Genomic DNA, 144,179 nt, shown 5'->3' with positions numbered 1-144,179 from the left:
TAAGTGTTGGATAGGATGTTTAGAGATAGAAACTCTTATTCACTGATGGTGTAACTGTAGAGTCATATACTCACTGTGGAAGACAGTTTGGTGATTCTCCTGGAACTAAGTACAGAATTGCCATATGATCCAGCAATCACAATTCTAGGTATGTGCTCAGAAGAAGTGAAACAAGGGATGTTAACAGATATTTGCACTACAACATTCAGAGCAATAATAGTCACATATTGCCAAAGGGTGGAAACAACCCAAGTGTCCATCAACAGACACATGGGCAAACAAAATGTGGTATGTGCATATGACGGAATATTATTCAGCTTTAAGAAATAATGAAGTACAGATGCATGAGACAACATGGATGAACCTTGAGGCTATTGTGCTGAGTGAAATAAGCCAGACACAAGCAGACAAATACTTATGATCTCACAAATATGAGCTAAGTATAATGAGCAAAGTTGTGGAGATAACTTCTAGAATATAGGCTACCAGAAAGTCGAAAGATGACTGAGAATGCTTAATTTGTGATGCTTAATTTGCATAGAATTTTGAAGAACCTTGATTGTAAACATTTGGAAATAGAAGGGATAGTAGCAAGTGAAGGTTGGGGTAATTAACAACAGTAAATGGTGCATGTGATTGTGATTAAAAGGGAGAATTTAGGGTTGTGTATGTCACTAGAAGGAAAGCTAGAGGAAGAAACTTGGGGTTTTATCACAGTGAACCCTGTTGTTCAATGAATGTGGTGAATAGTACAAGTATAAGAATGTTTCTTCCATGATAATACAAATATTCATCAGAATTACAGATAATATGGTGGAATATGGGTAAAATTCACCTACTATAAACTATGGAATATAGGTAGCAGTAATATTTTAGTAGCCTTTCATCAATTGTACCAAATTTACCTCAGCAATGCAGAACAGCCATATTGGGGGGCATACGGGGTGTGGGGTTTTTCTTTTGAGGAAATGACAATGTTATAAAATTGATTGGGGTGATGAAGGCACAATTCTGTGATTATAGTGAAAGTCTATGATTGCACACTTGATGAATTGTTTTATGTGGAATAAAACAAAAGTGTGACAGAAGAGACAAAAGACCACATAGTGGGTGATTCCCTCTATACGATATGCCTAGAAAAGAGAAATCTGCTAATGACAGAAAGGAGATGATGGCTCCTAGGACTCCAGGTCACAACAGGGATTAACTGCTTTGGGGATTATTTTGGGGTGATGGAAAAATATTAAACTGGATGAGGGCGATGGTTGCTGAACTCATAAATTTACTAAGAACCATTTGTTAGTCAGCCAAGTACCACAAGTCTGTTGACTTTAATAAAGGGTACTTATTTGGGGTAGAAGCTTACAGTCATAAGGCCATAGAAGAGAAAGTTACTTCCCTCAGCAAAGTCTCTTTCCACATGTTAGAACAAGGAGGCTGCCATCTCTGCCAGGGTCCAGCCTTCCTCTTCCTCCTAAGGCTCCGTGGTCCCAGCTTGCCCTGATCTCAGCTGTCGGCCCCCACAGGGCTCGTCTCTCTCCCCAGGGCTTGTTCTCTCTCAGCTCAGATGCTCAGGGCTCTGGTCAATGCAGCTGCAAACTATCAGGTGAACAGCTCATCTCTCCTGGGCCAAGGGCCTGTCTAATGAGCTGTCTCTCTTCCTCTGTGTTTTCCTTCTCCATGCATTTACTCCTTCCGTGCCAGCTGTGGGTGAGGGTTAAGTTTAATTTATAGAAGGGGAAGCCAGAGCCAGCTCTGCTGTTCGAGGAGGGAGGACAGGGGTTCCAGCGGCTGTATCCCTGAAGCACCCATTCAATGGAGAGCAGGGGAGGTAGCTGTGTGTTGGGTTTAAGGGATAAATATCACTGTTTCTTATTGTTTGGCACTGGCCATTTTGTCCAGGTTGAGCACCTCTTCTTACAAGATCATTAATAAAATTCTTTTCTCCTCCATAATCAAGTGAGCTTTTGTTTTCTTACAGGTGCAGCTTTCTTTCTAACAACTTTGGGGACTTGTCCAGGGTCAAGGCTTCACAGGGGACCTGGGGTGTCTGAGGGAAAGGTACGCCCCACTGATTGAGTGGCCTCGGACTCTGCCACTGCAGGCCCACCGCTGACAGCTGGAAGGACCCTAGACCAGACTTTCAGATCTGCCGATTGTGGATGAGAAAAGGGGAAGGGAAAACCAGCTTCTCGCTGACCAGGTAACCCTGTGCAGGGGCCAAGGTAAGAAAAGGGACTGTTAACTATTGCCTTGGTGTGTGGGGCGGGGAATTCTGATGAGTCTGGGCTTGAAAGAATCCCAGACAAGACTCAGAATGGGGAGTAGGGGCAGTTGGTCAATGGGGGGGAGGGGGGATTAGTAAGATCCCCTGGGGACATTCCTCCAGATAGTCCATTAGGGACTATGTTGGAACACTGGACTGATAATGATCAGACCAAGGGAATGAAAATGACTGACCAATGTATCCTGGCCAAAATAGGCAGATGAAGATTGGCTCTGTGCCAACCTTGCTTTCATAATTCTTTTTGTGTTTTTTTTTGTTCAGTGTATGTTTTAATACCTTGGGGAGTTAATATCGAATTGACAATGGAAATTCTTAAAAGAACTCTACTCAAATGGCTAAAAATTTTTAAAAAGTGGGGGACTTATATTATTATATATAACAGAAATCTTGAAATGCCTAAATTAAGAAGAATAGTTTATTATTTTTTCACAGAACAGAAAGGGATATGAGAATTAAGTAGATACAGGAAGGCATAAAAGGTTCATGGGAATGCTGATTAAATTTAATAAGTTTGTTTAAAAGAATGTGTTTTTTCTAAGACAAAATAGCTGGTTTTCATAAAATCAGGGTATAGCATGTAAGACAAAATTTGAATGCATATGGCAAGTTGTAGAAGGTATTGTAGAAGGAAGCATCAAGTAAGGGAATGTGTTTTGTGAAGGTGGAATTTGTCATGAGATGAAGCAACTATTGTCTATGTGGTTATGGATAGTTGTAAGACCTTTGTTGAAGGAATGCTTAAACCAAAATGTTTGAATGGCTAATTCCAGTAAGTCATTATTAAACAGAAACTGAATTGATTTTAATAACAAAAAGTAGCTTCATAACAAGAAAAGCTGTCAGAGGCCACCTCTACCTGCATATTAAAGTGGTGGTAAAGGAAGACAATCTTGATAACATTGGACATCTGTACTGCTGAAGTAAAATCCTTGCTAATTAATGACGTCATGTTGAAGGTGTAGAAGTGAAAAACTCCATGCTGCTGAAGGGTGCTATGCATCAGGCCAGTGCAATACTGGAGCCTACCATCCTAGCTTCTCTCAGGTCAACAGTGCTGCAGCCTGCTGGCTGTGTGAAGGACATGCTAAGTGGAGCAGTGATTACAGGGTGCTGTGAGGAGAACTTAAACATAATCGGCATCATGGTCTGCTCCCATGTAGAGACAACATGTGTAGCATTGCAAGCCTGGAGCTAAGATCTATTAATTGCAATGCAAAAAGAAACTTACGCATTCATTAGTGTATTGATTGGTATTAAGTACTGTACCTATATCTCTCCTATTCCAGATATATGCTTGATGATTATGGGATATCTTTTCTAGATCATATGCAGAGGGGTTTTGAACATGTTAAGAGGTCCTGGTAAATTGGTTTTCTAAGTTGTTAAGGAGCATATTTAATCCAAGTCTCCCTCCTAACCCTTATTCTAAAACCTGTCCCACTCATATCCTGGGAGGACTGGCAAACCCATGTGCCATCCTGCCAAGGCTAAGCATTTTCCCACCAGGAAGGAAACAGTGAATGAGGTGGCTGGGATCCACTTCTGGTTCATCCCTTCAAGATAGTCTATAGGTAACTTTTCCTCATGCAGGACCTGGAAAGCAGTTTCTGATGAAAACCTGCAAAATACTACACTTGATCTTAGCCAAAAGGCTGAGAAGTGATAAAACCTGCAAAATAAAGCCCATCAACTTTGAGAAGTTGCAGACTTTAGACACCCAGCATAACCTACTTTTGTGGCCCTGTATCCTTTCAATAATACCCTGTATCCTCAAAATTCTAATTATGCTTACTTCTTCCATCTTGTTAGCCATACAGGGATTTCAGGCAGTTTCACCCAGGGTGCCATAGTCATCTCCCACCAACGAGGATAAAATAGCAAGAGGGTTTCACACCTTGAGACGTAAGGCCTACTGCTCCTAAGCAGCAGAAAGCAGTTACAAAAGAGTGACCATCGTCCTTCAGCATCCCTTTATGCTGAATGAATGAATTAAGACTGAAGGTGTCAGCTCTCAGGGGGAGATAGAGGCCTCAGAGGGACTCAAACAGGCACTGGTGCAGGCCCCTGTCCTAGCTCCCCCTTCCCTTGAGAAACATTTCCATCTGTTTGTTACAGTGATTAAGGAACAGCCTAGGGGTCTGACCCAAATCTGGGGAGGTCAAAGGAGACCTGTAGCCATCATGTGCAAAATCCTGGATCCCGTCTCCAGGGAATGGCTGGACTGCATTCAAGCTGTGGCAGCACCACTCTCCTGCTAGAAGAGAGCAGGAAGCTGACTTTTGGAGGAGCCATAGTCGTTAGCACCCCTCATCAGGTCAGAACTACTCTGTCTCAGAAAGTGGGAAGGTGGTTGCCTGATTCCCTAATTCTGAAATATGAGATTATCCTAATGGATAAAATGACTTGGTATTGACAACAGACCACAGCCTAAACCCGGCCTCCTTCCTTTGGAAGGGAGCTGACCCGATGGAGCCTCCTGAGCATGACTGTTTAGACCTGATTGAGTGTTAGACTGGGAGGCTGATCTGACCTCATGGACCTTCCCCTGCACTTGGGAGAAAGATTATTCATAGATGGGTCGCCCACAGTCCTAGACAGAAGTAGGCTCAGTGGCTATGCAATTGTGGATCGTGGATGGACTAACTTGTGAGGTGAAAAGAGCTGGCTGATTGCAAAATGACAGGTTACTTCACACCTATGTATTGCATGCATTAAATCAAGCCCTGAAATTATTAGAGGAAAAGGATGGTGCAGTCTACACTGACTCCAATGTGCCTTTAGGGTAGACCACACCTTTGGAAAAATTTGGGAAGAAAGGGGATTGATTAACAGCAAAGGTAAAGGGGTCACCCATGGAGAATTAATAAAACAAGTATTGGCCAATCTACTTTTACCCAGGGAAATAACAATGGTGCATGTAAGCAGACATCAGAAAGGTCATACGTTTGAAGCAAAGGGCAGTAGGTTCACAGATGAAGAGGCTGGGGAAGCCTCCCTGAGTTGCCCTTTGAAGTTGAGGATCCTGATATGCCCCATTCCCGAGGAGTTCAGGATCTGAAAATTCTCTGAGAATGTGAAAGAGCTGGAGCAGTTAGGAGCAACCCTAGATGATCAAGGCAGGTGGCTCCTCCTGGATGGCAGGCAAATGTTGAATAAACAAGTGATGAGAGAGGCATTAGCAGTCTTACACCAAGGGAGTCATGGGGGGGTACAGGCCAGGTGTGGTCTGGTTCTTAAGTATTTGGATGCATGGGCCTTTAAACTGTAGCTAAACAAATAAGTGAATGATAAATAATTTGCCAAAATGTTAGTAAGAAAGTCTTAAGAAAGTAAGAACAAGGGGGAAGGCCCTTCCAGAGTATTCAGATTGATTACACTGAAATGCTCCGGATGGGTTGGCTAAAGTATGTTCCTGTTATTGTAGATCATCTAACAGGATAGGTGCAGGCATATCGTCTTGCCTCAGCTATAAAATCAGGACTTTCAAAATTATCCTCAAACAAATTATTCCTCATTATGGATTAGAGGAAAATATAGACTCAGACAATGGTAGCCACTTTACCTCCTGTATACTCTGGCATATTATGCAAAACCTGTGTGTCACATGGAACTTCCACGCACCTTGGCACCCACCGTTTTCTGGGAGAGTGGAGAGAATGAATCAGACTTTAAAGAAGCATCTTTCTAAGTTGGTCTTAGAAACAAAGTTACCCTGGATTGAGTGCTTACCCATAGCCCTATTGAGGATTATAACTGCCCCTAGGAAAGAATTGGGAATCTCTCCTTATGAAATGCTCTTTAGCTTGCCTTTTCCTACGAAGACTAGACACCTTCCTTCTTAGAGTTAAAGGATCTCTTCCTTAAGAATTATATACTGGCTTTGTCCTCTACTTTATCATCCCTCAGGCATTGTGGTTTGCTCACCCAGACCTCACCTCTAGAATTCACTGTCCATCAACACCAACCCAGCAGGTGGGTCCTGATCAAGGCCTGGAAGGAGCCCAAACTTCAACCAACCTGGGAAGGACCCTATCAAGTTTTGTTGACAACTGAGACTGCAGTCTGAACAGCAGAAAAAGGCTGAACCCACTACTCTTGAGTAAAAGGACCAGTACCCAACCTGGGTGATAAGTACCCAACACCATCCAAGTCCTGGGAAATAACTCCAACTTTGGATCCTTTAAGGATCACTCTGAGAAGACAATAGTTGGGAGGGTATATCAGAAAGGGGGAGGGACTGGTCGGATTCTGTATCACTGAACTTTGCGGGAAGATATCCCTCCACTTAGAGGGAAAGCCATTATCTATATCTACCTTGTCTAGTGCCTTAAGAGACTAGCAGACAAAGGATTCAATGTTCCTGAAAATGAGAATAATTATACTGACTATGGTGTTTCAGATTCAGGTCATGACAAGCCCCATTAAAATGATAGTAAATGTAACCAAAGGCCTAGAGTCTCAGACTGTGTAGTTTGATGCCTGCCAAGTGATAAGGTGTGGAGATTTAGGACAGCAGCAGCAACTGAGTGGGTGAAATAAATATCTATGCCCATAGTCACCGAGAGGCTATCTCAACCTCCCTCCACCGTCTTGATTGGAGCTCTGTGTGGTGGACTACCAAGTACAAGGAGTGGACCACCAGGAAGGGAGGAGGCCAAGATAGCAATTTATAAAGGTAATACCTCACCAGACTACAAAAACCTCCAGTGTAACCCAGTGGTAATAACCATTAGAAAGGCAGACAGATTAGGCAAAAACAACCATTATTCTTCCCCTCACAGTCTATGGGGTGGGGGTGGATGTTACAGATAAAGTTCCTCTGGGGAGGTTCTGTATTCGAGTCCTTCCTCCCCCTGTGGATGTGATGTCAACAAAATTCCCTCCAGCTCACCCTTCAGAGATACCAAGTGAAAACCCACCAAAGGCCAGTTCCCCAATATAGAATTATTCCAAAGCAGTCAGGATACTTAAGGGCAAAGATTTAAAGGAGACCATAGAAAGAGAGACAGGATATGGGGATGCAAATGCCTGTGTAGAATGAATGGGTCAAATAAATATGCAGTCCAGAGTCTGAGCAAAAGCAACTGCTTTGCTTATGCAACAGGCTGGCGCACTGCTCATATCTTGCCCTTTCCATTGGGTATAGAAGAACATGAAAGGCAGTTTAAGTGCATGGTGTTCCTCTTCTAGAATGCTACTACTGGTGAAAATTGTACTGCATTGTCCTCTCTCCTCCCTATTGTCAAAAGGGAAACATCAAAGCCATACCAGCTTCCTGCCTTGGTCAAGGAAGTCACTCTGCCTCTCTAGATGGGAAAGGGGATCCAGGACCTTGGGACCATGGCCCTGTGTGCACAAGTATGGAACGTGAGTGGGAATAGTATGGGCAATTTCTCCAGTTTGGCCATACCTTGAGCAGACCTTTGGTGCTGTGGAAAGTGCATCTTCCAACCGGTATGACCTGAGAAGTGGGGAGGAACCCGTGCTCTGGTGCAATTGGCCATCCCATTTACCCTGGCATTTGAAAAAGAGGAAGAAACACAAAACCAGGGAAAGAAAAAGAAAAGGGGTTTACTTGGTTTCTTTGATGACCGAATTTATCTAGATAATTTAAGAGTTCCCCAGGGAGTCCCTAACAAATTTAAAGCTAGAAATCAAGTAGCTGCAAGATTTGAGTCATTCTTGTTCTGGTGGGTCACCATTAACAAAAATATGGATTGGATTAACTATGTATATTATAATCAACAAAGACTTATCAGTTACATTAGGAATGCAGTTAACAGAATAGCAGAACAGCTGGATGCTACTAGCTGAAAGGCCAGGGAAAATAGGATAGCTGTAGACATGATGCTGGCAGGAAAAGGAGGCGTCTGTGTTATAATCGGAGGTAGGTGCTGCACCTTCATCCCCAATAATATGGCCCCAGTTGGGAATATCACCAAGGCCTTGCAAGGCTTAACTGCTTTATCTGAAGATTTAGCAGAAAATTCTGGCATTGACAACCCACTCACAGGACGGTTAGAGCTGGTTTGAAAATGGAAAGGGGTGGTCCTGCTGTCCTGACCTCCCTTATCAGCGTGGCTGGGGTACCCACAGCAGTTGGAATTGGCATCATCCCATGTGCCTGAGGGTTAGCTTAGAAACTCATTGTAACAGCCCTAACCAAACAGATGCCCTCACATTACAAGTAAATAACCTGTACCCCCTTAAAGAGGAAGATCTCTATGATGAAGAATGTGAGGAGGCTCTCAGTAGATCTGAGAAACTAAATTGTGAAAACTGTAAGAGTCTAAAAGAAAGAGGGGGGTTTGTGGGGAAGGGTGAAGTTTAATTTTCACATGGGGAAGCTGGAGCCGGCTCTGCTGCTCACGGAGGGGGGTAGGGGTTCCAGTGGTTTGGCACACCAAGAATTTGAAAAGTGGTGCCTAAATGGGGGGGGGGGGGCAATGATGAGTGCTGGGGGTGGGGGCCAGTCATGAAAGTGGGGCCAAATTAGAAAAGCAGACCAGGGGTGAAAGTGGTGGTGTGCCCGCCCAGCCCGCTGGAGTGTAGGCAGCGGGAGCAGGGGATCAGAGTGGAGCCCTGTAAGTCAGATCTCTTGGATAGGCTGTAACCCCTGAAGTACCCAATCAATGGGGAACAGGGGAGGGACCCGCGTGTTAAGTTTATGTTATAAATAACATTGTTTCTTGCTGTTTGTTGCACGCGCCATTTCATCTAGAACAAGTGTCCATTCTTGCAAGATGGTTAAAAAAATTCTTTTCTCCTTCACAATCGGGTGAACTTTTGTTTTGTTACAGGTGCAGCTTTCTTTCTAACACAGCTCACCATGGGGGTGGGGACACAAAGTTCTACTAAAGTGACTGAATCAAAATCCCAAATTTCATTTAATCAAGTAAAAGGGAAACTTCTGAATCTAATACAATCTAATACACCCAGAGGAACAGACCAGTTTACAAATAATAACCCAATATCTATTTTTGGAATTCATAAATAGTATCAAACTGCCACATCATTCAACTGTATAGCTGAGGTGGATGAGCTTTAGTGTGTGTCATTTATACTTCAATAAACCTTTGTTTCAAAACAAGATTTTAAAAGCATTTTATGCTAAGTGAAAGAAATCAGACACAAAGCACTACACATTGTATGATTTAATTTATATAAAATATAGATAAACATATAGAAAGAGAAATGGATGAGTGGACATGTAGGACAGAAAGAGGTTGAGGGGTAACTACTAAGAGGTAGGGGGTGATTATTTGAAGTAATAAAAATATTCTAAAATTGAATATAGTGATGAATGCAAAACTACCTGGTTATACAAAGGTCATTGATTCTAGACTCTGGATGGTTTGTGTGGCATGTGAATATATCTCAATAAAACCTCTCTTAAAATGCATATGATCCAAATACAAAATTAAAGGACAGAGATGGCAGAGTGGATTAAAAACCAAGGACCAATTCTGCTGCCTACAAAACTTTGAATTCATATACAATGATAGAAGTAAGTGGAAAGTAGCAGGTGGAAAAACGTATCATGCAAACAGGAATCAAAAGAAAGTAGTAGTGGTTATCTTACTAACAGATGAAATAGCCTACAGAACAATCATTAATTATCAGATGCAGAGAGGGACCTTATAGAAAGATAAAAGGACCATTCCAGAAAGAAGAAATAGCAGCCCTATGTGTGTGCAGCAAACAGAGCTTCACAGTATGCCAAGCAAAACTAATTGAACAGAAAGGGGAACTACACACCCCATGATTATACTTGGAGACTTCAACAACTCTTCTCAGAAATGACAGAACAAATACTCAGAAAACCAAGGATACAGAAGAACTCAACACCATTGAGCAACACGATCTGCTTGACATTTATAGAACACTACACATGACAACAGCAATACACACATTCTTTTCAAGCACCCACAGATCTTATCCAAGATAAGCCATATGTTGGATCATAAAACAAACCTCACAAGTTTAAAAGAATCAAAATCATTCAGAGTATGTTCTCTGGCCAAACATAATCAAACTAGAAAACAAACCACAGATAACAGGAAAATCTCCAAACAGATGGAAACTGAACTGCTGGTGGGAATGCAGAAGGATCCAACCATTCTGGAGAACGTTTGGCGGTTTCTCAAAAAACTAACCATAGATTTGCCATATGACCCAGCAATTCCACTGCTGGGTATATACCCAGCAGAACTGAAAACAAGGACACAAACCAATATATGCACACCAATGTTCATAGCAGCATTGTTCACTATCGCCAAAAGTTGGAATCAACCCAAATGCCCATCAACAGATGAATGGATAAATAAAATGTGGTATATACACACAATGGAATACTACTCAGCTTTAAGAACAAATACATTACAAACACATGTGATAACATGGATGAATCTTGAGAACCTTATGTTGAGTGAAGCAATCCAGGCATTGAAGGACAAACAATACATGTACTCAATGATATGAAATAAGTAAACCAAGCTGCCTCAGAGAGCTAGAGACTGGATGATAGGCTTACAGGAAATTGGGAGGTAGAGGAAGGATGTAAGCTGACACCTACATGGGTGAAATCTATGATAAGCTGGAGGTAAGTATGTGTACAAGGAAGGGATAAAATGGGGGCATAGGGTTACCTTTGGGTGGGGCTTTGCGGGCTTGAGGGGGGCTAGGGTTAGGAGGATGGGTAATATTGCCTAAGAAATTGGGAGGAGGGTGGGGCAACATACAAACGTAGGAGATTGTCAGGTATTTTGTTGAGAGTATAATGCTGAGAAAACCTTTTTCAAAAATATAATAAGGAAAGTTACTGTTTAAGATACTTAAAGGAGATAATCTGACGCAGGACAGATTCCTAGGGAATATGTCAATGCTCATTTTGCCAGAGTGGGTTATATCATTGGGTAGAGACCCATATAATGAGAGTGAACGTAGACCCACATCCTGGGGAGGACTGATGCCATCAAAGAGAGGGAACTGTATCTCTCAAGTGAAATGGTGGCTCCCAGGGCATTAGGGCAGTTGAGCATGTCAAGCCCTCAACACTGTTGCAAGTATCTCTGAACATGGCTCTTCAAGAAATGAAGATTGACTGTCACTGTAGGCCCTAAGGGGAGGGGAAAATAGGTATTGAATAGATGGAACCAATGTCACTGTGTGGGCAATAGAAGTGTTTCACAAGTGTATGCAAGGATGGATATATGACATGTAAAATTACACCAAAAACATATAGGGGCTAATAGGCTAAAATGTAAATCATAATGTAAAACATAAGATAACTAAAAATTTAGAATATTGTATAGTCTAAAATATAAACCACAATGTAAACACAAATGTTGCCTTGTTTGAAAGCTATTGTCTCAATATCTGTACATCAGTTTCAGTAAATATGGTATGAATATGTTAAAAGATTATTGCTGTGGAAGGGAAAAGGTTTTATGTTGGACATGTGGGAGTACTGTATATTGTATATATGAATTACTGTGATCTATAGCTCTTGTGAAGAGAAGCTTAATAATTAGAAAAAAGAAAAGAAAAAAGATAGGATGTAGAATTTTTTCAAATTAATATGTATTCTATATCTAACCTTTAAACTATCGCTATATTCCATTTTACTATTTAACAGAACCTGGCAATATATTGGGCTTCACTTTTCAGGAAGTTTTGGATCATAGAGAGGTTCAACAATGGCAGCGGAGGACTACAGGAACTGGTATGGGATGTTATTGACAAGGGACACATAGTTGGCAGGGAGTTCTCCAGGGCATATATCCAGGGTACATAAAAGTGTTTGGATATTTTCATAGTGGAAATAATTAAAAACAACAACTGAGGGAGTGCTGAGTACCTAGCAAGGGGAGCTCTATCACAGTCTCTAAAGGAACAACAACAATCCCCCAAGGGCAATGACAAAGACCAAAAAAGAATGAAAGTCCAAAAATGAGCCCCTGATACTAATGACTATGCTTGTGAGCCTGAGCACCTAAAATAAGAACAAGGCCTAGAGGAGCAGTGTGCCTAAGTGTTACCTCCTGAGAGTCTCTGGGTTGCTCAAATGTGGCCAGTCTCGAAGCCAAACTCAGCGCGTAAGTGCATTGCCTTCCCCCCAGCGTGGGACATGACTCCCAGGGATGAGCCTCCCTGGCACCAAGGGATTACTACCAAGTACCAGCTGATGGTAACTAGAAAATGACCTTGAATAAAAGGTTCAACTCGGACCAGCAGAATATCCCTGTCTACATATAATAACAGGAGTTAAAAATGCTTTTTGACCTAAATCAAGGGGGAAATGGAAAGGACAAATGAGTTTATATGGCTATGAGTCTCTAAAAAAGAGCTGGGAGGTTATCAGAGGGGTTGCCCTTATGCACATCTGACCAGAGTCCCAGAGACAGATAAAGTAGATACAACCCCAGGCATTGGTTCTTCTGAGGGCTACAGAGACCCAAAGGTTTTATGGTCATGGCAGATGGAGTTCAATGCCATGTCAGTTGGCCCTTCCTTGGAGTTGGTGTTTCTGTGTGATGGAGCTGGACTCAGGTGTGATCTCTTTTCACAAGCCTTTCCTGTTACTTTATCAGAATTGTAGTTGGTGCTGGGGTTTAATATATACCCAGGGGATCTGAATCTCTGGACTGACCATATGATAGCCAGGCCCTGAGCCTCAACAGACTTCAGCTCCTACACTTTGGTTTATTGGACTTACCCCACTCAGCTAACATGGAGTTGAAGAATGTCAACCACCACACCATGGAGCCAAGAGTGCCTACAACTGGGAGCAGGAGGATTGCATCCAGCATCCATGTGGAATCTAAGCCCTCTCTTGACATAGATGTGGAGTGGACACAACCAATCCAAGGTCCACAGGATGGAGGAATAGAATATGGATTAGAGTGGACTTACTGATATTCTATTCATGAACTACTGTGATTAGTAATCGAAGAAAATGTGGCTTTGGTGTGGAGAAAGTGGCCATGGTGGCTGCTGGGAGTGGGGAATGGGAGGAAGAGATGAGATGTGGAGGCGTTTTCGGGACTTGGAGTTGTCCTGGGTGATGCCACAGGGACAATTACCAGACATTGTAGATCCTCCCATGGCCCACTGGATGGACTGTGGGAGAGTGTGGGCTATGATCTGGACCATTGACCATGAGGTACAGCGATACTCAGAGATGTATTCACCAAATGCAATGAATGTCTCATGATGATGGAGGAGATTGTTGTTATGGGGGGAGGGGTGGAGTGAGGGGGGTGGGGGGTATATGGGGACCTCATTTTTTTTAATGTAATATTTAAAAAATGAATAAAGTAAAAAAAAAATTTTTTTTTAAATCTATGGTTCCAAGAGCAAGACACAGGGGAAATAATGAAAATACGTAAGACTGAATAAAAATGAAAATATATCACAATTTGTGGGACAAAATAAAGCTGTGCTGAGAAAGAAATTTATAGCAGTAAAAGAGGGGAGGAGTAAAAACAATCATCTAAACTCTCAACTCAAGAAATTAGAAAAAGAGAAAAATAAACCAAAAGCAAGAGGAAGGAAGGGTATAGCAAATATAAGAGCAGAAACTTTCTTTGGCCCATGAATTCATGGTTTATAGTTATACAAATCTAGCTTTTACCCTTAAATGCAGTTAAATTTAAAGTGGCTTTTTTGAAAACAACATATAATTAGAAAAATTGATACATCAAAGAATTTTTTTAAAAATTTTCAGTTTATCTTGCTCTCTTGTACTTATGAGAATAAGGGAAAAATTTTCTCAGATTTCTATGGAATCAAGCTGAACAGTACCTTTTTCTGGACAAGCTGAACACTGGAGAATTCCAAGTTTCTATAGGTGAATATATAAACACATAATGCTATCAGTAAATATTGGAAAACCAATGTGCATCAAAATCAACATATGCCTACACACTTTAAAATGTGTACAATCCCAAATAGTTATTCTGAGAGACAGAAACTAAACAAAGCACATACTGTTCAATTCACATTGTACCACACTAATGAAGGATGTTGTCAGTATGTGGTAAGGAGTAGGACATATGGGAGGGGTAGGGAGTAAGGCATATGGGAAACCCTACATTTTATGGAACACTTATGTAACGTAAGTATCATTTTTAAATATTAAGTATATTAAAAAGAGACAAAATATATAAGGATTTAGTAAAAAAAAAAAAAACAGACAATAAAATTGAAAAAGAAAACCGAATAGAGAAAATCAATGAAAGATGAGACTAGTTCTTTTTAAGATAAAAAAAAAAGTGACATTTCTAACAGACTGACAAATTTGGAGGAAGACACTAATTACCAACACCAGGAATGAAATGGGACTATCACTACAGACCCAGAAGCGCTCAAAGAATCATATGTGATTAGCACAACAAACCTATACCCAAAATTGGCAACTTAAATGAACCAATTCTTCAAAAAACATGAATTGTCACAAATCACCAGATGTGAAATACCTCACTATAATATACCCTATAACAACAAAAGAAATTTAATTGAAAAATCAGTGTATTTCTATATATTGGTAATGAATACATGAAAGCCAAAATTAGAAAACAAAATACCATTCCTCTTCTTTTAAAACAATAAAATAAATCTAACAGAGCAATGTTTTAGTTACATAGCCTACTCAAGCAAATAACAAGAAATGGGTTTAAACAATGGGAATTTATGAACCTATGGATTTGAGCTGAAAGAGTCTAAATCAAGCCTTCCTCGAGGCGATGCTTTCTCCCTGCAGACTGTGGCACCCCGGGACTGGCCGCCAACCGTCCTTGGTTCTGAATTGGGCACATGACAAGGCACATGGCAGCGTCTCCTGGTCTCTCCCTTCTCTTCAGGGTTCCATTAACTTCAGCTTCTGGCTGCTTCCTCTGGGGCTTTTATTCTCCCTCCATCTGAATTCCATTCTCTTAAAAAGGACTCCAGTTATTAGGCTTAAGACCCTTCCTGATTGAGGAGGGACACAATTAGCTGAAGTTATCTCCTCAAAGGTCCTACTTACAAAGGGTTCACACCCACGGAATGGACTAAATCAAGAAGAGTTTTCCCTGGGTACATACAGCTAGAAACCACCAAAGCATGTAAAGGACTCATATGCTGAAAACTGCACAATGATGGTCAAATAAAGAAGATCTAAATAAATGGGGAGACATACTTTGCTCATGGATTAGAAGACTCAACATGGTAAAGATGTCAATTCTTCCCAAATGACATAAATGTTTCAGACAATTCCAATCAAAATCCCAGTTAGATTTTTTGTAAAAAAAAATAAATAAACATTAGTTTAAAATTTATTTTAAAACGGCAAAGGGAGTGGAATTTCAAAATCAATTTTGAAAAAGAAGAAAGTCAGAGGAACAGGGCTGCCCAATTTAAAGATCTGTCCTCTACTTACAGAAGTCAAGAGTGTGGAATTGACAGAGGAAGAGACTCCTGAACCAATGGAAAGGAACAGGAAATCCAGAAGGAGATGCACCAAAATAAATGAAAGTAATTTTTTACAAATATGCCAAAGCAATTTAAAGTAGGAAAGACACCTTTTCATTTTTGGGCTGGAACAATTGGACTTCCATACTGGAAGCATAAAATAAACCTCCACCTAGGACTCAACCTTACAAAAATAACTCAAAATGAATCACAGACTTAAAAGCATGATTATAAAATTTTTAGAAGACAACTCAAAGAAAACCTTTGGGATCTAGGTCCAGGTGGAGAGTTTTTAGAATTAACACAAAATATATAAAAGGAAACACTGATATATTGGGACCTCATCAAAATTTTAAACTCTTGTATTGTGGCACAGACTGTTAAGACGATACAAGGACGAGAGACAAACTGGAAGAAAATATTTGCAGATGACAGACCTGACATAAATCTTGCTTCTAAAACACATAAAGAACTCTCAAAACTCAGCTTTATAAAAACCAACAATCCAAGTAGAAAATTGATAAGAAAACAATAATGTATATTTCACCCACAAGAATATACAGATGACAATTAAGCTTATGAAAAGATGTTCAACATCATTAGTCATTAGGGAAATGAAAATTGGAACCACAAACCAATCAAAATTGCTAAAGGTAAAGAATAGTGACAACAAATTGTGACACACATGCAGGGAAAATGGATTGCACATACATTTCTGGTGGGAATTAAAAGTGGTACATCCACATGGGAAATGGTCTGGCATCTCTAAAAAAACTAAACAAAATGACCATGTGACACAACAGTTGAAGTCCTGGATATTTTATCCCGTGGAAATGAGAAATTATGCAAAAGACTGTAAGCAAACGTTTCTAGCAGCGTTATTCATAATAGTCAAAAACTGCAAACAACTCAGATATCTTTCAAGGGGGAATGGATGAGCAAATTGGCCATCCTTACCAAGGAATCCGACTCTACAATGAAAAGGAATGGATAACAGACGCAAACAACATGGAGAGACAAGACCACGGCTGATTCCATTTTTATGACATTCTGAAAAAGAGAAAAATTGAGCAAGATGCAAACTCAACAGTGAGAGGGGTGAGAGGCGGGAGCCTTCTGTGGGCAGCAGGGGAATTGGGGGGCTGGAAAGGACCTTTCTGTACCTGGGATGGGGGTGATTCCATGACCCCATGTATGTGCCACAGCTCAAAATTATCGACAAAAGCAGTGAGTTTATCGTAAGTAAATTTTAAACAACTGTTTAAAACAAGGAAAAAATCAGAGCAAGCTGGCGCATCGCGCACTGAACCCCTGAGAACCGCTGGCCCCGCGCCCCGCGCCTCTGGGTGACGCGTCCCTCCAGGGGTGTAGACGGAGCCTCTGGATATTGTTTCCACTCGCGTTTCAAGCCCTCGGGGCAGATCGTTTCCCCAGGGCCCAGCTCTGGCCGCCCTTCACCCTCGCCCCGTGCTCCGCGCTCTCAGCCCTTCAGGCAGGCGGCCTGTCCACAGCGCAGCCTGCGCCCGCGGTCGGTGATGTGCGCCCAGGGCTGCTGCAGACACGGAGGCGCCTTAGGGGCCGGCCCTGCGCCCCGACTCTCTCCCGGGCCCCCCAGGACGGATTCTTCCCTCGGCCTGGGTGGCCCTGGAACCTGCGCCCGCCCGTGGCGTCTCAGCCCCCTCGGTAAGAGCCGGGCAGGGGCCTCTCAGCCCCCATCCCCAAGGGGACCCGCTTCACGGCTCATCCTCGTCCTTCCCCCTCCAGGCCCTGCGCTCCCCCTGCCTCTGGAAACGTGTGTGATCAGGGGATTCTGCATGAGGCCCCTTTCCATAGCCAGGCTCCTGGGAGGTTTAAAAGAGGATTTGGTTCCCAAAGTCCCAGAGCGGTGGGGAGTCCCTCACCCCCTCTCAGCCCTGGGCACGCGAGGGGCAGGAAGCTGGAGTTGGCCTCTCCCAAGGGAACCGCAGCGCAGACAAGGCAGGCTGGGGGGTGGGCCTGGACACGGGTAAACCACCAGTGCTGCGTCCACTCCTTGGAACCCGACTCGGAGAGAAAAAGGAAAGGACTGGTGATGCCCCGCCACCTGGAGGGTCTCCAAGCACCTGCTGAGTGCACAGAGCCAATCTAAACTTTTATGTCTATTCTTGAAAAGAAAAACCCACAGTAATGTGGAGAGGTGAGAGGCTGCCAGGGATTGAGGGGCAAGGAGGGGGAGGGGGAGGAAAGGGGCGTGGCTCTGGAGGAGCAGGAGGGTCCTGGCCTTGGAATGTTCCGCACTATCATTTTGCATGTAAATCTACACTTATTCAAAACAATGTTAAATATTCAAAAATCACAATATGACAATATTTTTTAAAGTACTTATAGCGTATAGAATGGCTTCCTATTGATATTCAGTGACACCCCCAAAACTGAGTTCCCAGTGACTCTCACTGGCATCCAGCTGTCAGCCCAGCTGCCCCCAGGAGAGGAAGGGGGCTTCCTGCTTGCCTGGACTGGCCTGAGTTCCCCGCCTGCTGGCCCCTGCCCTCACTAGGACCAGCTCCGGCTCTGGGCAACACCACAAATTTCTCCACCACCCAGTGAGCTCCAACCTTCTCCAAGGAGATCTGAGCCCTGCGTTGGGGTGGGAGCTCCCTGTCAAGTTTTTTCTGTCTTTAGATACTCCCCGAGCCCCCAGGTTACCATTTTGTGCTGTTTTTACATCTTTATGGCTAATCAAATATTGTATAAATGACCCTGCTCAAATTACTATGTGGTTTTTACATTTGATTGAACCCTGATTCACAACATCATCACTTCTTTTAAAAGGTGCCAAGTGCTTTGGGGAAAAGCAAAGTTGAACAAGATGTATCGGAAGTACCTGGGCAAGGCGGCTGATTGTGTTTTCAATGGAATGGCCAGAGGGAGCTCCAATGGGAGGTGACATTTGAACACAGAATTGAAGGTACTGGAGGAAATGATCCATGAAATGACAGGTGCAGGGGGATTCCAGGTGGAAGGAGCAGCTGGTGCAGCCTGAGTGGAGACTGCTTGGCAGGGTCCATGGGGCAGGTTGGCCAGTGCTGCTGGGCAGAGAGCCCGCCCCTCCCAGGGGGTGGGGAAGGCAGGGCCTGAATACTCAGGCTGAGGTGGGCAGCAGGGTCAAGGCCCTGTGTGTGTAGGAAAGGTCAGGCTGCCGTCCTCCAGGCCCCAGAGAGGCTGTGGGCCCTCAGGTGGGCACACCCAGGTCCTGGACCTTCCAAGTATTGTTCCTTCATTCACTGCTCATGAGAGGCTGGGGGGTCAGCCAGGGGTAATGGGTGTGAATCAGGGGAGATGACGGAGTACTGATAAAGTGGGGCAAAAATGGCACTTTCCCTCCTTGGTCTTCCTCCCCAAAGCTCAGGCCAATCTGGAGAAAAACACCAGTCACAGCCCACTTGAGGCTCATTCTACAAAATACCTGGCCAGGGCTCCTCACAACTGCCAAAGTCATCAAAAAAAAGTCTGAGAAACCACCACAGCCAAGAAGAGCCTCTGAGGACATGACGATAAACAGAACGTGGCGTCCTGGGTGTGCTCGTGGAGCAGAACCTCAGGGAGGCTGAATCTGCAGCCTCTGCAAGTCTCCCCTGCCAAAGCCAAGCCCTGAACCACAGCAGTGGGACTCCAAAGCTGGGCACTGAGGGTTCCGGTAGGTGCTTTTGAGGACATTGGGTCCGAAGAGCCTGACCCCCATGGTTAGAGCATAGCAACACCCCTTGACAAGGACTTCATCAAGGTCTTGACCGAGGCCAAAGTTGTGAGAGGAAGTGATGGTCCCTCATGGCCACTGGAGCCAGAGCCAAGGTCAAATCCTGTGAGGTTGACCTGGGAGAGTTTGGTCCTGCTAAGGCAGGAAGGGAACTTTTCACTGAAACACCTGCAGGGCTTGGTTAACAGAGGCTGATGGAACCAGGAGCAGGAGCTGGGTCTTAGGGGTGCTGGACCTGGGCTCAGTGTACAGCACTTGATGAGAGCGCATTTCTCAACATGGGGATCCTTTCATAAGGCTCAGGATTTCACACACTGCCTGCAGCCTCTTGAAAAAGCCAGATATGTTACTAGGATGCCTCCAAAATCTTTGAAAGCAGTGACGATCACCCTAATTGAGTGGGGGGATGCCAGGACCACCTTGGCAGAACATGGGGGAGGCCGTGACCCAGAGAAGTGAGAAGGCTGGGATGGGTCTATTCTCTTGGGCCCAGAATTTGGCAGGCTACTGTGAGCCTTAGGTGTACCCTCCATTTACTAGGACATCACTGAGAAGCTCAGTGGTCTGGCCACCAGGGCTTCACAGCAATAACTAGTAGAGCAAAGAGCTCCCAGGACAAGGTAGATAGGTAGATGCCGAGGGTCTCATTGAATATACATAACTGACAGAGATAAAAAATGTGACCCGCCCCATGGAAAGTCATTATCACAACCTGACGTCTGCACACCCCAGTCAAAAAACATGACTTGGGAAGCAGTGTGGTAGACATGATTGAGCTCCTCCCTACCACATGGGAGGTTCCAGGTTCAGTTCCCAGGGCCTTCTGGAGAAGACGAGCAAGACAGCGAGTTGATACAGTGAGCGCACACAACATGATATTGCAACAAAGAGACACAAAGAGGAAATATAATGAGAGGCACAACAAAACAGGGAGCAGAGGTGACTCAAGCAATTGAGCACCTCTCTCCCAAATGGGAGGCCCCAGGTTTGATTCACAGAGTCTCCTAAAGAGAAGCCGTGCAGACACAGAGAGCACACAGCAAATGGACACAGAGAATGGAGGGTGAGTACAGACAAGGGGGGTGGCAGAATAAATGAATGAATGAATAAATAAATAAATAAAGAGAAAAATCAAGACTTGAAGGAAGTAGCCTCATGGTCACAGAAAGATTCCTCTTGCAATTTCCCATAGGAGACTATGGACACTGACAGACAGGTACAGTAAACAGGAGAAGGGGATTCTGCAGATACTTCAAGGGCTGTGAATGCCTGGATACCAACAACTTAGACTACTTAGATGAAATGGATAACTTCCTAGAAACACACAAACTAGCCACACTGAGGCAAGAAGAAATAGAAGACCTCAACAAACCAATCACAAGTAAAGAGACTGAAACATTTATCAAATACCGCCAACAAAGAAAAGCCCGGGACCAGATAGCTTCACAGGTGAATTCTGCCAATCATATAAGCAGATCTAATATCAATCCTGCTTAAACTCTTCCCAAAAACTGAACAAGAAGGAATACTACCTAACTCTTTCTATGCAGCCGAAATCACTGTAATACCAAAGCCACATAAAGACACTACAAGGAAAGAAAATTACAGAGCAATCTTTCTAATGAATATAGATGCAAAAATTCTCAACAAAATACTTGCTAATCGAATGCATAAGCACATTAAAAGAATTATGCACCATGTTCAAGGGGGTTTTAGCCTAGGTATGCATGGGTGGTTCAACACATGAAAATTAATTAATGTTGTATATATTACATTAACAAATCAAATGGGGAAACCACATGATCATCTCAATGGATACAGAAAAGTCTTTTGAAAAGTTCCAGCATCCTTTCTTGATAAAAGTGCTTAAAAAAAAAAAAAAAAAAAAAGGAATAGAAGGAACTTCCACGACATGATACAGGGAATATATGAAAACCCTCAGCCAACACCATACTCAAGGCTGAAAGCTTTCCCTCTAAGATTGGGAACAACACAAGGAGGACCATTCTCACTACTGTTATTTAACATTGTGCTAGAAGTTGTAGCTAAAGCAATTAGGCAAGAAAAAGAAATAAAAGGAATGCAAATTGGAAAGGAAGAAATAAAACTTTCATTATTTGCAGATGATATGATCCTATATTTAGAATGTCTTGAAAACTCAATGACAAAGCTGTAGAGCTAATAATAAGTTCAGCATAGTGGTGGATACAAGATGAATATGCAAAAATCTAGCACTGTTTCTATGCACTAGAAATGAACAATCTGAGGATGAAATCAGGAAAAAATTCCTTGCAGTAGCAACTAAAAGAATCAAATATCTAGTAATAAATTTAACTGAGGATGAAAAGGATCTTTATTCCAAAAACTACAAAGCATTCTTAAAAAAAATCATTGAAGACCTAAATAAATGGAAGGATATTTTTTGTTCTTGGAGTGGAAGACTAAATATCATTAAGATGTCAGTTCTGCCCAAATTGATTTACAGATTCAATGCAATTCCAATCAAAACTATTGGTCTGTGAGGGGGTGTATGTTGGGGGTTTACACTGGATTACCCCAAATAGTGGGGCCCCTGAGGACTACAGAGACACCCATGTCCCATGGTCATAGCAGATAGCTCCAGAGTTTGGTGCCTTGACAGTGGGCCCTACTTTGGACATCGTGCTCCTGAGTGTGACAGAGTTGGACTCAGATGTTATTCCTCTACACATGCCTCTTCTGTCCCATTTTTTAAAAGATTTATTTTATTTATTTCTCCCCTCTCCCTTCCCCCACATTGTCTACTCTCTGTGTCCATTCACTGTGTGTTCTTCTGTGTCTGCCTGTATTCTCATGAGGTGGCTCCAGGAACTGATTCTGGACCTTCCAGAGTGGGAAAGAGGTGATCATTCTTTTGTGCCTCCTCAGCTCCCTGATCTGCTGTCTCTTACCATCTTTTCTCTGTGTCTCTTTTTGTTGTGTCATCTTGCTGTGCCAGCTCTCCACATGGGTCAGCACTCCTACACATGGCAGCAGTCTTGTATGGAGCAGTACTCTGTATAGGCCAGCACTCTACACAAGCCAGAATTCCATGTGGGCCAGCTCACCACATGGGTCAGCTTGCCTTCACCAGGATGCCCTGGGCATTGAACCTTGAACCTCCTATATGGTAGACAGGAGCCCTATTGCTTGAGTCACATCTGCTTTCTTATTCTGTCCTTTTTATTGAACCTATAGTTGGGGCTGAAGCTCATAAGTGTATGCCCAAGAGACTTGAATCTCTGGGCTGTCCATGTGCCAGCTGGACCCTGAGTCTCAGGGAGTTTCAACACCTACTGTCCAGTTCATTGGACTCACCCAGGACAACTAACAAGGAGGTGAAGATGACAACCACCACACCAAGGAACCAAGAGAGTATACAACTGCAAGACAAATCCAACAGCCATATGGGATTGAAGCCCCCTCTCAATTAGAGGTGGAGTGGGCATCACTATCCCAGAACCCTCAGGAATGGGGTATAAAATAAGGACTACAGTGGACATACTGATATTCGACTACAGACCTATTGTGATTCTAGCAATGGAAGAAATTAGATCGTTGATGTGGAGACAGTGGCCACTGGAGTTGCTGAAGGCAGGGAGAGGTAAAATGAGGTATAATATGGGGGCATTTTGGGGACTTGGAATTGTCCTGAATGTCATTGCAAAGACAGATACATGACAGTATATATGCTGCCATAACCTACAGAATGGAGAGGGAGAGATTATAAGCCAGAATGTAAACTATAATCCATGCTATGTGGCAATGTTCCAAAATGTGTTCATCAATTGCTATGAATGTAAAGTTCTAATGTGGGAAAAGGTAAGAGGTGTGGAGAGTAGGGCATATGGGAATCCCTTATGCTTTTTATGTAACATTTTATGTAATCTGTGTATCTTTTAAAAATAAATAAAAATATATTGAGACAAATATATATATTTGTCTATATATAATATAAAATATATAGTATATAATATAAAAATATCTCAAAAACCTTACAAGCTTAATAAAATATGTGGAAGAACAAACAAAATTTAGTTTCCTAGCTCAAACCAAATTTTTAAAAATGCAGATTGAATAAGGGCCTAAGTATAAATAAAATCAATTGAAGAAAATATTAGAGAATATCTCTAGGGTGCAGCAGTTTGATATTATTTGATGAAATCCAAAAAGAAATATTGGATTATGTTAGTAAACTAATCTTTTCCTCTGAGCATATTAGATTATATCCTATTCATAGGTTTATTTGATTAAGTAATTATGTAAACCTCTTGTACCAGTAGGGCATTGAGTCCCCATCCTTTGGTGGATGGGGACTCACAGATAAAAGGCATGGCAAAGACAGAGTTAAGGGCTTTTAATGTTGGAGTTTTTTTTAAGATTTATTTTATTTATTTAATTCCCCTTCCCCCTGTTGTCTATTCTCTGTGTCCATTAGCTGTGTGTTTTTCTGCATCCACTTACATTGTCAGGTGGCACTGGGAAACTGCATCTCTTTTTTGTTGTGACATCTTGCTGTGTCAGCTCTCCCTGTGTGCAGTGCCACTCCTGGGCAAGCTGCACTTTTATTCACATGGGGCGGCTTTCCTTGCAGGGCACACTCCTTGTGTTTGGGGCACACCTATGCAGGGGCGCCCCTTCATGACACAGCACTCTTTGTGCATGGCAGCACTGCACATGGGCCGGTTTGCCCAATGTTGGAATTTTCATGTTGGAATTTGATGCAGCCTCAGGGAAAGAAACGGAGCTGTTTGCCTGATAGTCTATAGCTGAACTTGAGGAGAAAACAGAGGAGCTGAGCCCAGAGGAACCCGGGAAGCCTGAACCCTCGCAGAAGTCAGCAGCCATCTTGCTCCAACACGTGAAAATAGACTTTGGTGAGGGAAGTAACTTACGCTTTATGGCCTGCTATCTGTAAGCTTCTACCCTGAGTAGGTGCTCTTTATAAAAACCAACCAATTTCTGGTATTTGCATCAGCACCCCTTTGGCTGACTAATACATAGGGGTAAAGGATACTCTTTAAAAATAAACACATAAAAAGCATGGAGAAAATGGTATGTAAACATCACTACACCAATATAAAAAAACTCCTTATTAAAAGAAGTAATATAAAAAATAAAAGGAGATACTTCCAACTGGGAGAAAATATTACCATCACATAGAATAAAAGCTTATTATCCAAACTACAAAAAGAACACATGAATCATAAGAAAAGAACATGGACAAAAGTAAAAAAGAAACAATCCACAGGGTATGAAAGAGAGGTGAACAATTCATACTTGAATAGATATGAAAATTCACCACAAATTAGAGAAATGTACAAGAGTGTAATATACCATTTCAAAGCCATTAATTGATGGGAAAATCCATTGAACAATGAGCAAATAATTACATTTGATAACATCCAATATTAACCAGGGCAATGAAAATGAGACTGTGCCACTTTGGAGGGCACTGTTAGTGTTATCTATTAAAAATTGAAACTCTGTATAGCAAAAAGAAAACAGTTTCAGTTTCTGGGATGAAGGAGTATGCATGACTTTCCCTATTCCTCTTACTTACTATAACTAAAAACATTGGATATTGTATATATAAGAAGAAGAAAAAATAAGGCCTGAAAGGTGGAGAGAAGGCAGACTGGCTAGTGAACTGGGGACTAAATGAATGACACAGTGGTAAAATTCCTTGGGTTTCATTTTACCACACATTTTATGGATTCCTTGTTGAAGAATCCATCACCCTGGAAATGCCAACAACTGCAGAACAAAAAAAAAAAATTGCTCCAAAAGAAACCTGCTTTTTCTAGTTGAAGGAGTAGAAAATGAGCATCCCAGCAAGACAGAAAACTTTTTCACAATAGCACCTCTGTTCCAGCCAAACACTACAGAAAGTACTGAGGCCCCGCACTCACCCATTCAAGCCAAGGCAGTTTGGGGAGCTTACACTTACACTTCCACCAATCTGAAACAAAGCACCCAACCTCCTTTTAGGGTGATGTCAGACATGGCCAAGTAGGTGCCAGGACTTTCATCCCCGCCAGGGCTAAGGAGATCGTCCCTGGAGCGTCAGTGGAGTCCATGTGGAGAGACTGGATTTCCAATCTTGCCTAGCCGTCACAAACATCTTCAAACTCCAATGTTCAGTGTGTAAAGTAGGCCTGTTGGAGAGTCAGAATTTTCACCACCACTCTGTGGTGGAGGGGCCACCATCACTCGTCAATCCCTGTGGTGGCAGAGGAAACCACATGTAGAACTGTAAGGAGATACGTCTACCCCTGCATGCCAGGGAAGTGCAGGCAACTAGAAGTCCCAATCCCACCTTGCAATGTTGAATGTAGTCAAATTTTGCAAAAAAACATAAACCTTCAGAAAGAAGAAGCTAAGTATACCTCAAGTAGAACAAACCAAAGAAATCCAAAACAATACACATCATACATAAAATACAGGAGATTATTTACAAAAGGTAATCTGGAAAGCAGCAAAAGATTGATAACAGTTTGTCTATTGGGAGGGGAAACAATGATAATGAGAGTAGATTTGTCACCAGAGGGAAAAGATACAGAAAAAAAGAAAAAGAAAACAAAAAATGAAATGGCAGACTTAATATCTAAAATGGCTTTATCTTTTAATTACATTAAAGGAGAATGGTCTAGGGAAGCGTATGTGACTCAATCGGTTGTGCTCCCATCTACCATATGGGAGGCCCTGGGTTCACTTCCCAGGGCCTCCTTGTGAGGGCAAGCAGGCTCCATGGCCACGGTGAGCTGATGGCCCGTGCCCACAGAGAGCTGGTGCAGCAAGATGATGCAACAAAGGGAGACAAGAAGACACGGAAGAACATGCAGTGAGTGGAAGCAGAGAGCAGACAGCAAACAAGCAGCATGGGCAGGGGGAGATAAATAAAATAAAGCTTTTTAAAAATAGTTTAAAAAAGAATGGTCTAGAGAGTTTCAGAGAAAATGGCACCACAGGGAGTGACTGGACACACTCCTCTTACCAAAAAATAAAAAGCAGCTGACAGAAAGTGTCAGAGTCAGTGGTTCTTGGGTTTCAAGGATGGGGAGCACTGTTCAGCACCCAGGGTAGAACAAAGGGAGGAGTCTAAGAGGCTGCAGCAGAAACTGAGTGAATCCCACCACAGCAGCAATGGAGCCCACCCTGCACCCTCCAGGCTTTCCTTTGGGATGGTCCATGCCTGGCTGTGAAGAAGGACTAATGAGTAAAAGCTTCTCATTTAGTCTCTCAGAGAAGTGGGCTCAAGGCTGAGGGCCACATATGGGATTTAATTATTGAGTTTTGACTGCTTGGTTCTGGCTCTGAATCATGGCTCTAGTTTGCCTGGAAAATGGCTTCCCAAGGCTATTGTTTCATCACCCCAGAAGGAGGTTGAAAAAACACTTCCCTGTGCTGAAGGGAAAGGTTTCCTGAAGAGTGCCATCTGCTGGGCAGGACAGGAAATTCACACTTGGGGAGTTCATGGGAAGAAAAGAAAAAAAAAAAGAGGTGCATTTACGTGGTAGAGTGTGGACTATGATGTGCACCCTTGACCATGAGGTGCAGCGGTGCTCTGAGATGTAGTCACCAAGTGCAGTGAATGTCTCATGATGATGGAGGAGGTTGTTGTTGTGGGGTGAGGGGGGTGGGGGTAAATGGGGATCTCATATTTTTTTAATGTAATATTGAAAAAATAAAGACAAAAAAACTTATAAAAATAAATAAATGAGGCATCTATGTACTGTCTACAAAAGATTCACCTTAACGTATCAATGAATTGATTTGTTTAAAAATCTAATTGAAAGTTACAATAACTGAAACTGTAGAATACCTCACCCAGAAAAAAAAAAAAAGACTTACCTTAGACCCTCGAATATATAAGACTTACCTTAGAACCTCGAAACTGAAAGGCTGGTAAAAGTATTCCATGCCAACAGTAGAAAAAAAGAGCTGGTGTCACTATACTAATATCAGGCAAAATAGACTTGAAATGGAAAACTCTTATAGGAGACAAAGAAGGACATTATATATTAATAAAGGGACAATCCACCGGGGAAAAAAAAGCAAGCTTAAATACTTATGCACCTTATATCAATATCCTGCAGTTTTTACCACTTTAGCTTTGTAGTATTTTAAGGTCAGGGAGTGTGATTCCTCCAATTTTGTTTTACTTTTTCAATATATCTTTGGCTATTCAGGGCCCCTTGCCATTCCAAATAAATTTCAAACGTAGTTTTTCTAATTCAATAAGAAATGCTGCTGTAATTTTCCTTTGGTTTGTGTTAAATCTGTAAATCAATTTGGGAAGGACAGACATCTTGATGTTTAGTTTTCCAATCCACGAATATGAAATATTTTTCCATCTATTTCAAACTTCCTTGATTTCCTTTAACAATGTCATGTAGTTTTCTGTGTACAAGTCATTTACATCTTTAGTTAAATATATTCCTAGGTATTTGATCCTTTTAGTTGCTATTGTAAATGGAATTTTATTTTCTTGAAATCCTCCTCGAATTGCTCATTATTGGTGTGCAGAAATGCGACTGACTTTTGTGTATTGATCTCGTATCCTGCCACTTTCCTGAACTTGTTCATCAGCTCTAGAAGATTTGTTGTAAATTTTTCAGGGCTTTCTATGTATAGGATCATGTCATCTACAAATAATGAAATTTGTACATCTTCCTTTCCAATTGGGATGCCTTTTATATCTTCTTCTTGCATAAGTGCTCAAGCAATAACTTGTAACACAATGTTAAATAAAAGCAGTCACAGTGGGCATCCTTGTCTTGTTCCAGACCTTAGAGGGAAAACGTTTATCATTTCACCATGAATATGATGCTAGCTGTGGGTTTTTCATATATGCCTTTTATTACATAGTGGAAGATTCCTTTTTATCAAGAAAGCGTGCTGCAATTTGTCAAACGCTGTTCTTTCATCAGCAGTGCTTATCGCATGACTTCTTTCTTCCGGTCTGTTAAAGTGGTGTATGGAGTTGGTGGACTTCCTTACACTGAACCACCCGTGCATGCGGGGGACGAAACCCGCCTAGTCATGGTGTGTGATTCGTTTGATGTGTTGTCAAATACCATAGGAAAGTGTTTTGTTAAGGATTTCAGCGTCCAGGTTCATTAGACATATTGAACTATAGTTTGCCTTTCTTTTGGCGTCTTTACATGTCTTTGGTATTAAGGTGATGTTGGGGTCATGATATAATGAGTTAAGCAATGTTCTCTTCACTTTTTTTTTATAAAATTGTCTTTTTTTAAGATACATAAATCACAAAACATATTACATAAAAAAAAATTAGAGGTTTCTACCTACCTCACACCCCACCCACCCTCTCCTCCCACATCAACAACTTCTTTCATCATTGTGGCACGTTCATTGCATTTGGTGAATACATTCTGGAGCACTGCTGCACTGCATGGATTATAGTTTACATTGTAGTTTACACTCTCCCCCAGTCCATTCAGGGGGTTATGGCAGGATATATAATGTCCAACATCCGTCCCTGAAATATCATTTAGGACAACTCCAAGTCCCAAAAAATGCCCCCACATCACATCTCTTCTTCCCTCTCCCTGCCCTTAGCAACTACCATAGCCACTGTCTCCACATCAATGACACAATTTCTTCAATTTCTAGAATTACAATTTTTCTATACTATAATACCAGTAAGTTCACTCTTACCTGTATTTTATTCCTCCATCCTATAGATCCTGGTTGGTGATATCCACTCCACCTCTATATCGAGAGGGGGCATAGATCACACATGGTTGATGGATGCGGTTCTCCTGCTTGCAGTTGTAGGCACTCTTGGTTCCCTGGTGTGGTGGTTGACCATCTTCACCTTTCTGTTAGCTGACCTGTGCAAGTCCAACAAACCCGTGAGTAGGAGCTGCAGATCTGTTGAGGCTCAGGGCTCAGCTGGCACACGGCCATTCCAGAGATTCAAGTCTCCTGGGTATACACCAACCCCTCCATCAACCACAGTTTCAGTAAAAGTGACACAAGAGGCACGTGTAGAAAGTTGGAAGAGTTTAAACAGGATTGGTGTTAGTTCTTTCCAGAATGTTTGGTACAATTGACAATTCACCTGTGAAGCCATCTGGTCCTGGGCTCTTAGTTGGAGGTTTTGGATACGTAATTCAATCTCTTTAGTTGTGATTGGTTTGTTGAGTTCATCAATTTCTTCTTTCAACAATGTATGCTTCTTGTGTGTTTCTAGGAATTTGCCCATTTTATCTAAGTTTACCATCTTGCTGACACACAATTTTTGAAAGTATGCTCCTATGATAATCTTTTTTTTTAAGATTTATTTATTTATTTCTCTCTCCTTCTTCCCAGCTGGTTGTCTGCCCTCTGTGTCCATTCACTGTGTGTTCTTCTGTGTCTGCTTGTATTGTCAGCAGCACCTGGAATTTGTGTCTCTTTTGTTGCGTCATCTTGCTGCATCAATCTCTGTGTGTGTGGCGCCATTTCTGGGCAGGCTGCACTTTTTTGGCATGGGGCAGCTCTCCTTACAGGGTGCACTACTTGCATGCGGGCTCCCCTATGCGGGGGACACCCCTGCGGGCATTTCCGTGGAATCAGTGGTGATATACTCCTCCTCAGCTCTTAGTTTATGTATTTGCATCTTCTCTCTTTATTTTTTGTTAGTTTAGCTAAGGGTTTGTCAATTTTATTAATCTTCCCAAAGAAACTGCTTCTGGTTTTGTTTATTTTTCTAAAGGTTTCTTATTTTAAATTTCATTTAGTTCTACTCTAATCTTTGTTATTTCCTCCTTTCACCTTGGTTTTGGGTTAATTTGTTGTTCTTTTCCTAGTTCCTCCAGGTGTGCAGTTAGGTCTTTGATTTTAGATCTTTCTTCTTTTTTAATGCAGGCATTTATGGCTCTAAGTTTCCCTCTCGGCACTGTTTTTCCTGCACTCCATAGGATTTGATAAGTTTTGTTCTCATTTTCATTTGTTTCAAGGTGGTTACTGATTTCTTTTGCAATTTCCTCCTTAACCACTCTGAAAGAGTGTTGTTTAACTTCCATGTCTTTTCCATTAATCTGCCTCTCTTCTCTGCCCCTTATTGGTTCCCAGCTTCATTCAATTGTGGTCAGAGAAATTACTTTGTATAATTTCAATCTTTCTGAATTCATTGAGAGTTGTTCTGAGGCCTAGCATGTGGTTTATCATAGAGAACGATCCATGTGCACTCAAGAAAAATGTATATCCACTCTATTTGAGTGCAATGTTCTAGATATGTCTTTTGGGTCTAGCTCCTCTAACATATACTCAAGTTCTCTGTTTCTTCATTGATCCTCGTTCAAGATGTTCTGTCTAATCATGGGTATGTTGTATTAAATTCCCCATGATAATTGGAGAGGCATCTATTTCTCCATTTAATTTTTCCACTCTTTTACATATGTAATTTGGGGGACCCAAGTTAGTTGCATAAATGCTTATAATTGTTCTTTCTTCTTAAAAGAGTGCCACTTTTATTAATACAAAGTGTACTTCTTTGTCTGTTATATTACTTTTGCATTTAAAGCTTATTTTGTCTGATATTAGTATAGCTAATCCCACCCTTTTTTGGTTATCATTTGCATGTAAAATTATTTTCCAACCATTCACTTGCAACTTCCTTCCAACCCTGGGTCTAGGGTGAGTTTCTTGTAGACAGCATATAGGTCATACTTCCTTATCCATTCTGCCAATCTATGTCTCAAGATTGGAAGTTTTATCCCATTAACATTTAATATTATTACTGGCAAACCTTACTAACAATAGCCATGTTTTCTTTATGTTTGTATATGTCATTTATTGTTTTTATTTCTTTTTATCTTTTTAGACATTCTTTTTTTTTAAAGATTTATTTATTTATTTCTCTCCCCTCCCCCCCCACCCCAGTTGTCTGCTCTCTGTGTCTATTTGCTGCATCTTCTTTGTCTGCTTCTGTTGTTGTTAGCGGCATGGGAATCTCTGTTTATTTTTGTTGTGTCATCTCTCCGTGTGGGCAGCACCATTCCTGGGCAGGCTGCACTTTCTTTCGCACTGGTTGGCTCTCCTTAAGGGGTGCACTCCTTGCACATGGGGCTCCCCTATGCAGGGGACACCCCTGCGTGGCAGGGCACTCCTTGTGCACATCAGCACTGAGCATGGGCCAGCTCCACACAGGTCAAGGAGGCCCGGGGTTTGAACCGTGGACCGCCCATGTGGTAGACGGACGCCCTAACCACTGGGCCAAGTCCGCCGCCCTAGACATTCTTAACTATAATCTTCCTTCTAACATGCTCCTCCAACTCTCTCTTCTGTTTTATCCATTCAACCTCCAGAACTCCCTTTATTATTTCTTGAAGGACAGGTATCTTTTTGACAAACTCTTAATTTGTGTTTATGTGTGAATATTTTTAACTCTCTCACATTTGCCAGTGCCAGCTTTGCTTGATACATAATTCTGGGCTGACAGTTTTTGTCTTTTAGCACAGGAAAAGAAAGTGAAAATGAAGCCTACTCAATGGGAGAAAATATCTGGTAATCATCTACACGATATAGAGAGAAATCTATACATATAAAGAAATACAGAAATCTTACATGTCAAAAATAAAAGACAAACAACCCATTTAAAAGATAGGCAAGAGATTTGAATAAACAGTTCTCCAAAGAAGAAATACAATGGCTTAAAAGCACATGAAAAGATGCTCAACATCATTAGTTATTCAGGAAATGCAAATCAAAAATACAATGAGATGTCATCTTATACCTACTAGACTGGCTACTATTTAAAAAAAAGAAGACTTCAAGTGCTGGAGAGGATGTGGAGGAAAGGGAACCCTCATCCACTGCTGGTGGGAATGTAAAAAGGTGCAGCCATTGTGGAAGACAGTTTGGCAGTTCCTCAGGAAGCTAACTATAGAAATGCCATAGGATCCAGCAATCCCACTTCTGGATATATACCCAGAAATTTGAAAAGCAGGGACATAAACATATATACACACCAATGTTTATTGTGGCATTATTCACTATTGCCAACATTTTGTATCAAAACCCATAAAATTGTTCAGGGAAGAGCATCATCTGTAATGTAAACTATATTCCATGGCTAGTAACAATGCTTCAATATGTGTACATCAATTGTAACAAGCATAAGACACTAACGAAAGATGTTAACATGGGAAATGTGGGAGGGGGAGTGGTGGCCATATGGGAATCCTCTATATTTTTGTTTTTACACTTATGTAATCTAGAGCTTCTTTAAAAATATATCAGAAAATATTTATGCACCTAGACAAGGTGTCCCAAAATATGAGGCACATTGGCAAAACTGGGGGAAGAAATATGTTTCTACAATACTTGTAGGAGACTTTAATATACCACTCTCATGAATAAATATAACATCTAGAAAGAGAATATATAAGGAAACAGAGAACTTATACATATTAACTGAACTAGACCTAAAAGATATATACAGAGCACTGTGCCCCAAAATAGCAATATAAACCTTCTTTTCAAGTGCTCATGGGTCATTTTCAAGATTGAACACATGGTAGATAAAAATACAAGTCCCAATAAATTTTAAAAGACTTACATTATGCAAAGCTTTTTCTCTGATCATAATGGAATGAAGCTGGAAATCAGTAAGAGGTGGAGAACTGGAAAATCACAAATCTATAGAGGTTAAACAACACAATCTTCAACAATCAGTGGGTGAAAGAAGAAACTACAAGAAGACTCAATAAATACTTTGAGATGTATGAAAATGTGAACACAACATGTGAAAATTTATGGGATACAACAAAGGCAGGCTGAGTAGGAAAGTCATAGCCCTAAATGCTTCCATAAAAAGGAAAAAAGAGCTCAAATCAAAGACCTAAGAACACACATGGAAGAATTTGAAAAAGAAGAACAAACAAATCACAAAGCAAGCAGTAGGAAAGAAATTACAATGATTAGAACAGAAATACATGAATAGGAGAATTAAAAAAATAGAGATAATCAACAAAACAAAAGTTGGATATTTCAGAAATTCAATGAGATTGACAAAACCTTAGCTAGAATGACAAAGGAAAAAAGAGAGAAGGCAAAAATAAAATCATTGAAGGGGAGGAACATTACTACTGGCCCCATAAAAATAAAAAAGGAAGAAGCAGATGTGGCTCAAGCAGTTGGGCTCCCATCTAACATATGGAAGTCCAGGGTTTGATGATCAGGGTCTCCTGGTGAAGGCAAGCTGGCCCATGTGGTGAGCTGGCCCATGCAGAGTGCTGGCCCACACATAGTGCCTCCCCATGCAGGAATGCTGCCCTGCACTGGAGTGCCAGCCCGTGCAGGAGTACCAGCCCACGTGGAGTGCTGGCACATCAAGATGATGCAAGTAAAAGAGACACAGAGGAGAGACAATGAGAGATGCAGAAGATCAGGAAACTGAAGTTGAGCAAGAGAATGATCACCTCTCTCTTCCACTCCAGAAGGTTTCAGGATTGGCTTCCATAGACATCTAATGAGAATATAAGCAGACACAGAAGAACACCAGCAAATGAACATAGAGAGCAGACCACTAGGGGTTGGGAGGGGGTAGAAATAAATAAAATAAATAAATCTTTAAAAAAATAAAATTAAAAATTAGAAAATTAAAAATAAATAAGTAATAAGCAGACACCATGAACAACATTTAGACAACTTAAATGAAGTGGACGATTTCTTAGCAACACATGAAGAACCTACACAAACTCTGGAAGAAGTAGAAGACTTCAACAAACCAATCACAAGTAAAGAGATTAATGAGTCATGAAAAACCTCCCAACAAAGAAAATCCCAGCACAGACTACTTCACAGGTGAATTCTATCAAGAATTCCAACAGAAATGAATACCAATCCTGCTCGATCTATTGAAAAAAGTTGAAAAGGGGAAGGAATCATTACCTACCACATTCTATGAAGACAACATCACACTAATAATAAAGCTAGAAAAGAAAATTATGGAAAAATCTCTCTAATGAAGGTAGGTGCAAACCCTCAAGAAAATACTTGCAAACTGAATCCAACAGCACATTAAGAGTATTATAAAATGTAATCAAGGGGGTTGTATCCCAGGTATGCAGAGGTGGTTCAACTCAAGAAAATCAGTTCATGTCATACACAAAATTAACAAATTGAAGGGGAAAAACTACACAATCATCTCAATTGGTGTAGAAAAGGCATTTGACAAATCCAGCATCCTTTATTGATACAAACACTACAGTAGTTAGAAATAGAATGATCCTTCCACAACCTGATAAGGAGCATATATGAAACACCTGCAGCTGTCCTGATACTCTGTGGTGAGAGGCTGAAAGCTTCCCTCTGAGATCAGAACTAGGACAAGGATGCTCACAGTCACCACTGTTGTTCAACATTGTGCTAGCATTCTAGCAAGAGCAAGTAGGCAAGTAAAGGAAATAAAATCATCAGTTTGGAAAGGAAGAAGTAAAACTTTCACTATTTGCTGATGACATGATTCTATATTTAGCAAGTCCATAAAAATCAGCACCAAAGCTACAAGAGGAAAGAAACAAATTCAGCAAAGTGACATAATACAAAACTGTACTAGTCAGTCAAAGGGGTGTTGATGCAAAATACCAGAAACTGGTTGGTTTTATAAAGGGTATATTTGGGTAGGAGCTTACAGATACCAGACCATAAAGCATAAGTTACTTCCCTCACAAAGTCTATTTTCACGTGTTAGAGCAAGATGGCTGCAGACGTCTGCGAGGGTTCAGGCTTCTCGGGTTCCTTCCTTCTAGGGTCTTGATTTTCTCTGGGTTCAGGGTTCCTCTCTTCCTGGGGCACATGAGGACTGACTCTGTGCCAACTTTGCTTTGATAATTCTTTTTGTGTTCTTCTGTTTGTTCACTGTATGTTTTAATACCTCCGGGGTGGTAATATTGAATTAACAATGAAAATTCTTAAAAGAACTCTATTTAAATGGCTAAAAATAAAAAAAAACAGGGGGACTTATATTAATAAATAAACTATGGAAATCATGAAATGCCTAAATTGAGAATAGTTTATTATTTTTTCACAGAACAGAATAAGGATATGAGACTTCAGTAGATACGGAAAGGCATGAAAGGTTTATGGGAGTGCTGATTAAATTTGATAAGTTTGTTTAAAAGAATGTGTTTTTTCCTAAGATAAGACAGCTAGTTTTCATAAAATCAGGGTGTAGCATGTAGGACAAAACTCGAATGCATATGGCAAGTTGTAGAAGGTATTGTAGAAGGAAGCATTAAGTACAGGAATGTGTTTTGTGCAGGTGGAATTTGTCATGAGATGAAGCAACTATTGTCTATGTGGTTATGGATAGTTGTAAGACCTTTGTTGAAGGAATGCTTAAACCAAAATGTTTGAATGGCTAATTCCAGTAAGTCATTATTAAACAGAAACTGAATTGATTTTAATAACAAAAAGTAGCTTCATAACAGGAAAAGCTGTCAGAGGCCACCTCTACCTGCATATTAAAATGGTGGTAAAGGAAGACAATCTTGATTCCATTGGACATCTGTACTGCTGAAGTAAAATCCTTGCCAATTAATGTTATCATGGTGAAGGTGTAGAAGTAAAAATCTCCATGATGCTGAAGGGTGCTATGCATCAGGCCAGTGGAATACTGGAGCCTACCATCCTCGCTTCTCTCTAGGGTCAAAGGTGCTGCAGCCTGCTGGCAGTGTGAAGGACATGCTAGGTGGAGCAGTGATTACAGGGTGCTGTGAGGAGAACTTAAATGTAATTGACATTATGGCCTGCTCCCATGTGGAAACAATATGTGTGGTTTTACAAGCCTGGAGCTTAGATCTATTAATTGCTACTCAAAAAGAAACTTATCCATTCATTAGTGCATTGATTGGTATTAAGTGCTGTACCTGTATCTCTCGTATTCCAGATATATGCTTGATGATTATGGTGATTGAGAGCATCATCTAGATCATATGCAGTAGGATATTGAACATGTTAAAAGGTCTTTGTAACTTCATTTCCTAAATAGTTAATGAACACGCTTAATCCAAGTCTCCCTCCTGGCCCTGATTCTGAAACCTGTCCCACTCATATCCCAGGGAGGACTGGCAAACCCACGTGCCATCCTGCCAGGGCTAAGCATTTCCCACCAGGAAGGAAACAGTGAATGAGGTGGCTGGGATCCACTTCAGCTTAACCCCTTCAAGATAGTCTATAGGTAACCAGTTTCTGATGAAAACCTGCAAAATAAAACCTATCAACTTTGAGAAGTTGCAGACTTTAGACACCCGGCATAATCTATTTTTGTGGCAATGTATCATTTCAATGATACCCTATATCCTCAAAATTCTAATTAAGTTTATTTCTTCCATCTTGTTAGCCATACAGGGATTTCAGGCAGTTTCACCCAGGGTGCCATAGCCATCTCCCACCAACGAGGATAAAATAGCAAGAGGGTTTCCCACCTTGACAGGTAAGGCCTACTGCCCCTAAGCAGCAGAGAGCAGTTACAAAAGAGTGACCATCGTCCTTCAGCATCCCTTTATGCTGAATGAATGAATTAAGACTGAAGGTGTCAGCTCTCAGGGGGAGATAGAGGCCTCAGAGGGACTCAAACAGGCACTGGTGCAGGCCCCTGTCCTAGCTCCCCCTTCCCTTGAGAAACATTTCCATCTGTTTGTTACAGTGATAAAGGAACAGCCTTAGGGGTCTGACCCAAATCTGGGGAGGTCAAAGGAGACCTGAGGCGTCAGGTATAAAATCCTGGATCCCGTCTCCAGGGAATGGCTGGACTGCATTCAAGCTGTGGCAGCACCACTCTCCTGCTAGAAGAGAGCAGGAAGCTGACTTTTGGAGGAGCCTTAGTCGTTAGCACCCCTCATCAGGTCAGAACTACTCTGTCTCAGAAAGTGGGAAGGTGGTTGCCTGATTCCTGAATTCTGAAGTATGAGGTTACCCTAATGGATAAAATGACTTGGTATTGACAACAGACCACAGCCTAAACCCGGCCTCTTTCCTTTGGAAGCGAGCTGACCAAATGGAGGCATCTGAGCATGATGGTTTAGACCTGAATGAGTGCTAAACTGGAGTCTGACCTGACCTCGTGGACCTTCCCCTGCACTCGGAAGAAAATTATTCATAGATGGGTCCTCCTGGGTCCTAGAAGGAAGTAGACTCAGTGGCTGTGCAATTGTGGATTGTGGATGCACTAGTGAGGTGAAAGAAGCTGGCCAATTGCCTAATGACAGGTTATATCACCTGTGAACTCTATGCTTTAAATCAAGGCTCCAAATTATTAGAGGAAAGGGATGGTGCAGTCTACACTGACTCCAAGCATGCCTTTGGAGTAGTCCACACCTTTGGAAAACTTTGGGAAGAAAAGGGATCAATTAACAGCAAAGGAAAAGAGTTCATCCATGTTGTTGACAGGAATTAATAAAACAAGTATTGGCCAATCTACTTTTAACCAGGGAAATAACAGTGGTGCATGTAAACAGACACCAGAAAAGACATACGTTTGAAGCAAAGGGCAGTAGGTTCACAGATGAAGAGGCTGGGGAAGCCTCCCTGAGTTGCCCTTTGAAGTTGAGGATCCTGATATGACCCATTCCGGAAGAGTTCAGGATCCACACATTCTCTGAAAAGGAGGTAAAAGAGCTGGAGCAGTTAGGAGCAACCCTAGATGGTCAAGGGAGGTGGCTCCTCCCAGATGGCAGGCAAATGTTGAATAAACAAGTGATGAGAGAGGCATTAGCAGTCTTACACCAAGGGAGTCATGGGGGGGTACAGGCCAGGTGTGGTCTGGTTCTTAAGTATTTGGATGCATGGGCCTTTAAACTGTAGCTAAACAAATAAGTGAATGATACATAATTTGCCAAAATGTTAGTAAGAAAGTCCTAAGAAAGCAAAAACAAGGGGGAAGGCCCTTCCAGAGTATTCAGGTTGATTACACTGAAATGCCCCAGATGGGTCGGCTAAAGTATGTTCTGGTTATTATAGATCATCAGACAGGATAGGTGGAGGCATATCCTCTGGCCTCAGCTACAGCATCAGGAACTTCTAAAATTATCCTCAAATTATTCCTCATTATGGATTAGTGGAAAATATAGACTCAGACAATGGTAGCCACTTTACCTCCTGTGTACTCCAGCATATTATGCAAAACCTGTGTGTGACATGGAACTTCCACGCACCTTGGCATCCACTGTCTTTAGGGAGAGTGGAGAGAATGAATCAGAGTTTAGAAAAGCATCTTTCTAAGTTGATCTTAGAAACAAAGTTACCCTGGATTGAGTGCTTACCCATAGCCCTATTGAGGATTAGAACTAGCCCTAGAAAATAATTCAGAATCTCTCCTTATGAAATGCTCTTTAGCTTGCCTTTTCCTAGGACTAGACAGCTTCCTTCTTAGAGTTAAAGGGTCTCTTCCTTAAGAATTATATACTGGGTTTGTCCTCTACTTTGTCATCCCTCAGGCATCATGGTTTCCTCGCCAAGACCCCACCTCTCGAATTCACTGTCCATCAACACCAACCTGGCAGTTGGGTCCTAATCAAGTTGTGGAAGGAGTCCAAACTTCAACCAACCTGGGAAGGACCCTATCAAGTTTTGTTGACAACAGACTGCAGTCTGGACAGCAGAAAAAGGCTGGACCCACTACTCTTGAGTAAAAGGACCGGTACCCAACCTGGGTGATAATTACCCAACACCATCTGAGTCCTGGGAAATAACTCCAACTTTGGATCCTTTAAGGATCACTCTGAGAAGACAATAGTTGGGAGGGTATATCAGAAAGGGGGAGGGACTGGTCGGATTCTGTATCACTGAACTTTGCGGGAAGATATCCCTCCACTTAGAGGGAAAGCCATTATCTATATCCACCTTGTCTAGTGCCCTAAGAGACTAGCAGACAAAGGATTCAATGTTCCTGAAAATGAGAATAATTATACTGACTATGGTGTTTCAGATTCAGGTCATGACAAGCCCCTTTAAAATTATAGTAAATGTAACCGAAGGCCTAGAGTCTCAGACTGTGTGGTTTGATGCCTGCCAAGTGATAAGGTGTGGAGATTTAGGGCAGCAGCAGCAGATGAGTGGGTGAAATAAATATCTATGGCCAGAGTCACACAGAGGTTATCTCAGCCTCCCCCCACCGTCTTGATTGGAGCTCTATGTGGTGGACTACCAAGTACAAGGAGTGGACCACCAGGAAGGGAGGAGGCCGAGATAGCCTTTAATAAAGGTAATACCCCACCAGACTGCAAAAGCCTCCAGTGTAAGCCAGTGGTAATAACCATTAAAAAGGTAGACAGATGAGGCAAAAACAACCATTATTCTTCCCCTACGGTCTATGGGCTGGGGGTGGATGTTACAGGTAAAGATCCTCCAGGGACGTTCCGTATTCGAGTCCTTCCTCCCCCTGTGGATGTGATGTCAACAACGTCCCCTCCAGCTCACCCTTCAGAGATGCCAAGGGAAAACCCACCAAAGGCCAGTTCCCTAATGCAGAATGATCCCAAATTAGTCATGATACTTAACGCAGAAAATTTAAAGCAGATAGTAGAAAAAGACAGGATATGGGGACACAAATGCCTGGGAAGAATGGGTCAAATACACAGTCCAGAGTCTGAATAAAAGCAGCTGTTATACTTGTGCAACAGGCTGGCCCACCGCTCATATTGTGCCTTTTCCATTGGGTATGGAAGAGCATGAAAGGGAGTTTAAGTGCATGGTGCTCCTCTTCCAGCATTCTACTCCTGGTGAAAATTGTAGTGTGTTGTCCTCTCTCTTCTCTATTGTCAAAAGGGAAACATCAAAGCCATACCGGCTTCCCGCCTTGGTCCAGGAAATCACTCTGCCTGTCTCTCTAGATGAAAAAAGGGGCTCCAGGACCTTGGGACCATGGCCCTGTGTACACAAGAGAGGAACATGAGTGAGGATAGTATGGGCAATTTCTCCACTTTGGTCATACCCCGAGCAGACCTTTGGTGGTACTGTGGAAAGATCGCCCTCCAACTGGTGTTACCTGAGAAGTGTGCTCTGGTACAATTGGCCATCCCATTTACCCTGGCATTTGAAAAAGAGGAAGAAACACAAACCAGGGAAAGAAAAAGAAAAGGGGTTTACTTGGTTCCTCTGATGACCAAATTTATCCAGATAGTTTAAGAGTTCCTGGGGAGTCCCTAACGAATTTTAAGCTAGGAAGCAGTAGCTGCAGGATTTGAGTCATTCGTGTACTGGTGGGTCACTGTAAACAAAAATGTGGATTGGGTTAACTATATATATTATAATCAACTAAGATTTATCAATTACACTAGGGATGCAGTTGAGGGAATAGCAGAACAGTTGGATGCTCCTAGCCGAATGGCCTGGGAAAATAGGATAGCCCTAGACATGATGCTGGCAGGAAAAGGAGGCGTCTGTGTTATGATTGGAGGTGGTTGCTGTACCTTCATTCCCAAGAGCACAGCCCCAGGTGGGACTATCACCAAGGCCTTGCAAGCTTAACAGCCTTATCTGAAGAGTTAGCAGAAAATTCTGGCATTAACAACCCACTCACGGGGTGGTTAAAGCTGGTTTGGAAAATGGAAAGGAGTGGCCCTGTCTGTCCTGACCTCCTTTATTAGCATGGCTGGGTACTCACAGCAGGTGGATGTTGCATCATCCCATGTGCCCAAGGGTTAGCTCAGAAACTCATTGAAACAGCCCTAACCAAACAGATGCCCACACAGTACAATGTGTATCCCCTAAGGGGGAAGATCTCTATGATGAAGAATGCAAGGAGGCTCTTAACAGATTTGAGAAACTAAATTGTGAAAACTAAAAGAGTCCATACATCACCCCTCCACCAATACTTTGAATTGTGAAGCATTTATTAGAAACTATGCAATTGCACGATCAAAATATTACTACTAACATGAACTAAATATGAAGAATAAACACATGGAGTTAACATGAGGGTGGAAGTCCTTTAATGAGGGGAGAGCAGTTGGCGCCATCCTCAAAGCCCAAACATAGGCAAGGAGCCTAAACTTGATTTCTCCCTTCTCTAAAGTAGCACTCTATACCACCTCACATTGACTTTTTCAAGTTGCTTACTGAGTATTGAATATTTTCCTTCCACTTTTAAGAGCATTTCGAAACAATCACTACATTTTTTTTCTTTTGGCAAATACCTTTGCATGTGGTAAATCATCAATAAATATTTCATTACTTGAACTGAAGTTAAATTATATGAAGAGAAATTGAATAAAATGAAGATTGAAATGGAAAGTTGGTAGATATAGAAGATACTCCAGGCAATCAGAATAGTCACTGAATCCGAAAGTGTTTGAAAAAGTGTTTTGCCCATTGAATGGAGTGGGAGAGAGTGTAAACTACAATGTAAACTATAAAGCATGCAGTGTAGCAGTGCTCCAAAATGTTTTTATCAAATGCAATGAATATATCATACTAATGAAAGAAATTGATGTGGGAAAAGTGGGGGGTATGGGGAGTGGGGCCAACGGGAACCTCCTATATTTTTTAAAGTAACATTTTGTGTGATCTATGTATCTTTTTAAAAATAAATAAAAAATATATTTAAAAACCTAAAATAAAATGAAATAAAAGAGTCTAAAAGAAAGAGGGGGGTTGTGGGGAAGGGTCACGTTTAATTTTCACATGGGGAAGCTGGAGCCAGCTCTGCTGTTCAAGGAGAGAGGGTAGGGGTTCCAGCAGCTTTGGCGCACCAAGAATTTGAAAAGTGGGCCCGAATGGGGGAGCTAATGTGCGTGCTGGGGATGGGGCCAGAGCGGGAGAGCCAATGGTGAGTGCTGGGGGTGCAGCCAGTGGTGAAAGTGGTGCCAAGTTTGAAAAGTGGGCCAAGGGTGAAAGAAGCGCTGAGCCTGCCCAGCCCACAGAGTGCAGGGAATGGGAGCGGAGTCAGAGCGGAACCGTGTGAGCTAGTTAGATCTCGGGGATAGGCTGTAACCCCTGAAGTACCCACTCAGTGGGGAACAGGGAAGGGACCCGCGTGTTAGGTTGAGGGTATGTCACTGGTTCTTGTTTTTTGATCCACCGGCCATTTTATCCAGAATGAGCACTCATTCTTGCCAGATCGTTAATAAATTTCTTTTCTCCTCCACAATCAGGTGAGCTTTTGTTTTGATACAGGTGCAGCTTTCTTTCTAACACAGCCCACCAAGGGGGTGGGGACACAAAGTTCTAGTAAAGTGGCTGAATCAAAACGCCAAATTTAATTTAATCAAGTAAAAGGGAAACTTCTGAATCTAATACAATCTGACACGCCCAGATGAACAGACCAGTTTACAAACATAACCCAATATCTATTTTTGGAATTCATAAATAGTATCAAACTGCCACACCATTCAACTGTGCAGTTAAAATGGATGAAGTTTAGTTTGTGTCACTTATACTTCAAAAAACCTTTCTTTCAAAACAAGATTTTAAAAGCATTGTTATGCTAAGTGAAAGAAATCAGGCACCAGGTACTACATATTGTATAGTTTAATTTATATAAAATGTAAATATAAATAAACATATAGAAAGAGAAATGGATGAGTGGACATGTAGGGCAGAGAGAGATTGAAGGGCAACTACTAAGAGGTAGGGGGTGCTTATTTTAAGTAATAAAAATATTCTAAAATTGAATAAAGTGATGAATACAAAACTATCTGATTATACAGAAGGACAATGATTATACACTTTGGAAGTTTTGTGTGGCAAGTGAATATATCTCAATAAAACCTCTCTTAAAATGGGAATGGTCCAAATACAAAATTAAAGGACAGAGATTGGCAGAGTGGATTACAAACCATGGCCCAATTCTACTGCCAACAAAACTCTCAACTCACATACAGTGATACAGGTAAGAGGAAAGCAGCAGGTGGAAAAATGTATCTTGCAAACAGGAATCAAAAAAAGTAGGAGTGGTTATCTTACTAACAGAAGAAATAGCCTACAGAACAAGCATTAATTATTAGATGCAGAGAGGGACCTTATAGAAAGATAAAAGGACCATTCCAGAAAGAATAGCAGTCCTAATGTGTGTGCAGCAAACAACTTCACATATGCCAAGTGAAACTAATTGAACAGAAAGGGGAACTACACAGCCCATGATTATAGTTGGGGACTTCAACAACTCTTCTCAAAAATTGACAGAATACTCAGAAAACCAAGAAGCACACAAAAGAACTCAACACCATCGAGCAACATGATCTGCTTGACATTTATAGAACATTACACATGACAACAGCAATACACACATTAGTTTCAAGCACCCACAGAACTTATCCAAGACAAGTCATATGTCGGATCATAACACAAACCTCAACAAGTTTAAAAGAATCAAAATCACTCAGAGTGTGTTCTCTGGCCAAACATAATCAAACTAGAAAACAAACCACAGATAACAGGAAAATCTCCAAACAGGTGGAAACTGAACAACGTATATCTAAATAATCCATGGGTCCAAGAACAAGTCACAAGGGAAATTTTAAGAATACATTAGGCTGAATGAAAATGAAAATAAAATATACCACCATTTGTGGGACAAACTAAAACTGTCCTGAGAAAGAAATTTATAACACTAAAGAGTGGTGGGCGGGGAGCATAAAAACAATCATCTAAACTCTGACCTCAATAAATTAGATAAAGAGAAAAATAAGCCAAAAGCAAGAGGAAGGAAGGGTGTAGCAAATATAAGAGCAGAAACTTTCTTTTGGCCCATGTATTCATGGTATTTATTTATCCAAATCTAACTTTTTACCCTTAAATGAATTAAATTTAAAGTGACTTTCTTGAAAACAATATATAGTTAGAATAATTGTTTGATTCATCAAAGAATTTTTTAAAAAATTTTCAGTTTATATTGCTCTCTTGTAGTTATAAGAATAAGGGAAAACTTTTATCAGATTTCTATGGAATCAAGCTGAACAGTACCTTTTTCTGGACAAGCTGAACATTGGAGAATTCCAAGTTTCTATAGGTGAATGTATAAGCACATTATGCTATAAGTAAATATTGGAAACCAAAATGCATCAAAATCAGTGAATACCTGATACCCTTTAAAAAGGGTGAGAGACAGAAGCTACATAATTGTACATACTGTTCAATTCACATTGTATCACACTCATGAAGAATGTTGTTAATATGTGGTAGGGAGTGGGGCAAATGGGAATCCCTTACATTTTTTTAAAGATTTATTTATTTTTTATTTCTCTCCCTTTCCCCACCACTCCCCCAGTTGTCTACACTCTGTGTCCATTCACTGTGTATTCTTCTGTGACTGCTTGTATTCTTGTCAGCGGCACTTGGAAACTGTGTCTCATTTTTTGTTGCATCATCTTGCTGCATCAGCTCTGCATGTGTGCAGCACCATTCCTGAGCAGGTTGCACTTTTTTTGTGCTGGGCAGCTCTCCTTATGGGGTGCACTCCTTGCACATAGGGCTCCCCTACACAGGGGACAACCCTGCATGGCATGGCACTCCTTGTTGCCATCAGCACTGTGCATGGGCCAGCTCATCACGTGGGTTAGAACCCTGGACCACCTAAGTGGTAGGCAGACACCCTATCCAATGGGCCAAATCCGCCTCCCAGAATCCCTTACATTTTATGAAACATTTATGTAATCTAAGTATCTTTTTAAAAAATTAAGGTGGAGGCAGGGCAAGATGGTGTCATAGTGAATGAATCTCACAATCTCTCTGCAAAGAAGTGGCTGAGTAGGGTTGGAATCTTGACGGAGCAGGCTCTTTCAGGGTCTTGCAGGGCAGGAGGTATATGGACATCGATTTGGAGCGACTGTGACGGAAGTAGTGTGTGCTAAATGTAGAATGGCAGATTTCAAGCACAGAGGTCATAAGTTCTGGGGAGGCGGGACCCTCTCCCCTAGGGCTAGTGGCCACAGTGTTCCCTGAAAACTGTTGGTTATGTGACAACATTCCCAAACCCCAGGTTCCCCAAATGCATAGTCTCCAGGTCCATGTCCCCTAAACCCCTGTAGCTCCCACTCCACAGACCCACAGACTCTGAGTCCACAATATCCTGACTTCACTTTCCCAAATCCCTGAGGTCCGGGAATATCCTAGCCCTCCAGTTTTGGACTCACTCTATGAGTGGGAAGGATTTGGTGGGAGGTGCAGATGGGCCACAAGAGTGAGGATTCAATTTTCTAGTCCCCCCACTTTTTTTTGAGCTTGGAGGAGCTTACCAGCTGACTTGGGGAGAGCCTGGGAAGAAAGGAAAGGAGAATCTGCTGAGAAAACCCAATTTACCTAAATGCCCTGGGACAGGAAACTTGGTCTGGGAGAAGGTGGAGTCAGAAAATCAACTAGCAAGGGTATTAATATTTGCACCTTGAGGGTAGCAATTACAGAATAGAACCACCTAAAATATGGTAGTCTACATTCCCCCTCCCCCCCTTTTTTAAAGTTATACCAAGCAGGCTTCTTCAAAGAGAATAAAGAAGGTAAAGACCTAGTCTTTCAGTCATCAAAAACATTTTTTGTTTTGAGATGGGAGCGTGGTCAAGTATGCTTTTAGGGTGTTCTGCAATTAGGAGATTCCGCTTAATTGTTGGCAGTTAAGAAAAGTAAGAATCAATGCCGTCTGTAAGTGTTCAAAGTTTACAAAGAAATGCTTTGTCCCCTCTTTTGCACATGCTTGTGCCATTGACGGCTAAATCCTCAAAAGAAAACCCAGCTAGGGGACTAATTTGTTCAAGTGAAATGGTGATGTTGCTACTAATTCATATTCCATACATCGTATTCCATATGTCAGATACAGAGAAAGTATTGGTAAGGAGTAAATACCGTGTATCCTGGGCAGATGAACTCAACTTAGTAGATGAAACACTTTGCTTTGCTCACAGTTGCCTATGAATATGGGTTTCAAAACAAAGCCTTAACTTAGAATTTCATTATGTTTTAGATCATCACTGCCTTAATGTTTAAACTTCTATTTTAAGTCCTAATAAAGGAGAAACGCATGTTTATTCATGACTTTTTGTAAATATAAATGCAGTGATTTATGGCTTAAGAGAACAACACTTTGTTCCTGTGACAGTGTTTCTTAATCCAGCCAATAGAGGTATTTGCAGAAAAATGAAGCATGTAAGAACTGTTATCCCCCAAAACCATAGGTAACCTGAATTGTTCTAAGAGTATTTGTAAAAATTGAAATTCAGTGATTAAAAAGAATGAATTCTACCAAAAAAAAAAAAAAAAAAGAAAGAAAATCAACTAGCCCTCCTGTAGCACACCTAAGGGAGAGGGACGACTGGACGTGCTTTCCAAGCTTCCAATAGCATATTTCGGGTTTCTGGTGAGGTGTAGGTGCTCTCTGTCTGGAAATTAAGACTCATTGTTTTCTGTGCTGAGCTGGTTCACCAAGGACTCACTTCAATCACCTACTGGGCCCCTCATGCAGCTTTCCTGCTGCCCTGGGAGAAAGAGAAGTGAGGAAGGGAGAAAGGGGGAACATAAGATTCTTAAGCATTTTATTTAACTGCAAAGAGGATTGCCTGAAACTTTGTCTGGTCTTTTTTGTTGGTTTGTTTTCTTGTTTTTCCTTCCTCTTTATCCCCCCAGGGTCCTTCTTTCTTTCGTTTATTTTTCTCTATTTATTTTACTCACTTGCTTCTCCCCTCCCCCCCATTTTTTGTTCCCCTTTTTTCTTTTTCTTCCTTTCTCTTCTTCTTTATTTTTTTTTATATTAGGTGCTGCAGGAAGTGCTTCACATTTCCTGTTTTTCCTCATCCTCCATTTTCTCTTTCCTGTGTGTATTGATTTTGGCCACCAACACAGTCCCCTTTCTGCTATATCTTTTTATCCTCCATGATTTATTGTTTCTCTACATTACAACTCTCTTTGAATGGCCCCAAAATTTTCTGACATTTTATTTCTAAAACCTTTGTTCTGTTTCCTGTATTTTATTCACTCTTTATATTATTGTCTTTCTTTTCTCTTTTCATCTCTCCTGAACACACTGACCTTTTAATTCATACTATATTCCTCCCCATATTCAGTTTACTGTCTCATTGTAGGTACTCTACTTTACTTACCATTATAACTCTACACAACTTACATGAGTCTAATACCATTCTTCTAGATCTCACATGGTTCCTCTGTTAATATTTACTATCAATACTACCATTATTCATTTGCTTTTCTTACTCCTTTTGCTTTCTCTGGCCCTTCTATTTTCCTTCAAGTGAACTTAGCCAGAAACAGGAAAGTAAAATAAGAAGAACAAAGTGACAAAGTGAAGATATGACATGTACGCAAAAACAACAACTAAATAAACCCCAAGACTAGACAAAGAAGCTAAGGAGCTGATTAAATCCATAAAGGTAAAATGATGACCAAACAGCAACAAAAAATACAAACCAAACCCATAATCAGGAAAACATGCCCCAGTCCAATGAACAAACTAAAAACCAGGAAGAGGAGCAGAACATCAAATGAGTAATTAAAGCTCTCAAAACATATGTTAGTGACCAATTTGATGGAGTGAAGGAAGAGATTAACAATATGAAGAAAACACTTGGAGAGAATACAGAAGACACTGCGATCATACACTAAAAGATAACAGATATGACAGTTTAGTTCAAGAAATCAAAACTACACACTCAGCAAATAACAGCAGATTAGAAGAGGCAGAGGAAAGAGTGATGTGTAAGACAGTACAACAGAAATCGAACAGATAGTAGAACTGATCGATAAAAAGATAGAAAAAAATCCAGCTGAGATTTAGGGACATGAATTACAATGCAAAATGCGCAAACATATGCATTATAGGCATCCCAGAAGAAGAAGAGAAGGGAAAGGGAACAGAAGGGGTGTTGGAGGAAATAATGGCTGAAAACTTCCCAAATCTACTGAGAGAGATGGATGTACATATCCAGGAAGCACAACACACCCTAAACAGCATAAATCCCAACAGGCCCACCCCAAGACATATACTTGTCAAATTATCCAATGCTCAAGACAAAGAGAAAATTCTAAAAGAAGCAAGAGGAAAGAGAACCATCATATACAAAGGAGGCTTCATAAATGAAGTGCTGAGCACTTATCTGAAACTATGGAGGAAAGAAGGCAGTGGTATGACATAGTAAACATACTAAAAGAAAAAAATTTCCAACCAAGAATGCTCTTTCCAGCAAAGCTAGCATTCAAAAATGATGGAGAGTCAAAATATTCACAGATAAACAGAAAATAAGAGTATGCCAACAAGAATCCTGCCCTTCAAGAAACACTAAAAGTATTTCTGCAGGAAGAAAAAAAAGCAAGATCGAGAGAGTTGGAAGAGAGTGTAAGAGCAATTAAAAAGACAAAAAGAGAAAAAACAAACAAACAAAATATGACAAACACAAATCCAAAGAAAATGTGGTTAATATAAGTAATTCCTTGAAAGTGATAACACTGAAAGTCAATGGATTAAACTAACCTGTCAAAAGACTCAGACTGGAAGATTGGATAAGGAAATATGACCCATCTATATGTTGTCTACAAGAAACACATCCTAGACCCAGGGATTCAAGGAGGCTGAATGCGAATGACTGGAAAACAAGCTTACAAGCAAACAATAACCAAAATAAGACAGGAGTAGCTATATTAATATCAGACAAAATAGACTTTAAATGCAAAACAATTATGAGAGACATAGATGGTTACTACATATTAGTGAAAGTGATAGACTTTCAAGAAGAATGAACAATCATAAATATTTATGCTCCTAACAAGGGTGCCTCCAAATATGTGGGGCAAACACTGGAAAAACTAAGTGAAAGAATGGATGCCTCTACAATTATAGTGGGGGACATTAATACACCACTATCAAGTTTTAACAGAACATCTCAAAAGAGAATCAAAAAAGAAACAAAAACTTTGAACAGTATATTAGAGGAGCTGGATCTAATAGACATATACAGATCATTACACCCGAATACAGCAGGATATACATTTTTCTCAAGTGCACATGGATCATTCTCCAAAATAGACCACATGCTAGGCCACAATGAAAGGCTCAATGAATTCAGAAAGATCGAAATCATAGAAAATAATTTCTCTAACCACAGTGGAGTGAAGCTGGAAATCTGCAAGGGCCAGAGGCCCAGATTTCACACCAAGATATGGAAATTAAACAGCACACTCTTAGAAAAACAGTGGGTCAAAGAGAAAATCTCAAAATAAATTAATAACTACCTTGAAACTAATGAAAATGATAACGCAACATACCAAAACTTATGGGATGCTGCAAAAGCAGTACTGAGAGGGAAATTTATAGCTATAAATTCATACATCAAAATAGAAAGAGCAAAAATAGAAGAACTAACAGCACATTTGGAAGAATTAGTAAAAAAACAACAAATTAACCCCACAGGAAGAAGAAAGAAAGAACAAAGAAAAGAGTAGAACTAAATAAAATAGAAAATGAGAAAGCACCTGAAAAGATAAACAAAACCAAGAGCTGGTTCTTTGAGAAGATCAATAAAATTGACAAACTCTTAGCTAGACTAACAAAGAAAAAAAGAGAGAAGATGCAAATACACAAAATAAGAAATGAGAAAGGAGATATCATCACTGACTCCACAGAAATAAAGACTATCATAAGAGGATACATTGAAAAACTATATTCCTGTAGTTGGTGCTGGGGTTTAAGATATATTTAGGGGATTTGAATCTCTGGACTGACAATATGATACCCAGGCCCAGAGCCTCAACAGACTTCAGCTCCTACACTCTGATTTATTGGACTTACCCCACTCAGTTAACATGGAGTTGAAGAAGGTCAACCACCACACCATGGAGCCTAGAGTGTCTACAACTGAAAGCAGGAGGAGTGCATCCAGTATCCATGTGGAATCTAAGCCCCCACTTGACATAGATGTGCAATGGACACAACCAATCCAAGGTCCACAGAGAAAATGTGGCATGGGTGTGGGAAGGGTGGCCATGGTGGCTGCTGGGTGCGGGGAATGGGAGGAAGAGATGAGATGGGGAGGCGTTTTCAGGACGTGAAGTTGTCCTGGGTGGTGCTTCATGGTCAATTACGGGACATTGTAGATCCCCCCAAGGCCCACTGGATGGAACGTGGGAGAGTCTGGGCTATGATGTGGACCATTGACTATGGGGTGCAGTGATGCTCAGAGATGTACTTACCAGGTGCAATGGATATGTCATGATGATGGAAGAGAGTGTTGCTGTGGGGGGAGTGGGGGGTGGGGGCGGTGGGGTTGAATGGGACCTCATATTTTTTGAATGTAATATTTTTTAAAAAATAATAAAATAAAATTTAAAAAAAAAGAAAAACTATATTCCAACAAAAATGACAATTCAGAGGAAGTGGACAAATTCCTAGAAACACATAAGCAGCCTATATTGATGAAAGAAGAAATTGATGATCTCAAGAAACCAATAAGAATTAAAGACATAGAATCAGTCATTAAAAACCTCCCAACTAAGAAGAGTCCAGGGCCAGATGGCTTCACAGGTGAATTCTACAAAACATTCCAGAGAGAACTAAAGCCAAGCTTGTTGAAACTCTTCCAAAAAGTCAAACAGAAGGAACTTTACCTAACTCATTCTATGATGCCAACATTACCCTAAGACCAAAGCCAAACAAAGACACCACAAGAAAGGAAAATTATAGATCAATTTTTCTAATGAACCTGGAGACAAAATTCTTCAACAAAATACTTGCTAACCGTATTCAACAACACATTAAATGAATTATACACCATGACCAAGTGGGGTTCATTCTGGGTATGCAAGGATGGCTCAACATAAGAAAATCAACCAATGTAATACACCATATAAACAGATGGAGGGGGAAAAAAATCACATGATTATATCTATAGATGCAGAAAAAGCATTTGACAAAATACAGCACACTTTCTTGATAAAAACACTCCAAAAGATGGAATATAAGGAAATTATCTGAACATGATAAAGGGTTTATATGAAAAACCCACAGCCAACATCATTTACAATGGTGAAATCCTAAAATCTTTCCCTCTAAGATCAGGAACAAGACAAGGATGCCCACTATCACCTCTTCTATTTAACATTGTATTAGAAGTACTTGCTCGAGCACTGAGGCAAGAACCAGGTATAAAAGGCATTTGAATTGGAAAGGAAGAAGTCAAAATTTCATTATTTGCAGATGACATGATCCTATACATAGAAAACCCTGAGAGGTCTACAACAAAGCCTCTAGAACTCATAAATGAGTTTAGCAAAGTCTCAGGTTATAAGATCAATGTGGAAAAATCAGCAGCATTTCTGAACATCAATAATGCGCAAGCTCAGGAGGAAATCAAGAAAAAAATAACATTTATAATAGTAAATAAAAAAATCAAATACCTAGTAATAAATTTAACTAAAGATGTAAAAAACTTATACACAGAAAACTACACAACACTGTTCAAGGAAATCAAAGAAGACCTAAATAAATGGAAGAATATTCCCTGTTCATGGATAGGAAGACTAAATATTATTAAGATGTCTATCCTACCAAAACTGATCTACACATTCAATGCAATCCCAATAAAAATCAACACAACATTCTTTAATAAACTAGAAAAACTAGCTAGGAAACTTATTTGGAAAGGAATGAGGCCTCGAATATCCAAAGACATTGAAAAAGAAAAACGAAATTGGAGAATCACACTACCTGACTTCAAAACATACTACAAAGCTACAATAGCAAAAACAGCATGGTATTGGCACAAGGACAGACACACAGACCAATGGAACCAAATTGAGAGTTCTGATATAGATCCTCATATATAGTTATATAATATTTCATAAAGCCACCAAATCATCTCAACTGTGAGAGAATGGCCTGTTCAACAATTGGTGCCTAGAGAACTGGATATCCATATGTAAAAGAATGAAAAAGGATTACCAACTCACACCTTATACAAAAATCAACTCAAGTTGGATCAAAGACCTAAATATAAGAGCCAAGACCATAAAAACCTTAGAAAGCAGTGTAGGGAAACATCTACAGGACCTTGTAATAGGAAATGGATTTATGAATATCTCACCAAAAGCACGAGCAGCAAAAGAACTAATAGATAAATGGGACTTCCTCAAAATTAAAGCCTTCTGCACCTCAAAGGAGTTTGTCAAGAAAGTGAAAAGAGAGTCAACACAATGGGAGAAAATATTTGGTAACCATATATCTGATAGGAGACTTATAACCTGCATATATAAAGAACTCTTATATCTTGAAAATAAAAAGACAAACAACCCATTTAAAAAACGGGAAAAAGACTTAAACAGACACTTCTCCGAAGAAGAAATACAAATGGCAAGAAAGCACATGAAAAAATGTTCCAAATCTCTAGCTATCAGGGAAATGCAAATCAAAACTACAATGAGATACCATCTTACACCCATAAGATTGGCAGCTATGAAAAAAACAGAAGAATACAAGTGCTGGAGAGGATGTGAAGGAAGGGGAACACTCATCCACTGCTGGTGGGAATGCAGAAGGATCCAACCATTCTGGAGGACAGTATGGCGGTTTCTCAAAAAACTAGCCATAGATTTGCCATATGACCCAGCAATACCACTGCTGGGTATATACCCAGCAGAACTGAAAACAAGGACACAAACCGATATATGTACACCAATGTTCATAGCAGCATTGTTCACTATTGCCAAAAGATGGAATCAACCCAAATGCCCATCAACAGATGAGTGGATCAATAAAATGTGGTATATACACACAATGGAATACTACTCAGCTGTAAGAACAAACACACTACAAACACATGTGATAACATGGATGAATCTTGAGAACCTTATGTTGAGTGAAGCAACCCAGACATTGAAGGACAAATACTACATGACCTCAATGATATGAAATAAACAAGCTGCCCTAGATAGCAAGAGACTGAACGATAGGCTTACAGGAAATCAGAGGGTGGAGGAAGGATATGAGCCGATGTCTGCAGGGGTGGAACTTAAGACGAGATGGTGGTAAGTATGAACACAAAGAAGAGATAAAATGGGGGCAAAAGGTTGCCTTTGGTTGGGGCTTTACGGGTTTGAGGGTGGCTGGGGAGGGACGGTTGGGTAATGTTGCCCAAAAGTGGGGGGAGGGAGGGGTAGCATACGAACACAGGAGAGGGTTAGGAGGTGGTGGAGAGTAAAATGCCGAGAAAATAATATCAAAATATAATAAAGAGGGTTACCTGTTTAGAATGCTCGGAGGGGAGGGTCTGATGCAGGACGGGCTCCTGGGGAATGTCTAAATGCTCATTCTGCCAGAGTGGGTGACACCATGGGGTAGAATCCCAAGTAGTGAGAGTGGGGGTGGACCCACATCCTGGGGAGGACTAATGCCACCAAATAGAGGGAACTCTATCCCTCGAGAGAAAGGGTGGCTCCCAGGGCATTGGGGCAGATGAGCAAGTTAGGCCCTAACACTATTCCATCTATCTCTGGAAGTGGCCCCTCAGGAAACGGAGGTTGGCTGTCACTGTGGGCACCAAGGTGGAAGGGAAAATGGACGTTAAATGTGTGGAACCAAAGTAAATGGGGGGCAAGGGAGGAGTTTCTTCAGAGTACATAAGGATGGATATAAAACATGTAATATTACACCATAACATATAGGAGACGACAGACTGATAATGTAAACCATAATGTAAAACATAGGAGAACTAAAAATGTAAAGAACTGTGTATCCTAAAGTATGCACCATAATGTAAGCACAGATATTACCATGTTAGAAAGCTAATATCTCAGACTCTGTACATCACCTTAAGTAAATATGATGTGAATAGGATGTAAGAGTATCGCTGTGGAAGGAAAAAGGTGTTGTGGTGGATGTATGGGAGTGCTGTATATTATATATATGCATTGCTGTGGTCTAGGACTCCTACGAAGAAATGCTGAATAATTAGGGGGGGGGAAAAAATGGATAGGATGTGGAATTTTTTCAAGTCAACATTCTTTATCTAAGTTCTTTATCTAACTTTATCCAAGTTCTTTATCTATCCTTTAAACCCATCGCTATATACCATTCCCTAGTAAGGGACCATGACATTATATTGGGCTTCAAATTTTGGGGAGTTCTGGATCACAGAGTGTTTCAACAATGGCAATGGAGGGATACTGGTATGGGATACCAATGACAGGTGATATATGGCTGACAGGGAGCTGTACAGAACATATGTCCAGGGTGCATGGTAATGATTGGATATACTCATAGTGGCAACAATTAAAAACCCAGCAGGGGGGGTACTGGGTTCCTGGCCAGTGGTGCTCTGTCGTGGTCCCTAGGGGAGCAGCGATAGTCTCCCAGGTACAGCGGCGGGGACCGGGAGGGAGTGAGGGTTCAACAGTGAGCCCCTGATGCTAATGACTATGCTTGTGAGCTGATAAACCTAAAATAAGAACAAGGCCTAGAGCAACATTGTGCCTGGGAATTTCCTCCTGTCAGCCTTCATGTTACTCAAATGTGGCCAGTCTCGAAGACAACTCAGCATGTAAATGCAATGCCTTCCCTCCAGCGTGGGACATGACACCCAGGGATGAGCCTCCCTGGCAACGAGGGACCACTATCAAATACCAACTGATGATGCAACTGGAAAAGGACCTTATATGGAAGGTTCAATGCGGATCAGCAGAATATCCATGTCTACATAAAATAACATGACTTTAAAATGCTGTTTGACCTAAAGTAAGGGGGAAATGGAAAGGAGAAATGAGTTTATATGGCTACGAGTTTCTAAAAAAGAGTCTGGAGGCTGGCAGAAGGATTGCCCTCATGCACAACTGAGCAGAGTCAGAGAGACAGATAAAGCAGATACAACCCCCAGATATTGGTTCCTATGAAGGCTAAAGAGACCCATGAGAGTTATGGTCATGGCCGATGGGGTTTACTACCAGGGCAGATGGCCCCTCTCTGGAAATGGTGTTTATGTGTGATGAATCTGGACCCAGATGGGATCTCCCTTCATAAGACTTTCATACTAATCTGCTGGAGGTGCAGTTAACGTTGGGGTTTAAGATATAGTTAGGGGATTTGAATCTCTGGACTGATAATGTGATAGCCAGGTCCTGAGCCTCAACAGACTCCAGCACCTACAATCTGATTTATTGGACTTACCACACTCAGCTAAGATGGAGTTGAAGAAGGACAATCACCACACCATGGAGCCTAGAGTGATTACAACTGAAAATGGGAGGATGGCAGCCAGCATCCATGTGGAATCTGAGCCTCCTCTTGACATAGAGGTGCAATGGACACAACCAATCCAATGTCCACATAGAAGAGGTGGCATTGGATTGGGAAAAGTGGACATGGTGGACGATGGGTATGGGGAAGGGCAGGAAGAGATGAGAGGTGGGGGCGTATTTGGGACGTGGAGCTGCCCTGGATGGCGCCTCGGGGGTGATCACCGGACATCGTGGATCCTCACAGGGCCCACTGGATGGAATGGAGGAGAGTATGGGCCATGATGTGGACCATTGTCTATGAGGTGCAGAGGTGCCCAAAGATGTACTTACCAAATCCAATGGATGTGTCATGATGATGGGAACGAGTGTTGTTGGGGGGGGAGAGGGGGGGTGGGGGGGTGGGGTTGAATGGGACCTCACATATATATTTTTAATGTAATATTATTACAAAGTCAATAAAAAAATTAAAAAAAAACAAAGTTTTTGCATTTTTTAATTATTTGATACCCAATTTATTTTTACCTTAATTTTTCTAAATTAATATGTACTCTATATCTAACCTTTAAACTCATCACTATATTCCATTTTACTATTAATGGAACCTGGTAATATATTGGACTTCATTGTTCAAGAAGTTTTGGATAACAGAGAGGTTCAACAATCACAGGAGAGGAATACTGGTGTGGGATGTTATTGACAGGAGACACATGATTGGCAGGGAGTGCTACAGGGAATATATCCAGGGCATATGTTTGGATATTTTCATAGAGGATACAATTAAAAACAACAACTGAGGTTGTGCTGAGTTCCTAGCCAGGGGAGCTCTATCACAGTCCCTAAAGGAACAGCAACAATACCCCAAGTGCAATGGCAAAGACCAAAAAAGAAGGAAGGTCCAAAAATGAGCCCTTGATACTAATGACTATGCTTGTGAGCCTGTGCACCTGAAATAAGAACAAGGCCTAGAGCTACAGGGTGCCTAAGAGTTACCTCCTGAGAGCCTCTGTGTTGCTCAAATGTAGCCAGTCTCGAAGCCAAACTCAGCATATAAATGTGTTGCCTTCCCCCCATGTGGGACATGACTCCCGGAGATAAGCCTCCCTGGTGCTGAGGGATTAGTACCAAGTACCAGCTGATGATATAACTAGAAAATGACTGTGAATAAAAGTGTCAACTCAGACCAGCAGAATATCTCAGGCTACATATAATACCAGGAGTTAAAAATGCTTTTTGACCTGAATAAAAGGGGGAAATGGAAAGGACAAATGAGTTTATGTGGCTATGAGTCTCCAAAAAGAGCTGGGAGGTTATCAGAGGCGTTGCCCTTATGCACACTCAGCAGAGTCCCAGAGACAGATAAAGTAGATAGAACCCCAGGTATTGGTTCTTTTGAGGACTACAGAGACCCACAGTTTCTATGGTCATGGCAGATGGAGTTCAGTGCCATGTCAGTTGGCCTTACTTTGGAGTTTGTTTTTCTGTGTGATGGAGCTGGACTCAGATGTGATCTTTGTCCACAAGCCTCTTCTGTTACTTTTACCAGATCTGTAGTTGGTGCTGGGGTTTAGTGTATATCCAGGGGACCAGAATCTCTGGACCGACCATGTGATAGCCAGGCCCTGAGTCTCAACAGACTTGCATCTCCTACACTCTGGTTTATTGGACTTACCCCAGCCAGCTAAGAGGGAAGTGAAGAAGGTCAACCACCACACCAGGGAGCCAAGAGTGCCTACAACTGAAAGCAGGAGAATTGCATCCAGCATCCATCTGGAATCTAAGCCCCCTCTTGATGTAGATGTGGAGTGGACACAACCATTCTAAGGTCCACAGGATGGAGGAATAGAGTACGGATTAGAGTGGACTTACTGATATTCTATTCATGAACTATTGTGATTAGTAATCGAAGAAAATGTCGCATTGGTGTGGAGAAAGTGGCCATGGTGGCTGCTGGGGGTAGGAAGTGGGAGGAAGGGATGTGATGTGGGGGCATTTTCAGGGGTTGGAGTTGTCCTGGGTGGTGCTGCAGGGACAGTTACCGGACATTGTATGTCCTCCCATGGCCTACTGGGTAGACTGGGGGAGAGTGTGGGCTATAGTGTGGACCATTGACAATGAGGTGCAGCGGTGCTCAGAGATGTATTCACCAAGTGCAATGAATGTCTCATGACTATGGAGTAGGTTGTTGTTTTGGGGGTAGGAGTGGGGTGAGAGGGTGGAGGTTATATGGGGACCTCATATTTTTTGAGTGTAACATTAAAAAAATAAATAAAGACAAAAAAAGATGGATGGATAAGTAAAATGTGGTGTGTATATATATATATATATATATATATATATATATATATATAATGGAATACTACTCAGATATAAGAAGTAATACAGTACAAACACATGTGATAATATGGGTGAATCTTGAGGACCTTTTGTTGAGTGGAGCAACCCAGGCATTGATGGACAAATACTACATGACCTCACTGATATGAAATAAGTAAACCAAGGTGTCTCAGAGAACTAGAGACTGAATGATAGGCTTAAAGATAGTCGGGGGAAGAGGAAGTTAGCAAGCTGACACCTACATAGACAAAATCTATGATAAGCTTGAGGTAAATATTTGTACAGGGAAGGGATAAAATAGGGGCATAGAGATACCTATAGATGGGGCTTTGTGGGCTTGAGGGGGGTAGGAATGGGAAGATGGGTCAGATGACCCAAGAAATTAGGGGGAGGAAGGGGGGACATATGAACACAGGAGATTGTCAGGTATGTGGTTGAAACTACAATGTTGAGAAAACTTTTTCAAAACTATAATAAGGGGGAAGCGGACTTGGCCCAGCGGTTAGGGCATCCGTCCACCACATGGGATTCCGCGGTTCAAACCCCGGGCCTCCTGACCCGTGTGGAGCTGACCCACACACAGTGCTGATGCACGCAAGGAGTGCCATGCCACGCAGGGGTGTTCCCCGTGTAGGGGAGCCCCACGTGCAAGGAGTGCGCCCCATAAGGAGAGCCGCCTAATGTGAAAGAAACTGCAGCCTGCCTAAGAATGGGGCCACCCACATGGAGAGCTGACACAACAAGATGAAGCAACAAAAAGAAACACAGATTCCCGTGCCGCTGACAACAACAGAAGCAGACGAAGAAGACTCAGCAAACAGACACAGAGAACAGACAACCAGGACAGGGTGGTGGGGGGATGGGGAGAGAAATAAATAAATAAATAAATCTTAAAAAAAAAACTATAATAAGGAAGGTTACCTCTTTAAGATGCTTAAGGGGGTGGGTGGCATCTGATGCAGGGCAGGCTTCTAGGGAGTGTGTCAGGGCTCATTTTGTCATAGTGGGTTATATCATTGGGTGGAGACCCATACAATGAGAGTGAGGATATACCCACATCCTGGGGAGGACTGATGTTCTCAAACAGAGGAAATCATGTCTTGAGAGAATCGGTGGCTCCCAATGGGTCAGGACAGTCGAGTATGTCAAGCCCTCAACATTGTTATAAGTATCTCTGAATATGGTCCTTCAAATAATGAAGATGATCGTCACTGTGGACCCTGAGGGGAGAGGGAAAGAGGTATTGAATAGATGGAATCAGTGTAACTGTGGGGCAATGGAAGTGATCCACAATATCATGCAATGATGGATATAGAACATGTTAAATTAAGCCAAAAATGTATAGAAGTCTGTAGGTTAAAATGTAAACCATAATGTAAAACATAAGATAACTAAAAATTTAGAAGATTGTATAGTCTAAAATATAAACCATAATGTAATCCCAAATGGAACCATGTTTGAAAGCTATTGTTTCAATATGTGTACATCAGCTGCAGCAAATATAATATGAATATGTAAAAAGATCATTGCTGGGGAAGGGACAGAGTGTTTGATGTTGGATATGTGGGAGTAGTCTATATCATATATGTGAATTACTATGATCTAAAACTTTTGTGAAGTCAAAATTAATAATTAGAAAAAAAAAAAAGGTTTTAGACAGAGGAAGAAATGAAAGAAATTGCCATGCCACTGTACATACAGGACAACACATTGTAGTGATGAACGACAAAACGTCAAAAGCAAAGCTTTTCCATTTTTTAATACCCCAATTTATTTTTACTTTATTTAATTTTTTCTAAATTAGTATATATCCTACATCTAACCTTTTAACCCATCACTATATTCCATTTTACTATTAATGGAACCTGGTAGTATATTAGGCTTCATTGTTGAAGAAGTTTTGGACCACAGAGAGGTTCAGCTACGGCAGGGGAGGAGCACTGGTGTGGGGTGTTATTAATGGGGGGCACATAGTTGGGAGGGAGTAATCCAGGGCATGTATACAGGGCACATAAAAATGTTTGGATATTTTCATAGTGGTTACAATTAAAAACAACAACTGAGGGAGTGCTGAGTTCCTAGCCAGGGGAGCTCTATCACAGTCCACAATAGAACAGCAACAATCCCTTAATGCAATGGCAAAAATCAATAAGGAAGCAATGAGCCCTTGGTACTGATGACTATGCTTATGCGTCTGTGCACCAAATATGAACAAGGCCTAGAGCTGCAGGGTGCCTGAGAGTTACCTCCTGAGAGCCTCCATGTTGCTCAAATGTGGCCAGTCTCTAAGCCAAACTCAGCATGTAAATGCATTACCTTCCCCCCAGCGTGGGACATGACTCCCAGGGATGGGTCTCCCTGGTGCCGAGGGATTACTACCCAGCACCAGCTGATGATGTAACTAGAAAAATACCTTGAATAAAAGGTCAAATCAGACCAGCTGAATATCTCAGCCTACCTGCAATATCGGGTGTTAAAATCTGCTTTTGATCTTGAATAAAGGGGGACATGGAAAAGACAATTGAGTTTATATGGCTATGAATCTCTGAAAAACAATCAGGAGGTCATCAGAAGGGTCACGCTTATGCATGTCTCAGCAGGGTCCCAGAGACAGGCAAAGCAGACACAAGCCCAGGTACTGGTTCTCCTGAGGGCTACAGGGACCCACAGGTTCTATGGTCATGGCAGATGGCTCTGGGGCTCAGTGCCATATAAGTTGGCCCTCTTTGGAGTTTGTGCTCCTGAGTGTGATGGAGTTGGACTCAGATGTGACCTTTCTACACATGCCTCTTCTATTACTTTTACTGGACCTGTGGTTGGCCCTGGAGTTGGTGCATACTCAGGAGACCTGAATCTCTGGACTCTCCATGTGATAGCCAGGCCCTGAGCCCCAGCAGACTTGCAACTCCTACCCTCTGGTTTATTGGACTTAGCCCAGCCAGCAAACAGGGAGGTGAAGAAGGTCAACCACAAACCAGGGAGCCAAGAGTACGTACAACTCCAAGTAGGAGAATTGCATCCATCATCCATGTGGAATCTAAGCCCCCTCTTGATATAGAGGTGGAGTGGACATAATCATCCCAGGGTCCACAGGATGGAGGAATAGAGTATGGATTAGAGTGAACTTACAGATATTCTACTATGAAACTATTGTGATTAGTAATGGAAGAAATCGTAGCATTGATGTGGATAAAGTGGCAACCATAGCTGCTGAGGATAGGGAGAGGAGAGAAAAGACATGATGTGGGGGCATTTTCAGGACTTGGAGTTGTCCTGGGTGGCGCTGCAGGGACAGATGCTGGGCATTGTATGTCCTGCCATGGCTCACTGGGTGGACTGGGGAGACTATAAACTACAATGTAGACCATTATCCATGTGGGTCAGCAGTGCTCCAAATTGTATTCACCAAATGCAATGAATGGCCCATGATGATGAAAGAGGTTGTTGATGTGGGAGGAGTGGGGTGAGGGAGGTGGTGGGAATATGGGGAACTCTTATATTTTTGAATGTAACATTAAAAAAAAAAATAAAGAGAGAAAAAAAAATTGCAAAAACAACTAAAGGCAGATATATTTGATGGGGCCAGAAGGCTGCACAGAGGGCACAAGGACACTTGGAGTCTGCCTTCTCCTCCGCTGGGGGCCTTTGCTTTTACTGGACCCCACCTCCCCCAGGAGCACAGCAAGGGGCTTATAGTAAATACAGCCTAAGGGCCTTTCCAGTAAGAAAAACTGACGCTTGCTTAACCCGGCAGGCTTTTTCCAGGCAACCAAAACAAGTGAGATGTCAAGCGAAAATGTAACAACAGAGAAGAAAGTAAAAGTGCCACAAATTAAAGTCACTCATTTCCCAAAAGTGGGTTACAGGATGACTGCCAAGTGAAAAGGATTTTGTAGTTGTGTTTTCCTTTGCAGGAGTCCCGTCTAGATCCCTGCCCGTGGGCTGCTTGGCCATTCCCTCCGCCTGGCGTGGAGGCACCCACAGCTCAGCAGGGCCCGGAGGAGCCCTGAGCCCCTCTACCGTTTGTGAAGACTGGCCGGCCCAGCTCCCTGCCGTGGGCAACGATGTGCCGAAACACCAGCGCCCGTGAGAGCGGGAACCGCCGTGGGGTGGTGGCCACGAGGGGTTGCGCCTCCCACTGACCTCTGGGAGCCGTCCTGGAGGGAGCCTGCGGTGATTCCCGGGCTGGGAAGAGGCAGCCCAGCTGGACCAGCGCTCCACAGCCAAGTGTGGTCGCCCCAGGGGAGTCCCAGGGCGTGAGTCGCTAAGGAAAACCTGCCTTCAGAACAATGAAAAGGTATGTCATCAGGGAAAAAACTGAAAATAACATTAGGAGAAGTTGAAGGCAAATTTCTTTGTAATCTTGGAGTGGAGAGGGGTTTTCTATTTGTGACTCAAAATCCAAAAGCCACTTATAAAATAAAAAGCTCATAGCTAAAAACAGTAAGAAAATTCAAAAGGCAATTGATAATATTCTCAAATATTTTCAACTCAGTTTATGGTCAAGGACTATCTCCTTTGGGTACAGAGCTCTTCCTCATATGTAAAGCACTTCTAGAAATCAACAACAAAATAATAGCAACAGAAAAATAGAGGAAGGGCATGAAAAGAACTTTTAAACTAATGAGGACTATAAATCACCCTTAAACATATCAAGATTCATATAAAGAAATGAAAGTTCCCAGACCCTACTTTGAAAGCAAACAAAGAAACATAACTACCAGAAGGAAAAGCCTGGGAGTTTGAAAACAAGCTCTGGGCAGAGCCGTGAGGAAACAGCTCCTCATACTAAGCTGTGGGGGGCTCTGGCCAGCATCCGGCCCGTGGAAGGGGGGCTCGCTCTGAGTTCCCTGTGCAGACAGCCCGCCCCCAGCTTTGAGAAGGTGTACTCCCGCTGACCCCTGCGTGCTCAGGCTTGTCACTGAGAAGCTGCCCACAGATCTACTGCGTTGGGTACCTGATGGTGCAGCCGTTGGGAGGACTATCAAGGTATCAAGTTTGTAAGAAAGGCGAGAAGCCAGGACGAGGCAGACGGACTCGCTAAGTCAGCACAATCCACGGAGCATCAGGGCGCAGCGACAGGCTGGCGTTGTGGCCGAGGCAGCCGTGCTCCCCCCGGGTCAGGGGCGCTCTGGACACAGCGTTGTGTCAGAGGCAGCCGTGCTCCCCCCGGGTCAGGGGCGCTCGGACTCGGCGCTCTGGACACGGCGCTCTGGACACGGCGCTCTGGCACGGCGCGCCCCAGGCGCAGGGGAGGGGGCACGGGGCGGCAGGCGCGCGCTGGGCAGGCTGGAGCTTTGGGGTTTGAATGTGGAAGCTTCCAAATGAGCTTCCATTTAAAAATAACTTTGTAACACGAAAGAAAGAAGTCAGTCAAAAGAAAACTGATGGATGGTTTCCATTTATATAAAGATAATAAGAGGAAAACTGGGTAAGGACGGATCGAATGTGGTAAAGCTACAGGGACAGGCCAAGATGGGTTAAAAGACGTCGGGTGCGGCTGGCTGGAGGGGGCGAGGGTGGAGGACGGAGGGGGCTGTGGACCCACAGGCCTTGGCTTTTCCTTTGAAGTAAACATCTGTGTTTTGGGAATTTTCTATGTTTTATACATTTATTTAAAATAATAAACACAAAACCTCCTCCACACTCACACACACAGGAGAACCCCAGGGTAGTTCCTCTGGCCGCGGGCTGATGAGATGCTGGGGAACCACTGGGCTGGCGGCCAGGGCTGGGAGCTGGGGGCCCTGGGCTGGGGGCTGGGGCCCGGGGCCGGGGTGGGCAGGGGCTGGGGTCTTGCGGGGGGGCGCAGCACCCTGTAGCAGCTGCTCGGGGCAAGCATGGCCTGAGCTTGGCAACGGCTTCCACAGCCACGGGCTCTGCTGTCCAGAGCTGGGTCCACCACCACATCCGCCGGCCCCTCGCTAGGCCTGCGATGAAACACAGGCATCGGCAGAGACGGGCCAGGGGTGGGGGATTTGCCCCAGGCCCCCCATAACACGGGCAAGAAACGTCAGAGGGGACCGAGGTAGGCCGAGCGCGTGTGGGAACCACAGGGAATGAGAAAAGGGAAAAACAGTCAAGAAAGCCCCAGGCTCATCATCGACGAGAGGAGGGTCCATGACGAGGGTCTTGTTCAAACCTTGGTTCTCCACAGAGTCCTCGAAGACCTTCAGAGCTTTTGGGTTCTCGTCCAGGGTGCGGCGTACGGGCGAGACGGGGAGGGGCTGGAAGCTGAGCAGGGCTGCCCACTGCAGAGAGGGGCGCAGCAGCTCGCTGGACGCAAGAGCGCCCGCAGGGCTCCGGCAGAGAGGGGACTCCAGCCCGCTGTCCCTGGGCACGTCCAGAGGGGGAGGGTCCCAGCCAGGTCCAGGGAAGGCAGAGCCGGTGGGGAGGATGAGCAGCCCCTGAGGGTGAGGCTGGGGTCCCACACAGAGCCCCAGATGGAGCTAGAAGGGGCTGCAAGACCCTCACGGCCATTCAGGACCAGCCAGGAGGGGCGAACGGCCACTTTGGGACACGAGCACCTGGGGAATGGAGCCAGCTGGGAGGATGGAGCCAGCTGGGAAGATGCAGCCACCTGGGGGCTGAGCCACCTGGAAAAGGGGACACCTGGAAAGATGATGGAGCCACATGAAAGACGGAGCCACCTGGGCACCGGGGTTTGCTCTGCTCAGGAAAGCAGGACGCCCAGGCGAGGGCAGAGGGGCGGCCTCTGAGGTCTGGGCTGGAGTGGCCAGGGCAGGGACGTGGGGCCCTGAGAGCGGGTGAGCTTCAGGAAGACCGTCGGCTCCTTGCGCCTGCCGTGGCTCCTGTCTGTCCATCATGTCTGTCCATCTGGTTGTCCATCTGGGTCTCTCTGTCCATCACCTCTTAATCACGTCCGTCTATTGTGTCTGTCTGTCCCTCGTGCCTGTCTGTCCATCGTGTCTGTCCATCGAGCCTGCCTGTCCACCTGCGTCTCCTCTCCGGTGCCTGGCCTGGGTGGGTGGGCCTCCAGGTGACACCTGTGGATCCCGGGCTGCCCCCGAGGGTGAGGGGCATGCGGGGGGCCACAGACTGTGTGCGGACAGGGGCACAGGGTGGAAAGAGGACATGATGGGGTCTGTGGACAGAGGTCAGGCTCTGGGGCTGTTGGGGTGGGGGCGCCGGCCACTGCAGGGGGAAGGCAGGTGCTTGGCCCGAGCGCCGTCGAGGTGTGATGGCGTCGGTGGGCGTGACGGTCCAGGGCAGGCCGCTCCCCTCAGCCCACCAGCACGTCGGCCTCCTAGGGGGCCACCCTGTGCCCACAGGACGGTGCGCGGCATCCCTGCCCCTCCCCCATCATGTGGCCAGAAATGTCCCCTGGGGGCAGGATGGCCCCTGCTGGAACCCACTGGTCTGGCCACAGCCACTCCAGGGGCCACTGACGAGGAGAGGACCTGAGGCCAGGGGGTTGAGGGGCCAGGGCTGGGGGCAGGCTGCAGGGGACGTGGGTGTCAGGCGTAAGAAGGCTGGAACACAGAGCCGTGGCCTGGAGGTCCCTGCGGGCAGGCCAGGGCCTCTCCACCCAGAGTCCTGGGACCCCCAGAACGGGGCCCCGGGGTGGCAGCCGGCGAGTGCTGGGAAGAGAGAAAAAAAAAGAAAGGAGGCAGGTACCCCAGAGACGATTCCAAATGCCCGGTGCAGGTGCTGACCCTGGAGGGGGTAGAGCAGGACCCCACCCTGAGGGGCAGCGCTTGGTGACCACCAGAAGAAAAGGACAGAAAGGGGGAGGGGAGACGACACTGGTCAAACGCGCGCACACACGCCCACCGGGGCCTTCACAGTCGACGGCCACAGCGACAAGTCACGCTGCACGCGGGCGCCTGACGGGACAGGAAGGTGCCCCACCCGAGAAGTCCTGTCTAGCTGTGGAGGCCCAGACACCCCAGCAAGGGGCAAAACTGTCCAGGCCTTCAGAAGCAAGGGCAGTCCAGGAGAGGGGCTGCCCTTGCGGCTTTCCACGGTGCTGCACGGAAGGGGCGAGCAGGCCCCCCCGACCCGGGGCCGAGCGCCGCTGACCCTCTACCTCGTCCAGAGACACCCCGAGAGCAGGTGGGGATGGAAATGAGGAAGCGGAGAGCACGGTCTTAGTTCATTTATTTACGATGAACAGAGGTCCAGGGCGGTCACCTCGGAGAAGAGCCGTTCTCACGGAAGGGCCAGCGGCTGCAACGTCCACACCAGGCCCCGTGGTAAGGGGACGCCGAGTGCCGGCCCCGTCTCAGGAGGAACCCAGCCCAGGAGGCAGGGAGAGTGAGCGCAGCCCCCTCAGGGGCCCTGGATTCAGGTAGAGGTGGGGGGCGCAGGCTGACGGCGAGGCTGCCACACGGCCCAGGAGGAATCCGTGTCGTCAGTGACGTTCCACGACGGCCCCTGAGGACAGGTCCAGCTGGACGCGCTGCGTCCAGAGCACGGGGCAGGTGGCCAGGGCGCCGTGCTGCGCACTCGCTAGGAGCTGCCGTCCAACTTGCAGGCCTCTGCAGAGCAGGGCGAGGCACGGGCAGGGTGGGCACCCTCGAGGGCTCACATTTCACACGGGGGAAACGCCAGAAAGAAGCCCCGGGTTAAAGGAAACTGGGGATAAAGGGCAAGAAGGAGAAGGAAAGCCCCAGGCTCATTACCGACTTGAGGAGGGTCGATGATGAGGGTCTTGTTTAAACCTTTGCTCTCCACAAAGTCCTCAAAGACCTTCAGAGCTTTTGGGTTCTCGTCCAGGGTGCGGCCTGCGGGCGAGACGGGGAGGGGCTGGAAGCCGAGCTGGGCTGCCCACCGCAGAGAGGGGCGCAGCAGCTCGCTGGACGTGAGAGCGCCTGCAGGGCTCTGGCGAGAGGGGACTCCAGCCCGCTGTCCCTGGGCACGTCCAGAGGGGGAGGGTCCCAGCCAGGCCCAGGGAAGGCAGAGCCGGTGGGGAGGACGAGCAGTCCCCAAGGTGGGGCCGGGGTCCCACACAGAGCCCCAGATGGAGCTAGAAGGGGCTGCAAGACCTTCACAGCCAGCCAGGACCAACCGGTAGGGGCGACCGGCCCCCTTGGGACACCAGCTCCTCGGGAATGGAGCCAGCTGGGAAGATGCAGCCACCTGGAGGATGGAGCCACCTGCACTGGGGTTCGCTGTGTTTAGGAAAGCAGGACGCCCAGGTGAGGGCAGAGGGGTGGCATGGGAGGGACCAGGGCAGTGTCTCGGGGCCCCAAGTGTGGCCTGGAGCTTCAGGAGGACCGTCGTCTCCTTGCACCTGCTCATGTCTCCCGTCTCTCCATGTATGTCTGTCCATCTTGCCTGTTTATCTTGCCTCTCTGTCCGTCTGTGACTATCCATCATGCCTGTCCATCATGTCTGTTTGTCGTGCCTGTCTGTCTACCGTGTCTTCCTGCCCATCGTGACTGTCCATCGTGTCTGTCCATCAAGCCTGCCTGTCCACCTGCATCTCCTCTCTGGTGCCTGGCCTGGGTGGGTGGGTCTCCAGGTGACACCTGTGGACTGAGGGCCTCCCGAGAAAGCGAGGGGCACGGGAGGCCCACAGGCCGTGTGCGGGGCAGGGGCACGGTGGTGGAAGGAGGGACGCACTGGGGTGTCTGGACAGAGGTGGCCGAGCTCTGGAGCTGGTGGGGTGGGGGCACCGGCCACTGCAGGGTGAAGGCAGGTGCTTGGCCTGAGCACCGTCGAGGTGCGATGGCGTCAGCGGGCGTGACGGTCCAGGGCAGGCTGCCCCCCTTGGCCCACCAGCACGTCGGCCTGCTAGGGGCCACCCTGTGCCCACAGGCAGTGTGCGGCATCCCTGCCCCTCCCCCGTCATGCGGCCAGAAATGTCCCCAGGGGGCAGGATGGCCCCCGCTGGGACTCGCTGGTCTGGCCACGGCCACTCCAGGAGCCACTGACCAGGAGAGGACCTGAGGCCACGAGGGGTATCAGGCGCAGGGAGGCCGAAACACAGAGCTGCAGCCTGGGGGTCCCTGCGGGCAGGCCAGGGCCTCTCCACCCAGAGTCCCGGGACCCCCAGAACGGGGCCCGGGGGTGGCAGCATGCGAGCGCTGGACGGGAGGGCAGGGGCCGTGCTGGGGGGGCCTGGACACCGGGCCCCAGGTAGGCTCCCCAGGGCGCGCTCACCCATGAGCTTCATCATCTGCATGTTGGCTCTGTCCATCCTGCCCTTGAAGGAGGCGATGGCGTGGTCCTTGCCGGGCAGGAACCCGATGGTGATCTTGTGCCTCCACCCTGCGGGACACAGCCCCTCGCTCAGGCCCAGTGCCGCCCCGCGCCGAAAGCCCGACCACCCCCCGGCCACTTACAGGTGCGCACGGTCCCCGGCTCGCCCCGGTCTTCCGTCAGGGGCATCTTGAATTGCCTGCATCCGATGGGCTTCCTGCAACGCAATCGGCAGGCGCCGTCTTGCCCCGCGCGCAAGCCCAGTCCAGCCCGGCCCCCGCCCTCAGGGGTGCCTGCCGCAGTGGGGAGACCCTGGCCCAAAGACAGCCCGTCCTGCCTCGTCCTCGGGCGTCCAGGACAGCGGCGCGGGGGTCTCAGGGCTGCAGACCCCGCTCTGCCCTTGCCTGGACAGCTTCGGGAGCAGCTCATGGGGTCACGTTCCTGACCCCGGCGGCAGCCGTGCTGGAGCCACTGGAGGCAAAGGGTGCCTGCGGGAAGGGCGCCCTGCCCCGGCTTTCCCAAGGGGCCTGTTTCCCCAGCACCACCCCACACAGCCGCCCAGGCAGCTGGGATTGGGGCATGTGCCCTGCGCCCTGATCACAAGCTCCGCCTCTTCTCCAAGACGCTGCTCAGAGCGGCCTCTTCCGGGAAGTAAGTAGCCCAGGAGCAGAGGGCACTGGACTCTGGGTTTGGCAGGCGCCGAGCATCAGCTGGACCTCTGGGGGCACTTTCATTTCCAACGGGGTCTGGTGCTGGCCCCCACCCCCCCCCGGATGAGCCGAGGCCAGCGTGGCGCCCTCTCGGCGCTGTGTCCCGGGCGGTACAGGGGCTCGCGCCCGAACTGAACCAGCGGGGCCCAGTCTCCAAAGGACACCTGCAGCCAGGCGAGCCGGGGCCACGCTATGCTCAGGGCAGCCAGCAAGGCTCAAGAGGCCAAAGAGCGTGTGGCCTAAGAGAGCCATCCAGAAGAGCAAACCTGCAGGCCCAAGTGGGCCAGAGGCACGCGGTGGGAGGTGTTTGGTAGATGAAACGTGCACAATGTGAAAAGAAAATTCTAAAGTTTCAGTGGGTCCCCCACAGCTCGTTCACCCCCTCTGGGGTGGCCTGGCAGCTCCCCCCACTCTAGGGTACAGGCCACTGCCCATCTCGACCCGCCTGGGCCCTGGGCGAGGCCAGGGGGCTCCTGTCCCAGCTCGGTGGACCAGCCCGAGGTCTCCTGCCTGCCGCGCTCACCCGCTCCCCATGGCCCCGGGCCCCTGCCCCCGCCTGCTGCAGGCTGCACTTTCAGGGCAAGCTGCGCCCCCACCCCACCCCACAAGGGGTCTCCCCGCGGAACCCCTGGACCAAGCCCAGGCCTCGGGTGCGCCCCCACAAGGTCGTGCCCTGGTCTTCAAATTCTTCTCCAAACGCGTCTCCTAGCTCACGTGAGCGGCTGGCCCTCGGGCCTGGGACTGCGCTGCCCTGTCCTGTCCACTCGCGGCTCCGTGACGGCCAGCCAAGGCCCCCCAGGCCCCAGCCTCTGCTTCTGCACAGGCTCTGGCAGCCTCCCGGCCGGAAGGGCTGGCACCGGGCGCCTGGCAAGGCCCCGCGGGGGTCACCTACCATTTCCCACCCTGGCCCAGCAGCGGAGAAGGCCACCGCCCAGCGAGGAGGTGCTGGGACAGCTCATGGAGACGCAGCCTTCTGCGCAGTGGCCGATGAGGAGCCCGGGGCCCGGGGCGGAGCGGCCTGCTCCCATGGGGGCCGGGGGCAGGGGTGCGGGGCAGGGGCCGGGACGGTGGAAGGGGGAGGTCAGGGCGGGAACCGGAGCAGGGGCTGGTGCGAGGCCGGGCAGGGGGAACGGGGGTGGGGGGGCAGGGGCTGGGGCGGGGGAACGGGGAGGGCAGGGGCCTGGTGCGAGGGCCGGGTGGGGGCCTGGGCAGGAGCCGGGCGGGGAACGGGGCTGACGCCAGGGCGTGGGTCACCGAGGGGGAAGGGGTGCAGGGGCCGGGCGGGGGCTCACATGATGTTCATCCTGAACTCCAGCTTGTTGAGCGTGTTGATGGCGAAGGTGAAGGGGGGCAGGGGGTGGCGCTTCTTCTGCTCAGGGATGGGCATGTCCCCCGCCCAGCGCTTTATGTACCACTTCCCTAGAAGCTGGGGAGGGGGTGCCATGAGCAGGGCCGTGGGGAGGAGAAGCAGAGCCAGAGGGGCTGCGGGGCGGCGCTGCTCAGGCTCCTGGGCCAGCACAGCGCAGGGCGAGCGCCCAGGGGGAGGGCGCGGTGCGGGGGGCTCGAGTTCCGGCCATAGCAGCCCTGGCACTGTCCCTCCGCCCGCAGGAAGGAAGTGGAGACCCAGCTCGGCAGGCGTCAGCGAGGGCGTTGGGCAGGGGCTGCTCGGCGCCGCCTGCCTGGGGGGACTCACGCGCTGAGTTGGTTTGGCCCCAAGCAGGGAGCAGAGCAGAGAGGCCAGGGGCCAAGCCCAGGCTGCCCGTGGCCAGGAGGCGTGCTAAGAGGAGGGAGCGAGGGCCGGGGCATGTGGACGGGGCGCAGCAAGTGGACGGGGTGCAGGGCCTGGGGCGCGTGGACAGGGCGTGTGGACGGGGCGCAGGGCGTTACCCAACTGAGGCCGAAGGTGTGACCGCACCCCGGGGCTCAGGAAGGCTCTCCACGCTGCTCGCCTCTGCCCAGGAGCCACCCCAAGGCCTGGAGCGCTGGGCTCTGGCCACCGTCCACGTGGCGGTGGGCAGCCCACGCGCCCGGCTCAGGCCTGTTGCCCCCACGGGCCCCGGCCCCGCCCCAGGATCTCACCTCCGCGGGAGTGGCGGGAATCAGCTGGGGCCCCTCAGCCCACAGCACGGAGAGCAGGCTCAGGCCGGCGGCCAGGAGGGGCGGCAGCAGCATGGCAGGGCTGCTGTCCGGCCCAGCCGCTCCCCGCCGCCCTTTATGCCCGGCCGGGCGGGCCCCCGCTCCCACCGCTCCGCCCACCGCCTGCAGAAGGGGCGCCTGGCGCGGGCACAGGGCCGAGGCATCGTTATTGTTGGAGCGGAATGAAAGAGCCTTCGCTCTGGTCAATTATCTCCTGCCGGCTGACCCCTTCCTGGACAATGTTATCGGATGGGGGTGGGAGCGAGGGGCCGAGCGCCCCCCTGCCCTGCCCTCCTCCCTCCCTCCACCTCCGCCCCACGCACCCCCGAACGGCACCCCTGGGCCCCTCGCCCCGCGGGCCCATCCCCAACACTGCTCTTGGAGCAAACACGGCCTCCCCCCGAGCACCCGCCCCGGGACCACAAAGCGCCTCAAGTGGTCACCTTGTCCCCAGAAGACAGCCCGGGCCCCCGGAGCCTGGGAGAGTCACCCGCAGGGACGGGCCTGCAGACGCGAGGGCTGGGGGCCGAGCTCCCTGGATTCAAGGCGAACCCTGCGTGTCCGCCGAGGTACAAGGGGACGGCACGGAGACGTGGAAGAGCTCGGGGGAGACGCGCCTGGGAAGCCGTGGCCATTGCCAGGGCCTCCAGCCAGCTCCGCTCAGAGACCCCTGACTTCCCAGGAGCCTGCTGTCCAGGGCTCGGACAGCACAACAGGGAACACACGCCGGCTCTTTGGGGCCCCCCAGTGCCTACCTGCTCTTCTCACGCTGTTTCTGCACTTTTCTGAGATGCCCAAGGAGCCTGCCCCTTGCCCAGCCAGGCGCCGGGGTCCCCCTGCTGTCGGCGGCTTCCCCATGCACCCCAGACACGCCTGGAGACGCCCTGAGCCCCTGCAGGTCCGTTCTGGGTGCATTGCACCCCCCTCCCCGGCAACTGGCTCATCCTCCTGCGTTCGTGTCCCGGCCCATAACCCCGGTGCACGGCCCAGACTCCGGGTTCACTGGCCTCCAGGTCACCCCCATTTTCCTCCCAGAATTAGTGCAGAGTCAGCCGCGGCTTTCCCCGCCTAAAAGGCGAAGCCCTCAAGAAACCTTCAGAGCTGGCATGGGTCACCGTCCAGGCCACCAGAAGCAAGGATGGTCTCAGGACTGGTCACCATCCAGGCCATCAGAACACAGACGGTCTGGGGACTGGTCACTGTCCAGGCCACCAGAACAGGACGGTCTGGGACTGGTCACCGTCCAGGCCACCAGAACAGGACGGTCTGGGACTGGTCACCACCCCACGAGCCTCTGGGGGTGACGAGGAGACGCACTGAGAATGCCCTTGGGTGGGTCCTGGGACAGCAAAGGGCTTTAGGGGAGCTGAGGAGATCTGCCTGGAGAGTGGACTTAGCCCATCAGAATGCAAGCATGGGGCTCATTATTTGTGACAAATGAGCCACACAGATTAACTCAAGGTGCCACGAATGGGGAAAACTGGGTTTGGTGGTTGGAAATTCTCTGCCATCTTTGAAACCTTTTTGTAAACCTAAAGCTTTTTAAAAATTGAATTAAGTTTATTTGAAAAATAGTGTGCTGGCCGGGACCCCACCGCAGACTGCAGTTGGGAGGGGCAGATCTGCGCCCCCACCGCCGCCGGGTCCCCAGGGGATGGAGGGTCACGTTAAGAGGCGCTGGGCGTGCCGCCTTCTTCCTGGAGGTGCCGGCAGCTCCCGGACATCCTGGGCTGAGCCCCGAGGCTGCTCTCCCAGACACGCCTCCAGCCTGCCTCCAGCCAAAGCCGCCCTCCCAGCAGCCTCTGCGCCATGGTCACCCCGACGCCCCGACACAGCCCTGCCGGGATCTCCAGCAGGAAGGGGCCATGTCCACCACGGGTGACTGGCCGTCCCGGGGGCCTTGAAACACTCGTCCCGAGAAGAGGCTGGTTTTGCCGGGGAGTGGGGTGACCTGAGAAGAGCGTCGACGTGGCGCTGACGTCAGAGAGTGGGGAGGGCTCAGAGGGTGTCCAGGGGGCTGGCCTATGGCCGGCAGACACGCTGGACACACCCTGAGAGGACACAGCTTGTCCAGGGAATGAGCTCCGCGCCCCTCTGGGTGCCACGCCCCCAGGTAGGACCTAGAGGGGCCGTGCAGTGAGCGGTGGAGCAGCCCCGCCGGGGGGACGGATTTCATGGCCCCTAGAGGGGCCGTGCAGTGAGCGGTCGAGCAGCCCCGCAGGGGGGACGGATTTCATGGCCCCGTTGGCTGCCGTGGCCCGTGGGCGCGCTCCGTCTGGTGGGCAGGTGCAGGGCCCTCGGGGCTCCTTGACTCGAGGAAGCTCTGTGCACTGACCTTGAAGAAGCTCCTCCTGAGGCCCGGCCCAGGAATGGGGTCCTCAGAGGCGGGGAGAGAGGGGTCAAGGCAGAGGTCAGAGGTCGAGGCCCCTTCCCAGGAAGCCGAAAAGAAGCACCCCTCCCCCCACCCAGACACCCCGAGTCACCCGGGACGCCCAAGAGGTGGGGCTGCATGTGCGGCTTTGCACGGTGCCGCACGGAAGGGGCGAGCAGGGCCCCCGACCGGGGCCGAGCCCTGAGGGCCGAGCGCCGCTGACCCTCTACCTCGTCCAGAGACACCCCGAGAGCAGGTGGGGATGGAAATGAGGAAGCGGAGAGCACGTTCTTAGTTCGTTTATTTACGATGAACAGAGGTCTAGGGCGGTCACCTCGGAGAAGAGCCGTTCTCACGGAAGGGCCAGCGGCTGCGACGTCCACACCAGGCCCCGTGGTAAGGGGATGCCGTGTGCCGGCCCCGTCTCAGGAGGAACCCAGCACAGGGGGCAGGGAGAGTGAGCGCAGCCCCCTCAGGGGCCCTGGATTCAGGTAGAGGTGGGGGGCGCAGGCTGACGGCGAGGCTGCCACACGGCCCAGGAGGAATCCGTGTCGTCAGTGACGTTCCACGACGGCCCCTGAGGACAGGTCCAGCTGGACGCGCTGCGCAGAGCACGGGGCAGGCGGCCAGGGCGCCGTGCTGTGCACTCTCTAGGAGCTGCCGTCCAACTTGCAGGCCTCTGCAGAGCAGGGCGAGGCACGGGCAGGGTGGGCACCCTCGAGGGCTCACATTTCACACGGGGGAAACGCCAGAAAGAAGCCCCGGGTTAAAGGAAACTGGGGATAAAGGGCAAGAAGGAGAAAGAAAGCCCCAGGCTCATTACCGACTTGAGGAGGGTCGATGATGAGGGTCTTGTTTAAACCTTTGCTCTCCACAAAGTCCTCAAAGACCTTCAGAGCTTTTGGGTTCTCGTCCAGGGTGCGGCCTGCGGGCGAGACGGGGAGGGGCTGGAAGCCGAGCTGGGCTGCCCACTGCAGAGAGGGGCGCAGCAGCTCGCTGGACGCGAGAGCACCTGCAGGGCTCCGGCAGAGAGAGGACTCCAGCCCGCTGTCCCTGGGCACGTCCAGAGGGGGAGGGTCCCAGCCCAGGCCCTGGGAAGGCAGAGCCGGCGGGGTGGACGAGCAGCCCCCAAGGTGGGGCCGGGGTCCCACACAGAGCCTCAGATGGAGCTAGAAGGGGCTGCAAGACCTTCACAGCCAGCCAGGACCAACCGGTAGGGGCGACCGGTCCCCTTGGGACACCAGCTCCTCGGGAATGGAGCCAGCTGGGAAGATGCAGCCACCTGGAGGATGGAGCCACCTGCACTGGGGTTTGCTGTGCTTAGGAAAGCAGGACGCCCAGGTGAGGGCAGAGGGGTGGCATGGGAGGGACCAGGGCAGTGTCTCGGGGCCCCAAGTGTGGCCTGGAGCTTCAGGAGGACCGTCGTCTCCTTGCACCTGCTCATGTCTCCCGTCTCTCCATGTGTGTCTGTCCATCTTGCCTGTTTATCTTGCCTCTCTGTCCATCTGTGACTATCCATCATGCCTTGCTCCCCGGAGTCCTGTGTCGTTACTCCATCGCCCTTACCCCAGCAGGTCGCCGAGTTCCACAGCAGTCCCCTGAGACTCACCGAGGAGCCCAGCCACCTGCACGTGTTCCATGTTCATCTGGTCCTTGAAGTAGGCAATGAGATGGTCCGTCATCATGATGAGCCAGATATGGATCGGGTGTCGCCACCCTGGGAGGGCACGTGTGATGTCCACGTGGGGCCCAAGGACAGAGCTGGGGACCAGGGGAGGGGGCGTGGAGGCAGAGCAGGCTCAAAGCCGAGCTGGGGGAAGGGGCCGCGACGGGGTGGTTAGAACGGGCCGCTCTGGTCCTCCTAGGGAGGGAGGATTCTGCGGTTAACAACCGGGCGAGGCAGAGGCGCTTCTCTGGGACCCTGGCTGGCTTTCTAAAGCACGAGGGGCCCACAACCCCACTGCCCCCGAGACCTTCCAACCTCTGGGGGAGGACCCTCGCCCCCTCCCCCGTGGCTCCCTCCAAGCCCCCGGCCAGGGTCCCGGGGAGGGGTCTGCTCCTGCACAAAGGAAGCGCTGGGGGCGGCCTGATGCTGTCCAGCTGGGGGCCTCGTGGGCTCTGGCAGGCTCGCCCCCAGGGGTGCTTGCAAACGCTGCCCCAAACTCCCACCTTCTGTGACGGGATAAAACAAGATGCCAGCAGCCTGGGCAGGAGCCTGCTGGGGTCTGGGGGTGGGCGCAGGAGGACAGCTGCCCCTCAGGACACGGGGCAGGAGCGGCCAGGAAGGGCTGCCCAGGAAGCGTGCCTGGAGAGGCGTTTTCCCTGGGAAGCTGAGAGCCGGGGCTGCAGGTGGGGAGCATGGGGGGGCGGTCTGCAGCTGCAGCCCTGAGGGGAGACCGCCAGCTTTGGGGGCCCATGGCAGACACTGCCCGGAGGCCTGGGCCCTGCCCTCGCAGAGCTGGGTGGACAGCGGGAGCCAGCACCTGGCAGTGCACGCTCACTTACAGGTTTCGTAGTAGCCCGTAGGAGCTGGACCGTCAAAGGGCATTTTGAACAGCTGACATCCACTTGGCTTCCTGGAAAACAGAAGCCACTGTGGGGCCCGTTTCTGGAGACAGAAGCCTCCAGGGTCTGTCCTCAACCCCCACCGCCCCGCCAGCCCCTTGCAGCTGTCGCAGAGCGCAGCCCCCGCCTGAGGCACAGCAGCCCGTGCACACCCCCACCCAGACCGCGCACTGCTGTCATTTTCTGGGGGCAGGAGGCCCCCCGACATCCCAAGCCTTGTCCCCGGGCGCCACCACCGTGCTGTCCGGTGAATCTGGCCAACGCCTGCACATCTCAGCCGGGATCTCGGCTCCTCCTTACAGCCCACCTCGAGCGCGCAGAGGCTGCGGGCTCTGGGCCCAGAACCTGCTTCCGCATGGGGCCGGGCGGCCCTCTGCCTGCACAGCGCCAGCGAAGCCTCAGGTTGCGGACACGTCTTATTTATCCAGGGCCCAGGACAGTGCAAACTGGCCACCAGCAAGTGTGGTTGCCTGGGCAGAAGGGGCTACTGGGTAGACTGGGTCACCCTGCGGCTCCCTGTCCACTGCCCCACCGAGCCTCAGCGTTCTCACCCTTGAGGACATATCAGACAGGGCTCTCCAGGGAAGGAGAACTGACAGCACGTGTCTATTATGCAAGTACCATGGTTTTTATTAGAGGAACTGGCTCATGCAACCATGGGATGGACACGTCTGAATTCCCAGGGCAGGCAGCAAGCTGGCTTCTTGGTGGAAACCCTCAGAATTCCCAGGAGAAGCAGGCTGAAGTAGAGATGGGAATTCTTCCCTTGATTCATCCCTTCTCTTTCCCTTTCCGTCCAGGCTGGCAGTGGTTCTACTCATACACATTTCATAAAAACTTTGTCAGCTTTATATGCAGTTCCCAGGGGTCCAAACCATCAGAAAACAGAAAACCCACAGGTCCTTCCTGCATAACTGCATTGCCAGTCCTGACTCCCCCTGAAATGAATGACTGGACCCTGCTCAGGGAAGCCCTCACGTGGAGCCCCGTTCTCTGGGATTCGCTTTCCAGAGCCTTGGGGAGGTCTGTGGAGCTGCTTCTGGCCCATCTCAGAGCACACTCTCTGCTTGGCCCCGAAGTGTCCCGACCATCAGTTCCGGTTTCTTGGTACTGAAGCGTTCAGTTCTCAGCTTATCCCTTTCCTCTCTATTTCACTATCAGCTGCGAGGAGAAAGCAGGCTGCACCTTCCACAGTTAGCTTGGAAAGCTCCTCAGCTAAACACCCCAGTTCATCACTTTCAAGTTCCACCTTCCATCTAACACCAGAGCTCAGCTTCCCAAGTTCTCTGCCACTTTATAACAAGGATCACGCCTCCTCTAGCTTCCAAGAACACTTTCACCGTTTCCTCCTAAGGCCTCATTGGAAGTACCTTTGCTTTCACATTTCTACCGACAGTCTCTGCAAAGCAATCTAGGCTCTTTTTTCTACTAAGTACCTCCCAGTTCTTCTAGCCTCTACCCATTATCAAGTCTCAAAGCCATTTCTGCATTTTTGTATTTGCAATAGCAGCCCCCCCTCTCCTGGCACCAAGCCTGTTTGGTCTCCTGCTGCTGAGTCAAATGCCATGCAGTGGGTTGGCTTGAACAATGGGAGCTTCCTGCCCACGGTTGAGCAGCTGGGGAAGTCCAAAGCCAGAGCACGGTCAAGGCAGCGCTGCCTCCACAGCACCATGGTGCTCCAGAGCTCCTGGCGCTGGGCCCTGCCACCACGTGGCTGTGCGCCCGGCAGCCTGCCCTGCCGTCTCGGTTCTGTTGACTTCCGGCTCCCGGCTGCTCCTCAGGCCTCTCTCTCTCTGGGGCCTTCCCTACAAGGCCTTGGGTAGTGGGATCAGGACCCGTCCTCAGGCAGCTGGACCAACCCTCCCTGAAGGAGCCTCATCCGAAGGTCCTGTTTGCAAGAGTCCACCCCCACGGGAATGGGTTAAAGAACGTGTTTCTTCTAGGATCCCGAGCCTGAAGCCACCACAAGGGGACTTTGAGAACTGCGTCGCCAGGGTCTCCTGAGGGTACATAATGCTCGTCTGGCTGACGGTGCCCTGGCAAGTTCGCGGGGACCTGCCGGGTGCAGTTCATGGGTGCACTGTCTGCTCGCCCCAGACCTGAGTCCCTAGACCAGACACATCGGTCCTTGGCTGTCTCGCAGAAGCCCTCCAAAGCTCGCCCCCGGAGTCAGAGATGCAAAGACACTTGCCTGTGTGCCCCCCTTTCGCGCTTCCTTGGGAATGACCCACAGTAACCACAGTGGTTCGTTCTCCATAAAAGATGGTGACGCACCCGGACGTGCCCCCTGCCTGTCTTCATTAGAATGGCATTGGCCAGGAGGACCCCCAGACGAGAGGTTTCAGGAGACTTGGGCTCAACCTCTGAGGCTGCAGCTGGGGTGGGGCTGGGGCTGGGCACTCACAGGATGTGCATCTTGAGCTCCAGTTCAGAGTTATAGTTTATCCAGAAGGTCAGGGGGGGGAGGGGGTGGCGCATCCTGTCCTCCGGAATCGGCAGGTTCCCAATCCAGCGCTTTATGTGCCACTTCCCTAAAAGCTGGGAGAAAACGGCGTCTGTAATTAGTTCGCAGCCAGGAGAAGCCCAGAGACGACTGCAGGCTCCGCCAGGGTCTCTCCAAATCGGCCAAGGTCTGAGTGGCCGGCCACGTCGCAAGGAAAACGGCCTTGGGGTTTTCACATGAATTTTTTTTGAGAGATGAGGGTTAAGAGGAGGAACGGGAAGCAAACAGTGGGGTAGGGAAGAGGGACCCGTTTCTTTTTGTGTATAGTGCAAACTTGGGAAAGTGGGGTAGACAAAAAGGGCTAAGCAGGGGACTGCCGGGCCCGCGGAGCCAGCCTGCCCAGCCCCGCTGCTTCCTCCACCCAGGAAGCACCCCCAAGGAACCGGAGAGTCGGCCTCCAGGCTGGCAGGGGGCCTGGGGCTCCCAACCCTGGGACGGAGGCTCGAGACCAGCCCAGGGGTGGCCTTGTCGACCCACTTTCACGCAGGCGCATTCCCCCCAGGCCCCACCTGGGAAGGGTATGCCACGGTCATCTGGAGGGGCTCAAAGGCCTGATGCGCTGAGAGCAGGCCCAGTCCGACCGTCAGGACGAGGAGCAGCATGGCCGGGGCGCCTGGTGCCTCTGGAGCTCGCCGTTGGCCTGATGTGCCCAGCCGTGAGCTCAGCGCCCATTTATGACCCCGCTGGGGGTGGAGCAGGTGGGAGGCTCCCCTCCCCTCCCCTCCCCTCCCCTCCAAAAAGGCCCAGGCCACTGGCTGGTAGGCAGTCATTTGATCACTGTGTTTGGATCCCAGTGAATGGAGTCCTTAATTCCAGGTCATTAGCCTTGGCCCCTCTCTCCTCTCCGCTTGACTTAGCAGAATGGGGAGGGGCCCACGGCTGAACTTAGGGCGGCAGGGAGAAGCACCTGCCTCCCTGGACCCCTCCCCACGGCCCTGCCCGCCGCCCCAGGCCCTGGCTGCGCCTGCCCGGGGATCCTGGAGACCCGCCTGTGTGGGCTCCCTGACCCCTCCGCAGGCCAGGCCCCGAGTCGCCATCCTGCCCTGGACTCTTCACGCCAAGCAGAGGGTCTGGTCCCCCTCGGGCGTATCCCGCCCTCCGTGTCCCCTGGGGGCCTCCCCAACGCCCGGGACCCTACACTTGCACCTCAAACAGCCTCCTCAGGGCTTGCCCAAGGACGCCCCTGGCCCAGCCCCTGCTCTCTTCCTGCCGCCCTTCCACGGGGCTGGGGGTTTGTCCAGGCTCGAAACAGGCCAGGGGCTCGGGGCCCTGCCACCGCCCTCCATTCTGTCCAGACTAGGAATGGCATCTCGTCTTCCTGTGTGCGTGTCTGTGTGTCCATGTGTCCATGTGTGCATGTGTGTCCGTGTGTGTCCATGTGTATCTGTGTGTGTCCATGTGTGTTGTCTGTGTCTCTATGTATGTCTGTGTGTTTGTGTGTCTGTGTGTCTGGGTGTGTCCCTGTGTTTCTGTCGGTGCTTAGTGTGTGTCTGCATGCCTATGTGTCTGTGTGTCTCTGTCTCTATGTGCGTCCGTGTGTCTGTGTCCATGTGTATCCGTGTGCCCAAATGTGTTGTGTGTGTCTCTATGTAAGTCTGTGTGTTTGTGTGTCTGTGTCCTTGTGTGTTGTCTGTGTGTCCCAGTGTGTTGTGTGTGTCTCTATGTAAGTCTGTGTTTGCGTGTCTGTGTGTCCTTGTGTTCTGTGTGTCCTTGTGTGTTGTTTGTCCGTGTGTGTCGGGTCTGTGTCTGTGTGTCTGGGGGGGACCTTCAGAACACGCCCCGCCTGGGGGTTTGCTCCTAAGCGGACAGGTGGATGGCTCCAGGTCACCGGTCCTCCGGAACCTTCTGCGGGGAGGTGGCCTCGTGCGGCCCAAGCCGGCTGCCTAGCCGTGGGGGCTGCCTGCGCTGCCGGTGGGGGGGCGGAGGGCACACGAGGGTCCCCACAGGCAGAAGAGGGGGCAGGAGAGCGCGTCAGGCAGGCGAGGCTCAGCCCTGGTGACAGCCTTGAGCCAAGGCCTGGAGGCGCCTGGGAGGGGAGGGGCGAGGGCACCCACTTCTCCAGCTGCAGGGGTTCTCGGCGCCCTGCCCGGGACCCCTGGGGAGACCCTTTCAGACCCGTGGCCTGCGCGCCGCCCTGAGAGCTGCCGCGTTCCTGGTATTTGTTAAGGCGCCTTAGGAAGCGGTCCAGGCTGGGGGCGGCTGAACCAGCGCCGTGTGGGCGCATGTCATAGACTGGACGTCGACCCCGGGAAAGATGCACCCTCCTGCCCCTCGGAGCCCGCGGGTGCCGCCTTGTGTGGAAATGGGGTCTTCGCGGACTTCGGGGCCTGAGGGGGCGCAGTCCCAAGTCCACACTCACTTCTGACACCCAAGCAAGGCCAGGGGTTCCCCGAGCCAGCTGGGGTTCGGTAATCGCTGGGAGCACTCGGGGAACTCGCTGAAAGCTGCGGTGCTCAGAGCGGTGATTTACTACCGTCAAGGACAGATGAAGCCCCCCAAGGCCGGCGAGCCTGGCAAGCAGGGCTCCCGCCCAGAGCTCCGCCGCCCGGGCTGGCCGCCTCCCCGGGTGACCACGCGCCTCCGGGTCCAGAGGCTGGGCTGGGGCTCCGGCAGGCAGCTGGGGCGCCCCGCTGCCCATTCCACATGACCCACAGCCTCCCTGGAACCGCACTGCCGCTCTGGGGCGGCCTAAGACCCCAGGCAAGCAAAGACCCTCGGCTCAGGCAGGACACCCCAAGGGCCTGGAGGCGGCCCTCCCAGGAGTGGACACCAAGCTCAGTCCTCGCTTGGGGCAAATCCCTTACTGCACGAAAGGCAATTCAGTTCAGGGTCTCCAGCTTTCAAGATCGTCTGGGATCCCGGGAGAGCACAGCCCCCGCGCTGTGTCTTCACAGGGGGCGTGCGGGGTGGGGGCAGAGCTAGCGCCCCAGCCACAAGCCAAGGACCCGAGCCACCAGGGCTGGAGCTGGTGGGCAGGTCCCTGTCCCCAGGGATGTGGGGGGCGGAGGGGCCCCACCACAGAGAGGGCAAGGCGTCCCCAGGTGGGAAGCGCACTTGGGCAGGAGCGCGCTGCCTGGGTTCCCCCAACAGCTGAGGACGCCGGGCCCCTCGTCAGGATGGGAAGATGCGTGGGCTGTGCCACAGGGCAACAGTCTGGACTGGGGGAGCCAGGGTGGGGGGACAGGCCTGGGACCCTGCAGGGGGCCTTGGGGAGTTCACGGTCCCTGCCACGGAGGGACAAGTGAGGCTGGGGCCGGTCCATCCTTCGTGGAGAGAGGGAGGCCTGGTCAGCTGGCGAGGCGCCAGGCTGGCTGGGGCTTCAGGGCACCTGAGCAAGGGACCTGGCACAGGGAGGAAAGGGCACAGCCACGCTCCTGGCTCGGGGCCGGGTGCCCCGCTATCTCCGTCCTGGCACCCCAGCTGCACCTCGTCCCCTCCCTCCAGCAGCACCTCCAGGGCAGCAGAACCCCAAGTGCCAGGTGGTCCCCCCTGGGCCTGCTCTGCCTGGACCCAGGACCCCTCCAAGTCCAAGGCCACCGCTCAGCGCCCCGCCCCAGCCTGCGCCCACCTCCCGGGACCTGCGTGTCAGGGGCTTCACCAGGGCAGGCCCCTCCCTCGGCCAGGCCCCTGCCTGCTGGCGGGCGCCCACCCCTCGCAGCCCTTGCCGCGCTTCCCACCGCAGCTCCCCTCCGCACCCCCAGCAGACCCCAGGGGGCGCCGGGAGCCCCGCGGGACCCCAACAGAGAGACGGAGACTGGAGGAGGCTGAGGCTGTTTATGAAGAATCTGGAAAGGATGGGGGCGGGGGGAAGTCAGGGAGAGAAGACGCAGGGGGTGGGGAGTCAGGGAGAGAAGGCGGGGGGGGGGGGGGGGGGGGGGAGGAGGCAGGGGGAAACTGGGAGCTCCTTCTGCCGCAGGTCGCTGCTCCTGGGGTGACTCTCCCCTGGGAAAGAGGAGTCAGCGGGGCAGGGCAGGAGCTGCTGCTGGGGCTCTCGGGGGAGGGGTGCGTGCAGACGGGGTCCTTCCCCCCCCTCCCCCCGCGGTCTCGTAGAGTCCAGAGCGGAGCCCTGCGGGCGGGGCCTCACGAGCCCTGACGGACGGGGGGGGGGGGGGGACTGTCGCAGAGCGCGGGAGGCCCGGCTTCTCCTCTAGGGCGCGCACAGGCCCCGGGCCCCGCACGCCCCAGGGCGCCCACCCCACGATCACGGGGAGAGGAGGGACGGGGGCGGGGCTGGCGAAGGGCAGGTGTGAGGTGCGGGGAGGGGAGGACAGGTGTGCAGAGGCCCCCGGCCTGGGAGGGAGTTGGGGGCTCACGCAGGCAGAGCGGCTGCTGGTCCGGTGACGCCAGCAGAGGGGGAGCAGAGGGGCTCAGGTGTCCTGCGGGTGAGGCGCGACGGAAATCCCGACAGCGACGCCAGCAGAGGCGGCGCCGGGGCCGGGCCGGACCCTCCGTCCTGCCGGTCGGGAGCCCCGGGACCCTGCCGCCCCCCACCCCGGCTCACCCTAGCCGTGGCTGCTGCGACTGCAGTTTTCTGTGGGAACAAAACAGGCACAGCTCGGAGGACACCAGGACCACGCCGCGCGTCCTGCGCCACCCGCCAGGGACAGCCCCGTAGGCCCCCGGCCCACAGCCCCTCACCCAGCTGGACAGGGGCGAGGAGGCTCTCTGGAGGGAAGCCTTTGCGCTGCGCGAATTGCTTAAATTCTCCCAGGGCTTCCAAGTCCACGTCCAGATTCCTACCTGTGGAGAGACCAGGAGGAAAGGCCCTTCCTGGACCAGGTCTGGGCGTGGCTGGGCAGCCCCCCAGTGAGCAGCCCCGGAGGAGGCGGGGTCTCCAGCACCCGGGGAGGGGAGGGGGCTTCACCCTGGGGGGCGGCAGCCGGGAGGGAAGCACCCAGGAAGCCGCCCAGGGCTCTGGTCCAGCCTGGGGCTCCGTCCACACAGAGCCCGCGCAGCTGAGCAGTTCCTGTGGGGGGGGGGGGCGTAGGTGGGGGGAGCCCCCGCCCACTCGGGGTTCCTCAGGTCCGCCGCTGGCCAAGCCGACTTCCCGGGTCACTCCATGTCCTGGGAAGACCCCCATCGAGGAGGAATTGTGCCCAGAGGTTACCAGAACTCACCCCCTGGGGGTCCTTTCCACCAAAGCTTCCTCAGCAAATGCTCCCCTCCCCCAGCCCCACTCCCAGTGGCCCCGGAAGCTGTGCTTGTGGCTGCAGCTGCGGGACATCCCCACTCCCAGGCTGGGTCACGGTGAGCCGCCTCCGACCCTGTCCCCACTGCCCGGCGCACAGAGGCCAGCATGGGGACCCTTTCATGTCCTCACGGGGCCAGAGGGAGACGCCGAAGAAGCGCTGGTTCCAGAAGCCGCTGTGGAAGCTGCTGCGACCCGGAGGGGCAGCCGCGGAGGAGGGCAGCGCACTCACCCAGGAGCACACCGATTCGGAATCTCTCGCCCTGGTACTCGCCCTCGCAGTAGAAAATGCAGTGGTCCTTCATGGACAGCTCCTTGATCTGCAGGAAGCTTGTGGATCCAACTGCAGGGCGCCCCGAGAACACCCGGCATGAGACCAGAGCACCCCAGCCTTGGGACAGCAGCAGGGCCCCCCTCCCGCGCCTCACCCCCCAGGCTCCAGGCACCTGTCCTGATGCCCAGCCCGGCCTGGACCGCGGGCCTGGGGCCCCAACACCCTGCGACCCACACCCACGTCTCAGGGTCCCCCCAAGGTCGGGGCAGGAGGAATTGCTTGGGGGTGCCGGCCGCCCCTCCCCTGCCCATGGCCCGACTCACAGGCGCTGTATCTGCCGGGCACACCCGTGCCAAACAGTATCGTTTGCATCCCGTGACACTGCCCCTTCCTCCTGGAACAGAAGCCGGGGGGCGGTGGGGCTCCCAGTGTCCACCTGTGCTTCAGGGCAGGACCCTCCCGGCCCGCCCAGCCGAGTCGCCTCTTGGGGCTCCTTCCCCCCGGGGGGCTTGGCTCCATGCCCGCCCCCTCAGCCAGGCCCGTGGCCACTCACAGGTGGGTGAAGGAGGCCTTCAGCACATCCTGGTACACCCTGACGATTGTGACGGGGGACACGGGCCTGTGCGCCTTGTCCAGCACGTCCTTCTGTGCCGCGATGTTCTTTATGTACCACGTCCCCAAAATCTGCAAGACGCATTTCCTTGGCCCCTGCACTGGCCGCGCCTGGCAGGTGGCCACCCTCCAACCCCTCCAGCTGCTGGCCGCTCACCCCCTGGCACATCAGGGCTCCCTCTCAGGTCCCCCATCCCTCCCTTCTAGTACATTCTCTGAGCCCCCACCGCCGTGCCCAAGGGCCCTGACAGCCATCGTCCGGCGCCCTCTGGATACACCCAGGCGAGGCTGCAGGAAGAGCCCTCGAGTGGCGCTAACCCCTGACCACAAACTGCTGGCCTCCCAAGGGGGGCGTGAGCGCCCGACCCTCCGTCTCACCCTGCGGCCCACCCCGCCCCGACCCAGACGCACATCCAGCGTCTTACTGGGGTCTTGGGGTTCCAGGGACTGCAGGGCGGCCACGAGGCCGAGGCTGGCGGCCAGGAGCAGGGCCTTCATCTCCAGGGTCTGCGTGGCTGGTCTCGGGGCTGGGCCAGCTCCTGGCGCTGCCGCCTTTATAGCCCCGGCTGGGGGAGTCCACGGGAACTTGGCCCAGAGGCTGACCGCAGCCCTCCCCTGGCTGCATGGCCAGCTGGCAGTAGGCCGTTCTCACTGTTTTGGAGAGCAGCTTATCAAGCCCTCAAGCTCCGCCAGGTCTTGCCAGCCAAGGTGGCGAGTCCCCAGAGGGGTCTCCATGGGGCAAGGCACTCAGCCCCCCGAAGAGGGGCACTCCTGCACCCTGAGCTCAATAAAGGACCTCGCGCCCCCTGATTCCCCTCCCAGCGGCCACCCGACTGCCCTCGCAGGACCCCTCCCTGACCCAGGACTGAGTCCCCAGCGATGAGCAGGGTGTGGGGGGGCTGAGGCGGGGGCCTCCGATTCCTCCTGTCCCCCCAGAGCCTGGGGCTGCAGTAGTCCCTCGGGGCGCCTGGCACTGGTGGCCCCTGGGCCGGGACCCCCAGCTGGCTGCCCTGCCAGCCCCCCATTTTGGGCCCCGCGCCTCCGTGCTGACCCCTTCCCTGCCCGGACATCCCCCGTCGCGGCCGCCACCCTCGTTTGCCACCGTCTCCCTGCAGCCCTCGGCCTCTTCACCGGCAGACGGGCGTCCACGAGGAGCAGGAGGAGCTCAGCAGGAGCCCACGCCGTTCTCGGCCGCGGTCACCGCTCGGGGTCTCCCAACGCCCAGCGCCCTGCGGTGTGGGGGCGTCCGAGCCAGGTCCTCACTCTTGCTGATGCCCTCGACTGTCTTTTATTCTCTATTTCATTTATCTCCACCCAGTCTTTACTGTTTAATTCCTTCTGCTCACTCTGGTCCCATCCATCTGCCCCATGGGACCTAAGCCCCTCTCAGTCAGGGTGGAGTGGGTGTCACCACCCAGAATGCTCAAGAACAAGGAATGAGTGATGGAGTAGAGTAGACTTAGGGTGTTCTACTACAGGCTTATGGTGATTCTAGCCATGGGAGAACTTTTATCGTTGATGTGGAAGCAGTGGCCTCCAGAGGTTCTGAGGGGAGGGAGAGGGAAAATTAGGTGTAAATTGGGAGAATTTGGGGAACTTGGGAATTACCCTGAATGACATTGCAATGACAGATACAGGCCATTGCATATCTTGTAATTACTTAAAAAATGTGTGGGACAGAGTGTAAACTACAATATACCCTATAATCCATGCTTAGTGACAATGCTTCAAAATGGTTCATCAATTGTAACAAATGTACCTTGCAAATGAAGGATGTTGTTAATGTGGGGAAATGTGGGAGGGCTAGGGAGTAGGGCATATGGGAAGCCCCTGTATTTTTTATGTAACATTTATATAATTTAAGTATCTTTAAAAAAAATGTATATTTAAAAAATAAAAATTTAAAATTTAAAAAACAGAAATGAAAAGAAATATACATATAGGGTTGTTAAAATATTGTATATTTTCTTGTGTCAAGTTTGATAACTTATGTCCTTTAAGGAATTTGCTCATTTTATCTAGGTTGCCTAATTTACTTTCATAAAGTTCTTCATAATTTTCCTTTATTATCTTTAATGTCTTCATGCCTCATATTATTATTTGACATTTTCTCTATAATTCTTAATCAGCCCTGCTAAGAGTTTATCAGTTTTGCTAATTTCCCCAAAGATCCAATTTTTTACTTTGCTGTTTTCTTGATTTTCTTCATTGATTTCTCCTCTTATCTTGGTAATTTCTTTCCTTCTAATTATTTTGCATACAGTTTGCTATGCTATGTCTATCATAAAATTTAACTTTAGAATATTGACTTTTTTCCTTCATAAATTCACTTATTCACACATGTGTACCCTTATTTTAACTTTATTATGTTTTATTTTTTAAATTTCTTAATTGTCTTTTTTTAAAGATACATAGATCACAAAAAATATTACACTAAAAAATATAAGAGCTTCTCATATACCTCATACCCCACCCCCCTACTCCTCCCACATCAACAACCTCTTTCATCATTGTGGCACGTTCACTGTATTTGGTGAATACATTTTGGAGCACTGCTGCACCGCATGGATTATAGTTTACATTGTAGTTTACACTCTCCCCCGGTCCATTCAGGGGGTTATGACAGGATATATAATGTCCTGCATCTGTCCCTGCAAAATCATTCAGGACAACTCGAAGTCCCCAAAATGTCCCCACATAACACCTCTTCTTCCCTCTCCCTACCCTCAGCAACTTCTGTGGTCACTGTCTCCACATCAATGATAAAATTTCTTCCATTGATAGAGGCACAATAGTTCTATAGTAGAATACCAGGGAGTCCGCTCTAATCCGTGTTTTAGTCCTCCATCCTGTCACCCTGGGATGGTGATGTCCACTCCACCTTTAAATCCAGAGGGGGCTTGGATTCCACATGGATGATGAATGCAATTCTCCTGCTTGCAGTTGTAGGCACTCTCGGTTCCCTGGTGTGGTGGCTGACCATCTTCACCTCCCTGTTAGCTGACCTGGCTAAGTCCAACGAACCAGAGAGTAGGAGCTCAGGGCCCAGCTGGCACATGGACAGTCCAGAGATTCAAGTCTCCTGAGCATACATCAACCTCAGCGCCAACCACAGGTTCAGTAAAAGTGACAGAAGAGGCCTTTCATCTCTAGCCACTTTAGCTGCATACCAAAATTTTATATTCTGTGTTTTTTTATCATTTAGTTCAAAATACTTTATCATGGGCTGTTTAAAAGCTAGTTACTTAATTTCCAAATATTTGTGGATTTTCCAGATATATTTTTTCTGTTTTTTCTTTTTCTTTTCCTTAGAAGTTATTGGGGATTTGTACATGAGAGGCAGGCACTCGACCCCTGCACTACATCCATTTCTCCATATATTTTATTATTACTGATTTCTAATTTATTTCCTTTATGTCGATATAAGTTTAACCCTATGGCCTATATAAATATGTTTTTATCCCCCATTTATGGTTTATCTTTGTAAACTTACACTCTAAATTCATTTGTTGAGAGTACTGTTCTGTAACTACCAATTAGGTCAAAATGGTTAATCCTGTCCTTCAGATATTTTCAATCCTTCTGATACTTTTTCCTACTTGTTCCATCATTTCTGAGAGTGGATTGTTAAAACATCCAGGTACAATTGTGGGAAAATGATAAATTTTAGCATTGGTTTCTCATCAGAAATAATTCTATGGAAGACAATAGGATGAAATCATCAAAGTGCTAACTTGGATAACTTTTTTTTTTTTTTTTTTTTTTTTTTTTTTTTTGTTTTTTTTTTTTTTTTTTTTTTTTTTTTCTGAAATGAAGCATTTTTTGAAAGCTCTTTTCAATGGATATAGATTTCTAGTTGAATTTTTCTTTTAGTGCTTGATGATTCCATTCTATTGTCTTGTAAACAGAACTAGTTCAGATGAAAAAACAATGCTCAAGTTTATCATTTTCCCACATAAGTAATATGTCTTTTTTCTTCAGCTGCTTTTAAGATTTGTTCCTTTTCTTTGGTTTTCAACAACTGGACTATGATGTACTCAGGTTAGTTTTCCACTTTTTAAATCCCATTTGGGATTTATTGAGCTTCTTGGGTCTGTGAATTTTGGTTTTCTTCAAATTTGGTAATATTTTAGTCATTTTACTTCAAACTTCTTTTCTGCTTTCTGGGATTTCCGTTACAGATTTGTCAGACTGCTTGATGCTCTCCCGCAGAACAGTAATGTTCTTTCAGTTTGCTTTATTCCTTTTCTTTCTGCCTGCTTCCATTTGAATGATTTCTATTGAACTCTCTTCTCATTCACAATCCTTTATTTTGGTCTGTTCTGTTGTGTGTCAGTTCCACCTATAGAATTTTTATTTAGATATTGTTCTTTTTAATTCCAGCCTTTCCATTTGACTGTGACTTAGCTATTCCATATTTCTCCTGAAATACTCCCTCTCGTCTGTTAAGCGTATCCATAATGTTCTCTAAATTCTTTAACATATTTATAAATACTTAAAAGTTCTTTTCTGCCAGCTCCAATAACCTGGTTTCTGTTCACTTTTTTCTCTTGTTTATGGGCTTAATTTTCTTACGCCTTTGCATTTCTAGTAATTTTTCATTATTCCAGATATTTCTATGAAAGAATGGTGGAGCCTGGTGCATAATGGTGTGTGCATTGCCCTCTCCTCTCTTTCCACGAGGGCCTGGCCATTCTGTTTCAGCCTCGAGTCCAGGTGAAGTGAACTAGGTCCTCGGTCACCTGTGATTCGCTCAGCCCTCCTCTTCCTCTGCCCTTCCCTTTCTGGTCTTGGTAGTTTTGAACTTGGAGAGCCTGGGGCTCACCTTTGGACTCAACTCCAGCCTGGCCTGGGATGTGTCTTCGGGGAGAAAGCTGGGGGCTGGGCTGCAGCCCCTCCCTCTGTGGCGGCCCAGGGAAATTCAGAGGTGGGAGGGGCGCTGGGAGACCAGCCCACCGGGAGGGTTGGGTCTTCCCCATTCCAGCCTTTTGCACCCTCTCGGCCGAGATGGCCGTCAAAGGCAGCCTCTGCTGTCCACGTCTGCGGGTGCACAGCGAGAGCCTCTCAGCGCCGCCCAGCCCAGGCCGCACGCCCACGCAGCCTCTAAGCCGCTGCCACACCGCTCGGAGCACCTGTAAAAGCTTATTTCCCTCCAGAATCCAGTTCATCAGATATTCCCTGGACTCACCTTCCTTTACCAGCCCCAATGGAGAGAATGATTTTTGTTTTGCTCATGTTTTTCTTGCTGTCATAGAAGCAGAGTTCTTTTATGTCCTTCTGAATCTTAACCAGAAAAGGAATTTCTCACCATTTCCACTTGCATCTTCTTCTTTCATTCTTGCTTTAATTTTATTCTTGCTAATGTCTTATATACATTTTTTCCGTGTGTTTATCTGAAAATGTTTTCTTTCGCCCAACCCTCATTAGATTTTTTAAATGCATTATGCCTTTGAATGCAGTGGAGTGGGCAATGTTCAAGTTCAGAAGTAGGTAGATTACCTTGAGTTTCCATAAAGTGTCATTAGACTCGCGATGCTTGTGCGTCTCTGCATCTCTGCGCTCACTCGTGCGTGTGCACGTCCTCTCTGACTTTTCCTGCCGCCCACGCGCCTCCACGGAGGCCACGCCCGGCCGATCACGCTGCGCGTTTTCAAACGGTCGGACAAACACACGTGCACGTCCGTTCTCGCAAAACGAGCAGTTTGAGTGTTGGGATAAGACTGTTTAAGTTTCCATCTGTTGCAGAGGGTGCGTGGGTGGCAGTGAGAAAATAAAATTTCCAGACGTTCCACCCCAACACGGCAGTGGGAAAGCACGGGAGACACACCTTGGGGGGGGGCGCTGGGCCCCCTTCCCTGGGACAGGTGAGACCCTAGAAAGTCCGTACCACCCTCGTCGGAGCCGCGACACGGCCCAGGCACCTGCGAAAGGCCCCGAGTTTATCTCCCTGCTCGTCCCCATCTGGGCACGACCGCCCGCTCGGCGGGGCCGGGCATGGGCCCCTCTCCAGGGCGGCTTGTGCCGCCCCGAGTAGCCCCCTTTCGCGCTTGGCCCACACAGAGCTTCCGGCTGCCAGAGTTCTTCTCTGAAATCTCTGTGGACACTTGTTCTTCCTTCCTGGCAGCTTCTGAAAGCTTCTCTTTATTCCCGAGCTCAAGACGTGCCAGGTACACCTGGCTGCGCGCCTCCTCTCCTTGCCTTTCCTGGAACTTGCTGAGCGTTTTCCGTCTGCTCACTGGACTCGGGGAATTTCGCAATGCTCTGAGAGTGCCCTGCCCCTCTCCTCCCTGCCCGGAGTGTCTGAAACCCCGCCCAGGACCCCTGCAGCCGCCCCACGCCCCTGCCCCCCTCCCAGCCCACTGTCTGTCTCACCCAGCCCTGCCTTCCAGACATCTCCTTCCACCTGAAGGGCCTCCACAGCCCTCTTTCTCCACCTGACACCATCATTAATTTGTTTTTATTTTTTAATAAGGAATACCTCTTTTTTTTTACAGATTTTTATTATTATTATTTTAAAATACATAGATCACACACAATGTTACATTAAAAAATATTAAGAGTGCCTACAACTGAAAGCAGGACGATTGCATCCAGCATCCATGTGGAATCTAAGCCCCCTCTTGATACAGATGTGGAGTGGACACAACCATTCCAAGGTCCGCAGGATGGAGGAATAGAGCATGGATTAGAGTGGATTTACTAATAATCTATTCATGAACTATTGTGATTAGTAATCAAAGAAAATGTGGCATTGGTGTGGAGAAAGTGGCCATAGTGGCTGCTGGGGGTAGGGAGTGGGAGGAAGAGATGAGATGTGGAGGTGTTTTCGGGACTTGGAGTTGTCCTGGGTGGTGCTGCAGGGACAGTTACTGGACATCGTGTGTCCTCCCATGGCCCACTGGGTGGACTGGGGGAGAGTGTGGGCTATGGTGTGGACCATTGACCATGAGGTGCAGCGGTGCTTAGAGATGTATTCACCAAGTGCAATGAAATGTCTCATGATGATGGAGGAGATTGTTGTTATGGGGGGAGGAGTGGGGTCAGGGGGGTGGGGGGTATATGGGGACCTCATATTATTTAAAGTAATATTAAAAAAATAAATAAAGGCAAAAAAAATAAGATGCAAAAAGAATCATCGGAGAAATCAATAGGTTGAGTAGGCAAAACATAAATTTTATTGTAGACTATTTGAATAATAAAAATTACAATACTAATTAATAAATTAAAAAAATATAAGAGCTTCCCACGTATTCCCCACCTGCCGCCCTCACCCCACTCCTCCCACATCACCAAATTCTTTCATCAGTGTGGGGCTTTCATTGCATTTGATCAATACATTTTGGAACAGTGCTACACAGCATGGATTATTACATTGTAGTTCACGCTCCCTCCCAGTTGATTCAGTGGGTTATGGAAGGATATACGATGTCCTGCATCTGTCCCTGCAATATCATTTTCAGGACAACTCCAGGTTCTGAAAATGCCCCCATATCACACCTCTTCTTCCTTCTTCCTGCCCTCAACAAATCCCATGGCCACTGTCTCCAATCAATGAAACAGTTTCTTTCATTGCTAGAGTCACAACAATTCTACAGTAGAACACCAGGAAGCGCACTCTAATCCATATTTCATTCCTCCATCCTGAGGAATGACGATGCCAACTCTGCCCCTAACTGGAGAGCTGCCTTAGATCACACATGGCTGATGGATGGAATTCTCCCGCTTACAGTTGTAGACTCTCTGTGCCCTGGTGTGAATGTTGATCATCCCCACTTCCGTGTTAGATGACATGGGCAGATTCAATGAATCATAAAGTAGGTGTGGCAACTGTGCAGAGGGTTGGGGACCAGTTGACACACACTCAGTCCAGAGATTGAAGTTTCCCGAGCTTACACTAACCCCAGTGCCAACTACACATTCAGTAAAAGTGACAGAAAAGGCATGTGTAGAGAAATCCTATACCTGAAAGTAAAAAGACAAAAAACCCATTTTAAAAATGGACAAGAGATTTGAACAGATGCTTCTCCAAAAAAAAAAAACAAAAACAAATGGCTAAAAAGCACATGAAAAGATGCTCAACATCACTAGCTATTAGGGAAATACAAACCAAAACTACAATGAGATACCATCTTACATCCATTAGACGGGCGGCTATTAAAAAAACAGAGGACTACAAATGTTGGAGAGGATGTGGAGGAATGGAAACCCTCATCCACTGCTAGTGGGAATGCTGAAGGATCCAGCCATTGTTGAGGACAGTGTGGCGGTTCCTCAGAACACTAGCTACAGATTTTCCATATGATCCAACAATTGCACTGCTGGGTATATACGCAGAAGAATTGAAAACAAAGACACGAACCAATTTATACACACCAATGTTCATAGCAGCATTATTCACTATTGCCAAAGTAAGAATCAACCCAAATGTCCATCCACAGATTAATGGGTAAACAAAATGTAGTATATACACACAATGAAATACTACTCAGCTGTAAGAAAGAATATGGTACTAACACATGGGATAACATGAATGTATCTTGAGGACCTTATTTTGAGCAAAGCAAGCCAGGCATTGAAGGACAAATACTACATGACCTCTCTGATATGAATTAAGGCAGTCAAGCTATCTCAGAGAACCAGAGACTGGATGATATGCTTACAGAAAATCATGGGGGAGAGGCAGGGTGTGAGGCAAAGGCCACAGACAAAATCTATGATAAAGTGGAGGTAAGTAGTTGGGCAGTGAAGACAGGGGCATAGGGATACTATTGGGTTGGGCTGAGCAGGCTTGAGGTTGTTTAGGGCTGGGAGGATGGGTCAGATGGTCCACAGAATTGGGGGACAGTTGTGGGGAGCAGGTGAACATGGGAGATTGTTTGGTATATGGTTGAAACTATAATGTTGAGAAAACCCTTTAGAAAATATAGTATAAGTAAGGATTCCTAGTTTAAGGTGTTTGACAGAGGGCATCTGGCACAGGGTACACAAGGGGCAGACTTCTAGGGAGTGTGTGTATGCTCCTCATGTCATAGTGTGTTATGTCATTGGTTGGAGACTCATACCATGAGTGGGAAGATGTTATACCCCCATCCTGGGGAGACTGATATTCTAAAACAGAAGGGAGGGTATCTCTGGAGAGCATGGTTGGCTTCCAATCACGGAGGAGGACAGAGTAGTGTGTCAAGCTCTCAGCAATGTTGCAAGTATCTAGCAATCTTGTCCTTCAAGCAGTGAAGCATGATCATCACTGTTGGCCCTGAGGGGAGGGGGTGAGAGGAGTAGTATATTTGGAAGAGGTGGCAACTGGGGGGCAAAGGAGGTGTTCCACATGATCCTGCAATGTTGGATACAGGCCATGTTAAACTTCACCAAAAATTTATAAAAGTGCATAATCTAAAATGTAAATCATAATGTAAACCATATACATTAGTCAGCCAAAGGGGTGCCAGTGCAAAATACCAGAGATCAGTTGGTTTTTATAAAGGGTATTTATTTGGAATAGGCACTTACAGTACCAGGAACAAAAAGCATAAGTTACTCCCCTCACCAAAGTCTATTTCCACGTGTTGGAGCAAGATGGCTGCCATGTTTTCCAGTGTTCAGGTTTCCTGGGATACTCTCTTGCCAGGGCTTGCTTATCTCTGGGTTCAGCGTGACTCTTTTCCTGGGACTTGCTTCTCTTTCCTCTTGAGCTTACTTCCCAGGGCTCCAGCTTAAGATTTCAACATCAAACTCCAACATAAAGAACCCTTCAAATCTGACCTTTGCCATGACTTTTATCTGTGAGGCCCCTCCCACTGAGGGGTGGGGACTCAATGCCCTACTGGCACAAGGAGTTTATCTGATTACTTAATCAGTTAAACCTCTGAATCCAATATATTCTAATATGCCTAGAGGAAAAGATCAGTTTACAAATAGAGTCCAATATTTCTTTTTGGAATTAATAACTACATCAAACTGCTACACCAAAATGTAATGAAAAATGTATAAAAATGTGCAGTCTAAAATGGAAACCATAATAGAAACCATAATGGAAACATGTTGGTAGCTATGTTTCAATATCTGTACATGACTGCAGCAAATGAAACACCCACATGTAAAAAGATCATTACTGGGGAAGGAGGAAAAGGGTTTCATGTTGGATATATGGAAGTCCCCTTTATTCTATATGTGACTTTACTATGACATAAAAGTTTTTTGAAGACATTAAAAAAAAACAATGTAGACACTGAGGAAGTAATGAAAGAGTTTGTCTTGCCACTGTACATACAGGGTAACACCTATTACAGTGATGAAAGGCAGAACATCAAAACCAAATTTTATGATATTTTTTTATTTTTTAATACCCAAATTTAATTTTTACTTTATTGTGGTTTTTCTAAATTATTATGTATTCTACAGCTAATCTTTAAACCTAATATTACTATTTCATTTTCCTATTAATTAAATTTGTCAATATATTAGACTTTATTTTTAAGAAGCTTTGAATCACAGAGGGGTACATATATGGTATGGGAGGGGTATTGATGGGGTGTCATTGAAAAAATGTTTTAATGTTTTTCATTAATTTTTACTATCCCAATTTTTAAATTTAATTATAGTTTTACTTTTTTAAAATTTCCTTATTTTATTTCTTATATTTAAAACTATCAGTATTATTTCATTCTCTTATTAAGTATATTTGGCTATTTATTGGCTTCCTTTTGAAGAAGTTTTGGATCACAGAAGGTTGCAACTGTAGCAGGGGAGGATTGTTGGTGTGGGATGTAAGCGATGGGAGATACATGGGAGGAAGCTCACCTAGGCATACCTATAAGTTATATAAATGCGTTCAAATGTTCATGGGGCATTGTCACAGTGTGTGGACTTTCAAATGATAACTAAATAAATATCCAATGCCCATCCTGGGGAGTGCTGAAACATTCTCTAAGGGAATAGTGACAATCCCCCAAGTAGAGGGACAATGAATAGTAAAGGAGGATGGTCCATTTTTGGGCCTTTGATATCAACGACTTTGCTTATGAGCCTTTGTTTTTGAAAATGACACTTAGTCTAGTGTTGTGGGATGCCTAAAAGTAACCTACTGGGAGCCTCCTCGGTGCTCACAAATGGCCTGTCTCTAAGCCAAACTCAGCATATAAATGCAAAAAATTCCCCCTAGCATGGGACATGACTTCCAGAATGAGCCTCCCTGGCACTGAGGGATTGCTACCAAGTACCTACAAACAATGTAACTAGAAAAAAAAAAGTTAAAGACAAATGAGTTTATACAGCTAAGAGACTTCAAAATGGGTTTGAGAGGTCATTCCAGAGGTAACACTTATGCATGTCTCAGCAGGATCTCACTGACAGCCAAAGTAGATACTACCCCAAATAGTGGGGCTCCTGAGGGCTCTGGAGACGTCCAGACACTATAATCAGGGCAGATAGCTCAGAAGTTAGGTCACTTTCCAGTGGGCCCTACTTTGGCATTTGTGCTCCCCAGCGTGACAGAGCTGGACTCAGTTGTGGTTTCCTGACACATGGCCATTCATTCCTTCTATTGGACTTATAACTAGTACTAAAGTTGGTAGGTATACAACCAAAAGAGTTAAATCTTTGGGCTGTCCATGTACCAGCTGGGCCATGAATCTCAAGAGAGTTGCAACACCCACCCTCCAGGTCATTGGACTCACCCAGGACAACTAACAGGAGGAGATGAAGGATAACCAACATACCAAGGAACCGAGAGAGTCTACAACTGCAATTAAGAGTGTCTCATACATCAGCCATATGGGATTGAAGTCCCCCCTATATTAGAGGAATCCTCAGGATTGGGAAGTGAACTGTGGACTAAAGTAGACTTCCTAGTATTCTACTATATATTTATTGCTATTCTAGCAATGGAAGAAATATCACTGATGTGGAGGCAGTGGCCACTGAAGGTTCTGAGGGTAGGAGAGGGAGGGGCAGGTGTAATGTGGGGGCATTTTTGGGACTTGAGAATCATCCTGAATGGCATTACAATGACAGACACAGACCACTATATATCTTGTGAAAACCTACAGAATTGAGTGGGAGAATGTAAACTACAATGTAAACTATAATCCATGCTGAGTTGCAATGCTCCAAAATATATTTATCAATTGTAATGAACGTACCACCTAATGAGAGATGTTGTTATTGTGGGAGAATATGGGAGGTGTGGGGAGGGGGGCATATGGGAATCCCCTCTATATTTTCTGTAACATTTATGAAATCTAAGTATCTTTTTAAAAAATGAAAAGAAAAAAAGAAGGAAAGAAACCTTGTGATTTCTGCTCAGGTCTTTGAGGACACCCTCTCTGAGCTGTTGGGCTCTGTTCTATCAACTAAGAAGTCTCTGACTAGCCAGAGACACCCATACTCAGAGGACTTAGTAAAGGGTCTGTGGTTTTCACCACCTGGCAAGGAGGTCCATGGAACGAAAAAGGTTAAGAACGCCTGCACTGGACCCAACAAACCTATGGTGTATCTTCCATAGGTACAGGAAATAAAGAAGTTCAGTGGATATGGAGAATTTAAAAACAATAATAAAAAAGACAAAAAGTTGGTCTGGTTTTTACTATCACCAGAAGCTAAGAATTCTAAACTATGTCAGTGATCAAATATACCTACCTGAAAAAAAACTTTTGTTTCTCTAATTTCTAAATAATTGCTGTGGTTACTCCTGAGCTTTAATAATATTCATGAACACTTCAATTTAATAATTTTTGTTACTTAACATTTAATAAACATTGTATTTTATGTGGAAGCTAATTTGGAAAACTCGCAGTTATATATACAGTAACCAAAGGATCAAAAACCAAACTATATAGATAGATATAAAAACTACTGAAAAAAATTGTATGATTTTCCCTTGTTGTGCTATAGTGTCTAATTTATGTTTTCCTTTACACTGATATGATAACAAAAGCAAAGTTCAATAAGAGAAATATTTGCTATGAAAAAAAAAAGAATGATTCTCCATGATCTTGCAATAATGGATCCAGGCCACTTCAAATTTCATCAAAATTTATAAAAGGGGACAGTCCAAAATGTAAACCACAAAGTGAATCATTGACCATGGTTAGAAGCAATGCTTCAATATTTGTACATCAGTGGTAACAAATGTACCATCCAAATGTAATATGCTATTAATAGGAGAGTGGGAAAAAGGGGATGTAGTATTTTGATATTATTGATGAATTTGAAAAGGAAATATTGGATCATGTTTGTAAAGAGGCCTTTTCCTCTGGGCATACTAGAGTACATTGGGTTCAGAGGTTTTACTTTTACTTATTACATAAGATTATGGCATTGATTGGGCCATGTCAGTAAGGCATTGAGTCCCCACCCTTGGTGGATGGGGACTCACAGATAAAAGACCTGATAAAGGACATAGTCAGGAGTTTTGAGCTGGAGCCTGGGAAGTGAACACACAGGAGAAGAACACAGAGAAATAGAGATGGCTCCTCAGACACGGCAGAAACCCAGGAGACAGAGCCCTTCCCCTGAAAGGCTACAGCTGGCCTCGTGGAGTGAGCACAGCAGCTGAACCTAGAGAGAAATGGAGCCCAGGGAAGAGAGGAACCCAGGAAGCCTGAACTCCTGGTAGATGTTGTGAGGCATCTTGCCCCAACATGCAATAGACTTTGGTGAGGGAAGAAACTCATGATTCATGGCCTGGTAACAGTAAGCTTCTACCCCAAATAAATAACCATTTATAAAAGCCAATAGATTTCTGGTATTGTGCATCAGCACATTTTTGGCTGACTAATACAGGGGAGGATGTTGAGTCTATGGGAATCCCCTATATTCTGTAGGTGATTTTTCTGTAATTAAACCTTCTTTGAAGATAAAATGAAAAAAAAAAGGACACTGGGGGAATATACAGAAGAAAATGCAACTATAAATACAAGAAAACATATATTGCAGTGATGAAAAACACAATGTCAAAAATATATTTTTGTTATTTCAGGTTTTTTTCAATTTTTTTGTATTTTATTTCTTAATTTTAAACTGCCATTATTCCTTCTTCTCATTAATTTAATTTTTTCTATTTATGGACTTTTTTAATTCATTTTTTTAAGTATTACATTCAAAAAATATGAGGTCCCCATGTACCCCCCAACCCCTCACCCCACCACTCCCCCCATAGCAACATTCTCCTCCATCATAATGACATATTCATTGCATTTGGTGAATACATCTCTGAGCATCGCTGCACCTCATGGTCAATGGTCCACATCGTAGCCCACACTCTCCCACGTTCCATCCAGTGGGCCATGGGAGGACCTGCAATGTCTGGTAATTATCCCTGCAGCACCACCCAGGACAACTCCAAGTCCTGAAATGCCTCCACATCTCATCTCTTCCTCCCATTCCCCACATCCAGCAGGCACCATGACCACTTTTTCCACACCAATGCCACATTTTCTTCGATTACTAACCACAATAGTTCATGAATAGAATATTGTTAAGTCCACTCTAATCCTTTCTGTATTCCTCCATCCTGTGGACCTTGGATTGGTTGTGTCCATTCCACATCTATGTCAAGAGGGGTCTTAGATTCCACATGGATGCTGGATGCAATCCTCCTGCTTTCAGTTGTAGGCACTCTTGGCTCCATGGTGTGCTGGTTGACATTCTTCAACTCCATGTTAGCTGAGTAGGGTAAGTCCAATAAACTAGAGTGTAGGAGCTGAAGTCTGTTGAGGCTCAGGGCCTGGCTATCATATGCACAGTCCAGAGATTCAGATCCCCTAGATATATCTTAAACCCCAACACCAACTACAATTCTGGTAAAGTAACAGGAAAGGCTTGTGAAAAGAGATCACATCTGAGTCCAGCTCCATCACACAGAAACACCAACTCCAAAGAAGGGCCAACTGACATGGCAGTGAACTCCATCTGCCATGACCATAAAATCTGTGGGTCTCTGTAGCCCTCAGAAGAACCAATACCTGGGGTTGTATCTACTTTATCTGTCTCCGAGACTCTGCTCAGGTGTGCATAAGGGCAACCCCTCTGATAACCTCCAGCCTCTTTTTTAGAGACTCATAGCCATATGAACTCCTTTGTCCTTTCCATTTCCCCCTTGATTTAGGACAAAAAGCATTTTTAACTCCTGTTGTTATCTGTAGACAGGGATATTCTGCTGGTCCGAGTTGAACCTTTTATTCAAGGTCATTTTCTAGTTACGTTATCAGCTGGTACTTGGTAGTGATCCCTCGGCACCAAGAGGCTCATCCCTGGGAGTCATGTCCCATGCTGGGGAGAAGGCAATGCATTTACATGCGGAGTTTGGCTTCAAGACTGGCCACATTTGAGGAACATGAAGGCTGTCAGGAGGGAACTCTTAGGCACACTGCTGCTCTAGGCCTTGTTCTTATTTCAGGTGCGCAGGTTCACAAGCATACTCATTAGTATCAGGGGCTCATTGTTGGACCTTCATTCCTTTTTTAGTCTTTGCCGTTGCACTTGGGGGATTGTTGCTGTTCCTTTAGGGACTGTGATAGAGCACCCCTGGCTAGGAACTCAGCACTCCCTCAGTTGTTTTTAATTGTTTCCATTATGAAAATATCCAAACATTTTTATGTACCCTGGATATATGCTCTGTAGAAATCCCTGTCAACCATTGTCCCCTGTCAATAACACCCCACACCAGTATTCATCCACTGCCATTGTTGAACCATTCTGTGATCCAAAATTTCCTGAAAAGTGAAGCCCAATATATTGTCAGGTTCCCTTAATAGTAAAATGGAATATAACAATGAGTTTAAAGATTAGATATAGAATACATAAAAATTTGGAAAAGTTCTACATCCTATCTTTTTCTTTTCTTTCTTCTAATTATTAAGCTTATCTTCACAAGAGTTTTAGATCACAGTAATTCATAAATACAATATACAGTACTCCCACATATCCAACATAAAACCTTTTCCCTTCCACAGCAATAAACTTTTAACATAGTCATACCATATTTACTGAAACTAATGTACAGATATTGAGACAATAGTTTTCAAACAAGGTAACATTTGTGTTTACATTGTGGTTTATGCTTTAGGCTATACAATGTTCTAAATTTTTAGTTATCCTATGTTTTATATTATGATTTACATTTTAGCCTATCAGCCCCTATATATTTTTGGTGTAATTTTACATGTTTTATATCCATCCTTGCGTACTCTTGTAAAACACTTCTATTGCCCTCACAGTTACATTGGTTCCATCTATTCAATACCTATTTCCACCTCCCCTTAGGGCCCACAGTGACCGTCAATCTTCATTGCTTGAAAGACCATATCCAGAGATACTTGCAACAGTGTTGAGGGATTGACATGCTCAACTGCCCTAATGCACTGGGAGCCACTATTTCTCTTGAGAGATACAGTTCCCTCTATTTGATGGCATCAGTCCTCCCCAGGATGTGGGTCTACCTTCACTCTGATTGTATGGGTCTCTAACCAATGATATAACCCACTGTGGCAAAACGAGCATTCACATATTCCCTAGGAGTCTCTCCTGCATCAGATTATCTCCTTTAAGTATCTTAAACAGATAACTTTCCTTATTATACTTTTGAAAAGATTTTCTAAGCATTATACTCTAAACGAACACCTGCCAATCTCCTATGTTCGTATGTTGTCCCACCCTCTCCTCAATTTCTTAGGCAATATTAGCCATCCCTCCATTCCTAGCCCCCTCAAGCCCACAAAGCCCCAACCAAAGGTAACCCTAAGCCCCCATTTTATCCCTTCCTTGTACACATACTCACCTCCAACTTATCATAGATTTCACCCATGTAGATGACAGCTTACATCCTTCCTCTACCCCCTGATTTCCTGTAAGCCTAGCATCCAGTCTCTAGGTCTCTGAGGCAGCTTGGTTTACTTATTTCATATCATTGAGGCCATGTAGTATTTGTCCTTCAATGCCTGGGTTGCTTCACTCAACATAAGGTTCTCAAGATTCTTCCATGTTATCATGTGTGTTTGTAGTGTATTTGTTCTTAATGCTGAGTAGTATTCCATTGTATGTATATATCACATTTTATTTATCCATTTATCTGTTGATGGGCATTTGGGTTGATTCCAACTTTTGGCAATAGTAAAAAATGCTGCTATGAACATTGGTGTGCATATATTGGTTTGTGTCCTTGTTTTCAGTTCGACTGGGTATACACCCAGCAGTGGAATTGCTGGATCATATGGCAAATCTATGGTTAGTTATTTGAGAAACTGCCAAACTGTCCTCCAGAGTGATTGGATCCTTCTGCATTCCCACCAGCAGTGGATGAGTGTTCCCATTCCTCCACATCCTCTCCAGCATTTGTAGTCTTCTGCTTTTTCATAGCTGCTGATCTTATGTGAGTAAGGTGGTATCTCATTGCAGTTTTGATTTGCATTTCCCTGATAGCTAGAGATTTGGAGCATTTTTTCATGTGCTTTTTTTTTATTTTTTTATTTTTTTTAACAATTATTTATTTATTTTTAAATTACATTAAAAAAAATATGAGGTCCCATTCAACCCCACCGCCCCCACCCCCACTCCCCCCACAGCAACACTCTCCCATCATCATGACACATCCATTGCACCTGGTAAGTTCATCTCTGAGCATCACTGCACCCCATAGTCAATGGTCCACATCATAGCCCAGACTCTCTCACATTCCATCCAGTGGGCCCTGGGGGGATCTACAATGTCCCGTAATTGTCCATGAAGCACTATCCAAGACAACTCCACGTCCCGAAAACGCCTCCACATCTCATCTCTTCCTCCTGTTCCCCACACCCAGCAGCCACCATGGCTACCCTTCCCACACCCATTCCACATTTTCTCTGTGGACATTGGATTGGTTGTGTCCATTGCACACCTATGAAAAGTGAGGGCTTAGATTCCACATGGGTACTGGATGCACTCCTCCCGCTTCCAGTTGTAGACACTCTAGGCTCCATGTTGTGGTGGTTGACCTTCTTCAACTCCATGTTAGCTGAGTGGAGTAAGTCCAATAAATCAAAGTGTAGGAGCTGAAGTCTGTTGAGGCTCTGGGCCTGGGTGTCATATTATCAGTCCAGAAATTCAAATCCCCTACATATATCTTAAACCCAGCACCAACTACAATTCCAATAAAGTAGCATGCAAGTCTTGTGAAAAGAGATCCCCTCTGAGTCCAATTCCATCACGCAGAAACACCAGCTCCAAAGAAGGACCATCTGTCATGGCAGTGAACCCCTTCTGCCATGACCATAGAACCCGTGGGTCTCTTTATCCCTCAAAAGAACCAATAGCTGGGGTTGTATCTACCTTATCTGTCTCTTAGACTCTGTTCAGTTGTACATAGGGGTATTCCTTCTGACAACCTCCAGACTCTTTTTTAGAGACTCACAGCCTTATAATCTCATTTCTCCTTTCCATTTCCCCCTTACATTAGGTCAAACAGCTTTCCGAAGTCATGTTATTATATGTAGACAGGTATATTCTGCTGTTCCGCATTGAATCTTTAATTCAAGGTCATTTTCTAGTTGCATCTTCAGCTGGTATGTGGTAGTGATCCCTCGGTGCCAGGGAGGCTCATCCCTGGGTGTCATGTCCCACGCTGGGGGGAATGCATCACATCTACACGCTGAGTTTGGCTGTGAGAGTGGCCACATTTGAGTAACATGAAGGCTGTCAGGAGGAAACCCCCAGGCACAATGCTACTCTAGGCCTTGTTCTTATTGCAGGTGTATAGGCTCAAAAGTGTAGCCATTAGTATCAAGAGCCCACTGTTGGGCCCTCCTTCCTTCCTGGTTCTTGCCGTTGCACCTGGAGGATTGCCGCTGCTCTCCCAGGGCCCACAACAGTGACCCCCCGGCCAGGAGCCCAGTACCCCCCCCCCCCCAGCTGTTGTTTTTAATTGTTTCCACTATGAGTATATATAGACATTACCATATACCCTGGGCATATGCCCTGTATAACTCTCTGTCAACCATATATATCCTGTCAATAACATCCCATATCAGTATTCCTCCGCTGCCATTGTTGAACCACTCTGTGATCCAAAACTTCCCGTAAAGTGAATCCCAACATAATGTCAGCTTCAGAAGAGTCTTAGATCACCAAAATTCATATATACAATATACAGTACTTCCCCAGATCCACCATAAAACTTTTTCCCTTCCACAGCAATAATCTTTTAACTTATTCATATCATATTTCCTGAAACTGATGTACAGATTCCAAAACTATAGTTTTCAAACAAGGTGACATCTGTGCTTACTATGTGGTCCATACTTTAGGTTGTACAGTTTTCTAAATTTTTTAGTTATCCTATGTTTTGCCTTATGGTTTTCATTATTAGTCTGTCGTCCCCTATATGTTTTTGGTGTAATATTAGCTGTTTTATATTCATCCTCGTGTACTCTCACATAACTCCTCTCTTGCCCCCTTATTTACCTTTGTTTCATGTGCTTTTTAGACATTTGTATTTCTTCTTTGGAGAAGTGTCTGTTTACACCTTTTTCCCATTTTTTAAATGGGTGGTTTATCTTTTTTTTTTCAAGATATAGAAGTTCTTTATATATGAAAGTTATAAGTCTCCTATCTGATATATGGTTACCAAATATTTTCTCCCATTGTGTAGGCTCTCTTTACACTTTCTTGACAAACTCCTTTGAGGTGCAGAAGGCTTTAATTTTGAGGAAGTCCCATTTATCTATTTGTTCTTTTGCTGCTCGTACTTTTGGTGTGAAGTTCATGAAGCCATTTCCTATTACAAGGTCTTATATATGCTTCCCTACACTGCTTTCCAATGTCTTTATAGTCCTGGCGCTTATATTTAGGCCTTTGATATATCTTGGGTTGATCTTTGTATAAGGTGTGAGATGGTAATCCTCTTTCATTCTTTGACATATGGATATCCAGTTCTCCAGGCACCATTTGTTGAATAGGCCATTCTCTCCCAGTTGAGAGGGTTTGGTGGCTTTATTGAATATTATATGACTGTATATATGAGCATCTATATCAGAACTCTCAATTCGGTTCCATTGGTCTGTGTGTCTCTCTTTGTGTCAATACCATGCTGTTTTCACTACTGTAGCTTTGTAGTATGTTCTAAAGTCTAGTAGCGTGATTCCCCCAATTTCATTTTTCTTTTTCAATATGTCTTTGGCTATTCGGGGACTCTTTCCTTACCAAATAAATTTCATAGTTAGTTTTTCTAGTTCCTTAAAGAAGGCTGTGTTGATTTTTATTGGGATTGCATTGAATGTGTAGATCAGTTTTGGTAGTATAGACATCTTAATAAAATTTAGTCTTCCTATCCAGGAACATGGAATATTCTTCCATTTATTTAATTCTTCTTTGATTTCTTTCAACAGTCTTGAATAGTTCTCTGTGTATAAGTTTTTTACATCTTTAGTTAAATTTATTCCTAGGTATTTGATTTTTTTATTTACTATTGTAAATGGTATTTGTTTCTTTTTTTATTGATTTTGTAAAAATATTACATTAAAAAAAATATGAGGTCCCATTCAACCCCACCACCCCCACCCCACCACTCCCCCCCCAGCCACATTTCACTCCCATCATCATGACACATCCATTGCATTTGGTAAGTACATTTCTGGGCATCTCTGCACCTCATGGTCAAAGGTCCACATCATGGCCCATACTCTCCCCCCTCCATCCAGTGGGCCCTGGGTGGATTTACAATGTCCGGTGATTGCCCCTGAAGCACCATCCAGGGCAACTCCAAGTCCCAAAGGCACCTCCACATCTCATCTCTTCCTGCCATTCCCCATACCCATCAGCCACCATGTCCACTTTTCCCACTCCAATGCCACTTTTTCTCTGTGGACCTTGGATTGGTTGTGTCCGTTGCACCTCTATGTCAAGAGGAGGCTCAGATTCCACATGGATACTGCATGCAATCCTCCTGCTTTCAGTTGTAGGCTCTCTAGGCTCCATGGTGTGGTGGTTGTCCTTCTTCAACTCCATCTTAGCTGAGTGAGGTGAATCCAATAAATCAGATTGTAGTAGCTGCAGTCTGTTGAGGCTCAGGGCCTGGCTATCATATTGTCAGTCCAGAGATTCAAATCCCCTAATTATATCTTAAACCCCAACACCAACTACAATTCCAGTAAAGTAGCATGAAAGTCTTATGAAAAGAGATCCCATCTGAGTCCAGTTTCATCACGCAGAAACACCAGCTCCAAAGAAGGGCCATCTGACATGGCAGTGAACCCCTTCTGCCATGACCATAGAACCCATGGGTCTCTTCAGCCCTCCAAGGAACCAATACCTGGGGATTGTATCTACTTTATCTGTCTCTTAGACTCTGCTCAGTTGTCCATAATGGCATTCCTTCTGACAGCCTCCAGCCTCTTTTTTAGAGACTCAGCCATGTAAACTCATTTCTGCTTTCCTTTTCCCCCTTACATTAGGTCAAACAACATTTTAAAGTCATGTTATTATATGTAGACAGGGATATTCTGCTGATCCGCATCAAACCTTCAATTCAAGGTCATTGTCCACTTGCATCATCAGTTGGTAGTTGATAGTGATCCCTCGATGCCAGGGAGGCTCATCCCCAGGTGTCATGTCCCACGCTGGGAGGAAGGCATTGCATTTACATGCTGAGTTTGGCTTCGAGACTGGCCACATTTGAGTAACATGAAGGCTGTCAGGAGGAAATTCCCAGGCACAGTGCTGCTCTAGGCCTTGTTCTTATTTCAGGCATATAGGCTCACAAGCATAGTCATTAGTATTAGGGGCTCACTGTTGGACCCTCATTCCTTCCCAGTCCTTGCCGCTGCACCTGGGGGACTGCCGCTGCTCCCCTAGGAACCACGACAGAGCACCACCGGCCAGGAACCCAGTACCCCCCCCCCCAGCTGTAGTTTTTAATTGTTGCCACTATGAGTATATCCAAACATTACCATGCACCCTGGACATATGCCCTGTATAGCTCCCTGTCAGCCATATATCACCTGTCAATAGTATCCTATACCAGTATTCCTCCGCTGCCATTGTTGAACCACTCTGTGATCCAGAACTTCCTGAAAATTGAAGCCCAATATAATGTCAGGATCCCTTACTAGCAAAATGGCATGTAGCGATGGGTTTAAAGGTTAGATATAGAATACGTGTTGACTTGGAAAAATTCTACATCTTATCTTTTTCTTTTTTTTTTCCCCTAATTATTGAACTTCTCTTCACAAGAGCCCTAGACCACAGCAATTCATATATACAATATACAGCACTCCCACACATCCACCACAAAACCTTTTCCCTTCCACAGCGATACTCTTATAACCTATTCACATCATATTTACTTAAAGTGATGTACAGAGTCTGAGACAATAGCTTTCAAACAAGGTGACATCTGTGCTTACATTGTGGTGCATACTTTAGGATATACAGTTTTCTAAATTTTACATTATGGTTTACATTATCAGTCTGTCACTATATGTTTATGGTGTAATATTACATGTTTTATATCCATCCTTGTGTACTCTCGTGAAACTCCTCTCTTACCCCACATTTACCTTGGTTCCACACATTCAACATCCATTTCCCCTCCCCTTGGTGCCCACAGTGACAGCCAACCTCCATTTCCCGAGGAGCCACGTCCAGAGACACTTGCAACAGTGTTCAGGGCCTAACTTGCTCAACTGCCCCAATGCCCTGGGAGCCACCCTTTCTCTAGAGAGATACAGTTCCCTCTATTTGATGGCATTCGTCCTCCCCAGGATGTGGGTCCACCCCCACTCTCACTATCTCACTACTTGGGTCTCTACCCAATGGTACCACCCACTCTGGCAAGATGAGCATTCAGACATTCCCCAGGAGCCCGTCCCGCATCAGACCATCACCTCCGAGCATCCTAAACAGGTAACCCTCTTAATTATATTTTGATACGATTTTCCCAGCATTTTACTCTCAACCAACACCTGACGCTCTCCTATGTTCATATGCTACCCCTCCCTCCCCCCACTTTTTGGGCAATATTACCCATCCGCCCATCCCCAGCCCCCCTCAAACCTGCAAAGCCCCACCCAAAGGCAACCCCTTGCCCCCATTTTATCTCTTCTTTGTGTTTATACTTACCGCCAGCTCATCATAAATTCCACCCCTGCAGACGTCAGCTCATATCCTTCCTCCACCCCCCGATTTCCTGTAAGCCTATCGTTCAGTCTCTAGCTCTCTGAGGCAGCTTGCTTATTTCATATCATTGAAGTCATGTAGTATTTGTCCTTCAATGCATGGGTTGCTTCACTCAACATAAGGTTCTCAAGATTCATCCATGTTATCACGTGTGTTTGTAGTGTATTTGTTCTTACAGCCGAGTAGTATTCCATTGTGTGTATATACCACATTTTATTGATCCACTCATCTGTTGATGTGCATTGGGTTGATTCCAACTTTTGGCGATAGTGAACAATGCTGCTATGAACATTGGTGTACATATATCGGTTTGTGTCCTTATTTTCAGTTCTGCTGGGTATATACCCAGCAGTGGTATTGCTGGGTCATATGGCAAATCTATGGTTAGTTTTTTGAGAAACCGCCAAACTGTCCTCCAGAATGGTTGGATTCTTCTGCATTCCCACCAGCAGTGGATGAGTGTTCCCCTTTCTTCACATCCTCTCCAGCATTTGTATTCTTCTGTTTTTTTCATAGCTGCCAATCTTATGGGAGTAAGATGGTATCTCATTGTAGTTTTGATTTGCATTTCCCTGATAGCTAGAGATTTGGAGCATTGTTTCATGTGCTTTTTACCCATTTGTATTTCTTCTTTGGATAAGTGTCTGTTTAAATCTTTTTCCCATTTTTTAAATGGGTTGTTTATCTTTTTATTTTCAAGATATAGGAGTCCTTTATATATGCAAGTTATAAGTTTCTTATCGGATATATGGTTGCCAAATATTCTCTCCCACTGTGTGGGCTCCCTTTTTACTTTCTTGACAAACTCCTTTGAGGTGCAGAAGGCTTTAATTTTGAGGAAGTCCCATTTATCTATTAGTTCTTTTGCTGCTTGTGCTTTTGGTGTGATATTCATGAAGTCATTTCCTATTACAAGGTCTTGTAGATGTTTCCCTACACTGCTTTCCAAGGTTTTTATGGTCTTGGCTCTTATATTTAGGTCTTTGATCCATCTTGACTTGATCTTTGTATAATGTGTGAGATGGTAATCCTCTTTCATTCTTCTACATATGTATATCCAGTTCTCCAGGCACCATTTGTTGAATAGGCCATTCTCTCCCAGTTGAGAGGGTTTGGTGGCTTTATCGAATATTATATGGCTATATATGTGAGGTTCTATATCAGAGCTTTCAATTCGATTCCATTGGTCTGTGTGTCTCTCCTTATGCCAATACCATGCTGTTTTCACTACTGTAGCTTTGTAGTATGTTTTGAAGTCAGGTAGTGTGATTCCTCCAATTTCGTTTTTCTTTTTCAATATGTCTTTGGCTATTTGGGGTCTCTTTCCTTTCCAAACAAATTTCATAGTTAGTTTTTCTATTTCCTTAAAGAAGGCTGTGTTGATTTTTATTGGGATTGCATTGAATGTGTAGATCAGTTTTGGTAGGATAGACATCTTAATAATATTCAGTCTTCCTATCCATGAACAAGGAATATTCTTCCATTTATTTTTTCGGTCTTCTTTGATTTCCTTGAACAGTCTTGTGTAGTTCTCGGTGTATAAGTTTTTTACCTCTTTAGTTAAATTTATTCCTAAGTATTTGATTTTTATATTTACTATTGTGAATGGTATTTGTTTCTTGATTTCCTCCTGATCTTGCTCATTATTGGTGTACAGAAATGCTACTGATTTTTGCACATTGATCTTATAACCTGCGACTTTACTAAACTCATTTATGAGGTCTAGAAGCTTTGTTGTAGGTCTCTCAGGGTTTTCTATGTATAGGATCATGTCATCTGCAAATAATGCAATTTTGACTTCTTCCTTTCCAATTTGAATGCCTTTTATATCTGGTTCTTGCCTCAGTGCTCCAGCAAGTACTTCTAAGACAATATTAAATAGAAGGGGAGACAGTGGGCATCCTTGTCTTGTTCCTGACTTTAGAGGGAAGGATTTTAGGATTTCTCCATTGTAAACGATGTTGGCTGTGGGTTTTCATATATACTCTTTATCATGTTGAAAAAATTTCCTTCTATTCCAATCTTTTGGAGTGTTTTTATCAAGAAAGGGTGCTGTATTTTGTCAAATGCTTTTTCTGCATCTATAGATATAATCATGTGATTTTTTTCCTTCATTCTGTTTATATGGTGTATTACATTGATTGATTTTCTTATGTTGAACCATCCTTGCATACCTGGAATGAATCCTACTTGGTCATGGTGTATAATTCATTTAATGTGTTGTTGAATATGGTTATCAAGTATTTTGTTCAGTATTTTTGTGTCTACATTCATTAGAGAAATTGACCTGTAATTTTCCTTTCTTGCGGTGTCTTTGTTTGGCTTTGGTACTAGGGTAATGTTGGCATCATAGAATGAGTTCGGTAATGTTCCTTCTGTTTCGATTTTTGGAAGAGTTTCGGCAGGATTGGTGTTAATTTTTTCTGGAATGTTACGTAGAATTCACCTGGGAAGCCATCTGGCCCTGGGCTCTTCTTAGTTGGGAGGTTTTTAACGACTGATTCTATCTCTTTCCTTGTGACTGGTTTGTTGAGATCATCAATTTCTTCTTTCGTCAATATAGGCTGCTTATGTGTTTCTAGGAATTTGTCCATTTCCTCTGAATTGTCATTTTTGTTGGAATAGAGTTTTTCAAAGTATCCTCTTATGATAGTCTTTATTTCTGTGAGGTCAGTGGTGATCTCTCCATTCTCGTTTCTTATTTTGTATATTTGCATCTTCTCTCTTTTTTTCTTTGTTACTCTAGCTAAGGCTTTGTCAATTTTACTGATCTTCTCAAAGAACCAGCTCTTGGTCTTGTTTATCTTTTCAAGTGCTTTCTTATTTTCTATTTCATTTAGTTCTGCTCTTGTTATTTCTTTCTTTCTTCTTCCTGTGGGGTTACTTTGTGTTTTTTTACTAAATCCTCCAGATGTGTAGTTAGTTCTTCAATTTTGGCTCTTTCTTCTTTTTTGATGTTCGAATTTATGGCTATAAGTTTCCTTCTCAGTACTGTTTTGCAGCATCCCATACATTTTGGTATGTTGTGCTATCATTTTCATTAGTTTCAAGGTAATTATTAATTTCTTTTGAGATTTCCTCTTTGACCCACTGTTTTTCTAAGAGTGTGCTGTTTAATTTCCATATCTTGGTGTGAAATCTGGGCCTCTGGCCCTTGCAGATGTCCAGCTTCACTCCACTGTGGTCAGAGATTTTATTTTGTATGATTTTGATCTTTCTGAATTCATTGAGCCTTTCTTTGTGGCCTAGTATATGGTCTATCTTGGAGAATGATCCATGTGCACTTGAGAAAAATGTATATCCTGCTGTATTCAGGTGTAATGATCTGTATATATCTATTAGATCAAGCTCCTCTAATATAATGTTCAAATATTTTGTCTCTTTTGTGATTCTCTTTTGAAATGTTCTGTCCAAAGTTGATAGTGGTGTATTAAAATCTCCCATTATACAAATGCAATGGATGTGTCATGATGATTGGGGAAAGTGTTACTGTGGGGGGAGTGGTGCAGGAGGGGCAGTGAGGGTGAATGGGGACCTCATATTTTTTTAATGTAATATATATTTTTTAAATGAATAAAAATTAAAATAAAAAATAAATAAATAAACAAAATAAATAAAAAATAAAATAAATAAAATAAAATCTCCCATTATAATTGTAGAGGCATCTATTCTTTTACTTAGATTTTCCAGTGTTTGCCTCACATATTTGGAGGCACCCTTGTTATGAGCATAAATATTTATGATTTTTCATTCTTCTTGAGAGATTGTCCCTTTCACTAATATGTAGTATCCTTCTTTGTCTCTCATAATTGTTTTGCAATTAAAATCCATTTTGTCTGATATTAATATAGCTACTCCTGCCTTTTTTCATTATTGTTGGCTTGTAAGATTGTTTTCCAACCATTCACTTTCAGCCTCCATGAATCCTTGGGTCTAAGATGTCTTTCTTGTAGACAGCATATAGATGGGTCATATTTCCTTATCCAGTGTCCCAGTCTGAATCTTTTGATAAGTGAGTTTAATCCATTGACATTCAGTGTTATTACTTTCAAGAAATTATTTGTTAGCCATATTTTGATTGGACTTGTGTTTGTCATATTTTGTTTGTTTGTTTCCTTCTCTTTTTGTCTTTTTTGTTGCTCTTCCACTCTCTTCCAACTCTGCCTCTCCTGGTTTTCCTTTCTTCTTGCAGAACTCCCTTTAGTATTTCTTGAAGGGCAGGGTTCTTGTTGGCATACTCTTTCAATTTCTGTTTATCTGTGAATATTTTGAATTCTCCTTCATTTTTGAATGCTAGTTTAGCTGGATAGAGTATTCTTGGTTGCAAATTTTTTTCTTTTAGTACCTTGACTATATCATACCACTGCCTTCTTGCCTCAATGGTTTCAGATGAGAAATCAGCACTTAATCTTATGGAGCCTCCCTTGTATGTGATGGTTTTCTTTTCTCTTGCTGCTTTTAGAATTTTCTCTTTGTCTTGAGCATTGGATAATTTGACAAGTATATGTGTTGGGGTGGGCCTGTTGGGATTTATGGTGTCTGGGGTGCATTGTGCTTCCTGGACATGTACATCTGTCTCTCTCATTTGATTTGGGTAGTTTTTAGCCATTATATCCTGCAACACCCCTTCTGTCCCATTTCTCTTCTCTTCTCCTTCTGGGATGCCTATAATATGAATATTTGTGCGTTTTTCATTGTCACTCAGGTCCCTAAGTCGTAGCTGGATTTTTTCTAGCTTTTTATTGATCAATTCTACTATCTGTTTGATTTCCAATGTACTGTCTTCCACCCCACTAATTCTCTCCTCTGCCTCTTCTAATCTGCTGCTATTTGCTGTGAGTGTATTTTTGATTTCTTGAACTGTGGTGTTCATTCCCATCATATCTGTTATCTTTTTGCATATGTCTGCAATTTCCTCTCCAAGTGTTTTCTTCATATTGTTAAATTCTTCCTTTACTTCATTAAGTTGGTCTCTAATATATGTTCTAAGATCTTTAATTACTTGTCCGAAGTTCTGCTCCCCTTCCTGGTTTTTAGTTTGTTCATTGGATTCAGCTATGTTTTCCTGATTATTGGTTTGGTTTGTAGTTTTTTGTTGCGTCTTGTCATCGTTTTATCTTGATGGGTTTTATCAGTTCCTTAGCTTCTTTGTCTAGTCTTGGGGATTAATTAGTTGTTATTCTTGTCTTCTCTTTGTCACTTTGTTCTTCTTAATCTAATTTCTTGTTGCTGGCTGAGTTCACTTTGAAGGAAAATATTAGGGCCAGGGAAAGGAAATCATGTAAGAAAAGAAAATGTGCAAAGTACTATTGGTAATAAATGTTAACAGCAGTAATTAGAGTATCTATAATGAGATAGTCAACTGAATAGGGGGGGGAATATAGTATGAATTAAAAAGCCACTGTTTTCATGAGTGAGGGAAAGAGAAAAGAAAGACAATAGTATCAAGAGTGGATAAAAGACAGAAAACAGAACAAAGGTATTAGAAATTAAAAGTTAGACAATTTGGGGACCAAAGAAAGGGAGGTGGAATTTAGGAGAGACAGTAGATGATGGAGGATAGCAAGATGTGGGGGAAAGGACCTAGTGTAGGTAGCCAAAATCAATTCACACAGAAACGAGGAAATGGAGGATGAGGAAACACAGCAAATGTGAGGTGCTCCCTGCAGCACCTATTGTATAAATAAAATAAAATAAAATAAGAAGAAAAAGAGAGAAAAGAAAAAAATAGAAGGAAAAAAAGGGGGTGGGCAAAGAAAAGGGAGGGAAACAAGCAAGAAAAAGAAGAAAGAAAAAAAACCCTAAATAAACGAAAAAGGACCTTGGATACAATGGGAGAAAAGACCAGGAGATAATGCAATATTAGCAACCAAGACAATAAAAAAAAGAAAAAAGAGAAAAAGGAAAAAAAAAACACGCCGAGGGCTAGGACAATCAAGGACCTCAGATGGCCCTCAGGGCATGGTGGATTCAGGGATGGGAAGTCTGTGATATTGCAGACTCAAGAGGTGTGAGTCTCGGGGGTGTGGGCCACCAGGGTTTAGGGGACACAGACCTGGGAACCATGAATCCAGTTAACAGGGAGCCTGGGAGCACCACAGCACAACACAGCCTTCAAGAAACCCCGCAGCTGGGTGCCAGCCCTATGGGGAGGGGTCACGCCCACAAACTCTGACCTCTGTGTCAGAAACCCAAAATTCCCCCTCTCACAAGAGTCTCTTCTGTCACTGTCTCACCAAGTCAACTTCAGGACACCTCCCACCCTGCAAGCCCCTGAAACAGCCTGCTTGGGGCACTGCTGTACTATGGACAATTCAGGGACTGCCACAGATGGGCCACCAGCCTTACGGGGAGTGGCTCTAGCCAGAAGCTCTGATCTCCATGTCAAAAACCCCAAATTCCACGTCTCACAAAAATCTCCTCCATCTCTGCCTCACCAAATAGGCTTCCAGACACCTCCTGCCCTGCAAGCCCCTGAAACAGCCTGCTGGGGGCACCGCTGTACTACAAGCAGTTCAGGGATGCTGCAGATGGGCCATCTGCCCGAGGGGGAGGGGCTTTAGCCAGAAGCTCTGATTTCTGTGTCAGAAACCCAAAATTCCATGTCTTGCACAAATCTCCTCTGTCACTGTCTCACCAAATCGACTTCCAGACACCTCCCACCCTGCAAGCCCCCGAATAGCCCACTCAGGGCTTGGGAATTCTCCAGTGCAGCAAAGCATCCAGGAATCGCTGCTGGTGTGCTGCCCGCCACAGGGGAAGCGTACCACACACAGCCCTGATCTCCGTGAAAGAGACCCAAAATTCTACCTTTTACACAAATCTTCTCTGTCACCATCCCACTAAATCGATGTCCAGACACCTCCTGCCCTGCAAACACCCGAAACAGCCTGGTCCAGCAAAATTCCAACCCTACTCAGCTGCTTCTTTGCAGGAGAGGTTATAAGGTGCACTCACTCAGATGCCATCTTACCCCGCCTCCTCATTAATTTTATTTGGTTATTTTGTTGGTTCTATTTTTTAAGAAGTTTTGCTTCACAGAAGGGTCACAAGTGTGGCAAGAGAGGATCATTGCTGTGGGGTGTCAGTGTTTGGGGATGCATGGGAGGAAGTTCACCTAGGCATACCACTAAGGCATATGAATGTGTTCAAGTGTTCATTGGGCTTTGTCACAGTGTGTGCAGATCCACACAAAACAAAAGCATATACAATTCTCATCCTGTGAATTTCTGCCACATTCTCTAATGGGACAGCAAGAATTCCCCCAGCACAGGGACAGTGCCTAGTGAAGGAGGATGGACCATTGAGATAGGCCCTTCATATTTTTTTAAAATTATTTATTTATTAATTTTTTTTAATTACATTAAAAAATATATATGAGGTCCCATTCAACCCCACCGCCCCCGACCCCCACTCCCCCCACAGCAACACTCTCTCCCATCATCATGACACATCCATTTCACCTGGTAAGTTCATCTCTGAGCATCACTGCACCCCATAGTCAATGGTCCACATCATAGCCCAGACTCTCTCACATTCCATCCAGTGGGCCCTGGGGGGATCTACAATGTCCCGTAATTGTCCATGAAGCACTATCCAAGACAACTCCACGTCCCGAAAACGCCTCCACATCTCATCTCTTCCTCCTGTTCCCCACACCCAGCAGCCACCATGGCTACCCTTCCCACACCCATTCCACATTTTCTCTGTGGACATTGGATTGGTTGTGTCCATTGCACACCTATGAAAAGTGAGGGCTTAGATTCCACATGGGTACTGGATGCACTCCTCCCGCTTCCAGTTGTAGACACTCTAGGCTCCATGTTGTGGTGGTTGACCTTCTTCAACTCCATGTTAGCTGAGTGGAGTAAGTCCAATAAATCAAAGTGTAGGAGCTGAAGTCTGTTGAGGCTCTGGGCCTGGGTGTCATATTATCAGTCCAGAAATTCAAATCCCCTACATATATCTTAAACCCAGCACCAACTACAATTCCAATAAAGTAGCATGCAAGTCTTGTGAAAAGAGATCCCCTCTGAGTCCAATTCCATCACGCAGAAACACCAGCTCCAAAGAAGGACCATCTGTCATGGCAGTGAACCCCTTCTGCCATGACCATAGAACCCGTGGGTCTCTTTATCCCTCAAAAGAACCAATAGCTGGGGTTGTATCTACCTTATCTGTCTCTTAGACTCTGTTCAGTTGTACATAGGGGTATTCCTTCTGACAACCTCCAGACTCTTTTTTAGAGACTCACAGCCTTATAATCTCATTTCTCCTTTCCATTTCCCCCTTACATTAGGTCAAACAGCTTTCCGAAGTCATGTTATTATATGTAGACAGGTATATTCTGCTGTTCCGCATTGAATCTTTAATTCAAGGTCATTTTCTAGTTGCATCTTCAGCTGGTATGTGGTAGTGATCCCTCGGTGCCAGGGAGGCTCATCCCCAGGTGTCGTGTCCCACGCTGGGGGGAATGCATCACATCTACATGCTGAGTTTGGCTGTGAGAGTGGCCACATTTGAGTAACATGAAGGCTATCAGGAGGAAACCCCCAGGTGCAATGCTACTCTAGGCCTTGTTCTTATTGCAGGTGTATAGGCTCAAAAGTGTAGCCATTAGTATCAAGAGCCCACTGTTGGGCCCTCCTTCCTTCCTGGTTCTTGCCGTTGCACCTGGAGGATTGCCGCTGCTCTCCCAGGGCCCACAACAGTGACCCCCCGGCCAGGAACCCAGTACCCCCCCAGCTGTTGTTTTTAATTGTTTCCACTATGAGTATATATAGACATTACCATATACCCTGGGCATATGCCCTGTATAACTCCCTGTCAACCATATATATCTTGTCAATAACATCCCATATCAGTATTCCTCCGCTGCCATTGTTGAACCACTCTGTGATCCAAAACTTCCCATAAAGTGAATCCCAACATAATGTCAGCTTCAGAAGAGTCTTAGATCACCAAAATTCATATATACAATATACAGTATTTCCCCAGATCCACCATAAAACCTTTTCCCTTCCACAGCAATAATTTTTTAACTTATTCATATCATATTTCCTGAAACTGATGTACAGATTCCGAAACTATAGTTTTCAAACAAGGTAACATTTGTGCTTACTATGTGGTCCATACTTTAAGGCCCTTCATATTGATGACCATATTGATAAACCTTTTCTTTTAAAATGGAAACTTAGCCAAATATTATATGTTGCCTAAGAGGTAGCTCCTGGGAGGCTCCTTGTTGCTCAAATGTGTCCTCTTTTTAAGCCAAACTCAGCATATATATGCATTACTTCCCCCTCCACCACCACCAAGTGGGACATGACTGCGGTGGCTTGCTCGGTCGGTAAAGGTGGGGTCTGGCTGCGGACGAGGGGTCGGTCCAGCTCAGGATGAGGGGTCGGTCCCACTTGGGACAAGGGATCGGTCCCGCTTGGGACGAGGGGTCAGTCCGGCAGCAGACGAGGGGTCGGTCTCACAGGGGTTGCACGGTCCGGCTGACGGGGTCGCCCAGCGAAGCCGGTGATGAAGGGGTCGCCCGGAGAAGCAGGCGACAAACTGGGGACAAGGGAGGCCAGGCCCTTGTCGGGGGCTCTCAGGACTGAAGGGCGCATGGCAGAAGAACTACCGTGGAGACGAGGTAAACACGCAGGTCCACTTTATTGAGGGAGAGGCAACAGTTTTATAGGGGCTGGCGAAGGCTGATTGGTCGAAGCCATGCCCTGTTCTGATTGGTTGCCAGAGACAGGTCAGTGGGTGGTACTGGACGGGGGAGGGGTGGTGATTAGGGATTGGCTGTTGCTGTTGCTGGGGGAAGTGGCAGGGTTTAGTGATTGGTGGCTGCTGTTGCTGGGGTAGAGGGCAGACTTGAGTTTCCCGCCCACGCCTGGCTGTTGCTGCTGTCGGGGGGAGGGAAAAGGGCAGACTGGATTTTTCCGCCCACGCCTGGCTGTTGCTGCTGTCGGGGGCAGGGAAAAGGGCAGACTGGATTTTTCCACCCTGCGCCTGCACAGGGAAAAAGAAGAAGGGTGCCGCCCCACAAGGCATCATGTGGCACCATCCGGGAGGAGGGGCGGCCACGGAAGCATGGCTGCCGAGAAGGGGAGACCCGAGGGCACTCTGCGCCCATGCCGAGCTTCCTTCAGGGGTGGCGGTGGGCCCGACCAACCACCCTATTATGGGGGCAGTGGTTTGGAATAGGCCTACCGCGGCTGCCACCCCTCGCCAGGCCAGCAAACCACACTTCAGCCCGAGGGGTGACCGCATTTCCCCCTTCTTTTCAAATAAGGGCCAGGATGACAGCAGTAACAAGTAGCCGAGGCCTAAGGGCAGTAAGCAAATGAGGGAAGTGGGCTGAAGGGGGAGGTGGGTATGACAGGGATACAAATGTACAATTAGGGGGGCGGTATCTTGCCGTTGCAAACAAGGGTGTCCAATGTCCAATTCTTGTTTATCTCGGCGGCTATAAGGTCCATCTGCTGTTAAAAGTCCAGAGTGACAGCGCACTACAGGTAGATGATCTCTCCTTGGCGGCGAAGAGCGGCAGAGACAGACTGTGTGATGGTCTGGAGGATCACAGTTGTGAGGACAAGTCGCGTCAGGGCACCAGCGGCGGTGGTGGCGGCAGCGTCGGGAGTGGTGGAGACGTAGGCGAGGACAGCAAGAAGGCCAAAGTCTCCACGGGCGCGAGAGAGGCCGATGTTGACGGGGCAGGCCGACATGGGGCGGCCCAATCTGCAACGCAATGGGGGTTCAAGCAAAAAAAGGAGGGGGGCGGGGGACAAGAAAGGACGCTTTGGATGGCTGAGAAGAGGGGTGAGGTCAAGACAGGAGGAAGCTCCGCAGAAGTATGGGGAGGCAAGAGCAGAAGTGTTATTGGATGCTAGAAAGCAGGCCACGGGCCGGGGAAAGTGGGTTGCGGGCCGTTTAGCAGGGCTGGAGCTGCTTGAGAGTGGTGGCGGCATGGGGGGCCGCGGTTACAGAAGACTTGGGGCACCTGCGGGAAGAGTGAGCAGGAAGAGGTCGGGCACGAGGAGGCCGAGAAGATGAAGTGGGAGGCGTGTCCTCGGCAGTGGCGAGTCACTGATAGCTGACCTGTAAGTATGTGCTAAAAATTGCATTAGCCTGATCCTTGGCAAGTCGGATGATCCTTCTAATAGCCCATGGTCCGACGGCTAGTGCGAAGAGGACAATAATTAGGGGGCCTACGAAGGGGAGGATGTAGGGGAGGATGCCATTGAATCCCCAGGAGAAGCCTCCTTGGGATTCTCTCTCCCTTTTTCACTTTTCCAGGCCAGCTCTGATTTGGGCCAGATTGTCCTGAATGAGACCAGAATAGTTAGCATAAAAACAGCACTCCTCGCCGAGAGCGGCACAGAGGCCTCCCTCTCTGAGGAGGAGGAGGTCTAATCCCCTACGATTTTGAAGAACCACTTCGGATAGGGAGTTTAGCGATTTTTCTAGGTGTCGGACGGATGTTTCGAGGAGGGCGACATCCTCGTCGACGGCTGCCCTGAGAGATGAGAAAGCGGTGCTGTGAGTGGTTAAGGCTGCGATTCCGGTGCCAGCTCCTACAAGACCTAGAAGAGAGGTGACAGTAATGGCGGTAATGATTTCTCTTTTCTGCACATGGTCTGGAAGGAGATACTGCTGCCAGGAATCAAAGAATTGGACATCGGTATGATAAAAAACCCGGGGGAGTATGATTGTGAGCACGCAGGTTTCGTTGGTGGAGTTGAGGGTGCCGACATTAAGACACGGGGTGTGACCTGTGGAGGAACACAGCCATCTTGTATTATTGGGGGGTAAAAGAAATTTTGAGGTTACGTTAGGGGTGACTGTAAGGTTGCAAAGAGTCTTCATGGAGGGGTGAACAGTGCCTCCAATTCTGGTGATGCAAAGCCCGCTTTGAGAGACAGATTAGATTGTCAGTCCTGCCTTCGTTTGGTTCCAAATACAAGAGGCGGGATTGCTGCTATCAGAAGATTGGTAAGAGGCATTGGTGGCTATGGCCTCGTAGAGAGGAAGTGAGGGGGAGAGGCATAGCCAGCAGCTAACGGTAAGGTTAGAATTAGAGGAGTTAAGTGTACGAAAGGTAGCTTGGACTAGAGACAGGAGCGGGTTATGGATCTGTAGTGGGGGTAGAAGGGTAGGAGGGGTACGGACAGGATTATAGGATGGACTGCTGGAGGTTATGTAGGAGGGAATGGTAGATGGTGGAGGAGGAGAAGGAGGATTGATGAGTGGCCTCGGCGCAGCAGAAGGAGGAGGGGAAGGGTTGATGATTGCGTTGGGACCAACTGCAACTGAAGGGGTGGGAGCAGGCAATTTCTTTTTTATTATGAAGAAGGTGCCATAATCATAGCTCGACATGTAAAGCTGGATGCCATATGTATGGCCATGCAGCCAGGCAGTGTTAGTAGGGTCTTTAACAGTGAGGATGATTATGTTCCACTGGGAAGTATTTGCAATGCGGAAGGAGAGATAGGGGTCCCGATTTGGAGCGCCTCTCCAGCCGTATGCCATGGTTACACAGCCCCAGGAGGGGCAATAATAATGTGCAGGGTCGTGGCAGCCTCGAGCAGAGGAAGGGCAGATGTAAAAGCCCGATATAAGGTGGTTGTAGGGGCCATATTGTTGCTTAGACCCCCAGCAGCTCTGCTGATTAGCGAGAGCACACACACGTGCAGTGAAGGACGGGGCACCTGAGGTGATATTATAGGCGAGAACTCTTTCTTGTTGCCAGAGAGCGAGTGTCCAATTGAAGGGCTGGTGAGAGGGGTTAGCTTGGCCAGAGGTGGAGAGGGAGAGCATAAGGAGAAGGAGAGAGACTATGTTAATTGGCTCGCCAGCATGGCGAGGGTTGCGGCGTCTGCACTGACGGTAGAGTATGAGCAGTGAACGGACTTCAGGGTTGGATGGTTGTCTCTTGGGGTGGAGGGTGAGCTGGCTCAGTTGGTGCTGGATCACTCGCATCTGGCGCCATTCCCTGCGGGACATCCACTGCTGAGGTGGCGGGTTTGACGTATCTCCCGGGGACCCAGATTGGCTGAGCAGCATCCTTGAGAGCACGGCGATGGGAGCCGAGGTGCGCGGTGAGACGAGGGGTCAGAGCCGATGGGACTCCGACGGTGGTCGCGGGCCAAAGGAAGGCCCCGACGAGGGGAAGGCGGAATGATGAGCAGTGGAGCAAGGCAAAGGGGAGCAAGCGTGGAGGGGAGGAGGCAGAGGTAAAGGCAGGGCTGGAGGTGCTCAGGCACGCGCTCCTGAGAGTTTTATTGGCGCCTCTTAATCATAGCGGGTCGGTATAAGCCCCCGACATGGAAGGAGAAAGCCATCCAGCGATTCTCCCAGACCGCCGTGGATCGTATGAGGTCGCCAAGGTTCAGGAGCAGCAGTGCAGAGCGAAAAGATAGGGGTGAGAAGAGAGGAGGGCGTAGGGCTGTGGTAGGGTTACTTCAGATGTGCAAGTGCGCGCTCCCGAGAAATCCAAGGCTCCTCTTAATCAAAGCGGGTAGGTATAAGCCCCCGACATGGAAGGAGAAAGCCATCCAGCGATTCTCCCAGACCGCTGTGGATCATATGAGGTAGCCAAGGCTCAGGTAGCAGCAATGTTGCACGAGAGAAGCCCCACGGTGAGAAGGGGGGGGGCCGCCAGGTAATGGAGTGAGGCTGTGGTGGGGTTGCACTGCCCCACGTTTGGCGCCAGCTGCGGCGGCTTGCTCGGTCGGTAGAGGTGGGGTCTGGCTGCAGACGAGGGGTCAGTCCAGCTCAGGACAAGGGGTCGGTCCCGCTTGGGATGAGGGATCAGTCCCGCTTGGGACGAGGGGTCAGTCCGGCAGCAGACGAGGGATCAGTCTCACAGGGGTTGCACAGTTCGGCTGACGGGGTCGCCTGGCGAAGCCGGCGATGAAGGGGTCGCCCGGAGAAGCAGGCGACGAACTGGGGACAAGGGAGGCCAGGCCCTTCTCGGGGGCTCTCAGGACTGGAGGGTGCACGGCAGAAGAACTACCGCGGAGACGAGGTAAACACACAGGTCCACTTTATTGAGAGAGAGGCAACAGTTTTATAGGGGCTGGGGAAGGCTGATTGGTCGAAGCCACGCCCTGTTCTGATTGGTTGCCAGAGAAAGGTCAGTGGGCGGTACTGGATGGGGGAGGGGTGGTGATTAAGGATTGGCTGTTGCTGTTGCTGGGGAAGTGGCAGGGTTTAGTGATTGGTGGCTGCTGTTGCTGGGGTAGAGGGCAGACTGGAGCCCACGCCTGGCTGTTGCTGCTGTCGGGGGGAGAGAAAAGGGCAGACTGGATTTTTCTGCCCACGCCTGGCTGTTGCTGCTGTTGGGGGCAGGGAAAAGGGCAGACTGGATTTTTCCGCCCTGCGCCTGCGCAGGGAAAAAGAAGAAGAAGGGTGCCGCCCCACAAGGCATCGTGTGGCGCCATCCGGGAGGAGGGGCGGCCGCGGAAGCATGGCTGCCGAGAAGGGGAGACCCGAGGGCACTCTGCGCCCATGCCGAGCTTCCTTCAGGGGTGGCGGTGGGCCCGACCAACCACCCTATTATGGGGGCAGCGGTTTGGAATAGGCCTACTGCGGCCGCCGCCCCTCGCCAGGCCAGCAAACCACACTTCAGCCCAAGGGGTGACCGCACATGACTCCCAAGGTTGAGCCTCCTGGGCAACAAGGGATTATTGCCAAGCACCAACTGGCAATGCACCTGCAAATAGACTTGACCAAATGGGGGAAAGGGTAAATACAAATGAGTTATTCTGTCTAAGAGATTTAAAGTGAGTCTGAAAGTCATTCCAAAGGTTATGCATATACACATCTCAGAAGGATCTCATTGACTGCCCCAGTAAATATTGCCTGAAACAGGGGCTTCTGAGGGCTCTGGAGAAATACGGACACTATGGGGGGGGGGGGTGGGCAGACTGGTCAGGAGTTTGGTGTCATTTCCATGGGCCTTACTTTGCAATTCATGCTACCCAGTCTGACAAAATTGTACTCAGTTGTGGATTCCATACACATGGCTATTCTGCCCCTTCTATTTGAACCTATAGTTAGTACAAGTCTTGATAGGTGTATGTCCAAGAGACTTAAATTTTGGGCTTCCCATTTACCAGTTGCTCCCTGGAATATCAACAGAGTTGCAACAACTACTCTCCAGTTCATTGAACTCACCCAGGATACCAATCAAGTTCATGATGATGGACAATGCCCATCCCAAGATACAGAGAGGGTCTGCAGCTGCAAACAAGATGGCCCCATCCATCTTGGGATCTGATCCCCTCTCAATTACAGGGGGAGTGGACATCACCATCCCAGAATCCTCAGGATTCTTACCATTATTCTGCTAAGACTTATTGTTATTCTAGCAATGGAAGAATTTCTGTCATTGATGTGGAGGCAGTGGCCACCAGTGGTTCTGAGGGAATGGAGAGGGAAAAACAGGTGTAATATGGAAACATTTTTGGGATGTTGGAATTTTCCTGAATGGCATTGAAATGATGGGCCATTATATATTTTGTCATAATTTACAAAATTGTGCGTGGCAGAGTGTATACTATAATGTAAACTAAAATTCACACTTCATGCAATATTCCAATATGTTCTCACTGTAACAAATGTACCACAATAATGAAGGATGTTGTTAATGTGGGAAAGTGAAGAAGTCATAGGGACTGGGGCGTGGGGGAATCCCCTATATTTTCTTATGTAACATTTATGTCATCTAAAGTATTTCAGAAAAATAAAAACAATGTCAAAAACAAAGTCTAAAACATAAATGTGGTATATACACATGATGGAATATTATTCAGCTATAAGAAGAAATGAAGTCCTGAAGTATATGACAATGTGGATGAACTCTGAGGGCATTATGTTGAGTGAAACAAGCCATACCCAAAGGACAAATACTGAATGATCTCACCTGAAAACTAATTATAATGAGCAAAATCATGTGATTAATAGCTAGAAGACAAAATGAGAACAGAGAATGGGGAACAGAGGCTTCATTTGTGCAGAATTTGTGATTCGTTTTGATTGTAAATGCTTGTAACTGGACACAGTGATAACAGCACATTGGAGTGAAGGTAGCACCAACATGGCATACTTGTGGCTGCAAAGGAAAGCTTAGGGTTGTGTATGTCACTAGAAGTAAAGCTAGGGGATTAAACATGGGACCGTCCTGCCCAGTGAAGCCTGCTGCAGACGATGAGTGTGTTTAATAGCAGAGATTTATGAATGTTCTTCAAGGATGCAGAACAAGTGTATGTGAGTATTACAGGATGTTAACAAGAGGGTGGTGTCTGAGCTAAAGTAGACCTTAAGGAAACTATGGACTCTAGTGAATAGTAGCACACTAATATTTTTTCATCATGTTAACAAAAAGAGAGAGTTACCAATTACAATTAATGAAAGAACCCAGATAAAAAATACTGGATAAAATGGACTCCATTTACATAAAATATAAATATAATAAATTTTTAGAGATGGAATTAGATTAACGGCCATGTATGGCAGGGGTTAGATGGAGGGAATGAAGGTACCTCTGGGGGCGCTTTTATTTTTGGGTAATGAAAATGATCTAATATTGCAGTGGTGATGAATGCACAATTGTGATTACACCAAACTCTTTGAAGGTACACTTTGGATGGATTGTATGAAATAGGAATATATCTCCATAAAATTGCTTAAAAAAAAATAATGGTGCAGGGCATAATAGAAAGAAGAGGAGACTCCCTGAGGCCACTGGGAATGCAGGGAGAGGGGAGATGCAGGGGCAGAGGCCAGGCCAGGAGTGCGTCCCTCCACAGGCTGCACACAGGCCTGTGGGCAGGCATCCCTGCTGGGAAACGGGGACCCTGAGGGAGCACCAGGCCCCACTTGGATCTAGCACCTCATGATGGGGCAATCCCCTGCAAGTCCTTCCCTGTGCTGGGGAAGGAGTGAGGGGCAGTTAGGACAAGTGGACATGGCCCAGCTCCCACACCCAGAAGCAGTCAGTGAAGATGGAGCTGAGTGAGGAAACTCCCCTCCCAGGCTGGGGAGCAGAGCACCCCAGAAGGAGCCTCATAGGGGCCAGCAGGACCCTGCCTTAATGGCCCCCCCAATTCCTGTGCTGGACCCCCCACCCCATCTGTGGGTGGGCTCTGACTCAGGACACAGACTTGGTCTAAGCAGCACCTCCGCAGAGCAGCCTCTCAGACCCTCCTGCTCTAGTGGGGACCCCAAGCCAGGCTGACCCCTTTAGAGCACAAAGGCTCTGGATCGTCTTGTTCCTTTCTCATGTTCCTCTGCGCTGCCATCTGCCCCTGGGAGAATTTCAGCTCCTGGAGGGGCCTTGAGTGCTGTGGTTCTTCCTTGCTGTGGGGAACGGTCCCTGAATGTGTTAAGGAGCCTTTGAGCATTCCTCCATAGAGGACAAAAGAATCTGGGCAATTGCTTTGAGACTCAAACAATTCTTCAATTCCAGTGTTTTGAGGTGTACTGATTTCTGTGTGATAACTTGTGAAGCCCTAGGGGTCCCTGGCACAGATGAGCCCCTTAAATGTGGGGTCTCCTCCTTCCTGCCTGGAGTGGGATCTAGCTCCTGGTGCTGTCCATGGCCAGTCATGGCAGAGACTTGTTCAGCCCCCTAAACTTCATTCCTCCAGAATCCCAACTTTCCAAAGGAAAGCATTTTCCATTCTCAGCTTAGAGCCCTGTACCCCAAGGCAAGTCCAGCACCCCATTCCCTTTGAGAATTGGGCAACCTGAGCCCCAAGGAGCCCCATGCTGCCAGGGGTTCCATGTGCCTGGCTGAGTGCTGCCGGCCTGGCCCCACCTCCTGGGCACCACGGTGCCTTCTACTGACCTTGTGGGTATTGTTTGGCCCATCTGTTCTGAGGCCCAGGGCTGGCCTCCACAAAAGCATCTTTGTGCCTTTCAGCCAAGATGGGACACCCCTGAGCACCCCCTAAATGATATAATGAGCATTCTCTAATGTTCCCAGCATGACCCAGTAATTAGCTCTTAGCATGGGAGGTGCTCCTGGGCAGAGAGCCTACCCTCCCTGGGGGAGGAAGGGCAGGTCCAGCCCACTTTGAGGGCCAGCGATTAGCACTCAGCACAAGGCTCTATATCAAAGGGCAAAGTTCTCCTGTTCCCTTCCTTTGTTGACTATACGCTGGGCCCTGTATTTTTCTTATTATTTTCAAGTCACTGATCAGGCACATTTAATTCCATCCATGGAGGAGACGGTGGAGCAACATGCACAGGCCACTGAAAGAACAGGACATCACCTGTGAATCCTGAGCTTTTAAGACTGGTCCCCTCCAGTTAGCCCACATCCCCCCATCTTTCTCTTGTCCCAAGTTGCAGATGGCTGAACTCTATCTAGTGAGTTTATTATAGTCTATTTAGAAACAGTTGTGTCAGCTGATGAGACCACCTTCAGGAGGTGCTAAGGTAGAAGGGAAGGGACTTCCCAGGCCCCTGGCCCTTGGTCAGAAATCCTTCTCTGAATGGGGACTTTCCATGAAGATGGTGCTTCCTGTTGACCCCCCTACTCCTTGACTCCAGAAGTGCAACAACTTTCATGATCCCAGATCCTACACATCCCTGCACAGCCTCCTAAGTTCCCCTGCAGCTTTAGCAACAGATCCAGGAATGCTGGCAGATTCACAGGTTCCCACCTCAAGGGTCTGCATCTTCTCTTCCTCTGCCAAACTTGCAGTGATCCAGATGTGCAGGTGGATTAGCTCACCAAGAGGCAGTCCACAGCCAATGAGGGATGGTAACTAGCCTCTTTGTCCACAGTGGGACCACTTGGGGTGGGGTCCACCCTGTTTTCCAGAGAATCAGCAATGGGTGTGAGCCCCAAGTACCCTCAGTGGTAACATTCTCATTAACACAGTTTTATTGGATTGTCTGTCTTCCCTTGGATCCCTTTCCTCATGCCATGAATTTGGATTCTTGGAATCATCTTCAATGTTAAATCCTAGAACCCAATTCCTTGTCCCATGGTCCACTATGGTATTCTGACACAATGATTGCAAATCAAGAAAAAAACTATATCTACTTTTTAAAAATTTGTTACCTAGTTACCTTTGGAGTTACATTGTTCTTCTTTTTCTAATTCCTCCAGGTTTGAGGTTCAGTCTTTGATTTTAGCTCTTCCTTCTTTTTTGATGTATGAATTTATGGCTATGCCTATCCCTCTCCATACAGCCGTTGCTGCATCCCATAAGTATTGATATAGTGTGTTGTCATTTTCTTTCATTTCAAGGTCCTTACTGATTTCTTTTGAAATTTCCTCCTTGACCCACTGTTTGTCTAACAATGTGTGGTTTAACTTCCATATCTTTGTCAATACTCTGGTCTTCTGGTCCTTACAGATTTCCAGCTTCATTCATTGTGATCAGAGAAATTACTTAGTATGATTTCCATCTTTGTGAGTTCATTGAAACCTTCTCTGTGCCATAGCATGTGGTCTGTCTTGAAGAATGACCCATGTGCACTAGAGAAGAATGTATATCCTGTTGTATTTGGGTGTAGTGTTCTATATATATCTATTAGGCCCAGATCCTCAATTGCATTATTTAAAGTCTTGTTTCTTTATTGATTATCTGTCAAGATGTTCTGTCTAATGTTGATAATGGTGTATGAAAGTCCCACACTATAATTGAAGAGGCATCTATTTCTCCAGTTATTTTTTCCAGTGTTTGTGTCACATGTTTTGAGGTTCCCTGTTTAGGTGCATAAGTGTTTATGATTGTTCTTTCTTCTTGTAGATTACATCTTTTACTAATATATAGTGTCCATCTTTGCCTCTTACAAAAGTGTTGCATTTAAGTCTATTTTGTCTGAAATTAGTGCAGTTTCTCCTGCCCTTTTTTGGTTATTTTTTGCTTGTAAGACTGTTTTATAGCTATTCACTTTCAGCCTTCTTGGATCCCTGCGTCTATTGTGGGTTTCTTATAACCACCATAAAGATGGATCATATTTCCTTATCCATTCTGACAATCTGTGTCTCTGGACAGGTGAGTTCAATCCATTAACATTCAGGTTTACTACTTTCAAGAGTTTACTTACATTAGCCATATTTTCTTTAGATTTATATATGTCATATGTTGTTTTTATTTCTTTTTGTTGTTTTTTTGGTTGTTCTTACACTCTACTACAACTCTTTCTCTCATGTTTTGTCCTTTAAACCTGCAGAACTCTCTTTAGTATTTCTTGAAAGGCAGGTTTACTTTTGGGATACTCTCTTAGTTTTGGTTTATTTGAAAATATTTTGACCTCTACTTCATTTTTGAATATCAGCTGTGCTGGATAGAGAATTTTGGCTGGCAGTTGTTTTTCTTTTAATATCTTCACTTTGTCATACCACTGCCTTTTTGCCTCCATGTTTTCAGATGAGAAATCAGTGCTTAATCTTAAAGAGATTCCCTTGTATGTGATGGTTCTTTTTTCAATTGCTGCATTTTCCCTTTGTCTTGAACATTGGACAGTGTCACAAGTATATGTCTTGGAGTCATCCTCTTGGAATTTATACTGTTTGGGGTGTGCTGTGCTTCCTGGACATGTACATCCATCTCCCTCAATAGGATTGAGAAGTTGTCAGCCATTATTTCCTCCAACTCCTTTGGTCTCCTTTCCCTTTTCTTCTCACTCAGGGATTCTTTATATAGTGTATGTCTGTGCATTTGTGTTGTTGTTCAAACCCCTAAGTCCCTGATGGATTTTTTCTATCTTTTTATCCATCTGTTCTAGTATCTGTTTGGTTTCAGATATACTATCTTCCACATTGCTAATTCTTTCCTCTGCCTGTTCAAATCTGCTATTAAGTGATGACAGCATATTTTTATTTCTTGCAATGTGCCATTTCTCACCATCATATCAGTTCTCTTTTTAGGTATGTTTCCAATTTCTTTAGTATGTTCTCCCAATGTTTTCTTAATATCCTTAATTTCTTCCTTCTCTTCATTAAGTGGCCCATGATATTTGTTTGCACAGCTTTGATTAGTTGTTTGATAGTCTGCTTCTCATCCAGATTTTTTGTTTGTTCATTGGACAGGGCCATGTCTTCCTGTTTCTTTGTATGGCTCTCAATTTTTTGTGGCTACCTAGTCATCTTTTTATCTTGGTGAGTTTATTCTGTTGATTAGCTTGTCTCTGTATCTAGGGTTCTATTTAGTTGCTGTTTCTTTGTGTGTTTCAAGATTTCTCTTGACACTTTGTTCTTATTCCATTTCTTGTTGTTGTCTATGTTCCCATAAATGAAAAAGATTAAGGCCAGAGAAAGCAAAGGGGGAAATAAAAGAAAAATGATAATAGTAATAATAATAGTAAAAGATAGAAGGGGAACCATATATAACTGAGGAAAATGAATATTTAACTCATGTAAGCAGTATAGAGTAATAGGAATTTTAAAAGTAGAGCACCTACAATGAAATGGGAAACTGAATGTAGAAAAGTATACAGAATGAATTTAAAGGCCAGAATGATAAAGGAGAGAGGGAAAGAGAAAATAAAGAACAAAAGGAAAAAAAATTAATAAAAGACAGAAAACAGAATACAAGAGTTAAAAATAAAAATCCAGAAAAATTGAGTACTAAACAGAGAGGTAGAATGTAAGAACAATAGAAAGCTGACAATTGAAAGATGAAGGAAGGAAACGAGAAAGTACTGGTAGCCAAAATGGGCATTCACAGAAAAGGGGAAATCAAGGAAGAAGAAACACAGCGAACAAGAAATAAGCCAACAACATCTAATTTAAAAAATAATGGAGGGGATGGAAAAAGAGAAAAGAAAGACAAGAAAAGAGAAAAACAAACCCACAAGCAAACATACCAATAATACCAATACAAACTAAGGAAAAACAGCCTTCCCCGTTAGGCCACTGTAGAGCTTCTCAGTCTGCCGGTGATTCATCAATCAATTACCCTGCAGCCTTCCCTCTGCAGGTTTTGAAGTGGGTTTTAGTGAGTAAGCTAAGTTCAATTTTAAAATCAAAGCAACCTTATGGGGGGGACAGATAAAGACCCAAGAGAAACTAATACAAGAATAATGTATATGTTTTCTCTGTCCTAACGTATCAGCTAGATGTTTAATATCCTAGTGGTTCACTACTCTAAGAGTAGCCGGGAATCCAGCTAGACACCTTGTATATTCAAGGCAAAACTCTTTCCCTGAGATAAACTTTTTGGTTGGGGCAGTTAGCTCTTCAGAAAGTTGTCTAGTCACTTTCCCTCAGGCAGGTTGGACTCTTTGCAGTTGTGTAAACTCATGCTGACTAGGAGTTGTCCTTGGCCCCTATCTATTCTTTTGCTTTCTCTTCCAGGGAAGCAGGGTGCAATGCTCTGAGTGAGCAATCCCTTTTGAAATTCAGAGGTACCCTGGTGACTTAACTCACCACAGGAAAAAATACTCCCAATCCTCTTAAAGAGCACCCCCTCCTCGAAGGAACCCTAAATAGGCTCTTGGAAGCTTATTAAGCATTTCCTACTATCTGCCTCCCTTAGGGGAGTTGAATTCTGATAGTTTTCTGCACCAGACAAGTTAATTGCCTGACTCCCCCCTCTCCCAGGACAATTTTCTCTATCCCAGAGCAGTTAGGTAAATCAGGCTTCCTCGGCAGATTTGAATCTCCCCTCTTCCTGGTGCCACTTCAAATCAGCTGGTATGCTCCTCAATGCTCAAAAAGGGGGTCCAGGCAATCAAACCGATAGAAGAGAAACCCCTCTCCTCTCTTCATCAAAACCCTCCCACTCTCAGAGAACATTTTCTCTGGCTGCTTGAACGCAGGGAGTCGGATTAGCCATCCCACAGTTCCAGACTCAAGGGAAAGAAAATCAGGGTTTTATCTTGAGCAATTAATCTATTGGTCAAGCTCCTCCAGAACAATGCCCTGAAGCCTCCTGCTCTGTGGGTTCCCAAAACAGTTCACTTAGGCAGGATCTTGCCCTGCATATCCATTTTTCACAAGAGAGATGATGAGTGTGCACTTAATCCAGCATCATCTTGACCCTCAATCTGATTCCACAAAAAAGGAAAACTATGGACCAATCTCTCTAATGAAACTAGATGCTAGAATCCTCAACAAATGAATTGCTAATCATGTTCAACAACACATCAAATGAATTATACACCAGGACCAAGTGGGTTTCATCCCTGGCATGCAACGATGGTTCAAGATAAGAAAATCAACCCATATAATACACCACATAACAGATCAAAAGGAAAAAATCACATGATCATCTCTATAGATGCAGAAAAAGCATGCAACAAAATACAGCACCCTTTCTTGATAAAAACACTGCAAAAGATAGGAATAGAAGGAAACTTTCTGAAGATGATAAAGGATATATATGAACAACCCACAGCTAACATTGTATACAATGGTGAAATCCTAAAGGCTTTCCCTCTAAGATCAGGAAAAGGACAAGAATGCCCACTATCACTACTCCTTTTTAACATTGTGCTAGAAGTATATGCTTGAGTACTGGGGCAAGAAAAAGATACAGAGATTTCCAAATTGGAAAGAAGGAAGTCAAAATTACACTATTTGCAGACAAAATAGAAAGTCCTGAGAAATCTACAACAAAACTTCTAGAACTTATAAATGAGCACAGTAAAGCCACAGATTATAAGATCAATGCATGAAAGTCAGTAGCATTTATGTACACCAATGATGAGCAATCTCAGGAGGAAATCAAGAAAAAAATACCATTTACAATAGTAACTGAAAAATCAAGTACCTACAAATATATTTAACTAAAGATATAAATTACTTATGCACAGAAAACTACAGAACACAGTTAAAGGAAATCAAGAAGGCCTAAATTAATGGAAGAATCTTTCTGTTCATGGATAGCAAGACTAAATATCATTAAGATGTGTATCCTACCCAAACTAATCTACACATTTAATGTAATCCCAATAAAAATCAACACAGCATTGTTTACTGAATTGGAAAAACTAACTATGAAAGAAATCTAGAAGGGCAAGAGGACTCAAATAGCCACAGACATACTGAAAAAGAAAATGAAATCAGAGGAATCACGCTGCCTGACTTTAAAACATACTACAAGTCTACAGTGGTCAAAACTACATGATAATGGCACAAGAACAGACATACTGACCAATGGAACCGAACTGAGAGTTCTGATACAGATCCTCCCATATACAGTCATCTGATATTCAACAAGGCCACCAAGTCCATTTAACTTGAAGAGTATGGCTTTTTTGACAAATGGCACTTGGAAAACTGGATATCCATACCTGAAACAATAAGAGAGGAACACCATTTCACACCTTGTACAAAAATCAGCTCAACATGGATCAAAGATCTAAATATAAGAGCCAAGACCATAAAGACCTTGGAAGATAATGTAGGGAAACATCTATAGGACCTTATAATAGGAAATGGCTTCATGAACTTTACACCCAAAGCATGAGCAATGAAAGAAAAAAGATGGGAGCTCCTCAAAATTAAAAACTTTTGCACATCAAAGGAGTTTGTCAAGAAAGTGAAGACAGCCTACCCAAGGGAAGGACATGGTTGGTAACCATATAGCTGAAAGAAACCTTACAACTAGCACATATGAATAAATCCTATATCTCAAAAATAAAAAGTCAAACATTTAAAAAATGGGTAAGTGAATTGAACAGACATTTCTTCAAAGAAGAAATACAAATGACTAAATAGCACATGAAAAGATGTTCAACAGCACAAGCTATTAGGGAAATGCAAAGTGAAACTACAATGAGATACCCTCTTACACAATTTATATTGATGCCTATTGAAAAAAAAAAGAGCACCACAAGTGTTGGAGAGGATGTGAAGAAATAGAACACTTATCCACTGCTGGTGAGAATGTAGAACCGTTCAGTCATTGTGGAGGACAGATTGGCAGTTTCTTGAAAAACTGCCAATAGATCTACCATTTGACTGAGCAAATTCACTGTTGGGTATATACCCAGAAGAACTGAAAACAAAGGCATGAACAAATATATGCACACCAATGTTCACAGTGGCATTATTCATTATTGCCAAAAGTTGGAATCAACCCAAATGCCCATCAACAGATAAATGGATAAACAAAATGTAGTATATACATGACAAAGGAATAATATTCAGCTGTAAAATGGAACACAGTACTAACACACGGGACAATGTGAATGAATCTTGAGGACCTTATGTTGAGTGAAGCAAGCCAGCCATGAAGGACAAACTCTACATGATCTATTTGATATGAATTTAACAAATTGAGCTGTCTCAGAGAGCTCGAGTCTGGAAGACAGGCTTACAGGAAATAGGAAGATAGAAGAAGGTTATGAGTCAATGTCCACAGGGAGAAATCTCTGATAAGGTGGAAGTGAGTAGTTGGGCAATGAAGGGATATATCAGAGGTGTAGGCATAATATTGGGTTGGGTGGTGCAAACTTGACTGGAGGCTAATGTGGGGAGCATATGTTGGATGGTCCATGGAAGTGAGGGTGGGTTGGGAAAGGGAGCAGGTAAACACTGGGGACTGACAGGTACGTGGTTGAAACTATAATGTTGAGAAAACTCTGTTGGCAATATGACAAGAAAGATTACTGGTTTAGGGTGGTGGATGGGAAGTCATTCAGCACAGGATCCACCTGGGGCAGGCTTCTAGAGAGTGTGTGAGTGTTCTTCCTGTCATAGTGTGGTATATCAGTGATTGGAGGCCCATATAGTGATCAGGAAGTTGTTGTATTCCCATCCTGAGGAGGCTGGATATGTTCTCAACAGATGGGAGGGTGTCTCTTGAGAGCATGGGTAGTTCCTAATAGGGGAGGACAGTCAAGTGTGTCAAACCTTTAATATTTTCTAAGTATGTATGAATCTTGTCCTTCAAGCAGTGAAGCCTGGTGGATGCTATGGGCTCAAGGGGAGGGGGAGAAAGGAATAGAATAGATGGAAAGGGGATAGTTAGGGGGCAGTGGAAGTGTTCTGAATTATCTCACAATGATGGATATAGGTCATGGTAAATTTCATTTAAAAATTTATAAAAATGTATAGTCTAAATTGTACACCATAATGTAAACTGCCAATATGATTAGTAGCTATGTTTCATTATTTATACATCAGTTGTAACTAATGTACCATCCACATGTAAAACGATCATTATTAGGGAAGGGGGCAAAGGGGAAGATGTTGGGTATATGAATGTCCCCTATATTCTATAGGTGACTTTATTGTGACTTAAAATTTCTTTGATGGTATAATGAAAAAATAGTAAGACACTGAGGAAGAAATTGCCACTGTACATACAGGACAAGTTATTACAGCAATGAAAGGCAAAATCAAAAAAAAATTTTTAATACGTTTCATTTTTTTTTTCCTTATTTCACCCCCCTCTCCCAATTCATTGATTGGTCTCTGTGTCCATTCACTGTCCATTCTTCTGTGTCTGTATTATTCTCAATAGGTGGATCTGGGAACCCATCCTGGGAATTTCTGGTCTGGGAGAAAGGTAAACATTCTCTTGCATCATCTCAGCTCCCTACTTCACTTCATCTCATATTTTCTCTTCTCTGTGTCTCTTTTTTTATTGTGTCATCCTGCTGCACCAGCTCTCCATGTGGACGGCACCACTCCTGGGTGGGCTGCACTCCAGTGCGGGGCTGCACTCCTTGCACAGGAGCACTCCTTGCATGGGGGAAACCCTGTGTGGAGCAACACTCCTTTTGTGTGGGAACATTCCATGTTGGCCAGCTCAACACATAGGACAGGAAGCCCTATATATCGAACCCTACCTCCTATATGGTAGGTGGAAGCTCTATCACTTGAGCCACATCCACTTCCCAGTTTCATTTTTTAATTTCACAATTTTTTAAACTTTATTTTACTTTCAGTTTTTCTAAATTATTGTGTATTTTATTTCTTATGATTCAATCTGTCATTACTCTCTCATTTTCCTATTAATTCAGTTTGGCATTATACTTGGCTTCATTTTTGAAGAAAATTTGGATCACAGAGGGGTTCAACTATGACAAGGTGGGAACATTGGTATAGGGTGTCAGTGATGGGAGATACATGAGAGGAAGATCACCTGGACATACATACAAGGTATATAAATATGTTCAAATGTTCCTGAGGCATTGCCACAGTGGGTAGAGAGTCACACAACTGAAAGAATACTGAATTCCCATCCTGGGGAGCTCTGCCATATTTTTTAATGGAACAGCAACAATCCCCAAGTACAGGGGCAATGACCAGTGAAGGATGGTCCATTGATAGGTCCTTGATATTGACAACTGCGCTTATGAGCCTTTTGCTCTTGAAATTGCAACTTAGCCTTAGTGTGGCAAGGTGCCTGAGAGTTACCTCCTGAGAGCCTCCGTGTTGCTCACATGTGTCCACTCTCTAAGCCAATCTCAGGATATAAGTGTATTACACATTGCCTTTGCCCCAAGTTCAGACATGACTCCCAGGGATGAACCTCCCTGGCACCCAGGGATTACTACTAAGCACCAGCTGGTTATGCAACTGGAAAGAAACCTTGAATAAAAAGTGGAAATGTTTAAAACAAATGAGTTTATATAGCTAAGAGACTGCAAAATAATTCAGAAGATCATCAGAGAGTTAATGCTTCTGCATGTCTCACCAGGATCTCATAGACAGCCAAAGTACATATGCACACCTCAGGAGGATCTCATAGCCAAAGTACATACTACCCCAAATAGTGGGGCTCCTGAGGATTGTGGAGACACCCAGGTCAAACAATCATGGCAGATAGCTCCAGAGTTTGGTGCTTTCACAGTGGGCCCTTCATTGGAGTTTCTGCTCCCAAATGTAACAGAGTGGACTCAGATGTGATTTCCTTACACACGCCTTTACTGTCCCTTCTTTTTTTAGATTTATTTTATTTATTTTCCCCCCTCCCTTCCCATTGTCTTCTCTCTGTGTCCATTCACTGTGTGTTCTTCTGTGTCTGCTTGTATTCTCATTAGGCAACTTCAGGAACCAATTCTGGGACCTTCAGGAGTGGAATAGAGATGATCATTCTCTTGCACCACCTCAGCTCCCTGATCTGCTGCATATCTTATTATTTCTTGTCTGTGTCTCTTTTTGTTGTGTAGTCTGGCTGAGCAAGCTCTCTGCCTGGCCCAGCCCTCCTACACAAGGCAGCACTCCAGCACATGGAAGTACTCTGTGTAGGCCAGCACTCCACACATGCCAGGACTCCGTGTGGGGCAGCTCACCACATGGGCAAGCTTACCTTTACCAGCAGCCCCTGGACATCAAACCCTGGGCCTCCTATATGGTAGACAAGAGCACAATTTCTTGAACCACAACTGTTTCCCTATGCTGGCCCTTTTATTGAACCTATAGTTAGCACTGGAGTTTGTAGGTGTATGCCCAAGAGGCTTGACTCTCTGGACTGTCCATGTGCCAGCTGGCCCTGAGCTTCAGAGAGTTTCAACACCTACTCTCCAGTTCACTGGACTCACTTCTGGATATCTAACAAGGAAGTGAGGATGACAACCACCACACCAAGGAACCGAGAAAGTATTCAATAGCTAGCAAGACAGTACATCCAACAGCCAGATGGCATCGAAGCCCCCTCTCAATTAGAGGTGGAGTGGGCATCACTATCCCAGAATCCTCAGGAATGGGGTATAAAATGTGGAATAGAGTGGACTGACTGGTATTTGACTATAGACTTATTGCGATTCTAGCAATGTAAGAAATTAGATCATTGATGTGGAGACAGTGGCCACTGGAGTTGCTGAAGGCAGGGAGAGGTAAAAGGAGGTATAATATGAGGGCATTTTGGGGACTTGGAATTGTTCTCAATGTCATTGCAAAGACAGATACAAGACATTATGTATCCTGCCATAACCTACAGAATAGAATGGGAGAGAATGTAAACTACAATTTAAACTACAATCCACACTATGTGGCAATGCTCCAAAACATATTCATAAATTGCAATGAATATACCACAGTAATGAAAAGAGTTGTTAATGTGGGAAAAGTGTGAAGTCTGGGTAGTGGGGCATATGGGAATCCCATGTATTTGTTTTTTTATGCTCTTATTTTTCCTTTTTCATTATATTTTTTCTAAAGATAAATAGATCACACAAAACATTATGTTAAAAAACCAGTGTCATTTAATACAGCAACCATTCCATTAGAAAGCCTTTAACTTTTAGGAGGCCACTCCCTCTTGGTTCTCTTCCTATTTCACCAGGTGTTGCTCCTCAGGCACCTTTTGCATTTCCTTCTCAACTTTCCACCTAGAAATACTGGAGGGCCTGAGGACCTCCTCTCCATACTTTCTGCTCTCACTCTGGGTGTTCTTTTCCATCCCAATAATAGTGGTAAATACCATCTATTCCTTTATTTTTCTTTTTTTTTTCTTTATTTTTTTAATATTACATTATATTACATTACAATATATTACATTATATTATTACATATATTACAATATATTACATTAAAAAAATATGAGCTCCCCATATACCCCCCCATCTCACACCTCCCCCCATAACAACAATCTCCTCCATCATCATGAGACATTCACTGCATTTGGTGAATACATCTCTGAGCACAGCTGCACCACATGGTCAATGGTCCACATCATAGCTGACACTCTCCCATGTTCCACCCAGTGGGCCCTGGGAGGACATACAATGTCCAGGGACTGTCCCTGCAGCATCACCCAGGAAAACTCCAAGTCCCAAAAACGCCTCCACATCTCATCTCTTCCTCCCATTCCCTACCCCCAGCAGCCACCATGGCCATTTTCTCCACACCAATGCCACATTTTCTTTGATTACTAATCACAATAGTTCATGAATAGAATATCGGTAAGTCCACTCTAATCCATATTCTATTCCTCCAGCCTGTGGAACTTGGAATGGTTGTGTCCACTCCACATAAATATCAAGAGAGGGCTTAGATACCACATGGATGCTGGATACAATCCTCCTGCTTTCAGTTGTAGGCACTCTTGGCTCCATGGTGTGCTGGTTGACCTTCTTCAACTCCATGTTACCTGAGTGGGGTCAGTCCAATAAACCAGAGTGTAGGAGCTGAAGTCTGTTGAGGCTCAGGGTCTCGTATCACATGGTCAGTCCAGAGATTCAGGTCCCCTGGGTATATATTAAACCCCAGCACCAACTACAAGTCTGGTAAAAGTAACAGGAGAGGCTTGTGAACAAAGATCACATCTGAGTCCAGCTCCATCACACAGAAAAACAAACTCCAAAGTTGGGACAAGTAACATGGCACAGAACTCCATCTGCCATGACCATAGAACATGTGTGTCTCTGTAGCCCTCAGAAGAACTAATATTCAGGGTTGTATCTACTTTATTTGTCTCTGGGACTCTGCTCAGGTGTGCATAAGGGCAACCGGAGCAGGGGGCAAGATGGCGTCTGAGTGAGTGCACCTTATAATCTCTCCTGCAAAGAAGCGGCTGAGTAGGGTTGGAATTTTGCTGGACTGGGCTGTTTCCGGTGTTTGCAGGACAGGAGGTGTCTGGACATCAATTTAGTGGGATGGTGACAGAAAAGATTCTTGTTAAGGTAGAATTTTGGGTCTCTTTTATGGAGATCGGGGCTGCGTGTGGGATGCTTCCCCTGGGGCTGGCAGCCCAGCAGCGATTCCTGGAGGCTTTGCTGAGCTGGGGAGTTCTCAAGCCCTGAGCAGGCTATTCGGGGCTTGCAGGGTGGGAGGTGTCTGGAAGTCGATTTGGTAAAACAGAGACAGAGGAGATTTTTGCAAGACATGGAATTTTGGGTTTCTGACGTGGAGACCAGAGCTTCCGGCTAGAGCCCCTCCCCCTAGGGCAGATGGCCCATCTGCAGCATCCACATAATGTTTGTAGTACAGTGGCGCCCCCAGCAGGCTGTTTCAGGGGCTTGCAGGGCGGGAGGTGTCTGGAAGCCTATTTGGTGAGACAGAGATGGAAGAGATTTTTGCAAGACATGGAATTTTGGGTTTCTGACACAGAGGACAGAGTTTGTGGGTGTGACCCCTCCCCATAGGGCTGGTGCCCAGTTGTGGGGATCCCTGAAGGCTGTGTTGTGCTGCAGTGCTCCCAGGCTCCCTGTTAACTTGATGTGTGGTTCCCAGGTCTCTGTCCCCTAAACCCTGGTGACCCACACCCCAGAGACTCACACCTCTTGAGTCTGCAGTATCACAGACTTCCCATCCCTGAATCCACCATGCCCTGAGGGCCATCTGAGGTCCTTGATTGTCCTAGCCCTCAGGGTTTGTGGGGTTTTTTTTTTCCTTTTTCTCTTTTTTCTTTTACTTTACTTTTTTTTTTTTTTTTTTTTTTTTGCCTTGGTTGCTAATATTGCATTATCGCCTGGTCTTTTCTCCCATTGTATCCCCCAAGGTCCTTTTTCATTTATTTAGTTTTTTTTTCTTTCTTCTTTTCTTTTTCTTGCTTTTTCCCTCCCTTTTCTTTGCCTGCCCCCCTTTTTTCATCTCTTTTTTTCTTTTCTCTCTTTTTCTTCTTATTTTATTTTATTTTATTTTATTTTATTTATACAAGAGGTGCTGCAGGGAGTGCCTCACATTTGCTGCATTTCCTCATCCTCCAATTCCTCATTTCCACATGAATTGATTTTGGCCACCTACACTATCCCTGTTCCACCACATCTTCCTATCCTCCATCATCTACTGTATCTATTACATTCCACCTCCCTTTCTTTGGCCCCCAAATTGTCTCACTTTTAATTTCTAATACCTTTGTTCTATTTTCTGTCTTTTATCCACTCTTGATATGATTGTCTTTCTCTTCTCTGTACCTCTCTCATGAAAACACTGGCTTTTTAATTCTTACTATATTCCTCCCCATATTCAGTTGACTATCGCATTATAGGTACTCTAATACTGCTGTAAAGCTACACAACTTACATGAATCTAATAACCATTCTCCCAAATCTCACACTGTTGCTCAGTTAACATTTATTACCAATATTACTTCACACATTTTCTTTTCTTACACAATTTCCTTTCCCTGGCCCTAATATTTTCCTTCAAAGTGAACTCAGCCAGCAACAAGAAATTAGAATAAGAAGAACAAAGTGACAAAGAGAAGACATAACACTTATGCAAGAACAACAACTAATTAATCCCCAAGATGAGACAAAGAAGCTAAGAAACTGATTAACCCATTCAAGATAAAATGATGACCAGACAGCAAAAAAAGTACAAACCAAACCAATAATCAGGAAAACATAGCTGAATCAATGAACAAACTAAAAACCAGGAAGGGGAGCAGAACATCAGACAGGTAATTACAAATCTCAGAACATATATTAGAGACCAACTTAATGAAGTAAAGGAAGAGTTTAACAATATGAAGAAAACATTTGGAGAGGAAATTGCAGACATATGCAAAAAGATAACAGTTATGATGGAAATGAACACCACAGTTCAAGAAATCAAAAATACACTTACAGCAATTAGCAGCAGATTAGAAGAGGCAGAGGAGAGAATTAGCAACGTGGAAGACAGTACCTCAGAAATCAAACAGATAGTAGAAATGATTGATAAAAAGATAGAAAAAAATCCAGCTAGGACTTAGGGACCTGAATAACAATGCAAAACGCACAAATATTCGTATTATACGCATCCCAGAAGGAGAAGAGAAGGGAAATGGGACAGAAGGGGTGTTGCAGGAAATAATGGCTGAGAACATCCCAAATCTAATGAGAGAAATGAATGTACATGTCCAGGAAGCATAATGCACCACAAACATCAAAACCCCAACATGCCCACCCCAAGACATATACTTGTCAAATTATCCAATTCTCAAGACAGAGAAAATTCTAAAAGTGTAAGAGAAAAGAAAACCATCACATACAAGGGAGGCTCCAGGAGATTAAGTGCTGGTTTCTCATCTGAAACCATGGAGGCAAGAAGGCAGTGGAATGATATAGTCAAGCTACTAAAAGAAAATATTTCCAACTAATAATACTCTACCCTGCTAAACTAGCATTCAAAAATGATGGAGAGTTCAGAATATTCACAGATAAACAGAAATTGAAAGAGTATGCCAACAAGAACCCTGCCCTTCAGGAAATACTAAAGGGAGTTCTGCAGGAAGAAAGGAAAAAACAGGAGAGGCAGAGTCGGAGGAGAGTGTAAGAGCAACAAAAAAGACAAGAGAAGGAAAAAAACAAACAAAATATGACAAACACAAGTCCAATCAAAATATGGCTAACATAGGGAAACGGACTTGGCCCAGTGGTAGGGCATCTGTCTACCACATGGGAGGTCTGCAGTTCAAACCCTGGGCCTCCTTGACCCATGTGGAGCTGGCCCATGCGCAGTGCCAATGCATGCAGGGAGTGCCCTGCCACAAAGGGGTGTCCCCTGCGTGGGTGAGCCCCACGTGCAAGGAGTGCACCCGTGGGGAGAGCCACCCAGCCCTGCGAAAGAGGGTGCAGCCTGCCCAGGAATGGCACCACCCACACTTCCCATGCTGCTGACGACAACAGAAGCAGACAAAGAAACAAGATGCAGCAAATAGACACAGAGAACAGACAACTGGGGGGGGGGGAATTAAATAAAAATAAATAAATCTTTTAAAAAATGCCTTTTAAAAAATATATATATAAGACTAACATAAATACATAAATAAATCCTTGAAAGTAATAATGCTGAATGTCAATGGATTAAACTCACCTATCAAAAGATTCACACTGGGACATTGGATAAGGAAATATGACCCATCTATAAGCTGTCTACAAGAAACACATCTTAGACCCAGGGATACATGGAGGCTGAAAGTGAATGGTTGGAAAACAATCTTATAAGCCAACAATAACCAAAAAAAGGCAGGAGTAACTATATTAATATCAGACAAAATGGACTTTAAATGCAAAATAATTGTGAGAGACAAAAAAAGGATATTACATATTAGTGAAAGGGACCATCTCTCAAGAAGAACGAACAATCATACGTATTTATGCTCATAAAAGGGCGCCTCCAAATACGTGAGGCAAACACTGGAAAAACTAAGTAAAAGAATAGATGCCTCTACAATTATAATGGGAGATTTTAATACACCACTATCAACTTCGGACAGAGCATCTCAAAAGAGAATCACTAAAGAAAAAAATATTTGAATGGTATATTAGAGGAGCTGGATCTAATAGATATATACAGATCATTACACCCAATACAGCAGGATATATACTTTTCTAAAGTGCACATGGACCATTCTCCAAGATAGACCATATGCTAGGCCACAAAGAAAGGCTCAATGAATTCAGAAAGATCGAAATCATACAAAATAAAATCTCTGACCACAGTGGAGTGAAGCTGGACCTCTGCAAGGGCCAGAGGCCCAGATTTCACACCAAGATATGGAAATTAAACAACACACTCTTAGAAAAATATGGGTCAAAGAGGAAATCTCAAAAGAAATTAATAACTACCTTGAAACTAATGATAATGATAACATGACATATGAAAATTCATGGGATGCAACAAAAACAATACTGAGAGGGAAATTTATAGCCATAAATTCGAACATCAAAAAAGAAGAAAGAGCAAAAATTGAAGAATGAACTGCACATAAGTGAAAAAACAACAAAGTAGCCCCACAGGAAGAAGAAAGAAAGAAATAACAAAGATAAGAGCAGAACTAAATGAAATAGAAAATAAGAAAGCACTTGAAATGATGAACAAGACCAAGAACTGGTTCTTTGAGAAGATCAATAAAATTGACAAACCTTTAGCGAGACTAACAAAGAAAAAAAGAGAGAAGATGCAAATACACAAAATAAGAAATGAGAAAGGAGATATCACCACTGACCCCACAGGAATGAAGACTATCATAAGAGGATACTTTGAAAAACTATATTCCAACAAAAATGACAATTCAGAGGAAATGGACAAATTCCTAGAAACACATAAGCAGCCTATATTGATGAAAGAAGAAATTGATGATCTCAACAAACCAATCACAAGTAAAGAGATAGAAGCAGTCATTAAAAACCTCCCAACTAAGAAGAGCCCAGGGCCAGATGGCTTCACAGGTGAATTCTACAAAACATTCTGGAAAGAACTAACACCAATCCTGCTGAAACTCTTCCAAAAAATCGAAATGGAAGGAACATTACCTATCTCATTCTATGATGCCAAATTTACCCTAGTACCAAAGCCAAACAAAAACACCACAAGAAAGGAAAATTACAGACCAATTTCTCTAATGAACCTAGATGCAAAAATATTGAGCAAAATACTTGCTAGCCATATTCAACAACACATTAAACGAATTATACACCATGAACAAGTAGGATTCATTCCAGGTATGCAAGAATGTTTCATCAATAAATGTAATACACCGTATAAACAGATTGAAGGGGAAAAATCACATGACTATATCTATAGATGCAGAAAAAGCATTTGACAAAATACAGCACCCTTTTTTGATAAAAATGCTCCAAAAGATTGGAATACAAGGAAATTTTTTGAACATGTAAAGAGTATATGTGAAAAGCCCACAGCCAACATCATTTACCAGGGTGAAATCCTAAAATCCTTCCCTCTAAGACCAGGAACAAGACAAGGATGCCCACTCTCTCCCCTTCTATTTAACATTGTCTTAGAAGTACTTCCCCAAGCACCAAGGGAAGAACCAGATATAAAAGGCATTCAAATTGGAAAGGAAGAAGACAAAATTTCATTATTTGCAGATGACATGATCCTATACATACAAAACCCTGAGAGGTCTACAACAAAACTTCTAGAACTCATAAATGACTTTAGTAAAGTCGCAGGGTATAAGATCAATGTGCAAAATTCAGCAGCATTTCTGTACACCAATAATGAGCAAGCTAATGAGAAAATCAAGAAACAAATACCATTTACAATAGCCAATGAAAAAATCAAATACCTAGGAATAAATTTAACTAAAGAGTAAAACTTATACACAGAGAAGTACACAAGACTGTTCAAGGAAATCAGAGAAGACCTAATTAAATGGAAGAATATTCCCTGTTCGTGGATAGGAAGACTAAATATTATGAAGATATCTATCCTATGAAAACTGATCTACACATTCAATGCAATGCCAATAAAAATCAACACAGCATTCTTTAAGGAACTAGAAAAACTAGCTATGAAATTTATTTGGAAAGGAAAGAGACCCCAAATAGCCAAAGACATATTGAAAAAGAAAAAGGAAATTGGAGGAATCACACTACCTGACTTCAAAACATACTACAAAGCTACAGTAGTGAAAATAGTATGGTATTGGCACAAGGAGAGACACACAGACCAATGGAACCGAATTGAGAGTTCTGATATAGATGCTCATATATACAGTCATGTAATATTCAATAAAGCCACCAAACGCTCTCAACTGGGAGAGAATGGCCTATTCAACAAATGGTGCCTGGAGAACTGGATATCCATATGTAAAAGAATGAAAGAGGATTACCATCTCACACCTTGTACAAAAATCAACTCAAGATGGATCAAACACCTAAATATAAGAGACAAGGCCATAAAGA

The 144,179-nt window shown here is 45.8% G+C and overlaps 1 protein-coding gene across 1 annotated transcript; it reads right to left on the bottom strand.

Annotated features, from left to right (window-relative positions):
* Window positions 1–82,958: 82,958 nt before the first annotated feature.
* LOC139439394 (odorant-binding protein 2b-like) lies at window positions 82,959–85,028 on the bottom strand. The gene is made up of 6 exons (XM_071216548.1): window positions 84,909–85,028; window positions 84,472–84,602; window positions 84,242–84,312; window positions 83,877–83,987; window positions 83,095–83,196; window positions 82,959–82,987 (listed from the first exon to the last, which is right to left on the bottom strand). The coding sequence occupies exons 1-6, from the start codon at window positions 85,026–85,028 to the stop codon at window positions 82,959–82,961; spliced, it is 564 nt and encodes a 187-aa protein (XP_071072649.1).
* Between the last annotated feature and the right edge of the window lie 59,151 nt (window positions 85,029–144,179).

The sequence above is a fragment of the Dasypus novemcinctus genome, chromosome 8 (genome assembly GCF_030445035.2).
Source record: "Dasypus novemcinctus isolate mDasNov1 chromosome 8, mDasNov1.1.hap2, whole genome shotgun sequence".
NCBI classification, from domain to species: Eukaryota; Metazoa; Chordata; class Mammalia; order Cingulata; family Dasypodidae; genus Dasypus; species Dasypus novemcinctus.
This window is presented reverse-complemented; position numbering and strand designations above follow the sequence as displayed.

What these genes read in the sequence shown, in the direction of transcription:
- LOC139439394 (XM_071216548.1), bottom strand. Translation starts at nt 85,028, where the DNA reads ATGAAGGCCCTGCTCCTGGCCGCCAGCCTCGGCCTCGTGGCCGCCCTG. An exon ending in GCCCGGCAGATACAGCGCCT is followed by an intron (nt 83,988 to 84,241) that starts GTGAGTCGGGCC and finishes GGCGCCCTGCAG; the next exon opens with TTGGATCCACAAGCTTCCTG. An exon ending in CCTCGCCCCTGTCCAGCTGG is followed by an intron (nt 82,988 to 83,094) that starts GTGAGGGGCTGT and finishes TTGTTCCCACAG; the next exon opens with AAAACTGCAGTCGCAGCAGC.